Source organism: Mustela lutreola, chromosome 5 (assembly GCF_030435805.1).
Source record: "Mustela lutreola isolate mMusLut2 chromosome 5, mMusLut2.pri, whole genome shotgun sequence".
In the NCBI taxonomy this organism is placed as follows: domain Eukaryota; kingdom Metazoa; phylum Chordata; class Mammalia; order Carnivora; family Mustelidae; genus Mustela; species Mustela lutreola.
In genome coordinates, this window is record NC_081294.1 from 164,804,360 (window position 1) to 164,948,538 (window position 144,179).

General features: G+C 36.2%; 4 pseudogenes; 3 read left to right on the top strand and 1 right to left on the bottom strand.

Moving 5' to 3' along the window:
• Positions 1 to 41,263: 41,263 nt before the first annotated feature.
• On the top strand, positions 41,264 to 41,331 carry LOC131832781 (U4 spliceosomal RNA; annotated as a pseudogene).
• Positions 41,332 to 48,504: 7,173 nt separating this feature from the next.
• Positions 48,505 to 48,676, bottom strand: LOC131832792 (U4 spliceosomal RNA; annotated as a pseudogene).
• A 14,034-nt stretch (positions 48,677 to 62,710) lies between these two features.
• On the top strand, positions 62,711 to 115,644 carry LOC131831266 (olfactory receptor 2L5-like; annotated as a pseudogene).
• A 17,381-nt stretch (positions 115,645 to 133,025) lies between these two features.
• On the top strand, positions 133,026 to 134,064 carry LOC131831267 (olfactory receptor 2V1-like; annotated as a pseudogene).
• Positions 134,065 to 144,179: the final 10,115 nt, after the last annotated feature.

Here is a 144,179-nt window from a genome sequence, read left to right on the forward strand (position 1 = left end):
TCCCACCAACAGTGTAGGAGGGTTCCCTTTTCTCCACATCCTCGCCAGCATCTGTCATTTCCTGAATTGTTGATTAGCCATTCTGAGTGGTGTGAGGTGATATCTCATAGTGGTTTTGGTTTGTATTTCCCTGATGCTGAGTGATATGGAGCACTTATTCATGTGTCTGTGGGCCATCTGGATGTCTTCTTTGCAGAAATGTCTGTTCATGTCCTCTGCCCATTATTTCTTGATTGGATTAATTGTTCTTTGGGTGTTGAGCTGGCTAAGTTATTTATAGATTTTGGACACTAGTCCTTTATCTGATATGTTGTTTGCAAATATCTTCTCCCATTCTGTCAGTTGTCTTTTGATTTTGTTAACTGTTTCCTTTGCTGCACAAAAGCTTTTGATCTTGATTAAATCCCAATAGTTCATTTTTTTCCTTGCTTCCCTTGCCTTTGGTGATGTTCCTAGGAAGATGTTGCTGTGCCTGAGGTCGAAGAGGCTGGTGCCTGTGTTCTCCTCAAGGATTTTGATGGATTCCTTTCTCTGTCAAAGATTATTTGACCTTAGAGTTGATGGTCCTTATCTAGGCTCTCTACTCTCTTTCACAGGTCTATGTGTCTGTTTTTATGCCAGTACCATGCTGTCTTGGTGATCACAGCTTTGTAATAAAGCTTGAAATCAGGTAACGTGATGCCCCCAGCCTTATTTTTGTTTTTCAACATTTCCTTAGGGATTCGGGGTCTCTTCTGATTACATACAAATTGTAGGATTATTTGCTCCACCTCTTTGAAGAATACTGATGGAATTTTGATCAGAATGGCTTTAAAAGTATAGATTGCTCTAGGCAGTATAGACATTTTAACAATGCTTATTCTTCCGATCCAAGAGCATGGAATGGTCTTCCATCTATTTGTGTCTTCTTCAATTTCTTCCATGAGTGTTCTGTAGTTCCTCGAGTACAGATACTTTACCTCTTTGGTTAGGTTTATTCCCAGGTATCATATGGTTCTTGGTGCTCTAGTAAATGGAATCAATTCTCTAATGTCCCTTTCTGTACTTTCATTGCTGGTGTATAAGAAAGCCACTGATTTCTGCACATTGACTTTGTATCCTGCCATGTTTCTGAATTGCTGTATGAGTTCTACTAGTTTGGGGGTGGAGTCGTTTGGGTTTTCCATATAAATAATCATGTCATCTGCGAAGAGAGAGAGTTTGACTTCTTCATTGCCAATTTGGACACATTTTATTTATCTTTGTTGTCTGATTGCTGTTGCTAGGTCTTCTAATACTATGTTGAACAAGAGTTGTGAAAGTGGGCATCCTTGTCTTCTTCCTGATCTCAACAGAAGGCTGCAAGCTTTTTCCCATTGAGGATGACATTTGCTGTGTGTCTTTCATAGATAGATGTGATGAGGTTCAGGGATGTTCCCTCTATCCCTATATTTTGAAGCGTTTTAATCAGGTATGGATGATGGATTTTGTCAAATGCTTTTGATGCATCAGTTGAGAGGACCATGTGGTTCTTCTCTCTTCTCATATTAATTTGTTGTATCACATTGATTGATTTGTGAATATTGAACCATCCTTGTAGCTCAGGGATGAATCCCACCTGGTCATGGTGGATAATCTTTTTAATGTGCTGTTGGATTCTGTTGGCTAGGATCTTGTTGAAAATCTGAGCATCCATATTCATCAGTGATATTGGTCTAAAATTTTCCTTTTAGGTAGGATTTTAGCCTGGTTTGGGGATCAGGGTAATGCTGGCTTCATAGAAAGAGTCTGGAAGTTTTCCTTCTGCTTCAATTTTTTGAAACATCTTCAGGAGATTAGGTGTTATTTCTTCTTTGAAGGTTTGGTAGAACCAGGGTATCTGTCAGGTCCTGGGCTCTTGTTTATTTCAGAAGTTTTTGATCACTGCTTCAATCTTGTTATTAGATATCATTTAATAATAAAACATTCAGTATTTAAAGAAAAACAAGATGAAGATCAAAGTTCAGGTACTCATTTGTATTTTGGAAGTATTAGATAATGATGTATTTTATGGTGACTAAAATAACATAATAAAAAAAAGAAGTAATACTAGCAAAAGTAATACTAGCAAAAATAATAAAGGAATATATAAAATCATTAATGGGCCTTTAAAAATTAAACATCTAAGAGAAACTGTGTAACTCAGACAGTTAAAGTATTGGACTCTTGGTTCGGCTTAGTCCACATCTGAGAGTCATGCATTCCAGCCCCACACTGGACTCCATGCTCAGTGTGGGCTTTACGTGTCTTTTTCACAGTGCTCCTCCTCCCAAACATGCTTTTCCCACATGAAAATAAATTTTAAAATGTTTAAAATATATAAAAATGTAAATAATTAAACAATGATTTTACACTGGGACTATTTAAAAATATATATTTGCTATATAACCCAAAATGTATACCGTTGCAAAAGGAAAATCATTGTTTCAATTCTTAACTAATCATATATAGGGAGACCAGAAAAAGGAATGGATAGTTATGATCTTAAAATCAATTACAAATATGATCTTCACAGATGAAATATACTTTACAAGAAAGTTCCCCTCTAAAATATATACAAATATGACTTGCCTTTTTTGCAATGGGATCTTCTGTGTAAAAACAAAATATGTAATAAATTATTCAACACAGTATAAAAGGATGAATGCCTTGAAAAGCAGGCTTTAACTCAAAAATTTCAAACTCTGGTTTTTTATGCTATTACCAACTAGGTGAAAATTAGAGATAGAAAGGGGAGACAGAGACATCAGCCTCATGTAGGGACACAGAGACATCAGCCTCATGTATCTTTTATCAAATGGATGGTTTTGAAGAGATTCCAGAGTATAAAGGATGGTTCACTAACTTTTTCTTAAGTTCTTACCTCAGTGTATGTATTTTAAACATGCACAATGATAGTTTGACTGGAATTTTCCAAGTGTGCACATTTCCTGCAATTTTCTCCACTTGACCCTTGTATGTTTGAGCCCACCTTGAATCTTTGACTTTTTACTCTAAATGGAATAATTAGCTTCTCTGAGGTAGAGGTCAACCAAATGCGGTGACCTGAGTGGCTCAGTTGGTTAAGCATCTGCCTTCAGTTCAGATCATGGTTCTGGAGTCCTGGGATCAATCCATGAGGTTGGCTGCTTGGTCAGTGGGAGTCTGCTCCTCCCTTCTTCTCTGCCACTTTCAAAACACTTGCTTGAAAAACTCTCTATCAAAATAACAATATAAATCATTTTTTTAATGTCAGATACTGATATTAGATATTTATTAGTATATTAACATTATATCTAATTAGTATATTAACATTATAATCTAATACTAATGAACTTGGGATTTAGATTGAAACTGAGAGGAAGATCAAAGCTCACTTCCACATTGTACTTTAGACTAAAGAGTAGAAAATAATCAAAGAGGGAGATCTGTATACTTCTAGGGCAGGAAATTACAATTCAAGGGCTTCCAGGGAGAATTAGTCACAAACTGAGAATTGCACCATTAGTTTTGGCCCAGGAATTTATCTCAGAGTTATGGGTTCCAGCCAGACATTGGAGTACATGCTCAGTGAGGGTCCTCCTTTTTCCTCTCCCTCTGTTCCCCTCTCCAAGCATGATTTGTCTCTAGATCACCCTAATACCAACTAAGAAATGAACTCTTTTTCAAAATATAAAGAAATTCTTAACATTGGAAATAACGGAACAGGCATGCTCCACTGTGACTCTTTTAAAATGTATATTGGTTATAAAACCCATACTTTATAATTTTACAAAATGGTAACCTCGTTTCAACTCATAACTAATCATATATTGGGATACAAGATAAAGGAAATGATAGATTATGATGTGGAGATCAATTGTGAATAACATTTTCATAGGTCCAATATACTTTTCCAGGAAAATGATTACTCTAAAAGTGACACAAATACCACTTACCTTGATCAGCTGTTCGGTCTCCTGTGTAAAAACACAAAAATATAAAAAAACAAGTCAACCCTGGATGTGTGAGTGAAAATTGTGAGTAGCAGAATTTCCTTAAATCATTCAAGCTCTGGATTTGTATACTATTACCAAAAGGATGAAAATTCATAAAGAGAAGGGAGACAGAGAGACAGGCCTGGTGTAACTCATCCCAAATGGATGATTTGATGGCATTATAGACTATCATGAACTATACCAACAACTCCATAATCCAGTCTCCTTTCTTCAAGAAGTAAGCTGCTCCATGCAGAGTTCTGCATGGAGTTCTTCAGAGTTCCTCCTAGGACTCTCCTAAAGTTCACCCAGATTACTCTGACAGTCTGAGCTGCAAGAAACTGACAGAATGCCAGGAGGAGGCATGCAGATTCAGGAATACCATGAAGCAGCCACTCAGAATTCCGGGCACTTCACACAAGATTTCTGATCTTAAATTTAGTACTTATTAATGTGCTTCTGAATAATTAATTCTCATCATAAGGAGCATTATTCTTCATAGTGTATCTCCTGAACCAGCAGCAACAGCATTTCTTACAGGGGACCTTGGGAGGAAGGCTGGTACTTGAGACCAACAAAACTGTTGAATCAGAATTCTGGGCTGTGGAACAACCGTATATGCTCTCCTTGGGATTCTTATGCAAGACTGGGTTTGAGGGGATTTGTTCTATATTAACCACAAAAAAAATGGTATGAATTGAATGGACCCATGTTTTATCCCTAGAACTCTCAAAAAGACAAGACATAGCCATGACCTGAGGACTGGGCTAGGACAGTGATCATATAGAAAACATATTGTTCACTAGCCTTTACTAAAATTATCAACTAAGTGTTTCTCTTTGAAACATGGACAATGTTAGTTCTACTGGAATTTTCCAAGCATGCACATTTTTTTTGCAACCTTTCTACTTGACCCATGTATGTTCAAGCCCACCTTGAATCTGTGGCCTTTTCCTCTAAATGGAAGAATGAGTTTCTCTGAGGTAGAGGTGAAACAAATCAGTAACCTGTGTGTCTCAGGTGGTTAAGCATCTGTCTTCAGCTCGGATCATGGTCCTGGAGTCCTGAGACCAAGCCATGATGCAGGCTGCCTGGTCACTGGGGAGTCTGCTCCTCCCTTTCTCTCTGCCCTTCACAGTAATCACTCAAGAAACTCTCAGAATCACAACATAAATCATTTTTAAAATGTCTAATATTGATATTTATTTATTTATTGTCATCTTAACAAGAAAACCCAAATTCTCCTTCATTATGATCCAATACTAAAGAATTTTGGATTTAGACCAAAACTGAAGTGGAAAATTAAAGTTCACTTACTCATTGTACTTTAGAGGAAAGAGCAGAAAAAAAAAAATCAAAGATGGAGACCTATATACTTCTAGAGTCTTAAAACATTACAGGTCAAGGGTTTCCTGCAGTACTCAGTCACTAACTTGTTCCCCTCAATTTTGGTCCAGGAATTCATCTCTGAGCTTTGGGTTCCAGCCCCAAACTGTGCTCCATGTTCAGTGAGAGTCCTTCTTGTCCCTCTCCCTCTGGTCCTCCCCTCACACATTCTTCATCTCTTGCCTGCTCTGAACACATTTTAAAAATATACTCTTTTGTCAAAATATGAAGGAACTCATAAATTTGGGAATAATTGAACAGAGATGCTCCACCATGACTCTTTTAAAATGCATATTGGTTATACAACTCATACTTTATAATGTATCATAATGTCATCATTGTTTCAACTCATAACTAACCATATATAGGGAGATCAGATAAAGGATTTGATAGTTTATGATGTAGAAATCAATTGCTAATATTATTTTCATAGATCAAATATAGTTTTTTTGTTTGTTTGTTTGTTTTTTAATGAGAATCCTTCTAAAAGACATGCAGATACCATGTACCTTGACTGGCTGTTTTGTCTTCTATGTAAAAACCAAAAATATAAGGATTTCAACTCTGTGTGTTAATGAATGTTATGAGAAGCAGAATTCCCTCAGATCTTTCAATCTCTCCTTTGGCATACTATTACCAAGTAGATTAAAATTCATATAGGGAAGGGAAACAAGGACCCAGGCCTGATGTACCTCATCTCAAATGGATGATTCCAATGATGTTCTGGAGCATCATGAACTATGCCTATAACTCCACCATCCACAGTCTCCTTTCTTCAAAAACTAAGCCACTCTACACAGAACCATCTAAAGGTTTCCCAGAGCTCCTGGTAGCATCTTTCCCAAAGTTCACCCAGATTACCCCAACAGTCTGAGCTGCAAGAGACTAGGACTGCACTGTTTAGAATTTTTGGAAGTGGAAGAAATCCAGAATCAGGAATATTCTGAAAAGACCTCTCAGGTTTTCTTTTGCTTTCTGAAGAAGTTTATGTTCTAATGTTTAATACTTCTTAATTTGTTTCTAAAGCATTAATTCTAGGTTGATTGAGCATGCTTCTTCATAGTATGTCTCTGGACATAGCCACAACAGCATTTCTCACAAGATATTCTAATACTTTAACCCAATTCAGAACTATTGAATCAGAAATTCTGGGATGTGGAGCAAAAATGTGAGCCCTCCATGGGATTCTCATGCATGAGTGTGTTTGAGACCATCTGTTCCATCTGAAGCATACAAAATGTGTAACGAACAGAACTGAACATTGTTTCTACCCTACTTTTCTGAAAATGGCAATGCACAGTCATGCCCCCATCATGTCACCTAGAATACTGCCCATATGTACAGAGTTTTCATTTAACTTCTCATGTAAGTGTCTCCATTTTAAACATGGACAAGGTTAGTTCTTCAGTAATTTTCTTAACATGCACATTTTCAACAATCTTCACTATTTGATTCTTATATGTTCAGGCCCACCTTGAATCTGCTACCTTATCTTCTAAATGGAAGCCTGAATTTCTCTGAATTATAAGTAAACCAACTGGTGCACCAGCGTTCCTTAGTTTATTCAGCTTCTTCAGCTCAAGTACTGATCCTGGAGTGCACAGTTCAAGCTCTAATTCATGATCCCTTCTCAGCATGGACAGTCTTCAGGCTCTCCCATCATTCCTCCCTCCATTGTCTCTTTCTCACACTTTTTATAAAATAAAGAAATATTTAAAAATCTACTCAAATATTAATATTGATATGTCTTTGACATATTATCTTCTAAATACATATTATCTTTTATTATATTTTAATAATAAACTATATAGGGATTAGAAATAAAAATGTGTGTGAAGTGTGTGAAGGTAAATATTCATGAATTATTGTGTATTCTAAAATAGTAACAAATAAAATCATAACAAAATTTCTAATTATTTGACCTTTGAAATTAAATTATCTAATATCAACAGAAATATTTTTAAAACCTGCAATGTTGTGATTATTTTCAAATGCAATGTGGTTTTCCTATCTATTACTATAATTTTACAGAAATACATCATAAGTTCAAGTGATAACTAATCACATATTGAGAGATCATCAAAAATTGATATTTTATAATCTAGAAATCAATTTTGATATAATTTTAGTTAACCAAATGTAATTTTCTATGATAACATTACATCTAAAATATTTAAAATAACCCTATATATTAAAGTAATTGAGTCCTATGTAACAAAAAAATATATAATATAGAGTTTACAATGTATACATAGAAGAATTTCTAAAGAAGCAGACTTTAATCACATCTTTCACATTCTGACACACTAAAATCTTGGCCAAGTAGGTGGAAATAACTGATAAATAAGAGTGTTAAGGAAGCAAGTATTGTGTACATAATCCCAAAGGGATGATTTTTAAGCAATTCGAGTGTGTCATGAAATATGCCCATAATTCCAATATCTACCATCTCCTTTCTTCAGGAACTAGTCAGTTAAAGCAAGTACATCTGGTAGTTGTTTGGAGCTCATCTGAGGTTGTCCCTCAATGATCCCCAGATTACACACGGTTCTGTCTGACCTGCAAGAGCCTGGGAGAACCTCATGGTGCCTTTGGAAGACAGAGGTATACAGAACCAGTAGTAACTCAAAACACCAAGACAGGTTTCATTGCTCACCCAAGGAATACATTTTGGACATTGAAAGACATAATTTTTCCCCCGGACACTCAAAAAGCATTAAAATATGATGATAATACTAGGGGGGACAAGATGACAGGGAAGTAGAAGGAGGGGCCTTTTCAACCTGTACCCCAAAGTTAGCTGATTACCTACCAAAGAACTCTGATCACCCATGGAATCAGCCTGAGATCAGAATTATACACATCTGCATCTCTACAGGGTCAGAAGATGCCAGTGGGTAAGTAAAGCAGAGTGGGAATGGTGGACTGATATTGGAAGATAAACAAAAGGGGGAGGGAGCCACCAGAGGCAACTGGTTGGAAAGTAATACCCCAAAGGAGTGAGAGTGTTCTGCATCTGGGGACCAGCATTAACTTGGAGACTGGTTGAAAGCACTCCAAAAGAGCAAAGGATCTCAGGACAGCGGGGGGGGGGGGGGGGGGGAGGGTCGGATTGTGGGAATCAGGACAGCTAGGGACAGGGGATTAAGTCCCCAGTCCCAGGAAAGCCTCCCCTGGCGCTGAGGCAGAGAGAGTGCAGCGGAGAAACCAGCTCTTGGTCCCGAAGCCTCCAGGGCTGCCAGAGAATGCTTGGGGTCAAGTCCCTGTGAGTGGATGGGAGCCACCCTGGGTGTCAGAACATGTGAGCCCTGCTATAGAGTCTAAGATACTCCCCTGAGAGAGGTATAAAGGCCCAGCTGGTGCTCTTTGATATGCACCATTGGTTCAGAGCCTGCACCAAACTTTCCCACCAGAGAGGTGTGCAAAGACCCAGCCTTGTGCTCTCCAACCTGCGCCCCATTCTCAGAGCCTGAGAGCTGCGCGTGAACCTCAGCCGCCCCTGAAATTGGTGCACGCAAGCCTGCGCTCATTGACCCAGAAAGACCAGGCACTCCCAGCCCGGGCCAGCAGGAAATTCTCAGTGTGAGATTGCTGCTTGGAACCTCTCTGGCAGTCTGGAGTTGCCCATACAGCCCCCACTGCGTTGGCTTTGGGTACAAGCAAAAGATCCTGCATCCCCAGGGACCGCGATTTGGAACCTGCTCTGCCAGCAGCCAAGGGGGAACTTATTTAGGCTCTGCAGCCAGACTGAGGTTTCTTTCTGAGAGGGAGATCAGGGTGCGGTTTATTTTCCTCTAAAACTACAAATACCATCAAAAGTGGTCAAAGTGAGAAAAAAAAAGTGAACAAATATAAAAAACGCCAGAGGACAAAAGCCTGAAAACAAAAACAAAAACAAAAACACAGTTTCCTGAGAGCCCACCCCCTTGAGGGGGGCAGGAGGACTTAACTCAGGGAATATCATTGACTGAAAACCTACTTGGCAGGCCCCTCCACCAGAAAACAAACCAAGAAAGGAAAAAAAAAAAAAAAAAAAAAAGAAAAAAAAAGGACTACAAGAGAACAACCACTACTTCATAGGAAAAATTTTATTTTTCATTCATTCCCACTATTATGGTTCATTTTTTTATATAGAGAGAATTTTTTAACCTATTTCCATTCACAGTGAGCTGTCCAGTACATCAAATTCCGTAATAACGTTCTAACCTGAACTTTTTGTTTTTCTTTTGAATTTCTATTTTTTGAATTCCTTCTTTTTTTAAAAAAAAATTATTTTAATTTAGTCTAGGTTATTCCCTTTTATTTTTATCTTCTAATATTCATATAGAGTTAAACTTCAAAGTAATCCCCTATCCCCAATCAATACTACCCCTATAGGTAAACTAAATTTTAATCCTCCTTTATCTTAGGAATGTTGAGTCCTTTAACAAAGATATCAAGGAAGACATCCAGGAAGAATCAAAACAACCTTTCACACACACTGAGAATTTATAAGCACTCTCCCATCTTTTTCTTCCACCAGTGTTTCAGTGTTTCTGAGTTTGTCATGATAGTATATAAATCTTACACTTGGGGTTCTTTTTTACGAAGTTCTTCCTTTATTTGCATATATATATTTTTTTCTCTTGTCATATACTTTTACCAGTCTTTTTGTTTGACTGTTTTTGTTTGCTTACTTCATAAATCTTACAATGGGACCCATTTGGGCTCAACCTTCTCTTTCATCTTCCCTTTCTTTACTGTCTCTCTCTCTATCTCTTTTTTCTTTTTCTTTTGTCTCTCATTTGGGTGGGGAATCCTGATTGCTCAGAAGTGTTCCAGGGTGCACCTTGACTGCACCACAGTTGATATATCTAGCTACATCTGTTCAGTCATCTCCCAACAAAATGACTAGGAGGAGGAATGCACAACAGAAGAAAAATACAGAGGATGGAACTTCTGCAACAGAGCTAATGACTATCAACATAGACAATATGTTGGAAAGAGAATTCAGGCTAACAATTATCCAGACAATAACTAGGTTAGAGAAAGCAATGGAAGACCAAACAGAATTGATTAGGGAGGAGCTGAAAGCCATGAGGGATGATGTTCACAATGTTAGGACAGAGCTTAAAGCTACCAGGGATGAGGTTCACAATGCTCTCAATTATTCCAATCTAATCTAAACTCTCTTAAAGCTAGGTTAACTGAAAAAGAAGATAGAATTAGTGATCTGGAGGACAAAGAGATAGAGAGAAAGTATCAGGAGGAAGCTTCAAACAAACAGCTTAGAAACCATGAAAACAGAATCAGGGAGATAAATGATATCATAAAACATTCCAACGTCAGAATTATTGGAATCCCTGAAGGGGAGGAGAAAGAAAGAAATCTATAAGATAGAGTGCAACAAGTCCTTCATGAAAATTTCCCCAATCTTGAGAATCGAACCAGCATTCATGTACTAGAGGCTGAATGGCCTCCACCCAAGATTATACATTCCAAAAAAACATCAGTACACCTGATAGTCAAATTGAGGAATTATAATTGTAGGTATAATCTCTTGAAAGCCGCTAGGGCAAAGAGACTCCTTACTTACAGAGGAAAGCCCATCAGAATAACATCAGACCTGTCCAAAGAGACCTGGAAAGCCAGCAAAGGATGGCAAGATATATTCAGGGCACTAAATAAGAAGAACATGCAGCCAAGAATACTTTATCCAGCAAGAGGCCAGTGACATTCAAAATGGATGGAGGGAAAACAGATTCCAAGACTGGCAAGACTTAAAATACTATGCAACCACCAAGCTGACACTGCAGGAAATATTAAGGGGGGAGGGTTCTATAAAAGAGGAAAAATCCTAAGAATAGCATTGAACAGAAATATAGAGACAATCTACAGAAAGAAAGACTTCAAAGGTAACTCGATGTCAATAAAAACGTATCTATCAATAATCACTCTCAGTGTAAATGGCCTAAAAGCACCCATAAAATGGAAGAGGGTTGTATATTGGATAAAACGACAGGACCCATCCATATGATGACTACAAGAGACCCATTTTGAACCTAAAGATACACCCAGACTGAAAGTGAATGGATGGAGAAGAATTTTTCATGCCAGTGGACCTCAAAATAAGGCTGGGGTAGCAATTCTCATATCATATAAATTAGATTTTAAACTAAAGTTTGTAGACAGAGATACAGAAGTACACTACATGATCCCTAAAGGGATTACCCACCAAGATGATGTAACAATTGTAGATATCTAGATGTAAATTGTAAATATCAAGATGATCTAACAATTGTAAATATCTATGCTGCTCCCAATATGGGAGCAGCCAATTACATAAGAAAACTGTTAATCAAGATAAAGAGTCATATTGATATGAATACACTAATCGTAGGAGATCTTCACATGCCTCTTTCAGAAATAGACAGATCAACGAAGCAGACAATCAATAAAGAAACAAAAGCATTGAATGACATATTGGAACAGATGGACCTCATAGATGTATACAAACATTCCACCATAAAACAACAGAGTACTCATTCTACTCAAGTGCACACGGAACTTTCTCAAGAATAGACCACATACTGGGTCACAAATCAGTGAGATAGACTGAGCCCTGAGATTATTCCCTGCATATTCTCAGATCACAATGCTTTGAAACTGGAGCTTAATCACAAGGAAAAGTTCCGAAGGAACTCAAACACCTGGAAGCTAAAGGCCACCTTGCTTAAGAATGCTTGCATCAGCGACGCCTGGGTGGCTCAGTTGGTTAAGCGGCTGCCTTCGGCTCAGGTCATGATCCCAGCTTCCTGGGATCGAGTCCCACATCAGGCTCCTTGCTCAGCGGGGAGCCTGCTTCTCCCTCTGCCTCTGCCTACCACTCTGTCTGCCTGTGCTCCTGCTCTCTTTCTCTAACAAATAAACAAATAAAATCTTTTAAAAAAATAATGCTTGGATCAACCAGGAGATCAAAGAAGAATTGATACAATTCATGGAAACCAATGAGAATGAAGACACTTTGGTCCAAAACCTATGGGATACAGCAAAGGCAGACCTAAAAGGGAAATACATAGCCATCCAAGCCTCCCTCAAAAAAATGGAAAAATCCAGAACACAGCAGCTTCCTCTACACATTAAAGAACTGGAGAAACAACAACAAATCAAACCGACTCCACACATAAGAAAGGAAATTATCAAGATTAGAGCTGTGATCAATGAGGTATAAACCAGAGATACAGTAGAATGTATCAAAGAAACTAGAATTTGTTTTTTTTTTTTTTTAAAGAATCAATAAGATCGATAAACCATTGGCCACACTAATCCAAAAGAAAAGAGAGAAAGCCCAAATTCATAAAATTATGAATGAAAACGATGAGAAAACAACTAACACCAGGGACGTAGAAACAATCATCAGAGGTTATTATCAACAGTTATATGCTAATAAGCTATGTAACCTTGATAAAATGGATGCATTCATGAAAAACTATAAACTCTCAAAATTGAACCAGGAAGAAATCGACAAGTTGAATAGACCAATATCTAGTAACGAGTTTGAAGCAGTGATCAAAAACCTCCCAAAAAACAGGAGCCCAGGACCTGACGGATTCCCTGGGGAATCCTATCAAACTTTCAAAGAAAGAAATAACACCTACTCTCCTGAAGCTGTTTCAAAATATTGAAGCACAAGGAAAAGTTCCTAACTCTTTCTATGAAGCCAGCATTACCCTGATCCCCAAACCAGGCAAAGACCCTACCAAAAAGGAGAATTTCAGATCAATATCACTGATGAATATGGGTGCTAAGATTCACAACAAGATCCTATCAAACAGGATCCAACAGCACATTAAAAAGATTATCCAACATGACCATGTGGAATTCATCCCTGGGCTACAAGGATGGTTCAACATTTGCAAATCAATCATGTGATAGAACAAATTAATAAGAGAAGAGAGAATAACCACATGGTCCTTTCAATCGATGCAGAAAAAGCTTTTGACAAAATCCAGCATCTGTTCCTGATTAAAACGCTTCAAAGGATAGGGATAGAGGGAACATTCCTGAACCTCATCAAATCTATCTATGAAAGACCCACAGCAAATATCATCCTCAATGGGAAAAAGCTTGCAGCCTTCCCATTGAGATCATGAACAAGACAAGGATGCCCACTTTCACCACTCTTGTTCAACATAGTACTAGAAGTCCTAGCAACAGCAATCAGACAACAAAGAGAAATAAAAGGTATCCAAATTGGCAATGAAGAAGTCAAACTCTCTCTCTTCGCAGATGATATGACTCTTTATATGGAAAACCCAAAAGATTTTACCCCCAAACTACTAGAACCCATACAGCAATTCTGCAACGTGACAGGATACAAAGTCAATGTGCAGAAATCAGTGGCTTTCTTATACATTAACAATGAAAATACAGAAAGGGAAATTAGAGAATCGATTCCATTTACTATAGCACCAAGAACCATAAGATACCTGGGAATAAACCTAACCTAGAGGTAAAGGATCTGTACTTGAGGAACTACAGAACACTGATGAAGGAAATTGAAGAAGATACAAAAAGATGGAAGACCATACCATGCTCTTGGATGAGAAGAATAAACATTGTTAAAATGTCTATACTGCCTAGAGCAATCTATACTTTTAATGCCATTCTGATTCTAATTCTACCAGTATTCTTCAAAGAGCAGGAGGAAATAATCCTGAAATTTGTATGGAATCAAAAGAGTCCCCGAATCACTAAGAAAATGTTGAAAAACAAAAGTAAAACTGCTGGCATCACGTTACCTGATTCCAAGCTTTATTTCAAAGCTGTAGTCACTAAGACAGCATTGTAGTGGCATAAAAAAAGACACATAGACCAGTGGAACAGAGTGGAGATCCCAGATATGGACCCTCAACTCTATGGTCAAATAATCTTCAACAAAATGAGAAAAAAATATACAGTGTAAAAAGACAGTCTCTTTAATAATTCGTGCTTGGAAAATTGGACAGCTATATGTAGAAGAATGAAACTCCACCTTTTCTTACACTGTACACAAAGATAAACTCAAAGTGGATAAAAGACCTCCATGTGAGGCAGAAACCCAGCAGAATCCTTGAGGAGAACATAGGCAGTAATCTCTTCGATATCAAACACAGCAACTTCTTTCAAGATATGTCTCCAAAGGCAAAGGAAACAAAAGCGAAAATAAACTTTTGGAACTTCATTAAAATCAAAAGCTTGTGCATAGCAAAGGAAACAGTAGGAAAAAAGAATAAAAACAAAGAGGCAACCCACGGAATGGGAGAAGATATTTGCAAATGACAGTACAGACAAAAGTTTGATATCCAGGATCTATAATGAACTCCTCAAACTCAACACACACAAAACAGGCAATCTTATCAAAAAATGGGCAGAAGATATGAACAGATACTTCTCCAATGAAGACATACAAATGGCCATCAGACACATGAAAAATTGTTCATCATCACTAGCCATCAGGGAGATTCAAATTAGAACCACATTGAAATATCACCTTACCCCAGTTAGAATGGCCAAAATTAACAAGACAGGAAACAAGTGTTGGAGCGGATGTGGAGAAAGGGGAACCCTCTTACAGTATTGGTGGGAATGCAAGTTGGTGCAGTCTCTTGGGAGAACAGTGTGAAGATTCCTCAAGAAATTAAAAATAGAACTTCCCTATGACCCTGCCTTTTCGCTACTGGGTATTTACCCCCAAAGATAGAGATATCGTGAAAAGAAGGGCGATCTGTATCCCAACGTTTATAGCAGCAATGGCCATGGTCGCCAAACTATGGAAAGTACCAAGATGCCCTTCAACGGACGAATGCATAAGGAAAATGTGGTCCATATACACTATGGAGTATTATGCCTCCATCAGAAAGGATGAATACCCAACTTTTGTAGCAACATGGACAGGACTGGAAGAGATTATGCTGAACGAAATAAGTCAAACAGAGAGAGTCAATTATCATATGGTTTCACTTATTTGTGGAGCATAACAAATAGCATGGAGGACATGGGGAGTTAGAGAGGAGAAGGGAGTTGGGGGAAAATGGAAGGGGAGGTGAGTCATAGAGATTATGGATTCTGAAAAACAATCTGAGGTATTTGAAGTGGCGAGGGTGTGTTTGGGGTACCAGGTGGTGGGCATTATAGAGGGCATGGTTTGCATGGAGCACTGGGTGTTTTGAAAAAATAATGAATACTTTTATGTTGAAAATAAATTAGTTAATTAAAAATTATGATGACTATACTAATACAATACATGCTATGGAAACTTTCATTTATCAAAGATATTTAAAATTGAGGGGTCAGTGTTGTTGAGAATGAGTCTTCCAGACAATGGGAAGTCCTCCAAAAGTGCAGAAGAGAAAAAGGTTCTCCAAGTGTATTTTATAAAATCTTCCTTTTCTCACTTCTAAAGGAGGTGGGTTAACAGTAAATCATACATGCACACTAAAAACAAAAGGTGAGAATATCTAACATTAGTAGAGATTTGATGCTGGGCAATCTGTGCTCTTTATTGAAATGTATTAGCATAGGCCTTTTCAGAATTTCTGGGGAATTTACTGCAGACCTTCATTTAGTACTTTGCCCAGTTATTAGTCAGTTTCTTCTCTCTTTACAATCCAAGTAATATTGCAAACTTCAAGATATTATGGCCATAATATCCATAAAGAGCTCATGGATAACTGAACAACAGAACTAAGACTAAGGAAAAGTAAATACACAGTTCTGAAAGCCAAATTGGTATTCATTTCCTTAAATCTCTACTGTCTTTTTATTTTTTTCTTAAATCTTTCTTTAAAAAATGCCTAACCTTTATATTGTAATCAATCCATTAAACACAGGGAAGTAATAGATGAGCTACTATACTGTTCCTGTGGTTTATCTTTATTCATTTTGAAGTTTTTATTTATTTATTTATTTGTTTGTTTGTTTGTTTGTTTATTTATTTGTCAGAGAGAGATCACAAGTCAGCAGAGAGGCAGGCAGAGACAGAGGAAGGGAAGCAGGCTCCCTGCTGAGCAGAGAGCCTGATATGTTGCTCAATCCCAGGACCTTGGGATCATGTCCTGAGCCTCCAAAGGCCGAAGCTTTAACCCACTGAGCCACACAGACGCTGCCTTGAGGTTTATCTTAAAAAAATACACAAATAAATTACAGAGCGAAATTAAAAATCATCACAGTACATTGCTATATGAAGGAACTTATAATATATGTGAGTTGGAAATTATATTTTTGTTTGTGAGCTAAATGTTTTGCAGCTGTGTTATTCTTTTTTTTCTATTATATTTGATTTCATTGTGTATTTTGTAATATTTCTATTTGTATTCTATTTGTATATTTATTTGTATATATAGAAGTTTCAACCAAATACATATTTTTAGCAGACTTTTGAGTACCCATACCATGATTCACAGAGTTCTGAACCAGGACCTTACAACACTGCCCCGGGAGATATCCATGATACACTGATAGGTAGATAGATTGGTAGATGATAGATAGATGATAGATAGATGATAGTAGGATATCTTCTTTATATGTCTTTCACCTGTATGTGTATATATACATCATATATATATATATATAGATATAGGTATATATCTATTTATCTCTCATCTATCTACCTATTTATCTATCTATATCATCTATCTATGTATCATCTATCTTAGTTTTCCACTATCTATTTTTGGAAATTTATATTACTACTGTATCTTGGCTATGTAATTAATGCTCTGATAAACATAGAGAATATGCCTTTGTGCAGTTTTTTTTTTCTAATAAACACCTAGTACTTGAATTACTGCATAATAAGTTAATGATTTTTTATTCTTTTGAAAAATCTGAAAACTTTTCCAATAATGGCTGCACCAATTTATATTCTCACCAAGAGTTCATAGTGTTCCCTTGCCAAACATTTGTCAAGATTTTCTGTCTTTTTGATAAAAACCCGTTGTGTTAGGTTTTTTTTTTTTTTTTTTTTTTTTTTTTAATCTGTGTGTTCAGATGCTGTAATGTTCACTCTTTCTTTTGGGGATGATTAGGCTAGGTCCTTGATATCATCCCTCCCCTATTCCAAACCTACTTATATCTTTTCTTCTGGTATGAATATTAAGTAACTCTCTTAAAAACTCCTCCCTTCCCATGATTCTCTTGAAATCTCATAGATCCTAGCCCAACGTCTCATGCAAGTCCATTTCTAAGCAGTTCCAGACCAACATTTTTCACTGTACCTTACTTTTGGCTCAGAGGAATATGTCCAAGGACACGTGGTTCAGAACCATAGAAGATGAAGTCCATTTAAGAGATTAATTATGACATAATGGATTCTGTGAAAATTAGGTGTTGTGCAATCTTTAAAACTAGACCAGGACAGAAAATAGAGTTCATGTTATATTTTCCCTCATAGTCCAGGAAAGTAGGGAACAAAACAAAGAAAAATTCATAAATAAAAATCTTTTTTTTTTTCACCTAACAGGTATTGGTGGACTAGCCACATTTAGTTCTGCACTGAACAGGGTACTGACTCTCAGTAAAGAAGGACACATAGCCCTGACCAGTCCCTGTACAGAGTACCATACAAAGCAATAATGAGGGGATGTATGACTGTGAATCCCATAATGTATTCAGTGAAGGTTCACCAGGTTCACACAGAGAAACCAGAATTAATTAGGAAATAATCAGATAAATTAAATGTTTCAGGAGTATGGAAAAATAAGTACAAATGCATACAGATTGAATTACTATAAAAATATTCTATGTAACAAAGTCAAGAGGTAAAAAACAAAATCAATACAAACATATGGATATCAATACTTATGCATCTTATATTTTAAAAATTAAACATATCATAGAAGAAAAATGTAAAGCAATAAAAGTGCCAAATATTGGTACACATGGGTGATGTAGCCATTGAAGTGATCAACTCTAGTTTTGACTTAAGTCATGATCTCAAGAACATGAAATCAAGTCCCATGTCAAGATCTGTGACCAGACAGAGTCTCCTCATGATTTTCTCTCCCTCTATCCTTTCCCTCACTCTCACTTACAATGTCTCTCTAAAATAAATAAATACATCTTTAAAAAATAACCAAATCATGATGTTGATAGGTTGAGTTTGCCTCTTATAATACATAATGCAAGTTAGGATTTATTATCATTTCATAATTAAAAAAAATAAGAATTAGAAAAACACCAAGGTGAACATCAAAGTTCAGTTATTGAATTGAAAAAAAAATTATCCAGGGATATCTGAATATTTATTGGGACTTTAAAAATTTATAAAACCTAATAGTGCTTGGGTGCCATAGCCAGTTAGTTGATTCTGGCTTTTGACTCATTTGATGATCTCAGATTAATGTGTCCCAGCCCATCTTTGGGCTCCATGCACAGTCTGGAGACAACACGTCCCTCTCCCTCTGCTCCTACACCCATTCATGTTCTCTATCTCTCTCTCTCTCTCCCAAATAAATATATGAATTCCTTCAAAACATAAAAGCATTCATTAACATGGGAAATATTTTTTTAATTTTTTAAAATTATTTATTTATTTATTTATTTATTTGACAGACAGAGATCACAAGTAGGTGGAGAGGCTGGCAGAGAGAGATGAAGAAACAGGCTTCCCACTGAGTAGAGAGCACAATGCAGAGCTTTATCCCAGGACCCTGGGATAATAACCTGAGCCGAAGGCAGAGGCTTTAAACCACTGAGTCACCCAGGAGCCCCTAACATGGGAAATGATTTAACAAAGATGCTATGGTGTAACTATTTTAGAGTGAAAATTGGTTATACAAGATACAATTTATAATGTTACATTGTTTTAACTGATGTAATCATGTAAAGAGAGACTATTTAAACGAATTGATAGTTTATGATGTAGAAACCACTTGGTAATATGATTTTCATAAATAAATTATATTTTTCTATAACTTCCCCTCCATAATATAACCAAAAAAAAGCTACTCATGTTTCTCTGTAGTTATGGGTTCTGTATAAAAACAAAACACATGCAACATCTTCAACTATGTTGGACTCAACACAAATTTAGGACCAACTTAAAAAGCATCCCAAAATGACAATAGGAAAAAATCTTAAAACTGAATAGCAGTGTTTATAATTTATAAATTTCTGGAACACATCTTATTTGACATTATTCATTCAGCCCTGCAGCAGGCAATATTCTAAGCCAACCCTAATGAACACTCACCCTTGTCTAACTCCTTTGAGTGTAGGTGGATCTCACTGAATATGATGAAATATCACTGCTATGGTTAGGATACATCAAATGGCAAAAGCCAGATTATACTAGTGGAGACTGATCTAGTCAGGTGAGCTCTCTAAAAGCAGAAAGTTCTCTCTGGCTGGCTACAGAAGAAATCAGAGATGTGTTCCAGCCAGCCTAGAAGGAAGAAAACATCAGTGTGGTAAATTTCCTACTGGGGCCACATGGCAACAAACTGGGTGGCTGATAGAAGCTGAGAGTAGTAGTCATTGGGCAGTAGGTGGCAGTAAAATGGGAACATCAGTCCTACACCTTCAAGAAACAAATGCTGTAAAGTCATTGAGCCTAGAAGACAATCCTAAGCCTGGTATTGAACCAGAGCCTGGAATAACACCTTGATTTCAGCTCACTGATACAATGATCAGAGCATCCAGCCACGCCATGCCTAGATTTCTGATCTGAAGGAACTGTAATAATAAATTTGTGTTGTTTCAAGCTGCTAAATTTGTGGTACTGTTACACAGCAGTAGTGGTCTCATAGAAGTCCCTACGACATTGAAACAGTGGCAGGTGGTGGGAATACAAGAATGAATGAGTCCAGTGGAAGGGATAGGGCGTCTGGGTGATGGACTTTGGGGAGGGTATGTGCTATGGGGAGTGCTGTGGATTGTGTAAGACTGATGAATCACAGACCTATATCCCTGAAACAAATACATTCTGTGTAAATAAAAAATAATAATGATTTTAAAAGCAAGAAAACCAAACATATAATAAAAAATTCAACAAAGTATGTGTGGAAAAATTTCTGGAGAAGTAGACTCTACTCAAATATTTCAAATTATGACTTGGTCAAATGTTAGCCAACTAGGTGAAAAAAGAGATAAAAAAATAGAAGGGGCACCTGGGTGGCTCAGTGGGTTAAGCCTCTGCCTTCAGCCAAGGTCATGATCCCAGGGTCCTGGGAACGAGCCCTGCATCAGGCTCTCTGTTCAGCAGGGAGCCTGCTTCCCCTCCTCTCTCTCTGCCTGCCTCTCTGCATGCTTGTGATCTCTGTCAAATAAATAAATAAAATCTTTTTAAAAAAATAGAAAATGAAGCAGGCCTTGAATGCATCTGAAAGAGTTTATTTCTATGAGTTTCCAAAATATCATGAAAGATTTTAAAAAATGAGGGGAGTCAGAGTAAGTGAGAAAGAATCCTTCAGACAGGGGGAGTAGTTTCAAAAATGCAGATGAGGAAAAAGTTTCTCCAAATACATTTTTTTAATTAATTTTTTTATTTTTTATAAACATATATTTTTATCCGCAGGAGTACAGGTCTGTGAATCACCAGGTTTACACACTTCACAGCACTCACCAAAGCACATACCATCCCCAATGTACATAATCCCACCCCCTTCTCCCAAACCCCCTCCCCCCAGCAACCCTCAGTTTGTTTTGTGAGATTAAGAGTCACTTATGGTTTGTCTCCCTCCCAATCCCATCTTGTTTCATTTATTCTTCTCCTACCCACTTAAGCCCCCATGTTGCATCACCACTTCCTCATATCAGGGAGATCATATGATAGTTGTCTTTCTCTGCTTGACTTATTTCGCTAAGCATGATACGCTCTAGTTCCATCCATGTTGTCGCAAATGGCAAGATTTCATTTATTTTGATGGCTGCATAGTATTCCATTGTGTATATATACCACATCTTCTTGATCCATTCATCTATTGATGGACATCTAGGTTCTTTCCATAGTTTGGCTATTGTGGATGTTGCTGCTATAAACATTCGAGTACACGTGCCCCTTTGGATCACTACGTTTGTATCTTTAGGGTAAATACCCAATAGTGCAATTGCTGGGTCATAGGGCAGTTCTATTTTCAACATTTTGAGGAACCTCCATGCTGTTTTCCAGAGAGGTTGCACCAGCTTGCATTCCCACCAACAGTGTAGGAGGGTTCCCCTTTCTCCGCATCCTCGCCAGCATCTGTCATTTCCTGACTTGTTGATTTTAGCCATTCTGACTGGTGTGAGATGATATCGCATCGTGGTTTTGATTTGTATTTTCCTGATGCCGAGTGATATGGAGCACTTTTTCATGTGTCTGTTGGCCATCTGGATGTCTTCTTTGCAGAAATGTCTGTTCATGTCCTCTGCCCATTTCTTGATTGGATTATTTGTTCTTTGGGTGTTGAGTTTGCTAAGTTCTTTATAGATTCTGGACACTAGTCCTTTATCTGATATGTCGTTTGCAAATATCTTCTCCCATTCTGTCAGTTGTCTTTTGATTTTGTTAACTGTTTCCTTTGCTGTGCAAAAGCTTTGAAAGGGGTCCTCTAAGCAAAGAGAGAGCGTACAAGTGGTAGATCAGAAAGGAACAGAGACCATATACAGTAACAGTCACCTTATAGGCAATACAATGGCACTAAATTCATATATCTCAATAGTTACCCTGAATGTTAATGGGCTAAATGCCCCTGTCAAAAGACACAGGGTATCAGAATGGATAAAAAAGCAAAACCCATCTATATGTTGCCTCCAAGAAACTCATTTTAAGCCTGAAGACACCTCCAGATTTAAAGTGAGCGGGTGGAAAAGAATTTACCATGTTAATGGACATCAGAAGAAAGCAGGAGTGGCAATCCTTATATCAGATCAATTAGATTTTAAGCAAAAGACTATAATAAGATATGAGGAAGGACACTATATCATACTCAAAGGGTCTGTCCAACAAGAAGATCTAACAATTTTAAATATCTATGCCCCCAACTTTGGAGCAGCCAACTATATAAACCAATTAATAACAAAATCAAAGAAACACATCAACAATAATACAATAATAGTAGGGGACTTTAACACTCCCCTCACTGAAATGGACAGATCATCCAAGCAAAAGATCAGCAAGGAAATAAAGGCCTTAAACGGCACACTGGACCAGATGGACATCACAGATATATTCAGAATATTTCATCCCAAAGCAACAGAATACACATTCTTCTCTAGTGCACATGGAACATTCTCCAGAATAGATCATATCCTCGGTCCTAAATCAGGACTCAACTGGTATCAAAAGATTGGGACCATTCCCTGCATATTTTCAGACCAGAATGCTCTAAAGCTAGAACTCAACCACAAAAGGAAGTTTGGAAAGAACCCAAATGCATGGAGATTAAACAGCATCCTTCTAAAGAATGAATGGTTCAACCGGGAAATTAAAGAAGATTTGAAAAAAATCATGGAATCAAATGATAATGAAAATACAACAGTTCAAAATCTGTGGGACACAACAAAGGCAGTCCTGAGAGGAAAATATATAGTGGTACAGGCCTTTCTCAAGAAACAAGAAAGGTCTCAGGTACACAACCTAACCCTACACCTACAGGAGCTGGAGAAAGAACAAGAAAGAAACCTTAAGCCCAGCAGGAGAAGAGAAATCGTAAAGATCAGAGCAGAAATCAATGAAATAGAAACCAAAAAAAAAAAAAAAAAAAAAAAAAATAGAACAAATCAACGAAAGTAGGAGCTGGTTCTTTGAAAGAATTAATAAAATTGATAAACCCCTGGCCCGACTTATCAAAAAGAAAAGAGAAAGGACCCAAATAAATAAAATCATGAATGAAAGAGGAGAGATCTCAACTAACACCAAAGAAATACAAACTATTATAAGAACATACTATGAGCAACTCTATGCCAACAAATTTGACAATCTGGAAGAAATGGATGCATTTGTAGAGACATATAAACTACCACAACTGAACCAGGAAGAAATAGAAAGCCTGAACAGACCCATAACCAGTAAGGAGATTGAAACAGTCATTAAAAATCTCCAAACAAACAAACGCCCAGGGCCAGAGGGCTTCCCCGGGGAATTCTACCAAACATTTAAAGAAGAACTAATTTCTATTCTCCTGAAACTGTTCCAAAAAATAGAAATGGAAGGAAAACTTCCAAACTCATTTTATGAGGCCAGCATCACCTTGATCCCAAAACCAGACAAGGATCCCACCAAAAAAGAGAGCTATAGACCAATATCCTTGATGAAAACAGATGCGAAAATACTCAACAAAATACTAGCCAATAGGATTCAACAGTACATTAAAAGGATTATTCACCACGACCAAGTGGGATTTATTCCAGGGCTGCAAGGTTGGTTCAACATCCGCAAATCAGTCAATGTGATACAACACATCAATAAAAGAAAGAACAAGAACCATATGATACTCTCAATAGATGCTGAAAAAGCATTTGACAAAGTACAGCATCCCTTCCTGATCAAAACTCTTCAAAGTGTAGAGATATAGGGCACATACCTCAATATCATCAAAGCCATATATAAAAAACCCACCGCAAATATCATTCTCAATGGAGAAAAACTGAAAACTTTTCCGCTAAGGTCAGGAACACGGCAGGGATCTCCATTATCACCACTGCTATTCGACATAGTACTGGAGGTCCTGGCCTCAGCAATCAGACAACAAAAGGAAATTAAAGGCATCTAAATCGGCAAAGAAGAAGTCAAATTATAACTCTTCGCAGATGATATGATACTATATGTGGAAAACCCAAAAGACTCCACTCCAAAACTGCTAGAACTTATACAGGAATTCAGTAAAGTGTCAGGATATAAAATCAATGCACAGAAATCAGTCGCATTTCTCTACACCAACAGCAAGACAGAAGAAAGAGAAATTAAGGAGTCAATACCATTTACAATTGCATCCAAAACCATAAGATACCTAGGAATAAACCTAACCAAAGAGACACAGAATCTATACTCAGAAAACTATAAAGTACTCATGAAAGAAATTGAGGAAGACACAAAGAAATGGAATAATGTTCCATGCTCCTGGATTGGAAGAATAAATATTGTGAAAATGTCTATGCTACCTAAAGCAATCTACACATTTAACGCAATTCCTATCAAAGTACCATCCATCTTTTTCAAAGAAATGGAACAAATAATGCTAAAATTTATATGGAACCAGAAAAGATCTCGAATAGCCAAAGGGATATTGAAAAAGAAAGCCAACGTTGGTGGCATCACAATTCCGGACTTCAAGCTCTATTACAAAGCTGTCATCATCAAGACAGCATGGTACTGGCACAAAAACAGACACATAGATCAATGGAACAGAATAGAGAGCCCAGAAATAGACCCTCAACTCTATGGCCAATGAATCTTCGACAAAGCAGGAAAGAATGTCCAATGGAAAAAAGACAGCCTCTTCAATAAATGGTGCTGGGAAAATTGGACAGCCACATACAGAAAAATGAAATTGGACCATTTCCTTACACCACACACAAAAATAGACTCAAAATGGATGAAGGACCTCAATGTGCGAAAGGAATCCATCAAAATCCTTGAGGAGAACACAGGCAGCAACCTCTTCGACCTCTGCCGCAGCAACATCTTCCTAGGAACAACGCGAAAGGCAAGGGAAGCAAGGGCAAAAATGAACTATTGGGATTTTATCAAGATCAAAACTTTTGCACAGCAAAGGAAACAGTCTCCAAGTATATTTTATCCAAGTTTTCTTTTCTCAATTTCCAAAGAAATGGGTTAAGAAAGGATGCCTACCTTCAAACTAACATCAAAAGGTGAGACTAGCTGACATTGGGTGAGATTTGATGTTGTCCCAGGCTGCGCTCTGCATTGAAATGGAGCACCTCGAGCCTTCTCAGGATTTCTGGGAAATTACCTTCATTTCAAATTCATTTCAAAATTGCCTTCATTCAAATTCAGACCTTCATTTACTACTTTTCACACATTCTAAACAGCTTGCCTCTCTGTAAAATCCAAGCTATAATCATGAACTTCAAGGAATTATAGATGTAATGATCCACAGAGCTCAGGGACACTTAGACAACTTAATTCAGAAAAAGGGGAAGGAAATGCAGAATTCCAAAACCCAAATTGCTATTTACTTCCTTATGTTTTTCAAGACTGTGTTTTCAATCTTTCCTTCAAAAAAACAAAAAAAATGCATGACCTTTAAATTGTGATCAATTCATTAATCAGGAGATAGAAATGGATGGCTTATCATGTTCTTCTTGAAGTTTACCTTTAAAAAGAAATACACAAAAAAGTTAAGAAATGGAACAAAAACTTCTGACCATTCATTGTCCTTTGAAGGCAGTGAATCTCTTTATAGATAGTACTGGAAATTAAATATTTTGTATGTGAGAGCCAATTGTGCAGCTATAGAAGAGGGAAGCAGAATTATCAACTGCATAGGGATTTGTAACCAACTTTTGATACATACTGTGATTCACAGAGCTCTGAGACTTGACCTTCAAACACTGCCCAGGGAGATATTTGAGAGCTATATAAATAAGTTTAGTATAACCTGTAAGTATACCTATGTCTAAAACTTTTACCTATATCTCTCTTTATATATCCATACACATATCTTCTTTATCATATATATATATGATAAAGAAGATATATATATATATATATATATATATATATATGATATTTATGTTATTTATTGGTCTTCCTTGGTTATTAAAATGTTCTGATAAACATAGGGAAAGCATACGGAAAGCATACAGCTTTTTGCAGTCCAGTTTTTATTTTTTATTTTTTCCTGAGCATCATCATGTACTTGAATTACTGCATAACATGGTAATTGCATTTTTATTCTTTTGAGGATCAGGAAACTTTTCTCATTTCTTTTTCAATATTGGCTGCCCCGATGTATATTCCAACCAGGAGTTCACCGTGTTACTTTTTCTACACCTTTGCCAAAGTTTCATCTTTTTCTGATAAATACCATTGTGTCAGGTATTTTTCCATCTTTGTGTTCAGGTGATAGAATGCATGCTCTTTCCTTTGGGGACAATTCTAGTCAAATCCTCACCATCCTTTCTCCCAATTTCAAAGCCATTTATATAATTTCATGGGATATAAATATTTAATAAGATTCTTAGGAAGATCTCTGCATGATTCCTCTGAGGTCTCAGAGACTAGCCCAAAGTCTCATGCAAGTCTATTTCTAAGTGGCTCCTGACCAAGATATTCATGTGCCTTAATTTTGGGTCAGAGGAGTATATCCAAGACATGAGGTTTAGAACAACATAAGAAGAAATCAGTTAAAAATTTAATGACAAGTGATTTTGTGAAAATTAGGTGTTCTGTAATCTTTAAAAGCTAGACCAGGGAAGAAAACAGAGATCACGTTCTCTTTCCCTCATAATCCAGAACAGGAATGGGCATAACAAACAATAAAAAAAATTCATAAATAAAAATCAGTTTTTATTACCAAAAGGTACTGGTGGACTGGCCACATTTAGTTCTGGAATGATCAGACCACTGACTATCAGGAAATTAGGAAAAATAGCCCCAACCAGTCCCATATGCACAAGACCATGCAAAGCAATAAAGAGAGGATGTGAGGTGGTGAGGTCAAAAGAGTACTTGGATCACCCTCTGAACTAGTGAGGGTTCACCAGGTTCCCACAGGAAAAAAATAAGTAACTAGGGAATGATCACAGAAATTAAATAATTCATAAAATAGGGACAAACAAGGCGAAAGCATGCAGATCAAAATACTATGAAAATAATTTCATAAGTAACAAGGGCAGGAATTAAAAAACAAAATCAAATTAAAAACAGAAGATCAAAAAACAACTGGATACAGTACACGAACCTTATGCATCTTCTATATATTAACAAACATATTATAGAGAAAAATATGAAGCCTTAAGTTTGCCAAATATTGGGAGATACAGGTGGTGCAGTTTTTAAGTGAGAAACTCTTGCTTTTCACTCAGGTCATGATCTCAAGATCAGGAGCTCAAGACCCATGTCAAGCTACGTGGCTATCATAGAATCTCCTCATGAATTTTACTCCATTAAACCTTCCTTCCCCCTCTCTCACACTGACAATCCACATAAAAGGAATGAATATTTAAATAAATAGACAAATATGGATGTTAAGGGATTGGATTGGCCTCTTATCATATAAAATTCTAATTAGATTTATTTATTATTTAATAATGAATAATTTAGGAATTGGAAGAAAACTAAGGTGAAAGTCAGTGCTCCTTATGGATTTGTATTTTAGAAGTAACAGAAAATATTCATGGGATATCTGAATATGTATTGGAGTTTTAAGATTAAAACACCAAGGGCTGTCTGTCACTTTGAGACTGTGGAATATTACTTTTGGCTCATTGGCTGATCTCAGAAATGGGTTTTCAAGCCACTCATGAGCCTCCATGCTCAGTGAGGAGTCGAATTATCCTTCTCCTTGTGCTCCTACAACCATTCATATTCTCTCTCTCTCTCTCTCAAATCTCACTCTCAAATAAGGAAATTAAATCTTTTGAAACATAAGAGCTGTTAATAATATGGAAAATAATTAACAGAAATGCAACAGTATGACTATTGTAAAATGAAATTTGGTTATACAACCTATAAATGATAATGCTTCAGAAGGACAATATCAATAAAGATTTTAAATAATGGGGGGTCAGAGGAGGTGAGAAAGAATCTTCCAGACAGCTGGAGAGTTTCAAAAATGCAGAAGAGGAAAATGGTTCCCCAAAGACTTTTTATCCAAACTTCCTTTTCTCAAATTCCAAAGAAGTAGGCTAGCAAGGAAAGCCTACCTGCAAACTAATGACAAAAGTTGAGACTAGCTGACATTGGTAGAGGTTTGATGGTTTACCAGGCTCTGCTCCATGTTCAAATGGAGCACCATGAGCCTTCAAAGGATTTCTGAGGTATTTACTACAGACCTTCATTTACTGAACTGCCAAGATTTTGAGTGGCTCTCCTCTATAGAATCGAAGTGATGAATGAGAAATTTGAGGAAATATACATATAATCACTCAACAGAGCTCATGGAACCTTAGACAACATAATTCATAAACCAGGGAAGGAAATGCACATTTCCAAAACCCAAATTGCTATTTACATCCTTATATTTATAGAAACTGGTTTCTCTTAAATTTTTCCTTAAAAAAAAAAAAAAAAAAAAAAAAAAAAGCCTGACCTTTAATTGGTGACAAATCCATGCATAATGGCTGGATTATCATGTTCTTCCAAAAGTTTACCTTTAAAAGTAAATACACAAATAAGTTATAGAATGTCTTCTCACAGTTCATTGCTCTGTGGAGGCAGTGAAACTATTTATATATAAGACTAGAAATTGTAAAGTTTGGGGGCTCCTGGGTGGCTCAGTGGGTTAAGCCACTGCCTTCGGCTCAGGTCATGATCTCAGGGTCCTGGGATCGAGTCCCACATTGGGCTCTCTGCTCAGCAGGGAGCCTACTTCCCACTCTCTCTCTCTCTCTGCCAGTCTCTCTACCTACCTGTGATCTCTCTCTGTCAAATAAATAAATAAAATATTTTAAAAAAAGGAAATTGTAAAGTTTGTCTGTAAGGACCAAGTGTTATGCATCTACATAAGAGATAATCAGAGGTTTCCACAACATAAGGATTTCTACATGACTTTCCATAAACCACACCATGATTCACAGAGGTCTATATGTCACCTTCCAAAAATGCCCAAGGTGATATTCAGTATCTATCTATCTATCTATCATCTATTTAAGTTTATCTATGTCTAAAATATACCTATGTCTACACTATCTGTACTTCTCGCTCTATATATCATATACCTATGTCCCTATCATATGTGTATATGTGGACATATACATTACTCCCTTTTCTTGCTTGGCTATATAAAGTTTCTCCAATACACATATAGTAAAGCATATGCCTTTTGGCAGTATTGTTTATATTTTGTCCGGACGAATAACTGAACTTGAATTACTGCACAATGTGGAAATTCCTTCTTATTTTTTGAGGAATATGAAACATATTCCAATATTTGCTGTATCTTTTTATACCCGCACCAGGACTTTCCAGTGTTCCCTTTCTACAACTTTACCAAAGTTTATTCTCTTTCTGAGAAAAACTATTATGCCAGATATTTTTCCTTCTGTGTCTTCACATAATGGAATGCTTACTCTTACCTTTGGGGATGATTCTGGTAGATTCCTCAATATCCTACCTCTATTCCAAACCCATTCATATCCTTTCATAAGATATGAATATATAGTAAGTCTCCTACAAACGCATCCCTTTGCACGGTCCCTCTGAAATCTCATACAGTCTAGCACGAAGTCTCCTTCAAGTCTATTTCTAAGCAGCTCCTGACCAAGATTCTTCAAGAAGCTTTAGTTCTGGCTGAGAAGAGTATGTCCAAAGACATGAGGTTCAAAGCCAAAGCAGATGAAATCTGTCAATGGGTTTCATTTTGATACAAGTGAATATATCACTTTCACAGAAAGTGTGAAAATTCAGCGTTGGTTAGGCCTTAATAGTTGGCCAGTGAAGAAGAGTGAGCTCATGTACTCTTTCCTTCTTAATCCAGAAAAGTAAGGAGCCAAACAAACAATGGACAAACAAATAAATAAATAAACAAAAAGCTGTTATTCTTTGCAAAATGTCCTGGTGGATTGTCTAAACTTAGTCTTGCACTGATCAGGACACTGAGTCTCAGTGGAAAAGGACACATACCCCTCACCAGGCCCATGTGCTCAGCTCCATGCAATGCAGTAAAGAAGGGCTGTGAGGCTTTGGGGTCCCAAAGAGTACTTGGATCCCCTCTGAACTAGTGAGGCTTCACTAGGTTCCCACAGGGAATGCTAAGAAATTGGAAAATGATCACAGCAATGAAATAATTCAGGAAATAGGGACAAACAAGGCCAAAGGCATACAGATTAAGTTTCTATTAAAATATTCTCAAGGGGGGACAAGATGGTGGGGAAGTAGGAGGAGGCACCTTTTCAGCCTGTACCCCAAAGTAAGCTTATTACCTACCAAAGAACTCCGTTCACCCATGGAATCAGCCTGAGATCAGAATTATACACATCTGGATTTCTACGGGGCAGAAGACGCCAGTGGGCAGGTAAAGTGGAGTGGGAATGGTGGACTGATATCGGAAGATAAACAAAAGGGGGAGGGAGCCACCAGAGGCGACCTGTTGGAAAGTAATACCCCAATACGAGCGAGAGTGCCCTGAGTCTGGGGACCAGCAATAACTTGGAGATTGGTTGAAAGCACTCCAAAAGAGGAAAGGATCATGGGGGGAAATTGTGGGAATCGGGACAGCTAGGGACAGGGGCTTAAGTCCCTGGTCCCAGGACAGCCTCCTCTGGCACTGAGGCAGAGATAGTACAGCAGAGAAACCAGGCCTTGGACCCTAAGCAGCCAGCGCCCCCCGAGAATGCATGGGATCTGGCTCCTGTGAGGGGATGGGAGCCACGCCAGTTGGCAGAATGTGCGAGCCCTGCTACAAGCCTGAGATACGCACGCACGTCCCTCATGCTCCCCTGATAGATTCACAAAGGCCCAGCTGGCACTCTTTGACCCGCGCCATTGTTTCAGAGCCTAAGCTGTGCGCCCTAAACTCTCCAAGACAGAGGTGCGCAAAAGCCCAGCCTGATGCTTTAGGACCTGCGCCCTGTTCTCAGTGCCTAAGACGTGCGCAACCCATAGCCGCCCCTGAAAGAGGTGCGCGGAAGTCAAGTACTCTTAGACCCAGCAAGACGAGGCACTACCAGCCCGGGCCAGCGTGAAAATCTCAGTGTGTGATTGCTTTTTGAAACCTGTCTGGTGGTCGGGAGCTCCCAGACAGCCACCACTGCCTTGGCTTTGGGTACAAGCAAAAGATCCTGTGTCCCCGGGGTCTGCAAATTGGAACCTGCTCTGCCAGCAGCCAAGGGGGAACTTATTTAGGCTCTGAAGCCAGGCTGAGGCTTCTCTCTGAGAGGGAGATAAGGGTGCGGTTTGTTGTCCTCTAAAACTACAAAAACCATCAAAAACAGTCAAGGTGAGAGAAAAAAAAGTGAACAAACATAAAAACTGCCAGAGAACAAAAGCCTGAAAAAAAAAAAAAAAAAAAAACAGTTTCCCCAGAGACAACCCCCTGAGAGGGGTGGGAGGACTTTACTCAGGAAACATCATTGACTGACAAACCATGTGGCAGGCCCCTCCCCCAGAAAACAAACCAAGAAAGAAAAAAAAAGAGAGAGAGGAAAAAAAAAGGACAACAAGAGAACAACCACTACTTCATAGGAAAACATTTATTTTTCACTCATTCCCACTACTCTGGTTCATTATTTTTTTACACATAGGTAATTTTTTAACCTATTTACCATCACAGCGAGCTGTACAGTACAGTAATTCCATAATACCCTTCTAACCTGAACTTTTTGATACATACACCTATGTTTTTCTTTTGCATTTTTATTTTTTAAATTCCTTTTTTTAAAATTTTAGTTTAGTCTAGTATATTCCTTTTTATTTTATCCTCTAATATTCATATAGATTTAAACTTCAAAGTAATCCCTTTCCCCAATCAATACAACCCCTGTAGGTAAACCAATTTTTAATCCCCATTATCTTAGGAAAGTTGAGCTCCTTAACAAAGATATCAAGATACATCCAGGAAGAATCAAAACAACCTTCCTCGCACACACTGAGAATTTATAACGACTCTCCCATCTTCTTCTTCCAACAGTGTTTCTGTGTTTTTGTGTTTGTCCTGATAGCATATAAATCTTACACTTAGGGTTATTTTTTACGAGGATGTTCCTTTATTTGCATATTTATATATATATATATATATATATATATATATATATATATATATATATATATTTTCTCTTGTCATATACTTGTATCAGTCTTTTTGTTAGTATGTTTTGTTTGTCTACTTCATAAATCTTACCTTGGGGACCATCTGGGCTGAACCTTCTCTTTCATCTTCCCTTTCTTTACTGTCTCTCTCTCTCTCTCTTTTTCTTTTTTTTTTCTTTTTCTTTTCTTTTGTCCCTCGTTTGGGTGGGGAATCCTGACTACTCAGAAGTGTTGCAGGGTGCACCTTGACTGCACCACACTTGATACATCCAGCTACATCTTTTCACTCATCTCCCACCAAAATAACTAGGAGGAGGAATTCCCAATAGAAGAAAATACAGAGGATGGATCTTCTGCAACAGAGCTAATGGATATCAACATAAACAATATGTCAGAAAGAGAATTAAGGCTAACAATTTTCCAGGCAGTAGCTAGGTTGGAGAATGCCATGGATGACCAAACAGAATTGATTAAGGCTGAACTGAAAGCGACCAGACAGGATGTTCATAATATTATAGCGGAGCTTAAAGCTACAAGGGAGGAGGTTAACAATGCTCTCAATGAGTTCCAGTCTAATCTAAACTCTCTAAAAGCTAGGGTAACTGAGACAGAAGATAGAATTAGTGATCTGGGGGATAAACAGATAAAGAGAAAGGATCAGGAGGAAGCCTGGAACAAACAGCTTAGAAACCAGGAAAACAGAATCAGGGAAATAAATGATGCCATGAAGCGTTCCAACATCAGAATTATTGGAATCCCTGAAGGGGAGGAGAAAGAAAGAAGTCTAGAAGATATAGTAGAAATAGTCCTTCTAGAAAATTTTCCCAATTTCGCATATGGAACCCGCGTTCATGTACTAGAGGCTGAACGGGTCCCACTCAAGATTATACATTCCCAAAAAACATCATGACACCTGATAGCCAAATTGAGGAATTATAATTGTAGGTATAATCTCTTGAAATCCGCCAGGGCAACGAGGCTCCTTATTTACAGAGGGAAGCCCATCAGAATAACATCAGACCTGTCCAGAGAGACCTAGAAAGCCAGAAAAAGCTGGCAAGATATATTCAGGGCACTAAATGAGAAGAACATGCAGCCAAGAATACTTTATCCAGCAAGACTGACATTCAAAATGGTTGGAGAGATAAAGGGTTTCCAAGACCGGCAAGGCTTAAAAAGTCTAGGCAAGCACAAAGCCGACACTGCAGGAAATATTAAGGGGGGGTTCTATAAAAGAGGAAAAATCCTAAGAATAGCATTGAATCTACAGAAAGAAAGGCTTCAAATAAAACGTCAATAAAAACGTATCTATCAATAATCATTCTCAATGTCAATGGCTTAAATGCATCCATAAAATGGCACAGGGCTGCATATTGGATAAAACGACAGGACCCATCCATATGTCGTCTACAAGAGACCCATTTTGAACCTAAAGATACACCCAGACTGAAAGTGAAGGAATGAAGAAGAGTTTTTCATGCCAATAGGACTCAAAAGAAGACTGGGGTAGTGATTCTCATATCAGATAAATTAGATTTTAAACTAAAGACTGTAGTCAGAGACACAGAAGGACACTACACAATCCTTAAAGGGACAATCCATCAGGATGATCTAACAATTGTAAATATCTATGCCCCCAATATGGAAGAAACCAATTACATAAGAAAACTGTTAATCAAGATAAAAAGATATATTGATATGAATACACTAATTGTAGGAGATCTTAACATGCCTCTCTCAGAAATAGACAGATAATTGAAGCAGAAAATCAATAAAGAAACAAGAGCATTGAATGACACATTGGAATAGATGGACCTCATAGATATGTACAGAACATTCCACCCTAAAACATCAGAATACACATTCTTCTCAAGTGCACACAGAACGTTCTCAAGAATAGACCACATACTGGGTCACAAATCAGGACTCAACCAATACCAAAAGACTGAGATTATTCCCCGCATATTCTTAGTTCACAATGCTTTCAAACTAGAACTTAATCACAAGGAAACATTCAGAAGGAATTCAAACACCTGGAAGCTAAAGGCTACCTTGCTTAAGAATACTTGGATCAACCAGGAGATCAAAGAACAACTGAAACCATTCATAGAAACCAATGAGAAAAAAGACAATTCGGTACAAAATCTATGGGATACAGCAAATGTAGTCCAAAGGGGGAAATACATAGCCATCCAAGCCTCCCTCAATAAAATGGAAAAATCCAGAACACAGCAGCTGTCTCTACACCTGAAAGAACTGGAGAATCAACAACAAATCAAACCAACTCCACACATAAGAAGGGAAATCATCAAGATTAGAGCAGAGATCAATGAGGTAAAAACCAATGATATAGTAGAAAGTATCAATGAAACTAGAAGCTGGTTTTTTGAAAGAATCAATAAGATCAATAAGCCACTGGCCACAATAATCCAAAAGAAAAGAGAGAAAGCCAAAATTCATAAAATTATGAATGAAAAGTGAGAGATCACACCTAACACCAAGGAAGTAGAAACAATCATCAGAAGTTATTATCAACGGTTATATACCTATAAGCTTAGCAACCTTGATGAAATGTATGCATTCCTGGAAAACTCTAAACTCCCAAAATTGAACCAGGAAGAAATCGACAACCTGAATAGACTGATATCTAGTAATGAGATGGAAACAGTTATCAAAAACCTCCCAAGAGAAGAGCCCAGGACATGACGGATACCCTGTGGAATTCTACCAAACTTTCAAAGAAGAAATAACACCTATTCTCCTGAAGCTGTTCCAAAAAATTGAAGCAGAAGGAAAACTTCCAGATTCCTTTTATGAAGCCAGCATTACCCTGATCCCCAAACCAGGCAAATACCCTACTAAAAAGGAGAATTTCAGACAATTATCACTGATGAATAGGGATGCTAAGATTCTCCACAAGATCCTAGCCAAGAGGATCCAACAGCACGTTTAAAAGGTTATCCACCATGACCAGGTGGGATTCATCCCTGGGCTACAAGGATGGTTCAACATTCGAAAATCGGTCAATGTGATAGAACAAATTAATATCAGAAGAGAGAAGAACCACATGGTGCTCTAAATGGATGCGGAAAAAGCATTTGACAAAATCCAGCATCCGTTCCTGATTAAAATGCTTCAAAGGATAGGGATAGAGGGAACATTCCTGAACCTCATCAAATCTATCTATGAAAGACCCACAGCAAATATCATCCTCAATGGGAAAAAGCTTGTAGCCTTCCCACTGAGATCAGGAACAACACAAGGATGCCCACTTTCACCACTCTTGTTCAACATAGTACTAGAAGTCCTAGCAACAGCAATCAGACAACAAAGATAAATAAAAGGTATCCAAATTGGCAATGAAGAAGTCAAACTTTCTCTCTTCGCAGATGATATGATTCTTTATATGGAAAACCCAAAAGAATTTACCCCCAAACTACTAGAACTCATACAGCAATTCAGCAACGTGACAGGATACAAAGTCAATGTGCAGAAATCAGTGGCTTTCTTATACACTAACAATGAAAATACAGAAATGGAAATTAGAGAATTGATTCCATTTACTAGAGCATCAAGAACCATAAGATACCTGGGAATAAACCTAACCTAGAGGTAAAGGATCTGTATTCGAGGAACTACAGAACTCTCATGAAAGTAATTAAAGAAGACAAAAAAAGATGGAGGACCATTTCATGCTCTTGTATCGGAAGAATAAACATTGTTTAAATGTCTATACTGCCTAGAGAAATCTATACTTTTAATGCCATTCCAATCAAAATTCTACCAGTATTCTTCAATGAGCTGGAGCAAATAATCCAGAAATTTGCATGTAATCAGAAGAGACCCCGAATCTCTAAGGAAATATTGAAAAACAAAAATAAAACTGGGGGCATCACGTTACCTGATTTCAAGCTTTATTACAAAGCTGTGGTCACTAAGACAGCATGGTACTGGCATAAATTCAGACACATAGACCAGTGGAACAGAGAAGAGAGCCCAGATATGAACCCTTAACTCTATGGTCAATTAATCTTCGACAAAACATGAAAAAATATACAGTGGAAAAAAGACAGTCTCTTCAATAAATGCTGCTGGGAAAACTGGGCAGCCATAAGTAGAAGAATGAAACTCAACCATTCTCTTACACCAGACACAAAGATAAACTCAAAATGGATAAAAGACCTCGATGTGAGACAGGAATCCATCAGAATCCTAGAGGAGAACATAGGCAGTAATCTCTTCGATATCAGCCACAGCAACTTCGTTCAAGATATGTCTCCAGTTTGTTTTGTGAGAGGTTGCTGGGGGGAGGGGGTTTGGGAGAAGGGGGTGGTATTATGGACATTGGGGAGGGTATGTGTTTTGGTGAGTGCTGTGAAGTGTGTAAACCTGGTGATTCACAGACCTGTACCCCTGGGGATAAAAATATATGTTTATAAAAAATAAAAATTATATTAAAATCTTAAAAAAAAAAAAGATATGTCTCCAAAGTCAAAGGAAACAAAAGTGAAAATAAACTTTATTGACTTCCATCAAAATAAAATCTTCTGCGCAGCAATGTTAACAGTCATAAAAAACAAAAAGAAACATATGGAATGGGATAAGATATTTGCAAATGACAGTACATACAAAAGTTTGATATCCTTGATCTTTAATGAACTCCTCAAACTCAACACACACAAAAAAGAGAATCATATCAAAAAAATGGGCAGAAGATATGAACAGACACTTCTCCAATGAAGACATGCAAATGGCTATCAGATGCATGAAAAAATGTCCTTCATCACTAGCCCTCAGGGAGATTCAAATTAAAACCACATTAGAATGGCCAAAATTAACAAGACAGGAAACAACATATGTTGGAGGGGATGTGGAGAAAGCGGAACCCTCTAACTCTGTTGGTGGTAATGCAGGCTGGTGCAGCCTCTTTGGAGAACAGTGTGGAGATTCCTCAAGAAATTAAAAATAGAACATTCCTATGACCCTGCAATTGCACTCCTGGGGATTTACCCCAAAGATACAGATGCAGTGAAAAGAAGGGGCTTCTTTACCCCAACGTTTATAGCAGCAATGGCCACGGTCACTAAACTACGGAAAGAATCAAGATGCCCTTCAACGGATGAATGGATAAGGAAAATGTGGTCCATATACACTATAGAGTATTATGCCTGCATCAGAAAGGACGAATACCAATTTTTGTAGCAACATGGATGGGACTGGAAGAGATTATGCAGAGAGAGTCAATTACCTATGGCTTCACTTATTTGTGGAGCATAACAAATAGCATGGAGGACATGGGGAGTTAGAGAGGAGAAGGGAGTTGTGGGAAATTGGAAGGGGAGGTGAATCATGAGAGACTGGACTCTGAAAAACAATCTAAGGGGTTTGAAGTGGTGGGGGGTGGGAGGTTGGGGTACCAGGTGGTGAGTATTATAGAGGGCATGGACTGCATGGAGCCCTGGATATGGTTAAGAAGTAATGAATACCGTTATGGTGAAAATAAATACATTTAATTTAAAAAAGAAATAACAAAAAAATAAATAAAAATAAAAAGTACATACAAGATGAACAATTTAGGTATTGGAGAGTCTTTGGTGATCAGATATTCTCCCAACCTTAATGTTTGAGAAAACCTTTAATACACAATCACATGAGCTGAGTGGGTGTTCTTTGTCATTATTATTGCAGTATTCAGCAGCTGTCCAGTAATATTCTGGAAGAAATGACATCTCACTGTGTCACTCATATTGCTTTTAATCTCCTCCTCACAGCCCTAGACAAATTAAAAGTGGCTATAGTTAAGGAATTCTCTGGAACCTTCCACAGAAAAATAGGCAATAGAATACAAATCTCAATTTAATCAACCATGAATTATTAGTAACTACTTAAATAATCTGACAGGCACAAATATGTCAGTTGTCATTAGTCAGTATGTGTACTCATGAGAATTCATGATAATACCCCTGTTCTATAGTTGAAAACAAAAATTGTATGCAATATAGGCTTAAGAGTTTAGTAAGTTAGCTTTAAAAATTAAAATTTAATTAATATACAGTGTTGTATTAGTTTCAGATGTACTTATCAGTTTTCAAATAATTGAAAAATTGTGGAGAGGAGTCAAGATGGCAGAGAAGTAGCAGACTGAGATGACATCAGGTAGCAAGAGATTAGCTAGATAGCTTACCAAACCATTCGAAACACCTATAAATCCAACAGAAGGTCGAAGAGAAGAACAGCAGTTCTAGAAACAGAAAATTGACCACTTTCTGAAGGTAGGACTGGTGGAGAAGTGAATCCAGAGTGATGGGAAGATAGACTGCAGGGGGAGGGACTGAATCCTGCAAGTAGTGGAGCAACGGATCACAAAATCAGAACTTTTAAAAGTCTGCTCCACTGAGGGACATCATTCCAGAGGCTAGACCAGGGTGAAGCCCACATGAGGACAGTGTGGTCTCAGGTCATGGAAGGATTGAGGGTGTGAGCTCTGTCACAGAGCTCACAGGTATTAGATCAGGGAAACTGGCTACAGAGACAGAGCTGAGGAGTGAGCTCTCAACTCTGGGTTACCTTAAATTGTGATCTGTGGCTCAGGCCACTGCTATGTGTTTATGTACCACACAAGACCCGGGGAGACTCCCCTGGAAGAGCACAGGGATCTGTGGGGTTCGGAGACTCCAGGCGGGGTTGTGTACCAGAGACAGAGATCCTTGGCCACAGGCTGGGTGAGCTCAGAGCACAGAGGTCAGGGAGATAAGAGTGATTCAGCGCTTTTCTCTGAGGGTGCACTGAGGAGTGGGACACCAAGTTCTTGGCTACTCTGGGCTGGAGAGTGGGAGGTTGCCATATTCATTACCATTATCCGGAACTCTATAGAAAGTGTTCAGGGAAAAAAAAAGCTCTTGAAAGCGAACTGGAGCAGATTACTTAGCCTGGCCGCTGGTAAGGGCACCTTGGGCAAAGACACTTGAAAATCACTACAACAGGTCCCTCCCCAAGATCACCAAGAATTCCAAACACGACCAAGTTCACTTACCAAGGATAATGGTGGAGTTCCAGAGGAGGAAAAAGCAAAGCATGGAATTCATTACTTTTACCCCATGATTCTTTAGTCTTGAAAAGTTAATTTTTTTTAAATTTTAATTTTATCTTTTCCTAATTTTTTTAAAATTTACCATTTCCTCTCTTAATGTTTTTTTAACTAGTTTATCTTAACAATACCTTTAAAAAAATCTTTTTTGAAACTTCATTTTATCCTTCATTGTATCTAACATTATTTTCTGTATACACATAGGGTTTTTGCTTCTAAAATATTTGAGATATAACTTCTTATAATAGATCAAAATATACCCTAAATCTAGCACAGGGCTGCTAGTCTCCAGCCTGAGCAAAATCTCTCCACTTTCTTTTTCTATATTCTTCCAACTTATATTATCAACTCCTTTTTTAGAAATACATTTTTCTGTATACATATATACAGAAAAAAAATATATATATATATATCCGTCATCATGTTTACCCTTATGTATGTTTTTTCATTCCTTAAAATTTTGGGAGGTAATTTCTTCTTACAGACCAAAATACTCCCAAGAGTAAGTGGGTGACATTATTCTAGTCATCAGTCTAATATATATATATATATATATATATATATATATATATATATATTTTATTCTTTTATAATTTTTTTTCAGAACTTCTTTTTACCTTCTTTCTTTTCCCCACAATTTGGAGTCTATTCTGATTTGGTTAAAGCATATTTTACTGGGGTCTTTGCCACCCTTTTAGTATTTTATTTGCTGCTTCATATATTCTTATCTCTATAAAAGGACAATGCAGAAAAACTCACCACAAAACAAAACAAAACAAAAACAAAAAACAAAACAAACAAACAAATAAACAAACAAATCAAGTGGCAGTACCAAAGGCCAGGGACCTAATCAATACAGACATTGGTAATATGTCATATCTAAGGTGAAGAATAATTATTCTCAAGGTGCAAGCATGGCTTGAAAAAGGCATGGAAGACATTAGAGAAACACTGTCTGGAGAAGTAAAATAACTAAAATCTAACCAAGTTGGAATAAAAAAAGCTATTAATGAAGTGCAATAAAAAAATGTAGGTACTTACTGCTAGGATAAAGGACGCAGAAGAGAGAATTAGTGATATATAAGACCAAATGACAGAGTATTAAGAAGCTGAGCGAAAGAGAGACGAGCAACTGCTGGACCATGAGTGATGAATTCGAGAGGAAGTAATATCATAAGACGAAACAACATTAGAATAACTGGGATTCCAGAAGAAGAAGAAAGAGAGAGGGGAGCAGAAGGTATATTGGAGAGAATTATTGTAGAGAATTTCCCTAATATGGCGAAGGGAACAAGCATCAAAATCCAGGAGGCAGAGAGAACCCCCTTCAAAAGCAATAGGAATAGGTCCACAACCCATCATCTAATAGTAAAAGAGAAAATCCTGAAAGCAGCCTGAGACAAGAAGTCTGTAACATACAATGGTAAAAATGTTATATTGGCAGCAGACTTATCCAAAGAGACCTGGCAGGCCAGATAGAACTGGCATGATATATTCACAGCAGTAAACGAGAGAAAAAGACAGCCAAGAATACTATATCCAGTTAGGTTATCATTGAAAATAGAAGGAGAGATTAAAAACATTTCAGGAAAACAAAAAGTAAAAGAATGTGAAAACACCAACCCAGCTTTACAGGAAATATTGGAAGGGGTCTTCTAAGCAAAGAGAGAGCCCAAAAATAGTAGATCAGAAAGTAACAGAGACATTATACAGTAACAGTCACCTTACAAGCAATACAATGGTACTAAATTCATATCTCTCAATAGTTACTCTGAATGTAAATGGGCTAATTGCCCCAATCAATAGACACAAGATGTCAGAATGAGTAAAACAAACAAACAAACAAACAAAAACAAAAACAAAAAAACAACCTATCAATATGCTGTCTAAAAGAACCTCATTTTAAACCCAAAGCCACTTCCAGATTTAAAGTGAGGAGGTGGAAGCTTTGCGCAGTGGCAGTATCGTAGCCAATGAGGTTTATCCGAGGCGCGATTATTGCTAATTAAAGTGAGGAGGTGGAAAATAATTTAACATGTTAATGGACGTCAAAAGAAAGCTGGAGTGGCAATCCTTATATCATATCAATTAGATTTTAAGTCAAAAATTATAATAAGAAATGAGGAAGGACACTATATCATACTCAAAGGGTCTTTCCAACAAGGATATCTTACAATTTTAAATATCTATGCCCCTAACATGGGAGCAGCCAACTACATAAACCAATAAAAAAAAAAAAAAATTCAAAGAAATACATTAACAATAATACAATAATACTAGGGGACTTTAACACTCCCCTGACTAGAATGGACAGATCATCAAAGGAAAAGATCAACAAGGAAATAAAGGCCTTAAATGACACACTGGACCAGATGGACATCACAGATATATTCAGAACATTCTATCAAAAAGCAACAGAATACACATCTTCTCTAGTGGACATGGAACATTCTCCAGAAGAGCTCACACCCTGAGTCAGAAATCAGGCCTCACCCAGTATCACAATATTGGGATCACTTCATGCATATTTTCAGACCAAAATGCTCTGAAGCTACAACTCAATCACAAAAGGAAACTTGGAAATAATCCAAATACCTGAAGACTAGAGAGCATCCTTATAAACAATGAATGGGTCAACCAGGAAATTAAAGAAGAATTGAAAAAATTCATGGAAGCAAACAAGAATGAAAATGCAATGGTTCAAAATCTGTGGGACACAGCAAATGCAGTCCTGGGAGGAAAATGTATATAGGTACAAGCCTTTCTCAAAAAACAATAAAGTTCTCAAATACTCAAACTAACCCTACACCTAAAGAAGCTGGAGAAAGAACAACAAAGAAAGCCTAAACCCAGCAGGAGAAGAGAATTAATAAAGATCAGAGCAGAAATCAATGAAGTAGAAACAAACAATCAAAAAAAGAAAACAAAAAAACCCAAACAAACAAAAGAAAAAATATACCAATAGAACATAACAATGAAAATAGGAGCTTGTTTTTTGAAAGAATTAATAAGATTGATAAACCCCTGGCCAGACTTATCAAAAAGAAAAGAGAAATGACCCAAATTATTAAAATCACAAATGAAATAGGAGAGATCTCAACCAACACCAAAGAAATAAAAGAATTATAAGAACATATTATGAGCAACTCTACGCCAGCAAACGTGACAATCTGGAAGAAATAGAGACATTCCTAGAGACATATAAACTACCACAACTATACCTGGAAGAAATAGAAAACCTGAACAGACCCATAACCAGTAAGCAGATTGCAGCAGTCATCAAAATTCTCCCAACAGACAAGAGTCCATGGCCAGAAGACTTCCTAGGGGAATTCTACCAAATATTTAAAGAAGAATTAATTCCAATTTCCTAAAACTGTTCCAAAAAATAGAAATGAAAGGAAAACTTCCAAACTCATTTTATGAGGCCAGCATCACTTTGATCCCAAAACCAGACAAGGATCCCATCAAAAAAGAGAACTGCAGGCCAATATCTTTGATGAACACAGATGCGAAAATTCTCGTGAAAATATGAGCCAATAGGATCCAACAGTACATTAAAAGGATTATTCACCACAACCAAGTGGGATTTATTCAAGGGTTGCAAGTTTGGTTCAACATCCACAAATCAATCGATGTGATACAATACAATAATAAAAGAAAGAACAAGAACCATATGATACTCTTATTAGATTCTGAAAAAGCATTTGACAAAGTACAGCATCCCTTCCTGATCAAAACTGTTCAAAGTGTAGGGATAGAAAGTACATACCTCAATATCATCAAAGCCATCTATGAAAAACCCACTGCAAATATCATTGTCAATGGAGAAAAATTGAGTGTTTTTCTGCTAAGGTCAGGAACATGGCAGGGATAACCATTATCACCACTGCTTTTCAACAGTGAGTCCTAGCCTCAGCAATCAGACAAAAAGAAATTAAAGGCATCCAAATCAGCAAAGAAGAAGTCAAACTCTCACTTTTTGGAGATGATATGATACTATGTGTGATACTATATGTGGAAAACTCAAAGGGCTCCACTCCAAATCTGCTAGATCTCATACAGAAATTCAGTAAATTGTTAGGATATAAAATCAATGCACAGAAATCAGTTGCATTTCTTTACATCAACAACAAGATAGAAGAAGAGAAATTAAGTTCATTTACATTTGAACATAAAACCATAAGATACCTAGGAATAAACCTAACCAAAGAGGCAAAGAATTTGTACTCAGAAAATGATGAAGTACTCATGAAAGAAATTGAGGAAGACACAAAGAAATGGAAAAATTTTCAGAGCTCATAGATTAGAAAAACAAATATTGTGAAATGGTTATGCTATCTAAAGCAATCTACACATTTATTGCAATCCCTATTAAAATCCCATCCACTTTTTTTCAAGGAAATGAAACAAATAATTCTAAAATTTATATGGAACCATAAAAGTCCTTGAATAGACAAATGAATATTGAAAAACAAAGCTAAAATTTGTGGCATCACAATTCCAGACTTTGAGCTCTAATACAAAGCTGTCATCATCAAGACAGTATGGTATTGACACAAAAGCAGACACATAGATCAATGGAACAGAATAGAGAGGCCAGAAACAGACCCTCAACTCTATGGTCAACTAATCTTTGACAAAGAAGGAAAGAATGTCCAATGGAATAAAGACAGTGTCTTCAACAAAGGCTGTTGGGAAAATTGGACAATCACATGCAGAAAAATGAAATTGGACCGTTTCCTTACACTACACTTGAAAATAGACTCAAAATGGATGAAGGACCTCAATGTCAGAAAGTAATCCATCAAAATCCTTCAGGAGAACAAAGGCAGCAACCTTTTCAGCCTCAGCCACAGCAACTTCTTCCTAGGAACATTGTCAAAGGCAAGGGTGGCAAGGACAAAATGAACTATTGAGATTTCATTAAGATCAGAAGCTTTTGCACAGCACAGGAAATAGTTAACAAAACGAAAAGGCAACTGACAGAATGGGAGAAGATATTTGCAAAGAACATATTGAATAAAGGGCTAGTATCCATATTCTAAAAAGAGCTTAGCAAACTCAATACCCAAAGAACAAATAATCCAACCAAGAATTGGGCAGGAAACATGAACAGACATTTCTGCAAAGAAGACATCCAGGTGGCCAACAGACCCATGAAATAGTGCTCCACAGCACTTGGCATCAAGGGAATAAATATCAAAACCACAATGATATACCACCTCACACCAGGAAGAATGGCTAAAATCAACAAGTCAGGAAATGACAGATCCTGGTGAGGATGTAGAGAAATGGGAACACTCCTACACCGTTTTGGGAATGCAAGCTGGTGCAACCACTCTGGAAAACACCATGGAGTTTCTGCGAAAAGTTGAATATAGAGCTACCTAATGACCTAGCAATTGCACTACTGGGTATTTACCCTAAAGATACAAATATAGTGATCTGAAGGGGCACATACACCCAAATGTTTATAGCAGCAATGTCCACAATAGCCAAACTATAGAAAGAACCTAGATGTTCATCAACAGATGAGTGGATAAAGAAGATGTGGTATACAAACACACATATACAATGGAATACTATGCAGCCATAAAAGAAATTAAATTTTGCCATTTGCAATGACATGGTTGGAACTAGAGGGTATTACACTTAGTGAAAAAAGTTAATCAGAGAAAGACAATTATCATATGATAATTATCTTAAATATTAAAATTAAATTAACTAAATATTAAAATTATTTAAATATTAAAATATAATATCATATGATATCATCTCTTTTTTGAGGAAGTTGAGAGGCAATGTGGGGGGTTTGGGAGGTAGGAAAAGAATAAATGAAAGAAGATGGGATAAGGAGGGAGACAACCATAAGATACTCTTAATCCAACAAAACAAAGTGAGGGTTGTCAGGGGCAAGGGGTTGGGGAGAGGGTGCTGTGGTTATGGACATTGGGGAAGGTATGTGCTATGGTGAGTGCTATGAACTGTGCAAACCTGGTGATTCATAAACCTATAACCCTGGGGCTAATAATACATTTTATGTTATTTTAAGAAATTAGAAAAAAATATTTTTTTAAATGACTGAAAAATTTAAAAAAATAACAATGAGTAAGAAATAGTTATCAAAGGAAATACTTGCAGGAAGATTTACATGAGGGAGAGAGCTGGATCAGTATCAGCTGTTAATGCAAGCAGCTGCAAATATATATGGTCTACTATCATATGTTAATTGTGAGGGATTTGCATTGAAAAATGTCTTCAAAGGTTTATGCTATTTTCCTAATCCCTAAAACACTTAATATTTTAAATGTAAACCTATATGCCCAGGGTTAATTGAAAACTTATAAATGAAAACTCATGACATAATTCCTGATAAATATATAGTTTAAAGATTAAGAAATTAAAATAAAATCATTTTTCTCAAGTAATCAAACTATCCTATTTGAAAGATGGCCTGATTGATATGTTGCAAAAAAACTATTCAAAGGGAGTTTAAGATGACTCTTAATCTCACAAAACAAACTGAGGGTTGCCGGGGGGAGGGGGTTTGGGAGAAGGGGGTGGGATTATGGACATTGGGGAGGGTATGTGATTTAGTGAGTGCTGTGAAGTGTGTAAACCTGGTGATTCACAGACCTGTACCCCTGGGGATAAAAATATATGTTTATAAAAAATAAAAAATTAAAAAAAAAAAAAAGATTTTAATCAATAAGTTAATTTAAAATATTTTGAAATGGCACCTGTGTGACTCAGTGGGTTATGTCTCTTCCTTCAGCCTAGATCAGGGTCTCAGTTTCCTGGGATTGAGGCCTGTATCTGGCTCTCTGTTGGGCAGGCAGCCTGCTTCCCCCCTCTCTCTGCCTGTCTCTCTGCCTACTCGTGTCTCTCTCTATCTGTCAAATAAATAAATAAAGACTTAGAAAAAAATTTGAAAGACAAAAATAATAGTTATCAAAGGAAGATATATTCACAGGGAATCACTATTATTATTCAATGTGATTAGTTTAGAAACAGAACTGGAGGGCAAAATATTCTGTACTGATGCAGGCAACTACAAACATATTATCCATTGGGATCATCTTTGCAATCAGAAGTTTTTGTGTTCTAAAAGATCTTCAGCAGAGATCTTCATTATTTTACTAATCCTAAAATATTAAACAATTTCAAAATAAACATATATGATCAAAGAAAATTGTAAAACCAGTTCTTAAGACCAATGAAATAATTGGTTGCTAAATCAAGAATTTATAAAATTAGTATATGGAAATTTTCCTTAACTAATCAAACTATCCCATCAATTGAATATAAGAGTTCTGATGATTAGGTCTCTGCCTTATTCTATTCTTACATGATGGTACTCCCTCCCTGCCACCAACTCAGGAGATTATTTTTAAAGCTGCCTTGAAATATACCATGGAGATATTAAACAATGTCCAGCTGGGTTATTATTTATTGACAGAGTTATGCCAAATTATTGTAATAGTCAAAATCTTATTTAATTTTTCCTGAAAAAAAAAAAAAAACCTGTGGTGTCACATATATATATATGATTCCCTTTTCCCCACAAAAGGTTCTAAATCCTTTGAAATTTGCTGAGCTATACTAGTGTTTGTTTTCCTTTCTTTTCTTTTAATTATGAGCTCATTTTGCCACTCTTCAGTCATGTTATTAAGTTGGCTCAAGATGGGGCTCTTAGGTAACTTCAGGATGAGGGCTAATCTACAGATTAATGAACCATGTAATCAGAGGGTTACAGGATTAGAACTATGTACCCCACCGATACACTCAGGGAACAAAAGAGGGTTGAAGGTTTTCAGTCATCACTGTCCAATAAATAAAACAATAACACCTATCCACTAAAGCTTCCCTAAACTCTGAAACAAGTAGGCTGAGTGTTTCTAAGTTGGTGTTGATATGTTATGAGGGTGGTGCAAGCAAATAATGCCCTCAGATTGAAAGTACTTCCAGCTTAGAAATATCATGTGTAGGGGCGCCTGGGTGGCTCAGTGTGTTAACCATCTGCTTTTGCCTCAGGTCATGATCTCAGGGTCCTGGGATTGAGCCCCGCATGGGACTCTCTGCTCAGCAGGGAGCCTGCTTACCCCATCTCTTTCTGCCTGCCTCTCTGGCTACTTGTGATCTCTCTGTCAAATAAATAAATAAAATATTTTTAAAAATATCATGTGTATTATAATATAAATCACTGACCCTCCTTCACAAAAGCTAGGACCATTACCCATTGAGGCTCACAAATGGTATCATTATTAGTTACCAAATATATTGACTCCCTCAAAATAGAAAGAATGCCCCAATCTTTGGGCAGTCATTCCATTCACCAGCAAATGTTGTAGCCTAGGATGCAAGAGGGAAGTGAAGGGAAATTGGTATCCCTTCTCAGGCAAGAGCAAAGGTGTCACAGTGGTAAAGAAGGGTGTCTCCCAGCTCTCTAAACCACAAGACACTTCAGCGATATTCTTAAGGCGATGCCATTTGGCAGCTGAGGAGTGTTTTGGTAAAGAACTCCTAGGTTTTGTGTGCTGTCCTTATTTTGCGGGGATTTACTATAGGATCAATTCACTCTGTCCCAAAGGAATCCATTCTGGGCTGTCTCCTAACACACTGGAGTCAATTTGGACAGCAGGATTTAAAGAAGCACCTTATCTTCTCTAATAATGCCTAGCTTTGGTGTGTTCTAGAGGATGATTAAATGAGGCCCATTAGAGGGTTTTTAAATTTCAATACTGTTTATAAGGTAGAATATTTTTGTAGGTGTCAGGGAAAATGGATCAAAATCCCATATGGTGAGGAACAATTGGTTCAGTACCAAAATGCTGATCTGCCCATCCTACTTGACATGGCCTAAGGAAGTGATCTCCTTACAATCTACCACTCAAGCCACCATCAGTTCAACAACACTTCTACTTCTGTTTATCCACCAAGTCACCTGTGATTTGGTCATGTTTTCTATGTGTTCCCACCTTATATTTCCTGTAAAATGGTTGTTGACAAGGACGCCTGGGTGGCTCAGTTGGTTAAGCAGCTGCCTTCGGCTCAGGTCATGATCCCAGTGTCCTGGGATCGAGTCCCACATTGGGATCCTTGCTCGGCAGGGAGCCTGCTTCTCCCTCTGCCTCTGCCTGCCATTCTGTCTGCCTGTACTCGCTCTCCCCCCCCCTCTGATAAATAAATAAAATCTTTAAAAAAATGGTTGCTGACAAGATACTGTACCTGCCTCCCACTATCTTCCTGAATCACTTATCTTCTCTTTGTTGGCTTCTTCTTTTATATGTCAGTTAGCAATAATCGCGCCTCGGATAAACCTCATTGCCTACGATACTGCCACTGCACAAAGCTCTTTTATGTGTCAGGGACTGAATATGTTTTCAGAGAACTGAATGAATGTTACCTGGCTCTTGTTGTATTGGGATTTTCTTTCTTGTTCATCTCCAGATTTAATATCTATGATAAATAGACTCAAATAACTGGTTAATCTACCTCAAGATAGGGACTTTAAGAAATATCCCCAAGCAACTGCTAAAACTCCTTTTGTTCCAGGGAGCTTTCCTGTCTTCTCAAGCCCAATATGGGCTGCCAATATGCAGTGTTTTTATTGTTGTTGTTGTTGTTATAAAGTGTGTGTCTGTTCCCTTCTTTGATCTGACCAGTTTTAAGACTCAGAGTACACTTTCTTAACCCTCAGGGACTTTCATCCTCCTACAGGCTTACTGGTGGCACCTCACAAACTTTGCCTCCAACTTCCCCTCCTGTCTCTGCACCACTATGCATGAAGCTTGCATAACTACCCCCTATAACATATTCCATGCCTCCAGTGTCATTGGTTGTTCCTAATATGCTTGTTATCAAGGAATAAAGGACACCCGAAGTTATTGGTCCACCATCTTTATGATGGTCACCTGGAGGACATACTTAATCAAGTCGTTGGGTCCCAAGGGTTCCTTTAGACATAAACTGCCACTTTTTTTTTTTTTTCCCCATAGATACCCCAGGTAAAAACTGATATTTGGGAAAAAATTGCTTAACATTTAGGTGGGCCCAGATGCAACATATTTGTACTTCAATTAAAGATTGTTAGCTTAATTAAGGTAGACATGTCTTTAGAATTATAAACATTGAATACAAAACTTCCATTCTTCCAAATTTTGCTAAAGATCAAGCAAGCTCATGGGACTCTACTGCAATTCGTCATTAAGATGATGAATTAAAATAATGGTTAACTTTGTCTGTCTCAAAATTTTCATGGATAATAGTTAAAAAAACAAGTAGATTAAGTAAATGAAAAAAAAATTAATAGATTTCCAAATATTTTGTATCCTGAATCTTTGAAATTTTGCTAAGTTAAATAATCAATTAGATTGAATTCATTAGATAATAAAGTCTTTTCCAAGTAAGAATACATTGTTGAAGGGTGATATTTAAAAAAGGTAATTTTTTCCTAAAATGAGACTGTTTCTTTTGTGAGAAAATACTTCAGATAAATTTTGAATAAAAAGGAAAGCTATATGGAATATATTAATTATGCAACACCATACAGACACACGCAAATTGTTCAATCTTAACTGAAAATATTTCAATATAATGTCCTACAATATCAGTCTGAAAAACAAAAAGAAAAAAAAAAGAAGGTTGTATAAATTTTGTAAAGTAAGCCTTTAGAAAATATTGTTATCTGTGCTTAAGAGTTTGCAACATGGGGGCTTAAGTGGGTAGGAGAAGAATAAATGAAACAAGATGGGATTGGGAGGGAGACAAACCATAAGTGACTCTTAATCTCACAAAACAAACTGAGTGTTGCTGGGGGGAGGGGGCTTGGGAGAAGGGGGTGGGATTATGGACATTGAGGAGGGTATGTTCTTTGGTGAGTGCTGTGAAGTGTGTAAACCTGGTGATTCACAGACCTGTACCCCTGGGGATAAAAATACATGTTTATAAAAAATAAAAAATTTAAAAAAGAGTTTTGTTTAAATGAATGGATTTTAATGTACATTGGTATAAGACTAAAATTCTGCTTTTCACCATAAAAAAGTTTCTTTCAATCACTAGTCTGCTCTAGATAAGAAAATGTAAAGAAATTTTCATTTTTCTTTTTCTACCCAGTAAAACATGTCTTTTTTGTTTGTTTGTTGTTCGTTCCTTTTTTTCCTTTCTTTATCTATACAGAAAAAAAAGGCTTATTATGTCTCCTCTTTATCAGGTCTTTTATTACTAAAGAGAAATAAAACTCCTCAGAGCACCAAGCTGGGTCAGTTGTAAAGCATGCAATTCTTGATCTAAGGGTTGTGAATTCAAGTCCCATATTGGGTATAAAGCCTACATAAATAAATAAATAAATAAATAAATAAATAAATACATACAAACTGCTCTCAATGTTGAAGGAGCTAAGTGCTGCTAACAAATACATGATTTCCCATAGAATCTCTTATTATCACCTTGGTTAATTATAAATATTAGATTTATAATAATGTAATAGTATTTAAGCATGTGCTTTAAATGTTCTGAGGTTTTTAACAAACTTTAAAATAATTACATGGTAGGTGAAGTCTTTTTTTAATATTTTTATTTATTTATTTGATAGAGAGACAGAGATAATGAGAGAGAGCACATGAGTGAGGAGGAGAGGAAGAATGTGGGGCTCGGTGCTCGCTTCAGCAACACATATATTAAAAAAAGAATGTGGGGCAGATTTCAGGACCCCAGGATCATGACCTGAGCTGAAGGCAGACACCTAACACACTGAGCAACCCAGATTCCCCCAGGTGAAGTGGTTTTTACTAATTATGTTTGTTTATTTGGTATCTGATTTTTTTTGGACAGCATTATCAGAACAATAGTGATAAACCTTGGTTGCATTGTATGGGAAAATGCTGTAACTCTTTTAGAAAAAATATGAATTTTCTGTAGTTATATGTCCTGATGAAAGGCAATTACTTGAATTATTAAAATATTGTGTGTCACAGAAATACTCACATTTCCTTTTCAATTATATCATAAGAAACTGATATATCAGATATTTAACCATAGTCATATGAAATATTTTTGTCATTTATCTTTTTTTTATTCATTTGCAAAATGTGTTTTGACTTCAAGGAGATTCATAGAAAGGATGTTTGACAAAATAAGGTACATATTTATAAAACATACCTGGGTAGGAATCTACAAAACTAATGGGAAAGCTGAATTTAAACATAATAAATATAAGCTTTCTACAGGCAAGGGAAACAAAAGCAAAAATGAGCTTTTGGGATTTCATCAAGATAAAAGGCTTTTTCAAAGAAAAAAAAAAGTTAACAAATCCTAAAAGGTAATTCATGGAATGGAAGAATATATTTGCAAATGATATTTCATATAAAAGGCTGGTATCCTAGATCTATAAAGAAGTAATCAAACTCAACACACCCTCCAAAATACAAAACATACAAAACAGTCAAGAAATGGGCAGAACACATGAACAGACCCTTATAGAAGGAAGACATATAGAGGGCCAAGTAACACAGTAAAAAATACTCAACATCATTAGATATCAGGGAAATACAAATCAAACTCACAATGAGATACCATTTTGCACTAGTTAGAACAGCCAAGATTAATGATACAGGGAATGACAAGGGTAGGCAAGGATTTGGAGAAAGTGTAACTTTCTTAAACTGTTGGTGGGAATGCAATCTGATATGTCAACTCTGGAAAACATTATGGAGTTTCCTCAAGACATTAAAAATAGAGCTATCTTATGTCCCTGCAATTTCTCTAACTGGTATTTACCCCAAAGATCCAAATGTAATGGGAATAAAGGGTCACACACACCCAATATTCATAGTAGCCATGTCCTCAATAACCAAAGTGTGGAAAGATACAAAAACGCCCTTCAACAGATGAATGATAAAAGAGCTGGTGTTCATATTTACAGTGGAATATTTTTTAGCCTTAAGAAAGGACAAACATACACCATTTGCATCAACATGGATGAAAATGTAAGCTACAATGCTATGTGAAATCAGTAAAGCTGAGAAAGACAATTGTTGAATGGTTTCATTAATATTTTGAATAAAGGAAATAGCAATGAGGATCACAGGGGAAGGAAGGGAAAGCTGAATGGGAAGAAATCAGAGAGGGAGGCAAAACATGAGAGGTTCTGGACTCCAGGAAACAAACTGAGGGTTTGATGGATATTAAGGAAGGCACATGTTGTGATGAGTCCTGGGTTTTATATGCAACTAATGAATCATTGATCACTATATCAAAGAGTAAGGATGTACTATAAGCTGATTAGCTGCAAATAATAAAATAATATAGAAAATATATAAGTAATACTTCTATAAAAAGAAAATAAAAATAAATAAGAAAACATCATGCTGAATGGGTTAAGGAAAATGATAAAATATTCCTTTGTGAATATAATGAAGCATTTATCTTTTCTCCCTACCTAAACTCTCCAGAATTCAGAAATTCTCAGTGAATATTCTTTCTTCCGTGAGAGCTATATTTATTTCCATAAGTTCCATGAGAATGTGTTCTCTGGGCAACATGACACCCTTGGAAACACTGGTTATATTACAAGACTTTGACTGAAATGTTAAAAAAGAGACCCGCATAGATTTGGATAGGACTGCATGGCTTTTTGAAGCCAATATAGCCCCTTGAGAATTTGTCCAGATAGTTTGTTATGGAGTTCCCAGCAGTCTGACAAGGTGATTAAAAATGTCAATTCCTGGCAGGTGGGGTTATATTGTCAACTTCTGGAATAGGAATACACCTTTTAAAGGTATTGCTGGCAAGTCTGATTACAAATATTTGGCTTGTCTCTGGTTTCAAGAACCTATTTCATAAAGTTCAATCTAGAGATTCCTTATGAAAAGTTCCAGCAAAGCAGATTTTAAATGATCCATATAATCAACCAGTATTCTTATTGAACTTATGTAAATAAATAGGCTAATTATATTAGAACTGGTCTTGTTTCACAAACAAATTAGTTCTTATTTGGCTATCTCTAGAAATAAGGGTAAATTTAGCGACAAAAATGTGTTTCAATAATGCATCTGTATGGGTGTTAGATTCTAGTTTAGATTGTCTTTAAATGTTTGTTATTTCCCTAAGATAGACAAGTTAAGGTTAACTTCAAAAGGATTTCCAAAAGAGTTCACATATAGATAATCTTCTCCCTTGTTACTCTGTGGGAGAATAAAAGAGACTCCATGGTCGTGTGATTATTTAAAAATCTGGACAATGGGATGGTCTCCAAAAGATTTGTGTAATCCAGCTGTCATCTTAATCAATCTTATGTGGCTTAGAAACAAAACTTTTCCTTAAAAGTCAAGGTATACTCCATTGTATGAGGTTAACTACAGAGTTATGGAAAAAATGGACAGATCCCTTTCCTTATAATAGGCCGGGATAATGAACTTGGGGATGTCCTTATCTCCCAGGACAAGTCATTTCCTACTTGTGAGTGATTCCTCATAATTAGGGCATACCTATAATCATAGACATCGGGTTTCATAATGGTTTTATCTCTTATTGGTCTTAGGAGACATCTTTATTTATATAAATTACAAATCAAGGATTTAGCCAAACACACAGTTGTCACCTTGAAAGAAAGCCCAATATACAGTCACCCCAACACTAGGACATATAAAGATATTTCTATTACTAAAAAGAATGTTTATTGACTGTCATGTGTTAAATGTCACATGGGAGTCTCCAGACCATAAGAGGTCTTTCTCTTATTCTCAAATTATCAGAATTTTAAGTGAATATGCCAACCATTAGGCTCTGATGACAAATTTCCCCACTACATAATCCTTCCCATCAATATACACAGGAAGGATTATATTGAATATGAGATAGATATGTGTTGCTTAATCCCATTATAGGAAAATTAAGCCAAAGGTCCTTTTATGTAGGGAAGAGAACAATCATATACTTGGTTCATGACCTGATAGTATTCACCAAATTTGATGACTCACCCCCAAACCTGTGGCCATACCATTTGTTTACAGGCGAATGTTTGCCTTCAACTAACTGCACAAGACCATCACACATCTGATGACTAGCATCCAAAGGAACACAACGATTGTGTGGGCCAAAGCTCTATTCGTAGGAACTTCTCTACAATCCCTGTTGAGTTGAACAAGTCATAGAAGATGAGACTTTGCCCTTAAACAACCTTCAAGTGTTAAGGAACAAAAATTTTCAGGAGGGAAAATATGATAGAAGTAGAAAGAAGTTTAATTTAATACCAGAAGTCTCTCCTATATCTTGCATAGTTTTATTTATTTATTTGATAAAGAGAATGAGAGAAAGATAGCATGAGAGGTGAGAGGGTCAGAGGAATAAGCAGACACCTTGATGACCATGGAGCCCCACATGGAGCTTGATCTCACAAACCATGACTGTTGCTGAAACCAAGAGCTGAAAGTTTAACCAACTGAGTCACCCAGGCACCCCAAGATTTTTTTCCTGACTACCATGGTCAATGATCCTGAAATATTCCTAACATGAGAGAATTTTACCAAATTCACTAATAAAAACTGCATCACATTTCACCTTTATTTTCAAATAAGTAGAGCTTTATAGTTGGAAGGACTAATAAGTTCTAGAGCTCTGAAACAACATTGGACTTATACTTAACAATATTGTATCATGCACTTAAAATTATTGAAGGTGGGTTATACCTCTTATTCTTACCTCACACATATTAAATATAAAATAAAAGTAGTAAATAATCTTTTAATGTACTGTTGGAACCCATTAGCTACTATATTGCTGAAAGGATCTATATTCTGCAAACTACAGAACACTTCTGAAAACAATTAAGGATGACACACAAAAAAGGAAAAAATACTCATGTGGGGCAGGTGGGTGGCTCAGTGGGTTAAAGCCTCTGCCTTCGACTCAGGGCATTATCCCAGGGTTCTTGGATCAAGCCCTGCATTGGGCTCTCTGCTCAGCGTGGAGTCTTCTTCCTCCTCTCTCTCTCTCTGCCTGCCTCTCTGCCTATTTGTGATCTTTGTATGTCAAATAAATAAATAAAATAAAATGAATATATTCCATGTCCATGGATTAGATGGACAAATCTTGTGAAAATGTCTATGCTACCCAAAACAATCTAAACATCCGATGCAAATCTGTATCAAAATACCATCATCATTTTTCATAGAACTGAAAGAAAAGCAATCCTAATGTTTGTAAAACAATTCTAAAATCAGAAAAGACCCTGAATAGCCAAAGTAATGTTGAAAAAGGACAAGTAAAACAGATACAAACACACACACACACACACACACACACACACACACACACACACCAAAAAAAACAAAAACAAACAAGCAAACAAAAAAAACAACCTAGAGGTAACACAATTCCAGACTTCAAATTGTATTACTAATTTGTAATTATCAAGAGAGTATAGAGTATAGTACTGGCACAAGAGCAAACACATAATAAATCAATGGAACAGGATAGGGAACCCAGAAAGGGATGCTCAATTCTTTGGTCAACTATCTTTGACAAAGCAGGAAAGAATATAAACAAAAAGAAAAGAAAAAGAAAAAGACAGTTTCTTCAAAATATGGTGTTGGAAAAATTGAACAGCAAGGTGCAGAAGAATGAAATTGGAGCACTTTTTTACATCATGGACACAATGAAACTCAAAATGGATAAAACAGCTAAATGTGAGGAATGAATCCATAAAATACTATGGAACAGAGGTAGCAATATTTTTGACATCAGCGGCAGCAACCTCTTCCAAGAAATGTCTCCAAAGGCAAGGGAAACAAAATGAAAAATGAAATACTGGGCCTTCATCAAGATAAAAAGCTTTTGCATAGCAAAGGAAACAGTCAACCAACAAAGGTAACCTATGGAAAGGGAAAGGATATTCTCAATGAAATATCAGATAAAGGGCTAGCATCAAAAATTTATAAATAACTTATCAAACTCAAGATGAAAAAACAAAAACACAAAAAAATAAGAAAACCAAAAAAAAAGAGAGAAAACAAACAATAAATAAACAAACAACAAATAAAACAAAACCCAGTCAAGAAATGTGCAGAAAACATGAACAGACATTTCTCCAAAACATACAAATGGACAATAGATATGTAAAAATGCTTACATCAGGGAAATACAAATCACAGCTCAAATTAGATACTGCCTCACACCAGTCAGAATGGCTAAAGTTAACTCAAGAAACAACAGGTGTTGATGAGAATGTTGAGAAAGGGGAACCCTAGTACCACAACAGGGGAATGCCAACTGGTGCAGCCACTATGAAAAATAGTATGCAGGTTCTCAAAAAGGTAAAAATAGTCACCCTACAATCCAGCAATTACACTACTGGGTATTTATACAAATGATACAAACACAGTGATTTGAGGGAACATATGCACCCTAATGTTTATAGCAGCAATGTCCACAATAGCCCAAGTATGTAAAGAGGCCAGATGTCCATAGACAGATGAAGGATAAAGATGATGTGGTATATATTCAATAGAATATTATTCAGTCATCAAAAAGAATGGAATCTTACCATTTGCCACAAAGTAGATGGAACCCGAGATTAGTATAAAAGCAAAACAAGTGAGACCGAAAAAGACAAATACCAAATAATTTCTATCATTTGTGAAATTTAAGAAACAAAACAGATGAATATTGGGAAAGGGCAAGGAAAACTAAAATAAGATAAAAACAGAGAGGGAGGCAAACCACAAGAGACCCAAGTATGAGGAACAAACTTAAGGTTGCTGGAGAAGAGTTGGGTGGGAGTATGGAGTAACTGAGTGATGTGCATTAAAGAGGTCACTTGATATAATGAGCACTGTTTGTTATATGCAACTGGTGAATCAATAAATTCTGCCTCTGAAATTAATAATACAATATATGTTAGCTAAATTGAATTAAACACTTTAAAAATGATAAAAAAATAAAACAGCATAATAGGAGGAAACTTATGGAAGGTATAGATATATTGATTGCCTGGATTGTGATGATTATTAAACAGTTTTTTTTATTTTGTGTTGTAAATTTTATACTTCATATGCCTGCTAACTCAGTATGTCCACAAAAAACGTTTAGGTGCCCTTTGCCCAAGTGACCACATGCACCACTGTGATAAGGCTGGACTTTGTCACAAATATCACTTCTTTCTCTCTGAACAGTATTCATTATTTTTGCACCACAGCCAGTGCCCCATGCAATATATGCCCTCTATAATACCCACCACCTGGTACCCCAACCTCCCACACCCTGCCCCTTCAAAACACTCAGATTGTTTTTCAGAGTCCATAGTCTCTCATGGTTTAACTCCCATTCCAATTTCCCCCAACTCCCTTCTCCTCTCTAACTCCCCATGTCCTCCATGCTATTTGTTATACTCCACAAATAAATGAAACCATATGATAATTACCTTTCTCTGATTGACTTGTTTCACCCAGCATAATTTCTTCCAGTCCCGGCCATGTTGCTAGAAGAGTTGGGTATTCGTCCCTTCTGATGGAGGCATAATACTCTGTATTGTATATGGACCACATCTTCCTTATCCATTCGTCTGTTGAAAGGCATCTTGGTTCTTTCCACAGTTTGGTGACCGTGGCCATTGCTGCTATAAACATTGGGGTACAGATGGTCCTTCTTTTCACTACATCTGTATCTTTGGGGTAAATACCCAGGAGTGCAATGGCAGGGTCCTAGAAAAGTTCTATTTTCAATTTCTTGAGGAATCTCCACACTGTTCTCCAAAGAGGCTGCAGCAACTTGCATTCCCACGAACAGTGGAAGAGGGTTCCCATTTCTCCACATCTCCTCCAACACATGTTGTTTCCCCTCTTGCTAATTTTGGCCATTCTAACTGGTGTAATGTGGTTTTAATTTGAATCTTCCTGAGGGCTAGTGATGATGAACATTTTTCATGTGTCTGATAGCCATTTGTATGTCTTTATTGAAGAAGTATCTGTTCATATCTTCTGCCCATCTTTTGATGTGATTGTCTGTTTCGTGTGTGTTGAGTTTGAGGAGCTCTTTATAGATCCTGGATATCAACCTTTTGTATGTACTGTCATTCTCCCATTCCATGGGTTGCCTCTTTTTTTTCTGTTTCCTTTGCTGTGCAGAAGCTTTTGATTTTGATGAAGTCCCAAAAGTTTATTTTTGCTTTTGTTTCCTTTGCCTTTGGAGACATATTTTGAAAGAAGTTGCTGTCGCTGATATCGAAGAGATTACTGTCTATGTTCTCCTCTAGGATTCTGACAGATTCCTGTCTCACATTGAGGTCTTTTATCCATTTTGAGTTATCTTTGTGTACGGTATAAGAGAATGATCGAGTTTCATTCTTCTACATGTAGCTGTCCACTTTTCTCAGCGCCATTTATTGAAGAGACTGTCTTTTTTCCACTGTACATTTTTTTCCAGGTTTGTCAAAGATTATTTGCCCATAGATTTGAGAGTCCATATCTGGGATCTCTACTCTGTAACCACTGGTTTATGTATCTGTTTTTATGCCAGTACCATGCTGTCTTGGTGAGCATAGCTTTGTAGTCAAGTTTGAAATCAGGTAGCATTATGGTCCCTGTTTTATTTTTGTTTTAAAACATTTCCTTTGCGAGTCAGGGTCTATTATGATTCCATACAAATTTTTGGATTATTTACTCCAGCTCTTTGAAAAATACCAGTGGAATTTTGATCGGAATGGCATTAGAAGTATAGATTCCTCTAGTCAGTAGAGACATTTTAACTCTGTTTATTCTTCTGATCCAAGAGCATGGAATGGTCTTCCTTTTTTTTTTTTTTTTTTTTTTTTTTGTCTTCTTCAATTTCTTTCATGAGTATTCTGTAGTTCCTCAAAAACAGATCCTTTACCTCATTGGTTAGGTTTATTCCCAGGTATCTTATGGTACTTGATGCTATAGTAAATATAATCAATTCTCTAATTTCCCTTTCTGTATTTTCATTGTTAGTGTATAAGAAAGCCACTTATTTCTGTACATTGACTTTATATCCTGCCACGTTGCTGAATTGCTGTACGAGTTCTAGTAGTTTCGGGGTGGAGTCTTATGGGTTTTCCATATAAAGAATCATGTCATCTGCGAAGAGAGAGAGTTTGACTTCTTCATTGCCAATTTGGATACCCTTTATTTCGCTTTCTTGTCTGATTGCTGTTGCTAGGACGTCTAATACTATGTTGAACAAGAGTGGTGAGAGTGGGCATTCTTGTCATGTTCCTGATCTCAACTGGAAGGCTGCAAGCTTTTTCCCATTGAGGATGATATTTACTGTGGGTCTTTCTTAGATAGATTTGATGAAGTTCAGGAATGTTCCCCCTATACCTATCCTTTGAAGATTTTTAATTAGGAACGGATGCTGGATTTTGTCAAATGCTTTTCCTGCATCCATTGAGAGGACCATGTGGTTCTTCTTTTTCTTCTCATATTAATTTGTTGTATCACATTGATTGATTTGTGGATTGAACCATTTTTGTAGCCCAACGGTGAATCCTACCTGGTCATGGTGGATAATCTTTTTAATGTGCTATTAGATCCTGTTTGCTAGGATCTTGTGGAGAATCTTAGCATCCATATTCATCAGTGATATTGATTTGAAATTCTCCTTTTTGGTAAGGTGTTTGCCTGGTTTGGGGATCAGGGTAATGCTGGCATCATAGAAAGAGTCTCAATGTTTCCCTTCTGGTTCAATTGTTATGAAATAGCTTCAGGATAATAGGTGATATTTCTTCTTAGAAAGTTTGGTAGAATTCCCCAGGTTATCCGTCAGGTCCTGGCATCTTGTTTTTTGGAAGGTTTTAGATCAATGCTTCAATCTCATTACTAGATATTGGTCTATTAAGGTTGTCGATTTCTTCCTGGTTCAATTTTGGGAGATTACACTTTTCCAGGAATGCATGCATTTCATCTAGGTTGCTTAGCTTATTGGCATATAACTGTTGATAATAACTTCTGATGATTGTTTCTACCTCCTTGGTGTTCATTGTGATCTCTCCCTTTTCATTTAAAATTTTATGTATATGAGCTTTCTCTCTTTTCTCTTGGATTAGTGTGGCCAATGGTTTATGGATCTTATTGATTCTTTCAAAAAACCAGCTTCTAGTTTCATTGATACGTTCTACTCTATCTCTGGTTTCTACCTTATTGATCTCAGCTCTAATCTTAATGATTTCCTATCTTATGTGTGGAGTTGGTCTGATTTGTTTTTGATTCTCCAGTTCTTTAAGGTGTAGAGACAGCTGCTGTGTTCTGGATTTTTCAGTTTTTTTTTTTTTGAGGGAGGCTTTGATGGCTATGTATATGCCCCTTAGGACCACTTTTGCTGTATCTCATAGGTTTTGGACCGAAGTGTCTTCATTCTCATTGGTTTCCATGAATTGTTTCCGTTATTCTTTGATCTCCTGGTTGATCCAAGCATTCTTAAGCAAGGTGGTCTTTAGCTTCCAGGTGTTTGAGTTTCTTCTGAACTTTTCCTAATTGAGCTCCAGTTTCAAGGCATTGTGATCTGAGAATATGCAGGAAATAATCTGTCTTTTGGTATTGGTTGAGTCCTGATTTGTGACCCAGTATGTGGTCTATTCTGGAGAAGGTTATATGTGCAGTTGAGAAGAATAAGTATTCAGTACTTTTAGGGTGGAATGTTCTGTATATATCTATGAGGTCCATCTTGTCCAATGTGTCATTTAATGCTCTTGTTTCTTCATTAATTTTCTGCTTCAATGATCTATTTCTGAGAGAGGCATGTTAAGATCTTCTACTATTAATGTATTCATATCAATATGATTCTTTATCTTGATTAACAGTTTTCTTAAGTAATTGGCTGCTCCCATATTGGGGGCATAGATATTTACAATTGTTAGATCATCTTTGTGGATAGTACCTTTAAGAATGATGTAGTGTCCTTCTGTATCCATAACTATGATCTTTAGTTTAAAATCTAATTTATCTGATTTGAGAATCGCTACCCCACCCCTCTTCGAGGCCCATTGGCATGAAAGATGCTTCTCCATCACTTGCCTTTCAGTCTGGATGTATCTTTAGGTTCAAAATGGGTCTCTTGTAGACAACATATGGTTGGGTCCTGTAGTTTTATCCAATCTGCAACTCTGTGTACTTTTGTGGGTGTTTTTAGGCCATTCACATTGAGAGTGATTATTGATAGATATGTTTTTATTGACATCGAGTTACCTTTGAAGTCTTTCTTTCTGCAGATTGTATATTTCTTTTCAGTGCTATTCTTAGGGTTTTTCCTCTTTTATAGAACCCCCCCTTAATATTTCCTGCAGTGTCGGTTTGGTGTTTGCATAGTCTTTTAAGCCTTACTGGTCTTGGAAACTCTGTATCTCTCCATCCATTTGTAACGTCAGTCTTGCTGGATAAAGTATTCATGGCTGCATGTTCTTCTTATTTAGTGCCCTGAATACATCTTGCCAGCCCTTTCTGGCTTGCCAGGTCTCTTTAGACATGTCTGACGTTATTCTGATGGGCTTTCCTCTGTAAGTAAGGAGTCTCTTTTGTCCTAGAGGCTTTCAAGAAATTATACCTACAATTATTATTCCTCAATTTGACTATAAGGTGTCATGATGTTTTTTTGGAATTTATTATCTTGGGTAGAGACCGTTCAGCCTCTAGTATGTAAACGCTGGTTCCATTCACAAGATTGGGAAAATTTTCATGGAGGACTTGTTCCAGTATATCTTCTAGACTTCTTCTTTCTCCTCCCCTTCTGGGATTCCAATAATTCTGACCTTGGAATGTTTCATGGCATCATTTATTTCCCTGATTCTGTTTTTGTGGCTTCTAAGCTGTTTGTTACAGGCTTCCTCCTGATCCTTTCTATCTGTTTGTCCTCCAGATCACTAATTCTATCTTCTGTCTCAGTTATCCTATCTTTGAGAGAATTTAGATTAGATTGGAACTCATTGAGAGCATTGTGAAGCTCATCCCTGGTAGCTTTTGGCTCTGCTCTAACATTGTGAACATCTTGTCTGGTTGCTTTCAGCTTGGTCCTAATCAATTCCATTTTGTCATCCATGGCTTTCTCCAACCTAGCTATTGCCTGGATAGTTGTTAGCCTGAATTCTCTTTCTGACATATTGTCTATGTTGATAGCCATTAGCTCTGTTGCAGAAGGTCTATCCTCTGTATTTTTCTTCTTTTGGGCATTCCTCCTCCTCGTCATTTTGGTGAGAGATGAGTGAATAGATGTAGCTGGAAGTATCAACCATGGTGCCGTCAAGGTTTACCCTGGAACACTTATGCACAATCAGGATTCCCCACCCAAATGAGAGAAAAAAGAAAAGAAAAAGAAAAAAAGAGAGAGAGAGAGAGAATGAGATACAGGAAAGAAAGGGATGATAAAAGAGAAGGTTAAGCCCGAATGGACCTCAAGGTAAGATTTATGCAAACAAAAACAGACAAACAAAAAGACTGATAAAAGTATATAACAAGAGAAAAATATATACATATGCAAATAAAGGAAGAACCTCGTCAAAAATAATCCCAAGTGTAAGATTTATATACTATCAGGATAAACACAATAACACAGAAACACCGGTGGAAGAAAAAGATGGGAGAGTGGTTATAAATTCTCAGTGTGGGCGAGGAAGTTTGTTTTGATTCTTCCCGGATGTATCTTAATATCATTGTTAAAGGATTCAACTTGCCTAGGATAAAGGGGGATTAAAAATTGGTTTACCTATAGGGTTAGTATTGATTGGGGAAAGGGGATTACTTTGAAGTTTACCTCTATATGAATATTAGAAAATAAAAATAAAAAGGAATAAACTAGACTAAACAAAACTAAAATTAAAAAAATTAAAAAAATAGATAGGCAAAAGAAAAACACAGGTGTACATATTACAAAGTTCAGGTTGTAAGGTTATTTTGGGATTTGATGTCCTGGACAGCTCATTGTGATGGTAAATAGGTTAAAATTTATCTATATAAAAAAATGAGCCATAATAGTGGGAAAAATTATAAATAAATGTTGTCCTATGAAATAGTGATGGTGGTTCTCTTATAGTCTTTTATTTTATTTTATTTTATTTATTTTATTTTTTCTTTCTGATTGTTTTTCTGGGGTGGGGTCTGCCAGGTTGGTTTTCAGTCAATGATGTTCCCTGTGTTTAGTCCTCCCGCCTTCCTCAAGGGGATGGGATCTGAGGAAACAGGATTTTTCAGTCTTTTGTTCTCTGGAGGTTTTTATGTATGTTCACTTTTTTTTTTTTCTTCCTCTCACCTTGACCACTTTTGATGGTTTTGTAGGTTTAAAGGAAAGCAAACTGCACCCTGACCTTCCTCTCAGAGAGAAGCCTCAGTCTGGCTGCAGAGCCCATATAAATTCCCTCTTGGCCTCTGGCAGAGCAAGTTCCAAGTCGCGGTCCCTGGGGATGCAGGATCCTCTGCTTGTACCCAAAACCATGGCAGCGACGGCTGTCTGGACAGCTCTGGACAGCCAGAGAGTTCCCAAGCCTCAATTTCTTGCTGAGATTTTTCTGCTGGTCCGGGCTGGGAGTGCCTGGACTTTCTGGGTCTAAGTGCACCCAACTTGCGTGCACCTCTCTCAGGAAAGGCTTATAGTCACACGTACATTTCAGGCTCTGAGAGCGGGGCGCAGGTCCTAAAGCACCAGGCTTTGCCTTTGAGCATCTCTCTCAAGGGAGAGTTTGGGGCACCCATCTCAGGCTCTGAAACAATGGCACAGGTCTATGAGCGCCAAGGGGGCCTTTGTGCACCTCTTTCAGGGGAGGGTGATGGGCGTTCGTGTCTTAGGATCTGTAGCAGGGCTCTGCGTTCTGCCCTCTGGTGTGGCTCCCAGACCCTCACAGGAGCCAGATCCCAGGCAATCTCTGGCATGTGGGCAGCTCAGGGACCAAGACCTAGGTTTCTCCACTGCACTCCCTCTGGCTCAGCACCAGGGGAGGCTGCCCTGGGTCTGGGGACTTAAGCTCCTGTTCTTACCCCTATTCCCACACCCCCCCCAAGATCCTTTGCTCTTTTGGAGTGCTTTCAACCTGTCTCCAAGTTAATGTTGGTCCCCAGATGCAGGGCACTCTCATATTGGGGTATTACTTTACAGTTGGTCGCCTCTGGTGTCTCCCTCCCCCTTTTGTTTAGCATCTGATATCAGTCCAATGTTCCCACTCCACTTTACCTGCCCGCTGGTGTCTTCTGCCACTGTAGAGATCCAGACGTGTATAATTCTAATCTCAGGCTGATTTCATGGGTGATAGGAGTTCTTTGGTAGGTAATTAGGTCACTTTAGGGTACAGGTTGAAAAGGTGCCTCTTCCTACTTCCCCGCCATCTTGTCTTGTCTCACTTGTGTCTTTTTTTTTTTTTTTTATGCCTGTTCTGTAGTTCCTTGAGTATATATCAGTTACCTCTTTGGTATATACAGAAATTCTGATTTCTAATCTGGCACCTAAGGAGCTTCAGAGCCCACACTCCCATGCTCACATCAAGAAAAAAGAAAAAAAAAAAAAAAAGAAGAAGAAGAAACTGAAAATGAATAACTCTTATTAGGTTCATCAGAAAGTTGATATCACAGGGAAAAATGTTGTCCCCAAATTAGAGAGACCAAAAGGCAGACACAGAGAACAAGAGTTTGCCCCTGTGAATTATTTACCATCGTGAACAACCTGAAAAGAAAGCTGGGGTAGCAATTCTCAAGTTAGACAAATTAGATTTTAAACCAAAGATTATAGTAAGAGATGTAGAGGAACTTACATACTTAAAGTGCCTGTCTAATAAGAAGATCTAAAAATTGTAAGTGTCTGTATCCCAAGCTAAGATCAACTAATTATATAAACCATTTAATAACCAAGGTACTGATGCATTAATTGTAGGGAACCTCAATCCCACTCAAAGCATTGTACATATCATCTAACAGAAGATCAACAAAGAAATAAAAGCTTTGAAGGACATATTGGACCAGATAGACTTTGTAGATATGTAGAGAATATTCCATCCTGTAACAAAATACTCATTCTTCTCCAGTGCTCTTGAATGGTTCTCAAGAATAGACCACATACTAAGTCACAAATCAGGTCTTAATTGTTACCAAATATTGAGATTATTCTTTGCATATTTTTGGACCACAGCCTTTTGAAATGAACTCAATCACAAGAAAATTTTTGGAAGGACCTCAAACACTTGGAGGCTAAAGAGCATCTCATTAATTAATGAATGGGCCAACCAGAAAATTAAAGAAGAACTTACACATTTCATGGAAACTAAAGAAAATAAAGACACATCAGTTCAATATCCATGGGATAATGCAAAGGTGGTCTTAAAATGAAAGTATACAGACATTCAAACCTCTCTAAAAATAAATAGAAAAAAATCCCAAATGCACAAGCTAACTTTACACCTGTAGGATCTGTAGAAAGATCAGCAAAAAAGCCTAAACCAAGGAGGAAAATAGAAATAATAACTAGAACAGATATTAATGAAATAGATACAACAAAAAAAGTGGAACAAATCTTTAGGTCTAGAGGCTGCTATTTTGAAAGAATTAATAGGAATAGGATAGGCAAATTCTGATCATAATTATCCAGAAGAAAAGAGAAAGTACTCAAATTAATAAAATAATGAATGAAAGCAGAGAGATCCCAACTAATGCCAAGGAAATAGAGACAATTATTAGAAAGTATCATCAGCAGCTATGTTCCAACAAATTAGCCAAACGGGAAGAAATGGATGCTGTTCTGGAAACTTATAAGCTACCAAAATGAATCATGAAGAATTGAATAATCTGAAAAGACCAATAACTAAGTAGAAAATTAAGTCAATAATCAGCATCCCTCCAAAAGAAACAAGAGTCCAGAGACAAATGTCTTCCCAGCAGAATTCTACCAAACATTTAAAAAAGAAATGATCCCTATCTACTGAAGCTGTTTTTGAAAAATAGAAATGGAAAGGGAACTTCCAAACTAGTTCTATGAGATCAACATTATCCTGATCACAAAACCAGAAAAAGAACCCTACAAGAGGAGACTCACAGGCCAGTATCATTGATGATATGAATGCCAAAATATTCAACAAGGTCCTGGTCAATAAGATCCAACAATACATTAGAAGTATTATTCACTAAAAAAAGGTGGATTTTTGCCTGGGATTCAAGGGTAGTTAAACACTCACAAAGAAATCAGTGTGATAGAGCACATTAATAAAAGCAGGGAAAATAACTATATGAACATCTCAAATGATGAAGAAAAATAATTTGACAAAATACTACATTATTTCTTGACCAAAACTCTTCAACGTGTAAGGACAGAAGGAACATATCTCAATATTATAAAAGCCATCTATGAAAAGCCCATAGTGAATATAATTCCCAATGGGAAAAACTGAGAGCTTTTTTCTTAAAGACAGGAACACCACAAAGATGCCCACTCTCACCACTTTTGTTCAACATAGTAATAGAAGTCCTAGTCTAAGCAATCAGAAAGCAAAAATGAATAAAAGGCATTCAGATTGGCAAAAAATATGGCATCATACATATACGACAGTATACTTTATGTAGAAAACTCAAAATACTCCACCCCCAAATTACTAGAACACATACTGCAACTCACCAACATGGCACAATACCAAATCAATCCTCATAAATGAGTGGCATTTCTATACACTGAGACTGAAGAGAGAGAAATTAAGGAATCAATTTCATTTACAATAGCATCAAAAACAATAAGATACCCAGGAAATAAACCCAACCAAAGAGGTAAAAAAAATCCATATTCTAGAAACTACAAAACACTTATGCAAGAAATTGAGGAATACACAAAGATATGGGGAAAAAATTCAATGCTCATGGATTGGAAGAATAAACATGGTGAAAACGTCTATGCTGCCCAGAGCAATCTATTCTTTCAATGCAATCCATATAAAAATACCGTTAACATTTTTTACAGAGCTTGAACAAACGATACTAAAATTTTATGGAAACAGAAAAGACCTCAAATAATAAGGGGGAATATTGAAAAAGAATACCATAGTTGGTGGCATCACAATCCCTGGCTTCAAGATATAATACAAAGCTGTGATCATAAAAACAGCATGGTATTGGCATAAAAACAGATACATAGATCAAAGGAATGGAACAGAGGGCCCAGAAATGGATTCTCAACTCTATGATCAAGTAATCTGACAAATAAGGAAAGAGTATCCAGTGGTAAAAAGACATTGTTTTCCATAAATTCTGCTGGAAAAAGTGACAGTCTCATGCAAAAGAAGCAAACTCCCTTACACCATATGCAAAGGTAAATTCAAAATAGAGAAAGACCTAAATGTGAGATAGGAATCAATTGAAATCATAGAGGAGGACAGATGCAGTAACCACTTCAACCTCAGCCACAGAAACTTCTTGGAAGACATGTCTTTAAAGAAAAGGGAAACAAAAAGAAAAATGAATTTCTGGGATTTCACCAAGATAAAAAGCTTTTGCAGAGCAAAGGAAACAGTCAACAAACTAAAAGGCAACATATCGAATGGGAGAAGATATTTGCAAATTCCTTATTACATAAAGGGCTTGTATCAAAGTTCTATAAAGAGCTTATCAAACTCAACACTCCAGAAACAAGGAACCCAGTCAAGAAATGGATATAATACATGAAAAGGTATTTATTGAAAGACATAGTAATGGCCAACAGACATATGAAAATATGTGCCACATCACTTGGTGTGTGATGTGGTTCATTTGCACAATGGGATATTATTCACCCATCAGAAAGGATTAATATCCACCATTTACATTGACATGGATGGAACTGGATGGTATTACACTAAGTTAAATAAGTCAATCAGAAAAAGGCAATTTTCATGTCGTTTTCCTCATATGTAGTATATAATAAACAGTGCAGAGAACTGTAAGGGAAAGGAGGGAAAACTGAATGGGAAGAAATCAGAGAGATATGCCATGAAAGACTCCTACATATTGGAAAAAAATTAAGGGGATAAGGATGGATGAATGGGGTAACTGGGTGATGCACATTAAGGAGGACAAGTGATGTGATGATAATTGTGTTTTCTAGGAAACTGATGAATCTTAAACTCATGATGCACTTTGTGTTGGCTAATTTAATTTAAATTTAAAAAATCATCACTCCTTATTCCTGTTAGTATTCCAACATATGTAATAAATTTTGGTTACTAATGAATTGTGTAGCCATACTAGCTATTTGAAATTAAATCATTCTTGGTGGGTAATGATCACCAAGGATAAGCCATACGACTAGGTTGAGTTTTGTGTAGGAATTTAGCCATTTCCTACTTGGAACTTTGGGCAAACTAATTAGGGCTTTGAAGCACATGAGTCCCCAGAAGGTGTATTTGGATGTGAAGGATGGGAGATTAGGATAATATCTAAGTATTTTGAGAAAATACCCATGTAGATCATAGAAAGAAGTTTTCCTCAATATGTTTTTCATTGTTGAACATGAATATTACCAACAAAGTATTTTAACTAAAGACTGGATTATCTGGAACTGACACTGTGACAGAATACAGAGTACAGTATAGAGACTCAGGTGTTCAGGGTCTCTATCTCTGCTCCATCAGCATGATGCTCATTGATCTCTAAAAGTCATAGATCTCACATTCCTCACTTGTACAGTGAAGGATTTGGTCCAGATAAATATTTCAGTGAAACATTAATTCAGTGCCTTCTATGATATATAACTTTTTCTTGGTGTGAAAATTTATAGTATTTCTCCCATTGAGGGGCTTTTCTTAACCCTCAACAATTCTGTGACAAGCATATGGACTTTAGTTTACTTCCCCCGCCCCCATTCTGGATAGAAAAGACAGGATATTCAAATTCTTGTTCAGGATAGTACTTATCAGTTTCTATGTGGTGGATGTTAGCTGCAGAAATGTCATGGAAATTTCCAGTCAAATTATATAATTGGAGCATCAGATAATGTGAGAAACAGATTCCTCTTGTGGTAAGAAAGTTCTGTCTGCCCTCACACTCCCCTCAAAACATGCATGTTCTCTGGTGACATTTTCTGGTGGATATATACAAGGAAAGTGGAGAAGTCTGATTTTCCATAAATTTTTTGATCATGAACTTTGGGTTTATTCTTGGGCTCTCATTTTCTTATGGATATTGACCTTAAGGGGTGTGTGTGTGTGTGTGTGTGTGTGTGTGTGTGTGTGTGTGTGTGTTTACCAATAGGTTCATGTAGTTTTCCTGTGTAAATAAGTCTATTCCAAATTGATAACACCTTAATTTTAAACATATTTTAAAGCTTTCCTTTTATACTCCTCCCATTTATTATTTTAAATGACACATTTTCTCCATTATTATTGTTATGCTTCCCTTTACTAATTATTGTAACTTTATCAAATTTTACTACTTCTTAAACCTTTACACTTGGTTTATAAGTGACTGATCTACTACTTTTGTTAAAGAGTGCTAATTTGCTAATTTGGTGAGGTTTTTACTTATCTATGTTTCCTTACTATTATATAGTGTCTTTTCTTTTGGCATAAATACATCCCTTTAATATTTTGCAGGCAAGTTTAGTGGTGATGTTATTTTTAGCTTTTGCTTTTCTAGAAAGCTCTTAATGTCTCTATTTCCAAGTGTTAATTTTGCAGGGCAAATCATTCTTCCTTAGCAGATTTTTTTTTTTCCAGAACTCTGAATCTCATGCTACTTTCTTTTATTCTGTAAACTTTATGTTGAAAAATCTGCTGGTAATGTAGTGTGGTTTGCCTTGTTTGTGGCAAGTTGTATTCTCTTGCTGATTTTAGAAATTTCTCCCTATCATTAACATTTACCATTTTAAATATAATGTGACTTGATATACATCTCTTTGATTTCATCTTATTTGGAATTCTCTGGGATCCCTGGAGCTGGATGTCTGATCCCTTCCCTAGATAGGAAAAACTTCAGCCACAATTTCTTTAATATTTTTTTTCTGGCCATTTCTCTCATCTTCTGGATCCCTATAATGTGAATGTTATTCCACTTGATACCCTAAGGTTCCCTTAAGTTATTTTCACTCTTTTTAAGTTTCTTTTTAAATTTTGCTCTTTTGTCTGGATAGGTATTATTATTGTATTCCAGATCACTGCTGCATCATTCTACTTCTACCAGTCTTCTTTTAAAACATGTTAGTGTGTTTTAGTTTATATAACTTGTTTAGTATTTTTCGAATTTTCCCCCTTTTTTGTTGAATTTTTCACTGTGTTTATTCTTCTACCAAATTTAATGAGTATCTTTATGACCATTACTTTGAATTTCTTATCAAGTACAATACTTCTTTCTCTTTCATTTAGTATTTGTTTCTCTTGCTTTTCTATTTGGAACATATACCTATCTCCTCATTCTGCCTGTTTGTTTCTATTAAGAGGTATGTAAGGTATCTTTCTCATTCTTGAAGTAGTGTCCATATGTAAGAGATGTCCTGTAGGGCCTAGAAGTGCAATATTTCTTGGCCACCAAAACCAGATATTAATATTTTTCCTTTGTGGGAGGTTTGCACTCCATTCTTAAAGGCAGGGTAGCCACTGTGGCATTTTGGTGTGCACATTTGGCACTCCACTGGAATGCAGGAAAAGACTTTGAATGCTCTGGCACATTGGTGACAGGTATAGTCCCTGCCTGATTATAGGACTAGTGCTCTGCCTTGGTCGATGGGGATTGTTCCTTGCTTGGCAGGGCTAAGTGTATCTTGCTGCTATGCTATATTGGTGGGTGGGCTCCCATCATAGCATAACCACTGATGTTAGTAGGTTAGAGGCAGAGTTCCAAAATATCACTTATTAGTAATAGTATTGGTAAAGAAACCTGAAATAACAAAATTGTTACTTCTACTCTCTTAGTTCCCAGGGAGAGTCCCTCTTGTTTCCTTTGTGGCAGGAAGTTTAAGGTTAGCAAATGTGTCTCCTTATGTATGATCTATGCACTTTTCAAATTGGTGTTTTTGTGCTGGTTTTAACTTGAGTGAGTCCTCATGAATGCCCATTAAGGGCTCCTATAGTTTTATAACTATAACTATGTGAGAGAAGGCAAGAATAGGGTGAGGGATAGAGGAATAGGGAGAAGCAGGCTCTCTGCAGAGCAGGGAACTTGAGATGGGGCCCCATCCTAGGACCCCATGATCATTACATGAGCCAAAGGCAGATGCTTAACCGATTGAGCCACCCAGGTTCCCCCTGAAAATGACTTTTCTATTTTTCCATGGCCTCCCAAATGTTCTTCATCCTTCAGAGGCAATTTTTACTGGATGAATTCCAATGCTCTGTTTTCTAGTCTTTTGATATTTGTATTTTATTTTTTTCCCCTGCTGTTGAATCCCTCCAGTGAATTTTTCAACATTCTTCAGTTCTGTGAATTCAGTTTAGTATTTGCTATATTTTCCAACTCTTTGTTGAAATTCTTACTTTCTTCATGCACTGTGAAGGCATGAAGGCATCCTGGTGACCATTATATTGAACTCTTTTTATCTCTTTATTAAGTGAACCAATTTCATTAAGGGTTATTTCTGGGATATAACATGTTTATCCTGTTCTTTTATTTGGGAATTCCTGTTTCTTTATTTCTGTGACCCACTGTGTTTGTTTCTCTGTATTACAGAGAAAAGTTACCTTTCCCAGTCTTGAGAGAGTGGTACCATATCGGTAATGAGATTTTTAATTCATCTTGGCCCTAATCTTTGTCTGTCTTCAAAATATTATTATTGCCCAAGATATCTAACTTCTTTTATTGACTCCTAGTAGTTGAGGATGGTCTAAGATGTGTAAGCATCCTGAAGAGGAGGGTCTCAGTCATCACCTAGATGCAGTTTAATAGAGGGTGAGTACTTATGGTAGCAGTATTTAAAGTGTGAAAACAGGCTGTTTTCAGAGAAATACTGGGAGATTAAGGTTTTAGTCTGTTCTCTCTTCATTGATCCCTGAGAGTATAGGTACTTAAGATTTTTTTTTTTCTTCTCTTGCTATAATCCCTTGGGAATGTAAATCTGTGGGATACCAGAGCTAGAAACCAAAAGCATGTCCCTTGAGTCATAACTACAATAGGTGAGGTGCCTGAGAATACACAAAATCTTCACAGGGAGATGCTAGCAATTTGAAGCATGGGAAATAACACACTTTTGAACAAACCAGCATCTCCAGTTCCTGGACTAAGCTCCAGGGATATGTATTATATTAGACTTCTAATAGTCAGAACTTCAGGCTCTAGCTTTTAATATATTCTAATCAGTCTCACTCAGGAATACTGTCCAGTATCCCTGATGGTCATTTTCCAACCTGGAATAAGGCAGAAGGAGAACACAAAGATGACATCTGCCAGCCTCTCCTGTCTTTAGAGAGAATTCTTGCTGACATTTAGATTTGTGTTACATTTGGTGTCTGGCTCAGGGCAATCTGTAAAGTTTTCCCCAAGAATTCTCCCCTTTCCACCTAGTTGCGGGTAAACCCACTATTTTTAAATCTTAAAATTGTGTTCTCTCAGTCACTAGTAAGCTAATGTTCTTTCTCTTTCATCAGGTCATACTCATTATTTTCCAAGTTATTTTTTCAAGCAAGGTCCCTGCTTCCAATAATGTGTGTTTCATAACATGTAAAATTTAGGTGTTTTTATTTGACTATGCCTTGAGGTTTCTTACCCATTATGTAAATACCATAAATACGGAGCATTTACTCTTATCATAAATGTTAAAAAATTCTTTATTATCAATTTAATTTTCTCACAATGTCCAATTTCAGAAAATAATATAATTCTATTTTTAAAGATTTTATTTATTTATTTATTTTGCAAATAGCAAGAGATCACAAGTAGTCAGAGAGGCAGCCAGAGGGAGAGAGGGGGAAGCAGGCTCCCTGCTGAGCAGACAGCCTGATGTGGGGCTCAAACCCAGGACCCGTGGATCATGACGTGAGGTGAAGGCAGAGGCTGTAACCCACTGAGCAAACCAGGTGCCCCAGAAAATAACATAATTCTACTACTGAAGGAGTTTCCTTCAGTACAGTTCTTGTATTCTTATTGTGTTAAAATACCATCTATTGTAGAAGGATCAAAAGTTAATGACACTGGGGCACCTGGGTGGCTCAGTCATTAAGTGTCTGCCTTTGGCTCAGGTCATGATCCTGGGGTCCTGGGATTGAGTCCTGCATCGAGATTCCTGCTTGGCAGGAAGCCTGCTTCTCCCTCCCCCACTTATACTGCTTGTATTCCCTCTATCACTGTGTCTATCTCTATCAAATAAATATATTAAATCTTTAAATAAATTTAATGACACTTTCTGAAAATTGTTTTTTCCCCATAAATTGAAATAACAGGAACTAAAGGCCTTAACTCCATTCATGTCCAATCTCCAGTCCCTGCACAATTTCAACTTGAAATTTAATTTATTAAATATTTATACAACTATGATTTGAAAATTATTTTTGAATAAATCAATCACTACTATTACTGAAAAGGAAAACCAGAAGGTGGGGGTAATATTTGGTGTCTGGTTAATTCTTATTGGATAAAGATGGACTTTTACCTTAACACATCTGCCTCTGCCATTTCTGAGGCCCCTGCTAGTGGAAATGAATGAAATTTCATGGAAATGAAAGTAAATTGCCCTAATAAAGATACTCAGTGGAATTTACCCCATGCAGTCATTATTGTAGATAAGGCTGTAAGCATTCTTTATAATTATTAATAGACAAAGTGGGGTCAATATCCACTTATAATTGTGGATAGAAAAGCTTATCACCATGTTATTATGGGAAAGTACATTGAGCTTATCACTAAGAATCACTATGTGTAAGTCTATTAAAAATTTAACCCAGATAGAATAATCATCATTAGAAAAATGTGAATGGAAATAGTGCAGGGGGAATAAATAAGAATGATTCTTTATTTTGCAGGGAAATAATTTATCTAGCCTATAGTACTCTTCTCTAAATTAACATGGAATATATAGTAAGAACATAAATCAAAATCTGTCAGATATTTGGAATCCATATGACAAATGAGAATGTAGTTTTCAATTTCATCATGTATTAACTACAATTGATAATGCAACTCTAATGCATTTTTTTTTAAAGAATAAGCAACTTTCTAAGAAGTGCTGAATAAACATGTAAAGCAATATGAAATGGGTAAATATCGCTTTCCCTCTAAAATCAGGTGCAGCACAATATTACTACTTTTCAGACTTTAGATGGATTTAATATTGTTCTCAGACAAATTCCCAAAGTCAGGACGTAGTTTCATGCCATACAATTATTGAAAACAAGAAAGAATTAAGTGGCAAATTTAGCAGATAATCTTTTCTCCAATTTTAAGTATATCTTTTGTTTCATTTTGTTTAATTGCTGTGTAGTTAACATTCAATGTCATATTAGTTTCAGGTGTAATATATAATGATTCAACAATTCAATATATTAGCCAGTGCTCATCAAGTTAAGGGTACTCTTAATTCCCTTCACCTATTTTGTCCTTCTCCAGCAACCTCCCTTCTGGTAATCACAAGTTTCTTCTCTAGAACTGAGGGTTTTTTAATGTTATGCCCATTTATTTCCCTGTATTTGTTTTTTTGTTTCTGAAATTCAATATAAGAGTTAAGGCATATGGGAATTGTCTTTCTTTGACTGATTTATTTGAACTTACATTATACTTTCTACATCCATCCATGTTTTTACTCTCTTTTATGAGTGAATAACCTTTCACTGAATATACATAGTATTACTTTTTTAAAAAATATATATATAAGCCATTTTCATTATTGTGTGTATGCTGTTGACTGATTTTTTATCTTTTTTTATTTAATTTCTTCTCAGTGTTTCAGAATTCATTATTTAAGCAACACACCCAATGCTCCATGCAATAAATGCCCTCCATAATATCCACCACCAGGCTCACCCAACTCCCTAACCACCTCTTCTCCATAACCATCAGTTTGTTTCACAGAGTCCAAAGTCTCTCATGGTTCATGTTCCCCTCTGATTTCCCCAACTCACTTCTCCTATCTACCTCCCATGTCCTCCCTGTTATTCTTTATGCTCCACAAATAATTAAAACCATATGATAATTGACTCTCTATGCTTGAATTATTTCACTCCTCATAATCTCTTCCAGCCACTCCATGTTGATAAAAACGTTGGGTATTCTTCCTTTCTGATGGAGGCATAATACTCCATAGTATATATGGTCCATATCTTCTTTATCCATTCATTTTTTTAAATGGCATCTTGGTTCTTTCCAGAGTTTAGATGCTGTGGCCACTATTTCTTTGAACATTGGGGTACAGATGACCCTTCTTTTCACTACATCTGTATCCTTGTGATAAATAACGAATCCAGAATATAACAGCTCCCTTTACACCTTAAAGAACTGGAGAATCAACAACAAATTAAAACAACTCCACACACAGAAGGGAAATAATCAAGAGTAGAGCAGAGATCAATGACATAGAAACTAGAGGTAAAGTAGAACACATCAATGAAACTAGAAGCTAGTTTTTGGAAAGAATCAAAAAGATTGATAAGCCATTGGCCATTAATAAAATCATGAATTAAAAGGGAGAGATCACGACTGACACCAAGGAAATAGAAACAATCATCAGAAATTATTATCAACAGTTATATGCCAATAAGTCAAGCAACCTAGATGAAATGGATGCATTCCTGTAAACCTATAAATTTCCAAAACTGAATCAGGAAGAAATTGACAACCTGAATAGACCAATATCTAGTAACAAGATTGATGCAGTAAACAAAACCCTCCCCCAAAACAAGAGGTCAGGAACTGATGGATCCCTTGGGGAATTCTACCAAATATTCAATGTAGAAATAATACCTATTCTCCTGAAGCTGTTCAAAAAATTGAAGCAGAAGGAAAACTTCCAGACACTTTCCACAAAGCCAGGATTACCCTGATCCCCAAACCTGGCAAAGACTCTACCAAAAATGAAAATGTCAGTGCAATATCACTGATGAATATGGATGCTATGATTCTCAACAAGATCCTAGAAAACAGGATACAACAGTACATTAAAAAGATTATCCACCATGACCAGGTGGGATTCATCCCTGGGGTACAAGGATGGTTCAACATTTGAAAATCGATCAATGTGATAGAAGAAATCCAAAAGAGAAGACAGAAGAACCACAAGGCCCTCTCAATTGGTGCAGAAAAAGGATTTGATAAGATTCAGCATCCATTCCTGATTAAAAAGCTTCAAAGCATAGGAGTAGAAAGAAAATTCCTCAACTTCATAAAATCTTTGAAAAATCCAGAGCAAATATAATCCTCAATTGGAAAAAGCTGACAACCTTCCCACTGATATCAGGAACATGACAAATATGCCCAATCTCACAACTCTTGTTTAACATAGTATTAGAAGTCTTAGCAACAGCAATCAGACAACAAAGAGGAAAAAAAATGCACTCAAATTGGCAATGAAGAGGTCAAACTTCTCTCTTCACAGATTACATGATATTTTATATAGAAAATCCAAAAGACTTGAAGAAGACAAGAAAGATGGAAGACCATCCCATGCTCTTGGATCAGAAGAAGAAACATTGTTAAAATTTCTTTACTGCCTAGAGCAATCTATACTTTCAATGCCATTCTGATCAAAATACCACCAGCATTTTTCAAAGAGCTAGAACAAATAATCCTAAAATTTTTATGGAACCAGAGAGACCCCAAATTGCTAAGGAAATGTTGAAAAAGAAAAACAAATCTGGAGGCATCACGTTGCCTGATTTTAAGTTTTCCTAGAAAGCTGTGATCACCAAGACAGCATGGTAATAGTACACAAAACAGATACATAGTCCAGGGAATCAGAGTAGAGAACATAGATAAAGACCTTCAATTTTGGGGGAGGAGTCAAGATGGCAGAGAAGTAGCAGGCTAAGACTACTTTAGCTAGCAGGAGATCAGCTAGATAGCTTATTTAAAGATTGCAAACACCTGCAAATCCATCGAAAGATCGAAGAGAAGAAGAACAGCAATTCTAGAAACAGAAAAACAACCACTTTCTGAAAGGTAGGACTGGCGGAGAAGTGAATCCAAAGCGACGGGAAGATAGACCCCGGGGAGAGGGGCCGGCTCCCGGCAAGCGGCAGAGCAATGGAGCACAAAATCAGGACTTTTAAAAGTCTGTTCCATTGAGGGACATCGCTCCAGAGGCTAAACTGGGGCGAAGCCCACGCAGGATCAGCGTGGCCTCAGGTCCCACAGAAGGATCGGGGGTGTCTGAGTGTTGCAGAGCTTGCAGGTATTGGAACGGGAAAGCTGGATCCAGAGACAGAACCGACAGTAAGTTCACAGCGCAGGGTTACCTTGAACCTGTCCCAGGCTTGGTGAGCTCGGAGCGCGGCTGGAGGTCAGGCAGAGAGGAGTTACTGGGCGCTGTACTCTGAGGGCGCACTGAGGAGTGGGGCCCCAGGCTCTCGCCTTCTCCGGGCCGGAGACCAGGAGGCTGCCATTTGTATTCCTGTCCTCTGTAACTCTACAGAAAGTGCTCAGGGAACAAAAGCTCCCGAAAGCAAAGCCGAGCAGATTACTCAGCCCGGCCCCTGGTAAGGGTGGTGCAATTCCGCCTGGGGCAAAGACACTTGAGAATCACTACACCAGGCCCCTCCCCAGAAGATCAACAAGAAATCCAGCCAAGATCAAGTTCACCCTACCAGGGAGTGCGGTTTCAATACCAAGGAGAGCAGCAGAAATCCAGAGGAGGAGAGAGCAAAGCACGGAACTCATGGCTTTCTCCCTGTGATATTTTAGTCTTGCAGTTAATTTAATTTTTTTCTTTTTCATTGTTTGTCTCTTCTTCTGGTAAAATTTTTTAAACTTTTACCCTTTTCTTTTTTAACGTTTTTTAACTAGTTTAATATATATATATTTTTTTCTTTTTATACTTTTCTTTATTCATTATCTTTTTTAAATTCTTTTCTTTTCTTTTCTTTTTTCTTTCTTTCTTTTTGAACCTCTTCTTATCCCCTATAACCCCCCTCATGATTTGGATTCTCTTGTAATTTGGTTAAAGCATATTTTCCTGGGGTTGCTGCCATCCTTTTAGTATTTTACTTGCTCCTTCATATACTCTTATCTGGACAAAATGACAAGGCAGAAAAATTCACCACACACACAAAAAAAGAACAAGAGGCAGTACCTAGGGCTATGGACGTAATCAATAGAGACATTGGTAATATGTCAGATCTAGAGTTCAGAATGACAATTCTCAAGGTTCTAGCCGGGCTCGAAAAAGGCATGGAAGATATTAGAGAAACCCTCTCAGGAGATATAAAAGCCCTTTCTGGAGAAATAAAAGAATAAAAATCTAACCAAGTTGAAATCAAAAAAGCTATTAATGAGATGCAATCAAAAATGGAGGCACTCACTGCTAGGATAAATGAGGCAGAAGAAAGAATTAGCGATATAGAAGACCAAATGACAGAAAATAAAGAAGCTGAGCAAAAGAGGGACAAACAGCTACTAGACCATGTGGGGAGAATTCGAGAGATAAGTGACACCATAAGATGAAACAACATTAGAATAATCTGGATTCAAGAAGAAGAAGAAAGAGAGGGGAGCAGAAGGTATACTGGAGAGAATTATTGAGGAGAATTTCCCCAATATGGCAAAGGGAATGAGCATAAAAATTCAGGAGGTTCAGAGAATACCCCTCAAAATCAATAATAATAGGCCTACACCCTGTCACCTAATAGTAAAATTTACAAGTCTTAGTGAAAAAGAGAAAATCCTGAAGGCAACCTGGAAAAAGAAGTCTGTAACATACAATGGTAAAAATATTAGATTGGCAGCTGACTTATCCACAGAGACCTGGCAGGCCAGAAAGAGCTGGCATGATATATTCAGAGCACTAAACGAGAAAAGCATGCAGCCAAGAATACTATATCCAGCAAGGCTATCATTGAAAATAGAAGGAAAGATTAAAAGCTTCCAGGACAAACAAAAACTGATAGAATTTGCAAACACCAAACCAGCTCTACAGGAAATCTTGAAAGGGGTCCTCTAAGCAAAGAGAGACCCTACAAGTGGTAGATCAGAAAGGAACAGAGACAATATACAGTAACAGTCATCTTATATGAATTACAATGGCACTATATTCATATCTCTCAATAGTTACCCTGAATGTCAATGAGGTAAATGCCCCAATCAAAAGACACAGCGTATCAGATTGGATAAAAAACAAAACCCATCTCTATGTTGCCTACAATAAACTCATTTTAAGCCTGAAAACACCTCCAGATTTAAAGTGAGGGGGTGGAAAAGAATTTACCATGCTAATGGATATCAAAAGAAAGCTGGAGTGACAATCCTTATATCAGATCAATTAGATTTTAAGCCAAAGACTATAATAAGAGATGAGGAAGGACACTATATCATACTCAAAGTGTCTGTCCAACAAGAAGATCTAACAATTTTAAATATCTATGCCCCCAACATGGGAGAAGCCAACTATATACACCAATTAATAACAAAATAAAAGAAACACATAAACACTAATAAAATAATAGTAGGGGACTTTAACACTCCCCTCACTGAAATGGACAGATCATCCAAGCAAAAGATCAACAAGGAAATAAAAGCCTTAAATGACACACTGGACCAGAGGGACATCACAGATATATTCAGAATATTTCATCCCAAAGAAACAGAATACACATTCTTCTCTAGTGCACATGGAACATTCTCCAGAGTAGATCACATCCTTAGTCTTAAATCAGGACTCAAATGGTATCAAAAGATTGGGATCATTCCCTACATATTTTCAGAACACAATGCTCTGAAGATAGAACTCAACCACAAGGGGAAGTTTGGATAGAACCCAAATACATGGAGTCTAAACAGCATCCTTCTAAAGAATGAATGGGTCAAACAGGGAAATAAAAGAAGAATTGAAAAGAATTCATGGAAACAAATGATAATGTAAATACAACGGTTCAAAATCTGTGAGACACAAGAAAGGCAGTTCTGAGAGGAAAATATATAGTGTTACAAGCCTTTCTCAAGAAACAAGAAAGGTCTCAGGTACACAACCTAACCCTACACCTAAAGGAGCTGGAGAAATAACAAGAAAGAAACCTTAAGCCCAGCAGGAGAAGAGAAATCATAAAGGTCAGAGCAGAAATCAATGAAACAGAAACAAACAAACAAAAAAAAATACAATAGAACAAATCATCAAAACTAGGAGCTGGTTCTTTGAAGGAATTAATAAAATTTGTAAACCCCTGGCCAGACTTATCAAGAAGAAAAAAGAAAGGACCCAAATAAATAAAATCATGAATGAAAAAGGAGAGATCACAACTAACACCAAAGAAATACAAAATATTATAAGAACATACTATGAGCAACTCTACGCCAAAAATTTGACAATCTGGAAGAAATTGATGCATTGCTAGAATCATATAAACTAGCACAACTGAACCAGGAAGAAATAGAAAGCCTGATCAGACCCATAACCGGTAAGGAGATTGAAACAGTCATTAAAAATCTCCAAACAAACAAAAGCCCTGGGCCAGACGGCTTCCCGGGGGATTTCTACCAAACATTTAAGGAAGAACTAATTTCTATTCTCCTGAAACTGTTCCAAAAAATAGAAATGGAAGGAAAACTTCCAAACTCATTTTATGAGGCCAGCATCATCTTGATTGCAAAACCAGACAAGGATCCCATCAAAAAAGAGAGCTATGGACCAACATCCTTGATGAACACAAATGCGAAAATTTTCACAAAAATACTAGCCAATAGGATTCAACAGTACAGTAAAATGATTATTCACCACGACCAAGTACAATTTATTCCAGGGCTTCAAGGTTGGTTCAATATCCGCAAATCAGTCAATGTGATACAACACATCAATAAAAGAAAGAACAAGAACCATATGATACTCTCAAGAGATGCTAAAAAAGCATTTTACAAAAACAGCATCCCTTCCAGATCAAAACTCTTCAAAGTGTAGGGATAGAGGGCACATACCTCAATATCATCAAAGCCATCTATGAAAAACCCACCGCAAATATCATTCTCAATGGAGAAAAATTGAAAGCTTTTCCACTAAGGTCAGGAACATGGCAGGGATGTCCATTATCACCACTGCTATTCAACACAGTACTAGTAGTCCTAGCCTCAACAATGAGACAACAAAAGGAAATTAACGACATACAAATCGTCAAAGAAGAAGTCAAAGTATCACTCTTCACAGATGATATGATACTATATGTGGAAAACCCAAAAGGCTTCACTCCAAAACTGCTAGAACTTATACAGGAATTCAGTAACGTGTCAGGATATAACATCAATGCACAGAAATCAGTTGCATTTCTCTACACCAACAACAAGACAGAAGAAAGAGAAATTAAGTAGTCAATCCCATTTACAGTTGCACCCCAAACCATAAGATACCTAGGAATATACCTAACCAAAGAGCCTAAGTATCTACACTCAGAAAATTATAAAGTACACATGAAATAAATTGAGGAAGACACAAAGAAATGGAATAATGTTCCATGCTCCTGGATTGGAAGAATATATATTGTGAAAATGTCTATGCTACCTAAAGCAATCTACACATTTAATGCAATTCCTATCAAAGTACCATTCATCTTTTTCAAAGAAATGGAACAAATAATCCTCAAATTTATGTGGAACCAGGAAAGACCTCGAATAGCCAAAGGAATATTGAAAAAGAAAGCCAAAGTTGGTGGCATCACAATTCCGGACTTCAAGCTGTCATCATCAAGACAGCATGGTACTGGCACAAAAACAGACACATAGATCAATGGAACAGAATAGAGAGCCCAGAAATAGACCCTCAACTCTACAGTCAACTAATCTTCAACAAAGCAGGAAAGAATGTCAAATGGAAAAAAGACAGCCTCTTCAATAAATGGTGCTGGGAAAATTGGACAGCCACATGCAGAAAAATGAAATTGGACCATTTCCTTACATCAAACACAAAAATAGACTCAAAATGGATGAAGGACCTCAATGTACGAAAGGAATCCATCAAAATCCTTGAGGAGAACACAGGCAGCAACCTCTTCGACCTCAGCCACAGTAACATCTTCCTAGGAACATCGCCTAAGGCAAGGGAAGCAAGGGCAAAAATGAACTATTGGGATTTCATCAAGATCAAAAGCTTTTGCACAGCAAAGGAAACAGTTAACAAAATCAAAAGACAACTGACAGAATGGGAGAAGATATTTGCAAACGACATATCAGATAAAGGACTAGTGTCCAGAATCTATAAAGAACTTAGCAAACTCAACACCCAAAGAACAAATAATCCAATCAAGAAATGGGCAGAGGACATGAACAGACATTTCTGTGAAAAGACATCCAGATGGCCAACAGACATATGAAAAAGTGCTCCGTATCACTCGGCATCAGGGAAATACAAATCAAAACCACAATGAGATATCACCTCACACCAGTCAGAATGGCTAAAATCAACAAGTCAGGAAATGACAGATGCTGGCGAGGATGCGGAGAAAGGGGAGCCCTTTTACACTGTTGGTGTGAATGCAAGCTGGTGCAACCAATCTGGAAAACAGCATGGAGATTCCTCTAAATGTTGAAAATAGAACTGCCCTATGACCCAGCAATTGCACTATTGGGTATTTACCCTAAAGATACAAACGTAGTGTTCCGAAGGGGCACATGCACCCGAATGTTTATAGCAGCAATGTCCACAATAGCCAAACTATGGAAATAACCTAGATGTCCATCAACAGATTAATGGATCAAGAAGATGTGGTATATATACACAATGGAATATTATGCAGCCATCAAAAGAAATGAAATCTTGCCATTTGTGACAACATGGATGGAACTAGAGCGTATCATGCTTAGCAAAATAAGTCAAGTGGAGAAAGACAACTATCATATGATCTCCCTGATATGAGGATGTGGTGATGCAACATGGGGGCTTAAGTGGGTAGGAGAAGAATCAATGAAACAAGATGGTATTGGGAGGGAGATAAACCATAAGTGACTCTTAATCTCACAAAACAAACTAAAGGTTGCTGGGGGGAGGGGGGTTGGGAGAAGGGAGGTTGGGTTATGGACATTGGGGAGTGTATGTGCTTTTGTGAGTGCTGTGAAGTGTATAAACCTGGCTTTTAACAGACCTGTAACCCTGGGGATAAAAATATATGTTTATAAAAACTAAAAAATAAAAAATAGAAGAAAAAAAGGAAATAGAAAGACCCTGCTGGGTAAAAAAGAGTCACTCCGGAGAAAATCTGAGTTAGAGACATAAATTTCAAAGTAAATGATTACATTGACTTTTAAAATCATAATCCTGGATGAGTCATTGAAGGAATAAATATACATAAGTGAAAAGGAATAATGTGTGATTCCTAAGATATTCAAATACTTATATTTTAAGAAGAAAAAGTGATGCAAGTAAATGAGACACATGCAATAAATTATTAATAATGGAATTCCAAGAGCAAGATATACTGAAAATAAATGCTTCCAGAGTGAGAGATGCCATATTAAAGACTACTGAGAAATCAATTAAGAAGATTGAAATGGACTAATGGATTTGTGAAGCTGATGATAAAGCATCTAGAAGAGTTAATATTCTGGTTATCATGATAAATCTGAAAAATAAATACAGTTTAAAATTCTGAAAGTAGATTATCTAAACATTTTTTATGCAGGTAATATTAAAAATACAGCTCAGAAAAAGATATTATAAATATTTAATTACTAAAAATTAGGGGAGTAGTATCAACTCCAATTAAAATTTAAATATTATTAGTGTGAAAATCATTTAAAATTAAGAGATTGTATAAACCAATAAAATAAATGTACAAAAAAATCTTCAATTTTTGGTCATAAAATCTTTGACAAAGCTGAAAAAATATACAGTGGGAGAAAGACTGTCTCTTCCATAAATGGTGCTGGTTAAATTGGACAGCTATATGCACAAGAAGGAAACTTGACCATTCTCTTACACCATACACAAAAAGAAACGTGAAATGTATAAAAGACCTCAACGTGAGACAGAAATCCATGAGAGTTATAGAGGACAACACAGGCAATAACCTCTTCGATATCAGCCACAGCAACTTCTTTCAAGATATAACTTCAAAGGCAAAGTTAAAAAAGCAAAAATTAATTTTTCAGGACTTCATCAAGATCTAAAGCTTCTTCACAGCAAAGGAAACAGTCAAAAAAACAAAGAGACAACCCTCGGAATGGGAGAAGATATTCACAAATGACAATAGAGACAACGGACTGATATCCAGGATCTATAAAGATCTCCTCAAACTCGACACACACAAAATAGATAATCATGTCTAAAAAAAAAAAAAGGCAGAAGACATGAACAGACACTTCTCCAATGAAGACATGAAGACATACAAATGTCTAACAGACACATGAAAAATGTTCATCATCATTAGCCATCAGGAAGATTCAAATAAAAACCACAGAGATACCACCTTACACCAGTTAGAATGGCCACAATTAACAAGACAGTAAACAATGTGTATTGGAAAGGATGTGGAGAAAGGGGAACCCTATTACTCTATTAGTGCAAATGCAAGTTGGTGCAGCCACTTTGGAAAACAATGTGGAGATTCCTTAAGAAATTAAAAATAGAGCTTCCCTATGACCCTGCAATTACACAATACATACTATTTCTTCATTACCCATTCATTTATCAGTGTACTTTAGGTGGCTACCATATTTTATTTCTTATAATTAGTTCTGAAATAAACATAAGGGTCCATATTTCCTTCTGAATTAGTAATTTTGCATCATTTGAGGAAATAAACAGTAGTGCCATTATTGTATTGCTCATAATTTTTGAAGAATGTCCATACTATCTTCCACAGCGGCTATTCAGTTTGCATTCCCATCAGCACTATCATGAAGGCTCCATTTTCTCCACATTCTCATCAACACGTATTTTATTTTCTGATTCTCATTTTAACTATTTTGGGAGATATTAGGAGTTACTTCATTGTGGTTCTGATTTACACTCCTGTGATGATGAGTGATGTTGAACATCTTTTCACGTGTCTATTGGTCACCTGGATATATTCTTTGAAGAAATGTCTCCATGTTTTTTACCCATTTTGAAAATCAGGTTATTTGTTTTTATGTCGTTGAGTTGTATATGTTTTTTACATATTTGAGATAATTATCCTTTCTTAGATATGATCTATGCAAATATATCCTCCTATTCAGTAGGTTTCATTTTTGTTTTGTTGCTTGTTTTCTCTGCTGGGCAGAAACATTTTATTTTTATGTAGCCCCAATAGTTTATTTTTGCTTTTGCTTCTCTTGCCTCAGGAGGCATATCTAGAAGGGTGTTGTTATAGCCAATGACAAAGAAATTACCTTTTGTGCTCTCTTTCAGGTTTTTTTTAATGGTTTCAGTTATTATATTTGGGTACTCAGTACACTTTAAATTAATTTTAGTATAATTTAAGAAAGTATCTGGTTTCATTCATTGATGTGTAGATGTCTAGTTTTCACAAGAACATTTATTGAAGGAATTTTCTTTTCCCTAATGTATATTTTTGCCTACTTCATTGAATATTAAGTGACCATATAGTCATGGTTTTATATCTGGGCTTTCTGTAACATTCTATTGATCTATATGTCTATTTCTTTTGTACCAGTATAATACTGTGATGATTACTTCAAATTTGTAATATTACTTGAAATATCCTATTTTGACACGTTCAGCCTATCTTTTTCAAGATCACTTTGGCTTTTCAGGATATTTCATGGTTCCATACAAATATTAGGATAGCTTGTTCTTTTTTTTTTTAAGGATTTTATTTATTTATTCGACAGACAGAAATCACAAGTAGGCAGCAAGGCAGGCAGAGAGAGAGGAGGCAGCAGGCTCCCTGCAGAACAGTGATCCCGATGTGGGACTCGATTGCCAGGGCCATGGGATCATGACCTGAACTGAAGCAGAGGCTTTAACCCACTGAGCCACCCAGGCACCCCAGTTTGTTCTTTAAATATATATATATATATATATATTTTTTTTTTTAATTTATTTGATACCCAGAGAGAGAAATCACAATTAGGCAGAGAGTCAAGCAGAGAGGAGAAAGCAGGTTCCCTGATGAGCAGAGAGCCCAATGCAGGACTCAAGCCCAGTATCCTGAGACCATGACCTTAGCCAAAGGCAGAGGCTTAACTCACTGAGTCACCCAGGCTCCCTAGGATGGTTTGATATACTGTTGGTATATTGATGGTTATTTCATTAAATCTGTAGATTGCTTCAGGTAGTGTGGACATTTGAATAACATTTGTTATTTAAATCTGTGATCATGAAATGACTCCATTTATTGTGCATTCTTCAATTTCTTTTCCCAATGTTCTACAGTTTTCATAGTACAGTTCCTTCACCTCCTTGGTTAAGTTCATTCTTAAGTATCATATTATTTTTCGGGGGGGAACTCTGAATGGGATTGCTTGTTTAATTTCTATTTCTGCTACTTCATTGTTAGCATATAGAAATGCTACATATTTCTTTATGGTATATTTATGTGCTGTGACTTTCCTGAACACAATCTTCAGTTCTTTTATTTTTTTAAAGTTTTATTTATTTTTTTGACACACATATATAGAGAGAGTGAGATATAGTAAGAGTGAGTGCACAAGCAGGGGGAGCTGCAGGCAGAGGGAGAAGCAGGCTCTCCACTGCACAAGGATCCCAAAGCAGGGCTTGACCCCAGGACCCCGGGATCATTAATTGAGACAAAGGCAGAAGGCAGATGCTTAACTGACTGAGCCACCCAGGTGCCCCTCAATTATCAGTTCTAATTTTTTGGGGGGGTTGGGGGTAGAGGCTTTAGGGTTTTCTACATAAAATTTCACGTTATCTGTCAATACTGAATGTTTTACTTCTTTACAAATTTGGATTTTTTTTTCTCTTTTTTCTTGCCTGGTTGCTGCGGCTAGGACTTCAAGTACTATGCTGAATAAAAGTGGTGAGAGGGAGCCAAACCATAAGTGACTCTTAATCCCACAAAACAAACTGAGGGCTGCTGGGGGGAGGGGGTTTGGGAGAAGGGGGTGGGATTATGGACATTGGGGAGGGTATGTGCTTTGGTGAGTGCTGTGAAGTGTGTAAACCTGGTGATTCACAGACCTGTACCCCTGGGGATAAAAATATATGTTTATAAAAAATTAAAAATTAAAAAAAAAAGTGGTGAGAGTGGACATCCTTGTCTTGTTTCTGAACTGAGGGAAAAAAAAATCTCTTTTTCTCCACTGAGTACAATGTTAGTGGTAGGTTTTCATATACGGTCTTTATTATGTTGAGATCTGGATGTTACCTCTAAACCTAGTTTGTTGAGAGTTTTTATCATGAGTAGATGCTGTACATTAGTGAGTGCTTTATCTGCATCTAATGAGATAATTGTATTGTGTTTGTCCTTTCTCTTATTGATGTTATGTATTATGTTGACTGATTTACAATTATTAAATCATAATGCATCCCAGGAATAAATTCCACATGATCATACTGAACACTTGTGATATTTTGTTGATGATTTTTACATCTATACTCATCAGGGATACTAGCTTATGGGTTTCTTTTGTAGGGTTTTATTTGGTTTTGATATGCAGATAGTGCTGGCATCATAGAACAGATATGGATATTTTTCCTTTCTCTTCTGTGTTTTGGATTGTTTTGAGGAGAATAAATATTATATCTTCTTTAAATGTTTGGTAGATTTAATATGTGAACTTGACTACCTCTGGCCTTTTATTTCTTGGAAATTCTTTTCTTTGATTATTTATTAAGTTTCATTGCTGGTAATCAGCTAGCCAACTTTGCTATCTTTCCTGATTGAGTTGTGAGAGTTTATAGACTTCTAGGAATTGATCCATTTCTTCTAGGTTGACATACAATTTTCCATAATATTATCTTACAATGCTTGGCATTCCTGTCGTGTATTTTGTTATTCTCCTCTTTCAATTCTGGGTTTGTTTGAATCTCCTGTGTCTCTCTTTCTCTTTATCTCTTCTTTGTTTGATGAGTTTAGTTAGAGGTTTAAAAGTTTTATTGATCTTTTCAAAGAATAAGCTCCTGGCTTCAATTACATTCTATTGATGTTTATTTGTGTCTCTATGTCACTTATATTTTTTCTCTAGTCCTTATTATTCCCTCCTTTCTACTGGTATTGGGATTTGTTTTTCCTTCTTTTTCTATCCCCTTTATACCTAGAGTTAGGTTTTTATTTGGGATTTTTCTTCTTCTTAGTGGCTGCCTGGATTGCTATACGCTTTCCTCTTAGAAGTGCTTTCAGTGCATCTCAAAGATTGTGGGAAATTCTGTTTTCATTTTCATTCATCTGTACAAACATGAAGATTTCCTCTGTGATTTCTTGGTTAATTCAGTCACTGCGGAGTAACACGTTATTTAATTTGCATGTATTTGTGTTCTTTCCAGATTTATTCCTTTGTTTGATTCTAGATTCATATTGTCATCAGAAAAGTTTCATGGTAAGATTTCAATTATTTCTAGTTTATTGAGATTTGCTTTATTGTCTACTATGTGATATTTTCTGGAAAATGTTCTCTGTGCAGTTGAAAAGAATGTGTATTTTGTTCTTTTAGGATAATGTGTTCTGAATATATTTGATAATTCCATCTGGTCAAATTTGTCATTGGAAGTCACTAATTCTTTGGTGTTCTGTGTGCATAATCTCTCTATTCATGTAAGTGGGATAATAAAGTCCTGTACTATGTTTGTATTGCTATCACTTAGATAGTTTGTGTTTGTTATTGACACTATTGTATATTTGGAAGCTCCCATGTTGGGTGCACATATATTTACAATTGTTAAAACTTCTTCTTGGATTGTCCTTTTTTATTATATTGTGTCCTTCTTTGTATTATGTTATGGTCTTTGTTTTATTTATTTATTTATTTATTTATGTTTAATTTTTAATTTTTAAAAAATTTTTCAGTATAACAGTATTAATTATTTTTGCACCACACCCAGTGCTCCCTGCAATCCGTGCCTTCTCCAATAACCACCACCTGGTTCCCCCAACTTCCCACCTCACGCCCCTTCACAACCCTCAGGTTGATTTTCAGATCCATAGTCTCTCATGGTTCACCTCCCCTTCCAATTTCCCTCAACTCCCTTCTCCTCTCCATCTCCCCTTGTCCTCCATGCTATTTGTTGTGCTCCACAAATAAGTGAAACTATATGATAATTGACTCTCTCTGCTTGACTTATTTCACTCAGCATAATCTCTTCCAGTCCCAACCATGTTGATACAAAAGTTGGGTATTCATTCTTTCTGATGGAGGCATAATACTACATAGTGTATATGCACCACATCTTCCTTATCCACTTGTCTGTTGAAGGGCATCTTGGCTCCTTCCACAGTTTGGCGACCATGGCCATTGCTGCTATAAACATTGGGGTACAAATGGCCCTTCTTTTCACTACATCTGTATCTTTGGGGTAAATACCCAAGAGGCAATTGCAGGGTCATAGGTAAGTTTATTTTTAATTTCTTGAGGAAACTACACACTGTTTTCCAAAGTGGCTTCACCAACTAGCATTCCCACCAACTAGTGGAAGAGGGTTCATCTTTCTCCACATCCCCTCCAAAACTTGTTGTTTCCTATATTGCTAATTTTGGCCATTTGAACATGTGTAAGGGGGTATCTATATGTAGTTTTAATTTGAATCTCCCTGATGGCTAGTGATGATGAACATTTTTCCATGTGTCTGATAGCCATTTGTAAGTCTTCATTGGAGAAGACTCTCTTCATATCTTCTGCCCATTTTTTTTTTATATGACTGTCTGTTTTGTGTGTGAGTTTGAGGAGTTCTTTATAGATCCTAAATACCAACCTTTTGTCTGTACGGTCATCTGCATTTTCTGCCATATGGGGAGTTGCCTCTTTTTTTTCTTTTTTTTTTTTAATTTGGCTGTTTCCTTTGCTGTGCAGAAGCTTTTTATTTTGATGAAGTCCCAGAAGGTTATTTTCGCTTTAGGTTCCTTTGCCTTTGGATACATATCTTGAAAGAAGTTGCTGTGGCGGATATACAAGAGATTTCTGCCTATGTTCTCCTCTAGGATTCTGATGGATTCCTGTCTCACATTGAGGTCTTTTATCCATTTTGAGTTATATTTGTCTATGGTGTAAGAGAATGGTCCAGTTTCATTCTTCTACATATAGCTGTCCAGTTTTCCCAGCACCATTTATTGAAGAGACTCTTTTTTCCGCTGTATCTTTGTTCCTGTTTTGTCGAAGTTTAATTGACCATAGAGCTGAGGGTCCATATCTGGGCTCTCTATGCTGTTCCACTGGTCTATGTGTCTGTTTTTATGCCAGTACCATGCTGTCTTGGTGACCACAGCTTTTTAATAAAGCTTGAAATCAGGTAACGTGATGCACCCAGTTTTATTTTTGTTTTTCAACATTTCCTTAGTGATTTGGGGTCTCTTCTGATGCCATACAAATTTCTGGATTATTTGCTCCAGCTCTTTGAAGAATAATGGTGGAATTTTGATCGGAATGGCATTAAAAGTATAGATTGCTCTAGGCAGTATAGATATTTTAACAATGTTTATTCTTCCGATCCAAGAGCATGGAATGGTCTTCCATCTTTTTGTGTGTTCTTCAATTTCCTTCATGAGTGTTCTGCATTTCCTCGAGTAGAGATCCTTTACCTCATTGGTTTAGGTTTATTCCCAGGTATATTATGGTTCTTGGTGCTATAGTAAGTGGAATTGATTCTCTAATTTCCCTTTCTGTATTTTCATTATTAGTGTATAAGAAATCCACTGATTTCTGCACATTAACTTTGTATCCTCCCACGTTGCTTAATTGCTGTATGAGTTCTAGTAGTTTGGAGGTGGAGTCTTTTGGGTTTTCCATATAAAGAATCACGTCATCTGTGAAGAGAGAGTTTGACTTATTCATTGCCAATTTAGATACATTTTATTTCTCTTTGTTGTCTGATTGCTGTTGCCAGGACTTCTAATACGATGTTGAACAAGAGTGGTGAATGTGGGCATCCTTGTCTTGTTCCTGATCTCATTGGGAATGCTACAAGCTTTTTCCCATTGAGGATGATATTTGCTGTGGGTCTTTCATAGATAGATTTGATAAGGTTCAGGAATGTTCCCTCTATCCCTTTCCTTTGAAGTGTTTTAATCAGGAACGGATGCTGGATTTTGTCAAATGCTTTTTCTGCATCCACTGAGAGGACCATGTGGTTCTTCTGTCTTCTCATATGAATTTGTTGTATCACAATGATTGATTTGTGAATGTTGAACCATCCTTGTAGCCCAGGGATGAATCCCTCCTGATCATGGTGGATAATCTTGTTAATGTGCTATTGGATCCTGTTGGCTAGGATCTTGTTGAGAATCTTAGAATCCATATTCATCAGTGATATTGGTCTGAAATTCTCCTTTTTGGTAGGGTCTTTGCCTGGTTTGGGGATCAGGGTAATGCTGACTTCATAGAAAGAGTCTGGAAGTTTTCCTTCTGCTTCAATTTTTTTGAAACATCTTCAGGAAAATAGGTGTTATTTCTTCTTTGAAAGTTTGGTAGAATTCCCCAGGGAATCTGTCAGGTGCGGGGCTCTTGTTTTTTGGGAAGGTTTTGATCACTGCTTCAATCTCGTTACTAGATATTGGTCTATTCAGGTTGTCGATTTCTTCCTGATTCAATTTTGGGAGTTTATAGTTTTCCAAAATGCATCCATTTCATCTCGCTTGCTAAGCTTATTCACATATAACTGTTGATAATAACTTCTGATGATTGTTTCTACTTTCTAGGTGTTTGTTGTGATCTCTCACTTTTCATTCATAATTTTATAAATTTGGACTTTCTCTCTTTTTTTAAATTTTTTATTTTTTATAAACATATATTTTTATCCCCAGGGGTACAGGTCTGTGAATCACCAGGTATACACACTTCATAGCACTCACCCAAGCACATACCCTCCCCAATGTCCATAATCCCACCCCCTTCTCCCAAACCCCCTCCCCCCAGCAACCCTCAGTTTGTTTTGTGGGATTAAGAGTCACTTATGGTTTGTCACCCTCCCAATCCCATCTTATTTCATTGATTCTTCTCCTACCCACTTAAGCCCCCATGTTGCATCACCACTTCCTCATATCAGGGAGATCATATGATAGTTGTCTTTCTCTGCTTGACTTATTGATTAGTGTGGCCAGTGGCTTATTGATCTTATTGATTCTTTCAAAAAACCAGCTTCTACTTTATTGATACGTTCTACTGTATCTTTGGTTTCTACCTCATCCATCTCAGCTCTAATCGTGATGATTTCCCTTCTTATGTGTGGAGTTGGTTTGATTTGTTGTTGGTTCTCCAGTTATTTAAAGTGTAGAGACAGCTGTTGTGTTCTGGATTTTTCCATTTTTTTGAGGGAGGCTTGGATGGCTATGTATTTCCCCCTTAGGACAGCCTTTGTTGTATCCCATAGGTTTTGGACCGAAGTGTCTTCATTCTCATTGGTTTCCATGAATTGTTTCAGTTCTTCTTTGATCTCCTGGTTGATCCAAGCATTCTTAATCAAGGTGGCCTTTAGCTTCCAGGTGTTTGAGTTCCTTCTGAACTTTTCCTTGTGATTAAGTGCCAGTTACAAAGCATTGTGATCTGAGAATGTGCAGGAAATAATCTCAGTCTTTTGGTATTGGTTGAGTCCTGATTTGTGATCCAGTATTTGGTCTATTCTGGAGAAGGTTCCGTGTGCTTTTGAGAAGAATGAGTATTCTGTAATTTTAGGGTGGAATGTTCTGTATATATCTATGAGGTCCATCTGTTCCAATGTGTCATTCAATGCTCTTGTTTCTTTATTGATTTTCTGCTTCAATGATCTATTTCTGAGAGAGGCGTGTTAAGATCTCCTATGGTTAGTGTATTCATATCAATATGATGATTTATATTGAATAACAATTTTCTTATGTAATTGGCTGCTCCAATATTTGGGGCATAGATATTTACAGTTGTTAGATCATCTTGGTGGATAGTCCCTTTAAGAATGATGGAGTGTCCCTCTGTATCTCTGACTACAGTCTTTAGTTTAAAATCTAATTTATCTGATATGAGAATCACTACCCCAGCTTCTTTTGAGGCCCATTGTCATGAAAACTGCTTCTCCATCCCTTCACTTTCAGTCTGGATGTATCTTTAGGTTCAAAATGGGTATCTTGTAGATAACATATGGATGGGTCCTGTAATTTTTTCCAATCTGCAACCCTGTGCCATTTTATGGGTGCATTTAGGCCATTCACATTGAGAGTGATTATTGATAGATACGTTTTTGGTGACATCGAGTTACCTTTGAAGTCTGCCTTTCTGTAGATTGTCTCTATATTTCTGTTCAATGCTATTCTTAGGATTTTTCCTCTTTTATATAACCCCCCTTAATATTTCCTGCAGTGTTGGCTTGGTGGTTGCATAGTCTTTTTAAGCCTTGCCGGTCTTGGAAACTCTTTATCTCTCCATCCATTTTGAATGTCAGTCTTGCTTCATAAAGTATTCTTGGCTGCATGTTCTTCTCATTTAGTGCCCTGAATATATCTTGCCAGCCTTTTCTGGCTTGCGACATCTCTGTGGACAGGTCTGACATTATTCTGATGGGTTTAGTTAAGGAGCCTCTTTGCTCTAGCGACTTTCAAGAGATTATACCTACAGTTATAATTCCTCAATTTGACTATCAGGATTCTTGATTATTTTTTTAATATAATTTTTTATTTTTTATAAACATATATTTTTATCCCCAGGGGTACAGGTCTGTGAATCACCAGGTTTACACACTTCACAGCACTCACCAAAACACATACCCTCCCCAATGTCCATAATACCACCCCCTTCTCCCAAACCCCCTCCCCCCAACAACCCTCAGTTTGTTTTGTGAGATTAAGAGTCACTTATGGTTTGTCTCCCTCCCAAACCCATCTTCTTTCATTTATTCTTCTCGTACCCACTTAATCCCCCATGTTGCATCACCACTTCCTCATATCAGGGAGATCATATGATAGTTGTCTTTCTCTGCTTGACTTATTTCGCTAAGCATGATACGCTCTAGTTCCATCCATGTTGTCGCAAGTGGCAAGATTTCATTTCTTTTGATGGCTGCATAGTATTCCATTGTGTATATATACCACATATTCTTGATCCATTCATCTGTTGATGGACATCTAGGTTCTTTCCATAGTTTGGCTATTGTGGACATTGCGGCTATAAACATTCGAGTACACGTGCCCCTTTGGATCACTACGTTTGTATCTTTAGGGTAAATGCCCAATAGTGCAATTGCTGGGTCATAGGGCAGTTCTATTTTCAACATTTAGAGGAATCTCCATGCTGTTTTCCAGAGAGGTTGCACAAGCTTGCATTCCCACCAACAGTGTAGGAGGGTTCCCCTTTCTCCACATCCTCGCCAGCATCTGTCATTTCCTGACTTGTTGATTTTAGCCATTCTGACTGGTGTGAGGTGATATCGCATTGTGGTTTTGATTTGTATTTCCCTGATGCCGAGTGATATGGAGCACTTTATCATGTGTCTGTTGGCCATCTGGACGTCTTCTTTGCAGAAATGTCTGCTCATGTCTTCGGCCCATTTCTTGATTGGATTATTTGTTCTTTGGGTGTTGAGTTTGCTAAGTTCTTTATAGATTCTGGACACTAGTCCTTTATCTGATATGTCGTTTGCAAATATCTTCTCCCATTCTGTCAGTTGTCTTTTGATTTTGTTAACTGTTTCCTTTGCTGTGCAAAAGGTTTTGATCTTGATGAAATCCCAATAGTTCATTTTTGCCCTTGCTTCCCTTGCCTTAGGCGATGTTCCTAGGAAGATGTTACTGTGGCTGAGATCGAAGAGGTTGCTGCCTGTGTTCTCCTCAAGGATTTTGATGGATTCCTTTCGTACATTGAGGTCCTTCATCCATTTTGAGTCTATTTTTGTGTGTGGTGTAAGGAAATGGTCCAATTTCATTTTTCTGCATGTGGCTGTCCAATTTTCCCAGCACCATTTATTGAAGAGGCTGTCTTTTTTCCATTGGACATTCTTTCCTGCTTTGTCAAAGATTAGTTGACCATAGAGTTGAGAGTCTATTTCTGGGCTCTCTATTCTGTTCCATTGATCTATGTGTCTGTTTTTGTGCCAGTACCATGCTGTCTTGATGATGACAGCTTTGTAATAGAGCTTGAAGTCCGGGATTGTGATGCCACCAACGTTGGCTTTCTTTTTCAATATCCCTTTAGCTATTCGAGGTCTTTTCTGGTTCCATATAAATTTTAGAATTATTTGTTCCATTTCTTTGAAAAAGATGGATGGTACTTTGATAGGAATTGCATTAAATGTGTAGATTGCTTTAGGTAGCATAGCCATTTTCACAATATTTATTCTTCCAATCTAGGAGCATGGAACATTTTTCCATTTCTTTGTGTCTTCCTCAATTTCTTTCTTGAGTACTTTATAGTTTTCTCAGTATACATTCTGTGTCTCTTTGGTTAGGTTTATTCCTAGGTATCTTATGGTTTTGGGTGCAATTGTAAATGGGATTGACTCCTTAATTTCACTTTCTTCTGTCTTGCTGTTGGTTTAGAGAAATGCAACTGATTTCTGTGCATTGATTTTATATCCTGACACTTTACTGAATTCCTATATAAGTTCTAGCAGTTTTGGAGTGGAGTCTTTTGGGTTTTCCACATATAGTATCATATCATCTGCAAAGAGTGATAATTTGACTTCTTCTTTGCCAATTTGGATGCTTTTAATTTCCTTTTGTTGTCTGATTGCTGAGGCTAGGACCTCTAGTATTATGTTGAATAGCAGTGGTGATAATGGACATCCCTGCCGTGTTCCTGACCTTAGTGGAAAAGCTTTCAGTTTTTCTCCATTGAGAAAGATATTTGCGGTGGGTTTTTCATAGATGGCTTTGATGATATTGAGGTATGTGCCCTCTATCCCTACACTTTGAAGAGTTTTGATCAGGAAGGGATGCTGTACTTTGTCAAATGCTTTTTCAGCATCTATTGAGAATATCATATGGTTCTTGTTCTTACTTTTATTGATGTGTTGTATCACATTGACTGATTTGCGGATGTTGAACTAACCTTGCAGCCCTGGTTAAATCCCACTTGGTCGTGGTGAATAATCTTTTTAATGTACTGTTGAATCCTATTGGCAAGTATTTTGTTGAGTATTTTCACATCTGTGTTCATCAAGGATATTGGTCTATAGCTCTCTTTTTTGGTGGGATTCTTGTCTGGTTTGGGGATCAAGGTGATGCTGGCCTCATAAAATGAGTTTGGAAGTTTCCCTTCCATTTCTATTTTTTGGAACAGTTTTAGGAGAATAGGAATTAGTTCTTTTTTAAATGTTTGGTAGAATTCCCCCGGGAAGCCGTCTGGCCCTAGGCTTTTGTTTGTTTGGAGATTTTTAATGACTGTTTCAATCTCCTTACTGGTTATGGGTCTGTTCAGGCTTTCTATTTCTTCCTGGTTCAGTTGTGGTAGTTTATATGTTTCTAGGAATGCATCCATTTCTTCCAGATTGTCAAATTTATTGCCATAGAGTTGCTCATAGTATGTTCTTATAATAGTTTGTATTTCTTTGGTGTTAGTTGTGATCTCTCCTCTTTCATTCATGATTTTATTTATTTGGGTCCTTTCTCTTTTCTTTTTGATAAGTCTGGCCCGGGGTTTATCAATTTTATTAATTCTTTCAAAGAACCAGCTCCTACTTTCGTTGATTTGTTCTATTGTATTTTTGGTTTCTATTTCATTGATTTCTGCTCTGATCTTTATGATTTCTCTTCTCCTGCTAGGCTTAGGGTTTCTTTCTTGTTCTTTCTCCAGCTCCTTTAGGTGTAGGGTTAGTTTGTGTACCTGAGACCTTTCTTGTTTCTTGAGAAAGGCTTGTGCCGCTATATATTTTCCTCTCAGGACTGCCTTTGTTGTGTCCCACAGATTTTGAACCGTTGTATTTTCATTATCATTTGTTTCCATGATTTTTTTCAATTCTTCTTTAATTTCCCGGTTGACCCATTCATTCTTTAGAAGGATACTGTTTAGTCTCCATGTATTTTGGTTCTTTTCAAACTTCCTTTTGTGGTTGAGTTCTAGCTTTAGAGCATTGTGGTCTGAATATATGCAGGGAATGATCCCAATCTTTTGATACCGGTTGAGTCCTGATTTAGGACCCAGGATGTGATCTATTCTGGAGAATGTTCCATGTGCACTAGAGAAGAATGTGTATTCTGTTGCTTTGGGATGAACTGTTCTGAATATATCTGTAATGTCCATCTGGTCCATTGTGTCGTTTAAGGCCTTTATTTCCTTGCTGATCTTTTGCTTGGATGATCTGTCCATTTCAGTGAGGGGAGTGTTAAAGTCCGCTACTATTATTGTATTATTGTTTATGTGTTTCTTTGATTTTGTTATTAATTGGTTTATATAGTTGGCTGCTCCCACGTTGGGGGCATAGATATTTAAAATTGTTAAATCTTCTTGTTGGACAGTTCCTTTGAGTATGATATAGTGTCCTTCCTCATCTCTTATTATAGTCTTTGGCTTAAAATCTAATTGATCTGATATAAGGATTGCCCCTCCTGCTTTCTTCTGATGTCCATTAGCATGGTAAATTCTTTTCCACCCCCTCACTTTAAATCTGGAGGTGTCTTCGGGTTTAAAATGAGTTTCTTGGAGGCAACATATAGATGGGTTTTGTTTTTTTATCCATTCTGATACCCTGTGTCTTTTGACAGGGGCATTTAGCCCATTAACATTCAGGGTAACTATTGAGAGATATGAATTTAGGGCCATTGTTTTGCCTGTAAGATGACTGTTACTGTATATGGTCTTTGTTCCTTTCTGATCTACCACTTGTAGGCTCTCTCTTTGCTTAGAGGACCCCTTTCAAGATTTCCTGTAGAGCTGCTTTGGTGTTTGCAAATTCTTTCAGTTGTTGTTTGTCCTGAAAGCTTTTAATCTCTCCTTCTATTTTCAATGATAGACTAGCTGGATATAGTATTCTGGGCTGCATGTTTTTCTCATTTAGCACTGAAAATATCATGCCAGCTCTTTCTGGCCTGCCAGGTCTCTGTGGATAAGTCAGCTGCCAATCTAATATTTTTACCATTGTATGTTACAGACTTCTTTTCCCGGGCTGCTTTCAGGATTTTCTCTTTGTCACTGAGACTTGTAAATTTTACTATTAGGTAACGAGGTGTGGGCCTATTCTTATTGATTTTGAGGGGTGTTCTCTGAACCTCCTGAATTTTGATGCTCGTTCCCTTTGCTATATTGGGGAAATTCTCCCCAATAATTCTCTCTAGTATACCTTCTGCTCCCCTCTCTCTCTCTTCTTCTTCTGGAATCCCAATTATTCTAATGTTGTTTCGTCTTATGGTGTCACTTATCTCTCGAATTCTCCCCTCGTGGTCCAGTATCTGTCCCTCTTTTGCTCAGCTTCTTTATTCTCTGTCATTTGGTCTTCTATATCACTAATTCTTTCTTCTGCCTCATTTATCCTAGCAGTGAGAGTCTCCATTTTTGATTGCACCTCATTAATAGCTTTTTTGATTTCAACTTGGTTAGATTTTAGTTCTTTTATTTCTCCAGAAAGGGCTTTTATATCTCTCGAGAGGTTTTCTCTAATATCTTCCATGCCTTTTTCGAGCCCGGCTAGAACCTTGAGAATTGTCATTCTGAACTCTAGATCTGACATATTACCAATGTCTTTATTGATTAGGTCCCTAGCCTTCGGTACTGTCTCTTGTTCTTTTTTTTTGTGTTGAATTTTTCCGTCTTGTCATTTTGTCCAGAGAAGAGTATATGAGGGGGCCAGTAAAATACTAAAAGGGTGGCAACAACCCCAGGAAAATATGCTTTAACCAAATTAGAAGAGATCCCAAATCATGAGGGGGGAGAAAGGGGATAAAAAGAGGTTCAAAAAGGAAGAAAGAAAAAAAAGAAAAAAAAAGAAAAAAGAAAAAAGACAAGAATTAAAAAAAAAAGGAAAACACCTAACAAATATATAAAAAAAATATATATGTATTAGATAAACTAGTAAAAATTCGTTAAAAAGGAAAAAGGTAACAGTTAAAAAAAAAATTTTACCCGAAGGTGAGAAAAAAAAACAAAAAATGAAAAAGAAAAAAATTAAATTAACCGCAAGACTAAAAAGAATCACAGCGCAAAAGCCATGAGTTCCGTGCTTTGCTTTCTCCTCCTCTAGAATTCTGCTGCTCTCCTTGGTATTGAAACCGCACTCTTTGGTAGGTGAACTTGGTCTCGGTTGGATTTCTTGTTGATCTTCTGGGGGAGGGTCTGTTGTAGTGATTCTCAAGTGTCTTTGCCCCAGGCGGAATTGCACCGCCCTTACCCGGGGCCGGGGTGAGTAATCCGCTTGGGTTTGCTTTCAGGAGCTTTTGTTCCCTAAGCACTTTCTGTAGAGTTCCAGAGGACGGGAATACAAATGGCGCCCTCTGGTCTCCCGCCCGGAGGAGCCGAGAGCCCAGGGCCACACTCCTCAGTGCGAGCTCAGAGAACCGCGCCCAGTTACTCCCGTCTGCCTGACCTCCGGCCGCGCTCCAAGCTCACCGAGCCTGCGACCGGTTCAAGGTCACCCTGAGCTGTGAGCTTACTGTCGGCTCTGTCTCTGTAGCCGGCTTTCCCGTTCAAATACCCGCTAGCTCTGCGACACTCAGATACCCCCGATCCTTCTGTGACCCTACGGGACTTGAGGCCACGCTGACCCCGTGTGGGCTTTGCCCCGGGTAGCCTCTGGAGCGATGTCCCTCAGCGGAATAGACTTTTAAAAGTCCTGATTTTGTGTGCGGTTGCTCCGCCGCTTGCCGGGAGCCGGCCCCTCCCCAAGGGGTCTATCTTCCCGTCTTTGGATTCACTTCTCCGCCGGTCCTACCTTTCAGAAAGTGGTTGTTTTCTGTTTCCAGAATTGCTGTTCTTCTTCTCTTCGATCTGCCGATGGATTTTCAGGTGTTTGCAATCTTTAGATAAGCCATAGTATTTTTTTTTAAAGATTTTATTCATTTATTTGACAGACAGGGATCACAAGTAGGCAGAGACACAGGCAGAGAGGAGTTGATTTTTTTTTTTTAATGTATAATCTTGGGTGAAGACCGTTTAGCCTCTAGTACATGAATGCTGGTTCCATTCGCGAGATTGGGAAAATTTTCATGAAGGACTTGTTCCACTATATCTTCTAGACTTCTTTCTTTCTCCTCCCCTTCAGAGATTCCAATAATTCTGACGTTGGAACATCCATGGCATCATTTATTTCCCTCATTCTGTTTTCATATTTTCTAAGTTGTTTGTTCCAGGTTTCCTCCTGATCTTTTCTATCTATTTGTCCTCCAGATCGCTAATTTTATCTTCTGTCTCAGTTACCCTAGCTTTGAGAGAGTTTAGATTAGATTGGAACTCATTGAGAGCATTGTGAACCTCCTCCCTGGTAGCTTTAAGCTCTGCCTTAATATTGTGAACATTCTGTCTGTTCGCTTTCAGCTTGGCCCTAATAAATTCTGTTTGGTCATCCATGGCTTTCTCCAACCTATCTATTGCATGGTTAATTGTTCACCTGAATTCTCTTTCCGACATATTGTCTATGTTGATATCTATTAGCTTTGTTGCAGAAGGTCCATCCTCTGTATTTTTCTTCTGTTGGGCATTCCTCCTCCTAGTCCTTTTGGTGGGAGATGACTGAAAAGATGTAGCTGGATGTATTAACCATGATGCAGTCAAGGTGAACCCTGGAACACTTCTGAGCAATCAGGATTCCCCACCCATACAAGAGACAAAAGAAAAGAAAAAGAAAAGAAAGAAAAAAGAGATAGAGAGAGAGACTGGAAAGAAAGGGAAGATGAAAGAGAAGGTTCAGCCCAAATGGGCCCCAAGGTAAGATTTATGAAGTGGACAAACAAAAAGAGACAAACGAAAAGACTGATAAATATATATGACAAGAGAAAAATATATATGCAAATAAAGGAAAAAACTCATCAAAAAATACCCCAAGTGGAAGATTTATATACTATCAGGACAAACACAAAAACGCAGAAACACTTGTGGAAGAAAACGATGGGAGAGTGGTTATAAATTCTCAGTGTGTGCGAGGAAGGTTGTTTTGATTCTTCCTGGATGTATCTTGATATCTTTGTTAAAGGACTCAACTTTCCTAAGATAAAGGGGGATTAAAAATTAGTTTACCTATAGGGGTATTATTGATTAGGGAAAGGGGATTACTTTGAAGTTTAACTCTATATGAATATTAGAAGATAAAAATAAAAAGGAATAAACTAGACTAAACTAAACTAAAATTAAAATAAAAGAGAAGGAATTCAAAAAATAAAAAATAAAAATGCCAAAGAAAAAATAGGTGTATGTATCAAAAAGTTCAGGTTAGAAGGTTATTACGGAATTTGATGTACAGGCCAGCTCGCTGTGATGATTATTAGGTTAAAATATATATATATATAGGTAATTTTTCATTCATTCCAACTATTCTGGTTCATTTATATATATATATATAAATCTTACCTTTATAAGGCACATAACTAGAGGTGCCTCAACAGGGTGCGACCCAGAATAAAGATGGCGCCGGCTTGCTGTCTCTTCCGGCCAACAAGGTGCCAATTTCACAGTTTCGGTTCCTGAAACCTATGGAACTTCCTCCTCTCGCCCGATCTTATTGGCTATTCCCCCTCTGTCCTCACTTCCCTTCTGCTGCTCTATATAAGGTGTACCCCTGCACAATAAAGTGAGATCCTGCTTCGACAGATCCCCCGAGCCTGGTGCCGTCCGTTGGTGCGTCTGGGTTCGCGACACTCGCCATCCCGCTCAGCCCCGGGAAGGGGCCTCCGGCTGGTCCGGTCGCCTCCACCCCTCCGAGGGAACCCATATATATATATATATATATATATATATATATATATATATATATATATATATATATATATATATATATATATATATATATATATATATATATATATATATATATATATATATATATATATATATATATATATATATATATATATATATATATATATATATATATATATATATATATATATATACCAGAATAGTTGGAATGAATGAAAAATAAAAGTTTCCCTATGAAGTAGTGTTTGTTCTCTTGTAGTCCTTTCCCCCCCCCCTCTTTTTTATTTGTTTCTCTCTCTTTGTTTTTTCTTTCTTGTTTTGTTTTCTGGGGGAGGGGCTTGCCACGTGGGTTTTCAGTCAATGATATCCCTGACTTAATTAAGTCCTCCAGCCACCCTCAAGGGGGTGGGCTCTGAGGAAACTGTTTTTTTTGTTTGTTTGTTTGTTCAGGCTTTAATTCTCTGGAGGTTTTTATGTTTGTTCACTTTTTTGTTTTTTTTCTCACTTTGACCACTTTTGATGGATTTTGTAGTTTTAGAGGAAAACAAACCACACCCTGATCTCCTTCTCAGAGAGAAGCCTCAGTCTGGGTGAAGAGCCTAAATAATTTCCCCCTTAGCTGCTAGCAGAGCAGGTTCCAACTCGCATCCTGGGGATGCAGGATCTTTTGCTTGTACCCAAAGCCAAGGCAGTGGCAGCAGTCTTGGGGGATCCAGACCTCCAGAGAGGTTCCAAGCAGCGATCGCTCACTGGGATTTTCCCTTTGGCCTGGGCTGGGAGTGCCTGGTATTTTTGGGTCTAAGAGCGCCCAGCTTGCATGTGCCAATTTCAGGGGAGGCTGAGGTTCTCGCGCGGGTCTCAGGCTCTGAGAACAGGGCGCAAGTCGGAGAGCACCGGGCTGAATCTTCACCCATGTCTCTGGGAAGAGAGTTTGGTACAGACTCTGAAACAATGGTGTGTATCAAAGGGCACCGGCTGGGCCTTTAATCCTCTCTCAGGGCCCTATCTCAGGCTCTACAGGAGGGCTTCCATGTTCTGCCGCTGGTGTGGCTCCCATCCCCTCACAGGAAACTGACCCTAATTGTTCTTGGGCATGCTGGTGGCTTAGGGACCAATAGCTGGTTTTCTCCGCCCCACTCTCTCTGCCTCAGCGCCAGGGGAGGCTGTCCTGGTACCAGGGACTTAAGCCCCTGTCCCTAGCTGTCCCGATTCCCACAATTTTCCCCACGATCCTTTGCTCTTTTGGAGTGCTTTCAACCAGTATCCAAGTTTATGCTGGTCCCCAGACGCAGGGCACTCTCGCTTATATTGGGGTATTACTTTCCAACTGGTCGCCTCTGGTGGCTCCCTCCCCCTTTTGTTTATCTTCCTATATCAGTTGCAGTTCCCACTCCGCTTTACCTGCCCACTGGCGTCTTCTCCCCCTGTAGAGATCCAGACGTGTGTAATTCTGATCTCAGGCTGATTTCATGGGTGATTGGAGTTCTTTGGTAGGTAACCAGCTCACTTTGGGGTACAAGTTGAAAAGGCATCTCCTCCTACTTCCCTTCCATCTTGTCCCCCCCGATTGTGGAATTTTAAGAATTTTTACAGTTTAAAACCACACAAATATGCACCCACACAAATATTACACTTTGTGTTCCAGATCTCTTTATACTCTAAGAAGTGTTTTTTTTTTTAATGAAAGTATACATTGAATATTAAGTACTATAATTAAAATTCCTAATACATTAAGGTAATGCAAACTATGTACTCTTTGTCTCTTTGGTAGAATCTTTTATGTAAACACTTGAAAGGACTTGAAATTTCATGTAGAAATCCAAGAAGGGAATCTGCAGATATTTACAGTGATTAGGACCCACAGGGTACTCCTTGGATTATATAAAAGTCCTTTTACAATCATGTAAACTTTACATAAGTGCTGGCTATGCAAACTAATAATTTTGTTTTGAAAGACATTCTTATTGTAGACATACACATTTAGGTATGATCAGGCAATTTTTAAGAGCTAAGGTTGGCTTTATGTGGCTAATGCATTCAAAGTCCTCCTGGGAAAATTAATTTGGTAACCTAGATTACTTGTTTTCTTCCAGTTGAATAAGCAAAGTCACTGGTGGAATATCCAGCATTTTAGATTATTACAGGGTTCTTGAGAAAAGAGAAAGTAATTCAATTTTTCTTGTGAAACCTCTTAGGGTGACTTGTGTTTATAGGCTCTTGAAGTCTAATGTATGATTTATTAAACCTCTTCCAGGAAAACCAAATTCAAGAGGCTCTTAGGTAAATCCACTTCCTTTTCACACCTTTGTAAATGATCAGTCTTTTTGTTTGATCAAGAATGATTTTTTGTTCAAGGATAGTTTTGATCAGTAGTCATGAGAGTGTAGGACATAAAAAATATGTGTGTCAGTGGAAAATTCCATATTATTTATGTTAAGAGGACATTTCCCAACTCTATCACTAGGTCACTGGCCCAGGCTTGAATAGCTCATTTCATAACTCTGTGATTTTCTTTCTTTATCTTTTAATAATGAGAAGTAGTTTTAAAAGTCATATTTTCTATACATTTACAAATAAGTAAATTTATTAATAAATTTATGAATCAGGCTTTCTCAGTATTTAATTTTCAACTCTAAATATAATCATAGGAATAAAGGTCTGCAAAACACTGATGCATATAGACTTAAAGAGATGGAAATACAAGGGTGCCTGGCTGGCTCAGTGCGTTAAGCCTATGCCTTCAGCTCAGGTCATGATCTCAGTGTCCTGGTATCAGACCCCACATGGGGCTTTCTGCTCAGCAGGGAGACTGCTTCCCTTCCTCTCTCTCTGCCTGCCTCTCTGCCTACTTGTGATCTTTCTCAATCTCTCTGTTAAATAAATAAATAAAATCTTATAAATTTTTTTAAAAAAGAGATGAAAATGTATCATTCATTTTGAACTTTGACAGCATTTTGGAGATTTTACTCATTATGTAGAATATGGACATCCATGATATAAATAACACAGGAGATAATAATATGGGTGTGACTTTGCAAGCAAATCTCCTAGGTATGGACACTTTGCATTTGAAACAGAACACAAATTCAATTTTATTTAAAGGTTTTGAGAGATCATTTTTATTAGACAATCTGTGCAAGTGACATGTGCAAGTGACATGGGGTCAGGTTAAAATATAACAGAGCCAGGATGTCTGACAAAATAGAAGAATATGTCCAATTAAATAAAGTGTAAAGCCCAAAACAATACTATTTGTATTTTAAATATGTTTTTGCATATATTTTACCTTCTACTACCTATATAAAATATCAATCTTAATAACATTAATTTATTATTTATCTTCCTTTTTCAATTTTGTTTTTGTGTGTGGGGGTGGGGGTGGAAAATATTGATCCACATTTATTTCATATTCCATACTTCAAAATATTTAATGTTTGAGGGATAAGATAGGGGATGCATTTAGATAGATAGATGATAGATAGCTAGATAATAGATAGATTGAAGGATGATAGATTAAAGTATGATTATCCAAGTATATAATTTTATGTTAATGTCACTCAGAATCCGTGCACCACAATTTTATCATTGAATAAATGTCAGCTCAAGAGATAGAGGCCAGGATCAAATGAAATTTAATTCTGGAGTATATTCTGACATATACCAGTTATCAACTTATCTTTCTACATTTATTTTCATACTTTATCCTCTCTTTCATGTTGGACTTGATCAAGATTAAAATATTGTTTAATCTGACTTTTTTATGTTTGCTATAAAGCCATCATCATAATGTTTTTGCTACTTCTTTCATCCTATATATTCTGAAATGTAAAGCCAAGATATCAAGTTTTTAAGGAAAATTTTAAAATCAAAGAGATTGAAAATGACTTGCAAATAGGCTCAGTATTGGTTATTTGTTGTTCTCCCACTTGATAAAACCAACATAAAGAGAAAAAAATAAGTTACTTGGATTTATTTTTAACCTAAGGAAAAAAAAATCTTCTTTACTTTGGGCCTTGATATATTCAAGGCTGATATTCAACAGTTGAATATATTTCCTTGTCATATTTAGGGTTTTTTTAATAACATATCATGATAGCATATCAGAACAGAACAACATGAGTAATGCATGGTATCAAATAACAGATTTGATGTGCCATTCACTATTTATATTCTGTGCTGATTTTTTTTCTCTTTGAGAGGTGAATAATACTAACTACATCAGTGTGAACCTCATCATTTATATTTATTTTTATATAAAATACATGTGTAGTAAGAGTGACCATAATTTTATTTGTAATTTCAAATATTATATCTTTTATTTGTCAATAATTAAATTATCAATATAAATTTTATCCTATTGAAAATGGTTTAATATGTGATATATTAAATCTGAATGTCATCTATAAAAAAATGCCTTTCCACCCTTTCCTTTGCAGTTTGTCAAAGGCAACACATTATTTAAACATTAAATGCCCTGCACACATTCAGTTTCCTGTTGTAGGTTTTGTACAATAATCTTCGACTTCCAAACATGGTGTCATATCCAGGAAAGCACAGGTAAATCCAATTTGAAACTTTTGAATTTTTGGAAAAAGTTTTTGGAAAAGTTTTGTGAAAATTTTCCATTATATTCTTTGTTATAGAAATTTATATATTTATCTCTGTATTTAGCAATTTGATCAATTTAAATTAATTTTTGTGTATAGTGTAAGTTCATGGTTTGATTTCATTATTTTCATGTGGATATCCAGATTTCTCTGTAAAATTTTTTGAAAAGACAACCCCACTGAATGATTTGGTAAGTCTTGAGAAAATCAGTTGACCATATATGTGAAGTGTTTATTCTGATATACCTATTTTATTAGTTTGTATCCATGTTTATGGCAATACTACACTGATTTTATTATCATAGTTAATTTAGTAAGATTTTTATCTGGAACAGTGAGTTATGTAATTATTTCATGACTGTTTTGGCTATTCAGGGTAAGTTGAGGCTTTATATTAATTCTAGGATCTATTTTTTATTTCTGCAAAATCCTCATTTGAGATTATTATAGGCATTTCATTGAATATAGAGTTTGTTTTTGGTAGCATTAATATCTTGACAATAGCAAGATGTTCAGCAGTGAATGAACACAGACTGTTATCTTCTTCATTTATTTGTCTTTTCTTCAACTTCTTTCAGCAATGTTTTGTAATTTTCAGTGCACAAATTTCTCCCGCTTCTAAAGTTTATTTCTAAGTGTGTTAATAAAAGATTTATGGCACCTCTACTCTGTTTTGAAGAGGAAAAATATTATATTGATTTTATAAAAATCTAATAGAAACAGAAAGTAGAAAAAAGAAATCTGCACATAGATGAAGGTAATAGTAAGCAGTAAAGGAGAATAAAACACAGTTACATCAGATCTGGTGCTTATAACATCCAACTTCATCAGCTGCGGAAGGTTGGTGGAGACAGCCAGGCTGGAGTCTGGATTGAGAGTCCTAGGCAGGAGTTTCCTCCCCTCAGGTAAGATTTCCAGTTGACCATCACCATAACATCTGTATTTATAAGAAAAATGAGGGAGTCTGAAGGTAAAAATTTGTTGCCTATGTGTAGTTTGGAGAGACCTGCATTCCTTTGTTATCATGTCTTTACATCTTCAAGGAGCCTGGGCTCTGTATGTTTTCCTCCCCTCATGGATTCCATTCCTGGGGGCCAGAACAACCTGGAGCCAGAGGGCATGATAGGCAATATTTATAACTCTTGTCATCCAAACCAGAAGGACGACTTCTGACCCAGAGGCCTGCTAATATGAACTACTCTGTCTCCCAAAGTCACTTATGCAATGTGAGTCTCACACACAAGATTCTTTAGCCTGCTTGTGTACGTGTAGATCTGGGTGGTTGCTTATTCAGGACAAATCACAGAAATTTCCATCTATACAATATACTAAGTATTTTATTGTTTTGGATTGTATTGTAAATGCGACTTACATTTTTTAATTTAAATTCTATTAGTCTGCTTATAGGACATCGTTAGTTTCTGATGTAGACTATAATGATTTCATGTTACATATAACACCCAGGGCTCATAACATCACATGCTCTCTTTAATACCTATCACGAAGTTATCCCATTCCCCCCACTCACCTCCCCTCCAACAACATACAATGAAAAGTATTATTATTATACATTATTTTATGTATAGAAGAGATTTTGTGTAAACAAATTTTTTGTTAAGATTATTTTATTTATTTATTTGATATAGAGAGAGATCACAAGCAGAAAGAGAGGCAGGCAGAGAGAGAAGGAAAACAGGACCCCTGCTCAGAAGAGAGCCTCATGAGGGGCTCAATCCCAGGACCCTGAGATTGTGATCCAAGCTGAAGGAAGACTCTTAACCCACTTAGCCACCCGGACATCCCAACAAATGGTTTTGTATCTTGAAACTCTACTAAATTTGTTTACTTTTTCTAATATATTTTTGTAGACACTTTAGAATTTTCTACACATAAGATCATGTTTGTGAGACAAGATAATTTTACTTCCTTATTTCCAATTTGTTTTTTGTTTTTTTTTTGTTGTTGTTGTTTGTTTTTTGTTTGTTTGTTTGCCTAATTGTTCTGGTTATACTTTCAGTATGTTTTATATCAGTTTAATTTTATTCAAGTAATGTATGAACACGATGTCAACAACCCATTAAGTAAAACAAGGGTCCCATTACCCACCCCTTCTGATTTTCAAGGAAAACATTTCATATTATTTTACCACTTTTTTTTCTATTTACACATATTTTCCACTTATATGTTTATCTTTAGTAAATTCTAAATAACATCTTTTGACCCATCGCTCTAGCCAAGGAGGATGGAGAAATTCCTTCAGCACATATAATTATCTCTGACACATTTTTTTTATTTTCTCATCATTTCAAAATATTTACATCCCATATTTTTATTTAAGTTCAATTATCCAAGGTATAGTACATCATTGGTTTTTGATACAATGTTAAATAGTTCATCACTTCAGTATAACAGAGTGCTCATCACATCACAAACCCTCCTTAATGCCATCACCTTAATGGCCACCCTTCTACCCACCTCCCTTTTTGCAACCCTCAGTTTGTCTCCCAGAGTGAAAAATCTGATATGATTTGTTTTACTTTCTGATTTTATTCCCATACAGTTTTCACCACCAAGCCCCTATTGTCCTCTGGCCCATTCTTTTTGTTCCACGTATGAGTGGAACCATATGATAATTGTGTTTCTCTGATTGACTTATTTCACTCTGTATAATGCCCTCTAGTTCTATCCATATCAATGTAGATTCATCATTTCCGATGGCTGAATGATATTCCATTGAATATATGGACAGCATCTTTTGTTATCCCTTCACTTGTTGAAAGGTATCTCGGCTCCTTCCACAGTTTGGCTATTGTGGACATTGCTTTTACGAACATTGGGGTGCACATGCCCCTTTTTTTCACTACATCTATATCTTTGGAGTAAATACACAGTAGGACAATTGCAGGGTCATAAATTCGCTCTGTTTTTACCATCCTAAGGAAACTCCATACTGTTTTCCAGAGAAACTGTACCACCTTGCATTCCTATAACAGTTTAAGAGGCTTCCACCTTCTCAACATCCTTGCCAACACTTGCTGTTTCCTGTCTTGTTAATTTTAGCCACTCTAACTGGCATACGATTGTATCTTATTGTGGTTTTGATTTGTATTTCCTTGGTGGCTAGTGATGTTTAACCTTTTTTTCATGTGTCTGTTAGGCACTCATATATTTTCTTCTGAGAATTGTCTATTCATGTCTTCTGCCCATTTATTTACCTCCCATTAATGGCAAGGTTAATGGTATTTTACACCAACTGTATATTGCTAAGACACCAAAAATATAAGTCATTGTAAAACCTGATAATTTAGGGACACTTTAGTGGCTCAGCAAGTTAAGTATTGACTTGTTTTCAGCTCAGTTCCTCATTTCCCAGTTTTAGATCAAGCTTCATGTGGGTCTCTGTGATCAGCATAGAGTTGCTTGACATTCTCTCTCCCTCCCCCTAAATGCTTGTGTGCTCTCTTTAGTAAATAAATAAATATTTTAGAAAAAAAACCTGATATTTTAGTTACCATTTGTATTTATAGAATACTATTCCCTTGTTATTTATCTCTCATCATTGTTACTATTATGTCTGTCAAGATATATTTAGGACCATGTGTTTATAGGCAATGTTGAACATTTTTAGAAAATAGTTTCAAGAAGACATTCATATTGTCAAGAAATTTATGCCTGTGGGACTCAGTTGAGTGAATGCCTTTGGCTCAGGTCATGATCCTGAGCCCCAGTATTGAGTCCCTCATTGTGCTCCCTGCTCAGTGTGAAGTCTGTTCCTCCCTCTGACCCTCCCCCTCTCATGCTTTCGCTCTCTCATGCTCTCTTTCTTGATAACTCAAATAAGTAAATACATTCTTTAAAAAAAAAAAGAACACATCATTCAATAAAATATTTTTCATGTTTTTTTCTTTATTCTGTGTATGATATTTAAATATGGTGGACCATATGTATACTTTTGAAAAACATTTTCTTGTGATAATAATAATTACATAATTATTTTGGTTTATGTATTTTTTTTAAGATTTTTCTTTATTTATTCAACAGACAGCACAAATAGGCAAAGAGGCAGGTAGAGAGATAAGGGGAAGCAGACTCCCTGCTGAGCAGAGAGCCTGATGTGGGGCTTTATCCCAGGACCCTGAGATCATGACCTGAGCCTAAGGCAGAGGCATAGCCCACTGAGCCACCCAGGAACCCTGGTTTATGTATTTTTAAAATGACAATGAGCATATATAAATATTAATTCTTGAGTTCTATCTTCTCAAAATGACAATCTTTCACGTTTTGTTGCTTCTTTGGAAACTGTGTTACTTTTATTTCTTCAATATGCTTTTAAATTTCGACTTAATTTTTTACCATATATACACACACACACACACACAATTACATACACACACACACACACACACACACACACACACACATATATATATATATATATATATATATATATATATATATTTGGCAAGAACACTTCATTTTATGACTTATACCTTTATTTATCTAATGGTATTTATATTGTGAATTGATAACATTTCATACTTTTGTGCCCATATTTCTTTCTTTCTTTTTTTTTAATTTTTTAAATTAAACTTATTTATTTTCAGCATAACTGTATTCATTATTTTTGCACCACACTCAGTGTTCCATGCAATCCGTGCCCTCTATAATACCCACCACCTGGTACTGCAACCTCCCACCCCCCGCCACTTCAAACCCCTCAGATTGTTTTTCAGAGTCCATAGTATCTCATGATTCACCTCCCCTTCCAATTTCCCCCAACTCCCTCACCTCTCTAACTCCCCATGTCTTCCGTGCTATTTGTTATGCTCCACAAATAAGTGAAACCATATGATAACTGACTCTCTCTGCTTGACTTATTTCACTGAGCATAATCTCTTCGAGTCCTGTCCATGTTGCTACAAAAGTTGGGTATTCATCCTTTCTGATGGAGGCATAATACTCCATAGTGTATATGGACCACATTTTCCTTATCTTTCTTTCTTTTAAATTTTATTTTTTTTCAGTTTTCCAAGATTCATTTTTGTACACCACACCCAGTGCTCCATGCAATACCTCCCCTCCTTAATACCCACCACTAGGCTCACCTAAACCCCATCGCCCTCTATTCCAAAACCCTCAGTTTGTTTCTCAGAGTCAACAGTCTCTCATGGTTTGTCTCTCCCTCTGATTCCTCCAATTCACTTTTTCTTTCCTTCTCCTAATGTCTTCCATGTTATTCCTTATATTCCACAAGTAAGTGAAACCATATGATAATTGAATTTCCCTGCTAGACTTACTTTACTCAGCCCAATCTCCTCCAGTCCTGTCCATGATGATACAAAAGCTGAGTATTCATCCTTCTGATGGAGGCATAATATTCCATTGCATGTATGCACCATATCTTCTTTGTCCATTCATCTGTTGATGGGCATCTTGGCTCTTTCCAATCTGGTAATTGTTGCCATTGATGCTATGAACATCGGTGTACAGATGGCCCTTCTTATCATTATGTTTGTATATTTGGGGTATTTACCCCAAACTAGTGTAATTACAGGGTCATAGGTTAGGTCTGTTTTTAATTTTAAGGAATCTCCACACTGTTTTCCAAGGTGACTGCACCAACTTGCATTCTCACCAACAGTGTAAGAATTTCCCCCTTTCTCCACTTCCTCTCCAACAAATGTTATTTACTGTCTTGTTAATTTTGACCATTCTAAGTTGTGGAAGGTGGTATCTCAATGTGGTTTTGATTTGAATCACTCTGATGTCCAATGATAATGAACATTTTTTCATGCGTCTGTTAGCCATTTGTATGTCTTCATTTCAGAAATGTCTGTTCATGCCTTCGGCCCATTTTTTTTTTTCATGTGATTATTTGCTTTTTGAGTGTTGAGTTTGAATAATTCTTCATATATCTTGGATATCAGCCCTTAGTAGTGTCATTTACACATTTTTTCTTGCATTCTTTGGGTTGCCTCTTTGTTTCATTGACTATTTCCTTTGCTGTGCCGAAGCTTTTCTGAGCATATGAAACCTACTAGAGAATTCTTTCTGCAGTTTCCCATTTTTACTCTTACGTTTTTTGTATGATTGAGAGTGTGAATATGTCTCCCTCTGTGTGCACATATGTATGCATATTCTTGTTTTGTGTTGGAGACCCCCTAAAAGCATGGTATCATTTGGTCTAGGATAGTATTTAAGAATAAGATACTACAGACTGTGTGGAACTTGCTCATTTATGATGTCAATGGAGAATTTCTCCTCCCACCTCCAAGAGAGCCTCAGGCTGTTATTTCCTTTTTTTTTTTTTTTTGCCACTTAAGTGACTGATCATTCCTTTATCTAAAATCAATTTTTCAAATGGTCCTGAAATATTTTCTCTCTCATTGGGACGTTTGACACTTGTTCTATTTTGACTTATATATACTCCTTACCATTATGATTTTTTTTAAGATGGAGAAGTGACAAATATATGTGATTAAATTCACACACTGATCTAAATTATAATTTTAAATAAAATATTTCACTTATATGTGGAACTTAAAAACCAAAAGAAATTATGATAGGACCAAAAAAAGACACAGAGGGAGGCAATCCAAGAAGAAGACCTTACTTATAAGGAAAAACAAGATAGTTACCAGACTGGAGGTGGATGGGGCAATGGATGAAATAGGGGATGGGGATTAAATGTACACATGTTATGAGTAGCACAGGGTGTTCTGTGGATAAGTTGAACCACTAAACTATACACCTGAGACTAATATTACACTTTATTTTAAATAAATAGAATTTAAACAAAAACATTTAAAAAGAAAATAAATGAAAAAATGAGTAAGACAAAGTACCATAAAGTACTGTGTATCATTTAATTATTAGAAAAAGAGAGAGACATAAAACAAATGCTATTCTGAAGAACTCTGGCAGATTTGTGAAACCTACCATGAGTATGGTGTTTATATAATTAGTTGAAGATTATCCTTGAGCTGTATCATTCAGAAACTGGTTGGGAAGTCAGAAGATAATTATTTTTTATAAATAGTCCTTGACAATAAGGATTTATTCATGAGTATTATATGCAACTAATGAATCATTGAACACTACATCAAAAACTAATGAGGTATTATAGAGTGGCTCCATGAACATTAAAAAAAAAGATTCATTCATGATTTCAGAACATATGAAATAAATAATTTTACCTGATTTCAAGGATGTTTGACTAGATGCTACTGTGAAAAGAGGATTCAAGAAGGAAATATTGCTTCTTAACAGAAGCTTCTTAACAGTTGCTGGAGCTTTAGATTTAAGTCATAGATATAAAAGGAAATGATTCTTTATGGGCCATGAATATTCTTAACTTATTCTTAAATTATTATATCCTAAATTATTCTTAAAATAAATATATAAAGTATGCATTAAAATTTATTTTCTATTCAAATATTTTGAGTAAACCTCTGATTTGGCAATACTGCAATCATGTACAGTAGTAATACTTATCCTAATGAATTCTTAATATATATTCATATACTTACATACATGTGTATATGTGTGTGTGTATATGTATACATACACACACACACACACACACAAACACACATATAGTGAGAGAGAGAGAGGGAAAGAGAGAGAGAGTTTTTAAAATAACTCCAAAGAATTCTTAGAAAAGATATAGGCTATTAATTTTTGCATCCTTATTTTAATTTCTGGTTCAAAAATAAATTATTTTTGTTTTTGTTTTGTTTTTCTAAAAATAGGAAAGTTCATTTATTCATATGAGTTGTAAGATTTTCAACAATACAGTTTGACTAAAATTATAAATTCTAAATATCCTCTTGTTCCATTTTTAATTTGCTTTCTTGTCTCTTAGGAAAATTCTATCAATGCTCTATGCAAAATTGTACTAACAAGAGCTAATTTCATTCTATCGGTGCTGTTCCCACCAGCAAGAATTGGTGTATTCCTCTTTATTGTCATCATTCTTATTTTTCTAATTTCTATGTTTGGCAACATGTCCATGATTCTCCTCATCTTCCTAGACACCCATCTCCACACACCCATGTATTTCCTACTCAGTCAGCATTCTCTCATTGACCTAAACTATATATCCACCATTGTCCCCAAGATGGCATCTGATTATCTCTCTGGAAACAAGTCTATTTAATTCGTTGGATGTGGAGTTCAGAGTTTCCTCTTCATGGCTTTAGCTGGTGGAGAAAGATTACTATTGGCCTTTATGGCTATGATGATTATGTGGCTATTTGCTCTCCTCTCCACTATTCCATTTGAATGAGCACAAAAGTATGTGTGCTGATGATAATAGGATCTTGGATATTGGGCTCAGTCAACTCCTGTGCCCACACTATATACACACTATATATATATCCCTTATTGTAGATCCAGAGCCATCAACCATTTCTTTTGTAATGTTCCGACCAAGTTGACTCTGGCCTGTGTGGACAACCAGATCTATGAGTACACAGTGTTTGTGAACACCACATTTCTCCTTGTGTTTCCTTTCATTGGCATTGCATGTTCTTATAACTGGGTTCTCCATGCCATCTGCCGCATGCAGTCAACAGAATGGAGGAAGAAGGCCTATTCTACCTGCAGCACCCACCTCACTGTGGTGACTTTCTATTATGCACCCTTTGCTTACACATATCTATGCCCAAGATCCTTTCAGTCTCCAACAGACGACAAGGTCCTGGTTATCTTCTACATGATTCTGACCCCAATGCTTAACCCCATAATCTACAGCCTGAGAAACAAGGAAGTTATGGGGTCCCTGAGAAGAGTGATTCAGAAAGTCTGCTTTGTAAAAATGTAGACACATTTTTCACATATGTACCCAATATTGATTATAAGTCCATTCATCAGTATACAGTAACTAAAATATTATTTTATGCTTAGAGTGGAAGGACTAAAATGAGAAAAATAAAAGAAAATCATGTATGGACATGTATGAACATGTATTTGTCCATACTCATGTACAGACAAAATTGTTCTGCAAGTATCCATAATTATGAGCCTTTTTTGTCCTTGTTTTTGTTTTTTTTTTTTATAAGTTTCAAATGCACTTATTTTTTGCTAATATGTTCTCTATGAAAATGATTCTGAGTCATGCATAAATTAAAATGGAAACTGTCTAAATGAAGTTTTCATTATAATACAAGTTCAAATATTTTAAATTTATTTTCAAATACAGGTAAACATAAAAATAAATGCTTCCTTAATATGTAGATATAAATGAAAGTCAGCAAAATTCTTGATTTTCTCATAGTAGATTCATAACTTATCTGTGCCAATTACTACCTTTTTTTTTCAATTTAGGGTAACTTAGCTTTAGAAAGATTAACTGAGACTTCACCAGGGATTATAAAGTTCTTACATCATTTTGAACAAAATATAATAATTTTGTCATCCTTTTAAGGAGATGAATCCTAGGAAAGTGATTCCATATTAGGTATTCCTAAAGAAAGGTGAAATGACTTGGATCTGCCAGCATAGATTAAGAAACTGTGCAGTCAATCATAAGCTGAATGGGTCAAAAATTTAGTGTAGTTATTAGGAATTAAGAATCTCAGGGATGGGGCACCTGGTGGCTCAGTGGTTTAAAACCTCTGCCTTCGTCTCGGGTCATGATCCCAAGGTTCTGTGATCAAGCCCCACATTGGGCTCTTTTCTCATCAGGGAGCCTTCTTCCTCTCTCTTTGCCTGCCTTTCTGCCTACTTGTGACCTCTGTCTGTCAAATAAATAAGATTTAAAAAAAAGAATCTTAGGGAAAATCCCCACACTGTATATATATATATATATATATATATATATATATATATATATATATATAAAGTAGTCACTGACATCCTGTGTTAGATCATGTCTGTCACATAATATTTTATTTTTCATTCAGTACATTTCATAGTTTTATTGAAACAGTTTGGGGAAACTCAGCATCTGTACACTAGTTTTATTCATTGATAAATTGCATATCAAAACTAATACCACTGTTAAATCAAACAATAACCTCTCAGATTAATTGAGCTTCCTGAGTTGATTGCTATTATTGTTCATCACTGGTAAGTGAAGAAACAGTCCTAACATTCTCAGGTTTGGTAGAAAGGAGACATGCCACACCCTGCATAATTTACAGGGCAGTGCACACGCACACACACATATGATACTACATGTCCAAAAAAGCAAGAAGTTAAACTATATATATATATATATATATATATATATAATCACAATTAATTTCTATTCAATGCAATACAAATGACAAAGAGTATTTTTGTCTCATAATTTCATATATACTTAACAATACTGCACTGTTCTGTGATGTCTTCATTCTGTGGCTCACTTTTCTCCAAATTTATTTCTACAGAAATATATTATCTTAAAAACTTCATTTTTCTGCCTATAGACTTGAAAATGTTGTTAGTCATTGCTTATAAATAATAAACTGCAATTAATTTTTACTGAATTTTAATTTTGAGAAGAGCCTTTAGGTTTATGTTGCTAAAGTTATTTGAGTATTTATGCATGGTGAAAACATTGGGCTGAATGTCAGATACATGATATCCAAATATAAATTTCAGTACCGGTAGATTTTATTTTTCTCCAGGAAACCTTTTCTAAAAACATTCTCTACTAAGTCAATTTCAACCCATCAATTCATACATAAATCTCAACTTGCTACTACATAAAAACTAAGGATGTATTGTATAGTGACAAACATAACATAATAAAAAATAAGAAAATATGTAAATTTAATTTTAATGAATCTTTTCTAATTTTTGATAATCTGTGTTCTTTCTATAGAATCTGGAAGCCAGGGGCACCTTGGTGGCTCAGTGGGTTAAGCCTCTGCCTTCAGCTCAGGTCATGATCTCAGGGTTCTGGGATCAAGCCCTGCATCAGGCTCTCTGCACAGCATGGAGCCTACTTCCACTTCTCCCTCTGCCTGCCTCTCTGCCTAGTTGTGATATCTCTCATTCTGTCAAATGAATAACTAAAGAGTCTTAAGAAAAAGATTCTGGAAGTCACTTTGTATTTCCAAAACTCATTCATTCATTTTACCACACTGTATTCAATGAAAAGGAAAACTGTAATGTTCTTGTCTATCTGTTTCTAAAGACTTATATAAAACACATTAAATTAAATTATAATATACATAAAAATTAATTATGTATAATATAATTATATAATCATATCATACATAATTATATATAATATAATATATTAATCATATAATCATAACCATATTATATAATTATAATATAATAAATTAATTATATAATCAGATAATTATATGTGATCTATATAATTATCTGATAATATAATTAATTTATTATATTATAATTATAATTATTTATTATATATAATAATTATATGATATATATAATTATTATATGATTATTATATATTATTTTCATTATTATTATATATAATATATATATTATATATAAATTACTATAATTTCATAATGAATATATGTTAATTGCATAGAAATATTAAATAATTATATAGTTAATTCTATATTAATTATTTTATATTGATTGATTATTTAATATGTTTAATACATTCAATTAAATATAATAAATTATTAAACATTATATTAAATATTTCATTATTATAATAATATAAGAAATATAATAATATATTTTATTATATTTAATATTATTTATATTTTTAAATTAAACACATATAAGTTATTACATATAATACTATTAAAAATAACAATATAATAATATTTATTATTAAATATATTAAATACTAAAATGAATTAAATATTAAATATATTAAATATATTAATCAAATAATATAGATCAATTATAAAATTATATTGTTTTAGATGTAATAATAATTATATATAATCATAATTATAATATAATATATTAGTTATGTAATTATAAAAATTACATATAAATACATATGTCGCTTTATGATTATATAATTAATATATAATTATTAATTTTATTATATATTTTCTATAATTATATATAATATATAATATATGATATATATGATATGATATATATGCTATTAAATGTAATATAATATATGAGTATTAATAATGTATCATATATAATATGTTCTAAATCGTATATAATTATATATAATTTAATTATAACATAATTAAATATAATTATGTTATTTATATATAATTCATATTTATACATTATGTACAATAAGATATATTAATATGCATTGACATATTATCAATATATTGTTATATTATATTTTAATAATTAGTAACTGATAATATATCACTATATATTTTATATATGATATGTGTAATATTATATATAATATATATTCTGTGCATATTATATATAAACATGTATATGTGTATATACACATATGATATCTGTGTATATCACATATTATATATATTATATGATATATTATATTATATATAATTATATTTGATTTTATTATATATTTAATTTATATATAATCTAATTATGCTATAATTATACAATGATGAAATTATATTAATCAAATATTATTTAATTAATATAATTTAATCATGGTATGATTATCAATTCATTATAATAAATAAAAACGCAAATATTTATTTTTATTTATTATTTATATAATAAATTTATATAATAAATGAAATGATACATTTATGTTGTAGATATATATTTTATATGTATATCTATTTATATTATATTTTATATTTTTAAAATATATATAAATATATATATTTGTTATTTATATATATATTTGTTATCTATATCATAAATAAAATAAATTATAATTTATAATGATAAATTGATTTATATTAATAAAAATGAATATGATTTATGATGATAAATTAATTAGTATTTATAAATATAATAATTTCATTTAATTTAATTCTTTTAATCATACTCTAATTATAATATGATTGAATTATTTGTGATTCATACATATATAACATAAATATGAATATATAATATATGAAATATTTCATATTATATATAAATATAAATACATATATTATCATATATATTATATGCATATATGTATATAATATATTCTTGATGTATTATACATGTATAATATACATATATAAGATATATATCATATATATCATTCATCATTTATGTATGATATATATGATCAGATTATATATGATATATATTGATATTATATATATTATATATAATAATTATGTAATGATATATAATTTTAATCATACATGATTAAATTATATATCATTAAATCACATATTATGTTTTATAATATCATATATACATATGTATATATGTAATCATACAATATAATTACAAATCATTATATATATTAATACATAATTACATATTATATATATCTTATATAATCTTATATATATCTTATATAATATGTAATTATGTATTTATATATATTAATATATATAATGATTTGTAATTATATTCTATATAATCTAATCATAATATATGATTTAATTATATGATTTAATTCGCATATAATTAATAAATCTATAATAATTAATATGTAGAGTATATATGATCAAAATTATATATAATTATATAATTATTATATATATCTATATTATGTATATATTACATATATATCTACATTTTCTATATTATATATTTTATTATATATCTACATTTTCTATATTATATATAATATATTATATTATGATATATATTAGAGAATATATATTTTAGAATTATATAGAATTATATATAAATTATATATAAAATAATTATTTATAATTCTATATATAATTAAATTTTATCAGTAACATATTAATTTTAAATATATTAAAATTTTCTATATCCTATATTGTTTTATAAATCTGTAGGCATTGATTTTGAAATGCTACAGCACTTTTTACAACTCTAGAATTTGGATTATTTTATCAAATCTAATAACTTCCCAAAATACGTTATTAAAATGATAATGTGTATGCCTTTCTTTTGTGATAATTTACTGATAAAAACTACTGCTGAAGGGATGCCTGTGTGGCTCCTTTGGTTAGGGGTCTGCCTCAGCTCTGGTCATGAACCCAGTCCTAGGATCAAGTCCCATATCAGGCTCTTTGCTCAACATGGAGACTGCTTCTCCGTCTGCCAGCTGCTCCCACTGCTTGTGCTCTCTCACTCTCACCAATAAATAAGTAAAATCTTAAAAAAAGAAAAGAAAAGAAAAGAAAAAAAAAAAAAGAACTTACTTCTTAAGCTACATAGCATTTCCTGAACTGGATCTCCAGCTAGACAGTTAATATTTTTCTTTTTAATGATGCAGGAATGGGCTTTGAAATTTCAGCTCACACTCCCCCTAGAGTCATTGCTTACCAGGCAGGCTTCTTTTCTCTCCTGGCTGTGGCTCCTTCCACCATTGTTGCTATCTCTGCAGTTGTTGCTGTCATCATAACTCAGGAAACTCCCAGTCCCAGTACCAACAGAGCTACTCCCCTGGGGTCCCGTGGCACCCTGAGCAAGATCTTTGTGTTCTTTTTTTTTTTTTTTTAAGATTTTATTTATTTATTTGTCAGAGAGAGAGAGAGAGCAAGAGTGAGCACAGGCAGAGTGGCAGGCAGAGTCAGAGGGAGAAGCAGGCTCCCTGCAGAGCAAGGAGCCCAATGTGGGACTCGATCCCAGGACGCTGGGATCATGACCTGAGCCAAAGGCAGCTGCTTAACCCACTGAGCCACCCAGGCGTCCCGATCTTTGTGTTCTTATGAGGAGGCCAGGGAGACTGCTTTCTGAGCATACTACCTCAGTCCATGTGTGCATGTGTCATTGCTGGGCCAAAATCATATGCCAATGCTGCCCTCAGCTCCTCTGTTCACATATGTACACAGACAGAAAATCATTAAAAACTTTAAAATGGCAAAAACACGGCATTAAGCCAAGAATAGAACCTTTGTGAGTCTGGGACCCTTTGCAAGGACACAGGCTACACACTCATGAGGCAAGCCTTGAGGAAGTTAGAATGAGTGACTAGGAAGAGATTGTTATCATGCAAACCAGGAAAATGGAGGGAATGTCTTCTTTTTGTCAGTGCAATCACTGAAAATAATCTGAGGGTTTCTGAAATTTGGCAGAAAGGCTCCAAACTGATCCCTTATCTCTTACAGGCAGTGAATAATGGAGAGAATCAGGAGACCATGATCTGTCATAGTCCTTGATATATTATGGCCTAAAGGAAGCCACATCATGTTCCTGATCTTAGTTTGATTCAAAGTAAATGGAGACATGGTACTTGATATTTTCAGTAAATGCTTCATATGGAGCACAATAATGGTTCTACATTTCTAGTTCCTTGGCTGAGTAACCCCTGTAGTAGACAATAGATTAACAAGAGAAGACCAAACAAAAGGTTAATAGCACATTCTATCTCTTTTATATGGAGAGACTGAGAACAACTCAGTAATACCCTAAAATTGTCTAAGCCATTACTTCAAAACCCACATTCAAGAAGTGGTGCAGGGTGTGCATGTGAGCCCACAACTGCTCAAGTCCCAAATACACATAGAGAAGTGGTGCTGACAAGTCCCTGGTACTCCCTGTGTACTTTCCTGGGAAGAATTGCAGTGGGCATATACACCGCAGGAGTCTGTGGAGTTTGGCAAACACAAAAGTGGTTGTCCTGGAGGGTTTATTGAAGAGGGGGTCCATTCTGGGCCAGAGATTCGGACATGACCATTTTTATTCTCATCCTCTGACGTTCAGAAAGTCTCCAGTGAACAAAAGCCATAGAGGGACTTATATTGAGCTCATCCCCTTGACAAGTTGTGGGACAACTGCACCCCAACAAAGATATTTGAGAAGAAACACAGGAGGCCCCTCACCCAAAAAACAGATTGGATGAAGAGGTGGACAAAAACTGTATGGATTCCACAAGACTGTAAAACTCCAACACCAGCGGAAAAATAATATATTGATATTGAGATGTTTCCTCAAGATTCATTTATCTTTCAAGCTAAAATTTTCAATTTCTTTCTTTTATTTTAACTTTCTTCCCATTTCAAATAGATTCCTATTTTATCACTTATGTCTTTCAGTTACTTTTTTACATCTACATTTCATAGATATAAGCTTGATTTCTGACCTTTTTCACACCATTAAATTATATATAAGGGTTTTTTGTTTGTTTGTTTTGTTTTGTTTTGTTTTTGCTTTTCAGTTTGGGGATATAGTATCTTCTATCACACAGACAAAAAATCATTCAGGAACAAGTGGATAACCTTGCTTTGTCCACCTTGTGAGATTATAGTAACCCCTCCCCCCATTTTATGTTTTCTTTTTTGGTTTTGTTTCCTTTTTCTATTGTAACTTCAGATTTGTCTAGGATGTATTTTGCTTAGGTCATGGTTGATACTTTGGACTCTGCTAATCAATCACCCATCCTTCACTTGGAAAATGACTAGAAGTAATTCACAACAAAAGAAAGAACAAGAAGCAACTTTCTCTGCCACTGAGCTAATCACGATCAATATTAGTAAGTTGTCAGAGATGAAATTCAAGATAGCAACTATAAAGTTAATATCTAAGCTTTAAAAAGTGTAAATGACACTATAGAATCTCTAAGGGAAGAAATGAAATCTAATCAGGCTGAACTGAAAAATGTTATGAATAAGATGCAGTATAAACTGCTCTAACAGCTAGGGGCAATGAAGCTAAAAGAGAACAAGTGATCTAGAGGACAGGATAATGGAAAGTAACCAAGTTGAGGAAAAGGGAAAAAGACAACTAATATCCCATGAAGAAAGGCTTTGAAAATTTAATGATACCTGGAAACTAACCAATGTCAGAATTACTGGGGTGCCTGAGGGAGTGGAGAGAGAGTTCTTGAAGGTATATTTAAGGACATCATAGCTGAGAACTTCCCTAATCTGAGAAAGGGAAAAAAAAAATACATTCATGTCCAAGGCAAAGAGAACACCTCCCAAAATCAATAAAAATAGATTAACAACAAGACATATAAGGATGAAGTTTGCAAATCTTAAAGAAAAATAATATATCCTCAGAAAAGTTAGGTTCCTTACATAAAAAGGGAGGGATATAATAATAGCATCAACATGCGTACAGAAACCTGACAAGTCATAAATGGCTGGAAGATATATTCAGGATACTAAATAAGAGGAACATGCAGCCAAGAACACTCTATCCAGCAAGGCCATAATTCAGAATGGAAGGAGAGAGAAATAACTTCTACAACAGGCAGCCATGCAAGAAATATTAAGGGCTATATTGTAAGGGAAGAGAGACCCCAATAATAACATAGGCCAGAAAGAAAAACTGACAGTCTACAGAAACACGACTTTACAGGCAGTACAATGGCACTAAATTCATATCTTTCCATAGTTACTCTGAATGTAAATGAGCTAAATATTCCAATAAAAAGACACAGGTTATCAGATTTCATTAAAAAAGCAAGACCTATCCAAATGCTGTCTACAAGTGACTCACTTTAGTCCAAAAGATACCTCCACACAGAAAGCGAGATGGATAACCATTTACCACACTAATGACCCCAAACAGATATTAATCCTCATATCAGGCAAATTCGATTTTAAACCAAAGCCTGTAGTAGGGATGCATAGAGGCACTATATCATAGAACAGGCAGATTTAACAATTATAAATATTTAAGTCTCCAACCTGGGATCAGACAATTATATAAACTACTTAATATACGAAGTAATGAAACATATTAATAACAATACATTAATAGTAGGGAACTTAAACCCTCCACTCACAGCAATGGACAGTTCATCTAAGCAGAAGAGCAACAAAGAAACAAAGAATTTGAGTGACTCATTGGACCAGATTGTCTTCATGGATATATTCAGAAGATTACATTGTAAAGCAAAGGAATACTCATTATTTTCAAAAGCACATGGAACATTCACCAGAATAAATTACATACTGGGTCATGTATCAAGTCTCAACTAATACCAAAAGATTAGAATTATTCCCTGCATATTTACCAGCCACAATGCTTTGAAACTGGAACTTAATGAGAAGAGGAAATTTGGAAGGAACTCAAACACTTAGAGGTTAAAGAGCATCCTGTTAAAGAATGAATGGGTCAACCAGTAAATTAAAGAACAAGTTAAATATTCATGGAAACTAATAAGAATGAAAATACGTTGGTTCAAAATCTCTGGGATACATCAAAGGAGTTATTAAGAGAGAAATGTTCTCAAAAACTTTTCAACAAACAAGAGTCTAGGGCCAGGTGGCTTTTCAGGAGAATTAGATCAAACATTTAAAAAATAAATAATATCTATTTCACTGAAGCTGGTTCCACAAAAATAGCAATAGAAGGAAACCTTCCCTATTTGTCCTATGAGGCCATAATCACCTTGAAACCAAAACCAGACATTGACCCCAATTAAAGAGGAGAATTATAAACTAATATCCTTGATCAAAATGGATGTCATAATTTTCACTACTATATGAGCCAATAGTATCCCAAAGTATATTAAAAGGATTATTCACCAAAACAAATCGGGATTCATTCCTGGGACACAAGGGTGGTTGAACATTCACAAATCAATCAATGAAATAGAACACATTAATAAAATTTTTAAAATGACCCTCTCAAATGATGTAGAAAAAACATTTGACTATATACAGCATTATTTTTTGATTAAAACTCATGAGAGTGTATGGATAGAGGAATCTATCCTCAGTATCATAACAGTAATTTATGAAATGCCTGCAGTGAATATCATTCTCAGTGAGAAAAAGTGAAAGTATTTCCATAAAGTCAGGAGCATGAGAGGGATGCACACTCTCACCAATATTGTTCAAAATCATACTAGAAGTCCTGGCCTCGGCAATGAGAGAACAAAGTGAAATAAAATACATTCAAATTGGAAATGAAGATATCAAACTATCTCCCTTTGCAGAGGACATGATACATATGTGGAAAACTCAAGACTCTGTCCCAAAATTGCTAGAACTCATACAGCGATTTGGTAGCATGCCAGGTTACAAAAATCAATGCACAGAAATCAGTTGCAATGTGACTAAACAATGTGACTAAACAATGTGATGAAAGAAAGAGAAATTAAGGAATTTCTCCTATTTACAATTGCACCAAAAATCATAAGATACCTAGGAATAAACCTAACAAAAGAGGTCAAGGACCTCTACTGTAGATACTACAGAACACTTATGAAAGAAACTGATGAAGACACAAAAAAATGAAAAAAAAACGTTCCATGTCCATGGACTGGAAGAATAAAAAAATGAAAATGTCTATGCTGCACAGAGATCTACATATTCAGTGTAATCCCTATCAAAATAGCATTGACATTTTTCAGAGAGCTAAAACAAGCAATCCTAAAATTTGTATGGAACAAGATAAGACCCCTATTTGCCAGAATAGGGGTTGAAAAAGAAAACCAAACCTGGGAGCATCACGATGCTTGACTTCAAGCTATATTACGAAGCTTTGATCATCAAGATAGCATGAAACAAAAACAGACAAATAACTCAATGGAACAGGATAGAGAACCCAGTTACCAACCCTTAACTCTGTGGTCAGTTAATCTTTGAAAAAAGCAAGAAAGAATAGTCAATGGGTAAAAGAGAGAGAGTCTCTTCAATAAATTGTACTGGGAAATTGGACAGCCACATGCAGAAGAATGAAACTGGACCATTCTCTTACATCATACATAAAGATAAACTAAAAATGAATGAAGGAGCTAAATGTGAAACAGGAATCCAATAAATTCCTAAAGGAGAACACAGGCAGTAAGACATATGTCTAAAGGCAAGGGAAACAAAAGCAAAACAAACTACTGGGACTTATCAAGAAATGAAATGCTCCATCCGCCATTGTTGGTCAATAATCCAGGAATAGCAAAGTTCATCTCCTTGGATGCCACTAACACATTTTCTGTACACATATATTTTCCTCTCATTTAGCTATAATCAGCGAAATTAGGTTTTGATTTTCCAGTAAAAGGGGAGAGACTGAGTGCAAAAGAATTTGAGATGCTGTCCCTTTAAGGAATTACAGAAAAAATACTTAACAGAGTTGATGGCTAATTAAAAAGAGAGAGAGAGAGATGGGAATGATCAGCAGAAGATTAAATTTTTAAATGAAAGAAAGGAAGATAGAGTTTTGGAAAAATAAACGTGGCTTTATTTGGTTTATAGAGTTGAAGTCAAATAAGTGTGTGGATAAAGAAGAATCAATTGATGAGAGAAGATAGGACAAAGAGGTGCTGAATTTGCTCTGTGTGTGAATGGGTACCAAGAATGTTTCCACACTCTTCTCCTCACAGATCAACAGTGACTTCTTCAGAGATCTGGGTCTTCAGCTCTTGACATTTTTTCTGTGGATCTCAGTACCTCCTCATAGAGGACAGCCTGTTAGATCATAGGTCATGCATTTATGATATCCTTTGCTGGAATGGGTTTAATAAGGGATTGGATATCAGAGAAAGAAGACTCCAAGACCTTTTGGAATAAAAAGTAATTTAACAACAAGACAATGTTGGAAATGGGACAGATCTCAGAATGAATGTCTACTGTCACAACATCATCCAAGAAAGATTCACCATCACAAGAACTCACCAGAGACCTAAAGGTTATCACATTATTCTAGGAGTAATGAACCTATTTACTACTTAGTTATGGGCTGAGAGCTGTGGGAAGTGAAGGTCTGAGTCTACACATGTGGCAATACAAGGGGAAAGACCTGTAAAAGGAAAGTTGCAGAGCAGGCTACTAACTCAGGTTTAAATAAAGTAGCAGAATCAAACATAAAATGCAACAACCATGAACAAATCTTCTAGTCTGACTTCTGACTGTGCTGGTAATTTCATATTGGAGCCTAAGGGAAATTATTAATTTACCTGACAAATATATATAGGATAGTTATCAAAAAATATATCAAGACATGGGGAAAAAGGGAAATAATGACACATATAATTATAAATCTCTATTCAAGACTTAAGGGCTGTCTGAGGATATCATTATAATATGTAGATATTTTGAAGTTTTATGTACATAAAATTTATAATTGTATAAAATTGAAGTAGATTAATATTTAAGTTATTATCTACATGATAAATATCCACATATAAACTAAAAGTATTAATTTGAAAGGTAAATTTGGTTATATGGATGGTTTTCTAAACATTCCTTCAGAGTCCTTATTCATGAGAATGATTTTTATACTGAATTAGAACATGTTTAGTTGTTCCCTAAGGGTTCTATAAGTAAAATAATTATCGTGTACAAGTTTAAAACAACTCAAGAAATAATTTATCGAAAATTTCTGCATGTAGTCAAGAAAATAAAAATAAGTGGACCTTGGAATTGTTCATTGTTAAGTACCTGAATGATCTGTGACTAACTGTTTACATTTTCTAAGATGTAATTTCTTCATACTTGAAATAAGAGGGAGATACAAATTACTGGGGATAAGATTAAAGTATATTTTTCTAAAGTATCTTCTAACTCTAAAATTCAAAGTTTTGACAACAATATTATGAAGTTGGAAGATCTTTGTGATAGGCTAACATCTGGCCCAATGATCCCTGCTTGCCATTATTCATGACCTTGTGTGTTCTCCCCTTGAGCAAGAGCTGAATCTTATCTCTTATGATATTAGAATACAGAAAGACTGACTTCCATTTTGTTTTGACTCTCCACCTCTTTCCCTCCTTCCTCATCCTCCCCTGTGTCTTGAATGAAGCTAGCTATTTGTTATGAGATATCCCATGAAAAAATCACAGAAGTGAATGAAGCTCTTGATCAGCAGCCAGCAAGAAATTGAAGACTTCAGTCCAGCAACCCAAGAGGACTGGACACTTCAGTCCAGCAACCCAGGAGGACTGAACTGAGCTCTGATGACAACACTTGTCTGGACTTGAAAATAGGTCCTTTCCCAGAGGAGAACTAATGAAACTTTAGCACCTGCTAGCACTTTGATCACAACCTTGTTGGAACTCTTAAGGCAGAGGACCCAGTCAAGCTTAACTCAGATTGCTTATGGGGAGAGCTGTGAGGTAATCAATGTTTCCTGTTCTATATTTAGAGAATTGCTACACAGCAGTAGATAACTAATGTGGTCTCCAAAGACAGATCACTTCTATATTGAAAGGACCAAGAATATCAGATTCATGGAAGGGGAATGAGGAACTCCCATCATGGGCAGAAAAGTATGTTCAATTCAAGAAGTATTTCTAGGGGCGCCTGGGTGGCTCGGTGGGTTGGGCCGCTGCCTTCGGCTCAGGTCATGATCTCAGGGTCCTGGGATCGAGTCCCGCATCAGGCTCTCTGCTCAGCAGGGAGCCTGTTTCCTCCTCTCTCTCTCTCTCTGCCTGCCTCTCTGCCTACTTGTGATCTCTCTCTGTCAAATAAAAAAAAAAAAAAGAAGTATTTCTAATACCACCATATGTTCAAGTAAAGTGGTAAAGGAATAAAAAAAAAAGTATCCCCACTGGGAACCAACTTATAGGCTTTATGCAAACTAATTCAAATGTGACAGGATAATTTATCAAATCTATTCCCTCTTATCCCCTTTCCACTGAGCTAAACATACTTCCAAGCCTCTCCTGCAGTGATCTATCGCTATGTGACTGGATTTGAATTTATTAGGGGAAGGTCAATGAAACACTTTCAGGGTTGGCCCACTAACGTTTCCACATGCTTCCTGGATCCTGCTTGATGCAGATGAAAAGAATGAACTTAGAAGGACTAATTATGTACTATACAGTGGCTAAATGAACATAAAAAAATAAAAGAATAAAGAGAGAATAAGAGAACTTTCTTTGTTCTTAGGCAGAGAAAACCAAATATAATAATAATAATAGTAACAACAATAATAATAAAAATCAGTGTTGAAGATCATGAGAAACAAGATGTCAGGAGATTAGGAAACTGATATGTCACTCAAAAGAAAGCCATCTGCCTATCAGCAGTCTATATTTTACTTCAGCAAACAAGAAGTACAGTTCTTTGATTGTAGCCATTGAGCCACTGAGATCTTGAAGATTATCTACTAAAGCAATTAGCATTATCCTAATAAGGCATAAAACAACACAACCCTTTATTTATTTATTTATTTATTTATTTATTGGAAACAGTGAACATTTTTAATAGAATTTTGCATTAAATAAAAATTTCCATTGAAATTGATCATTTCAATGAATATGATCATTTTCTCAAATTTAATATTCTAAATACTTGGTCTGATTTTTTTTCTTTTAATATTATTAATTTGTATTACAATGTGAACATTTTATCACTCTTTTACTGTTGGTGGGGATGGAAGTTTGTGCAGCCACTTTGAAAAACAGTGTAAAGATTCCTTAAGAAATTAAAAATAAAGCTTCCCTATGACCCTGCAATTGCACTGCTGGGTATTTACCCTAAAGATACAGCTATAGTGAAAAGAAGGGCAATCTGTACCTCAATGTTCATAGCAGCAATGGCCACAGTCGCTAAACTGGAAAGAGCCAAGACACCCTTCCACAGATGAATGGATAAAGAAGATATGACCCATATACTCAATGGAATATTATGTCTCCCTCAGGAATGATGGATATCCAACATTTTTATCAACATGGATGGGACTGGAGGAGATTGTGCTGAATGAAGTAAGTCAAACAGAGAAAGTTAATTATCGTATGGTTTCACTTAGTTGTGGAGCATAAGGAATAACCTGGAGGACATTGGGAGAAGGAGAGGAGAAGGGTGTTGGGAGATATCTGAGGAGGGCTTGAAGCATGAGAGACTATGGACTCTGAGAGACAAATTAAGGGTTTTGGAAGGGAGGGGAGTAGGGGATTGGGTGAGCCTGGTTGTGGGGAGTAAGGATGGCATGGACTGCATGGAGCACTGGGTGTGATGCATTAAAAATGAATCTTGGAACAAGGAAAAAATAAAATAAAGTTAAACAAAAAGTAAATCTTCCAATAAAAGGACTTAGAAAATTCATAAAATGTTCACACAAGGCTTTATTTAGTAAGAACTCTAATTTTAATACATTTAATAAGGATCTGAAGGTGAACTATAATTGGAAGAAATGTGCTGGGATGTGACTTTTAGTTATTTATTTTCAACGTTCAATAATAATATGAACTTGGAAAAGGGACATTACTATTCTGGGTGAGGCAATCTCTGAGATGCTTTTCCTTTCTACATGCCTTTAGAGTTAATGCCTCACTTTTAGTTTTTGCTTTTGTTTCTTGAAGTCTATGTGAGGTTAGACTTTCTTCATGTATGTCTTCTAGATTTGAAAATTTAAGAATACCTTCCATCTCCATTGTACAGTGTATCATCTATATTTTCCACTAATTTTGTGGGAAATATCATTTTCTCTTTTTTTACCATAACATTTTAAATTATGTTCAACTAGTTAACATTAGTCTTTGATGTAGTGTTCAGTGATTCATCAGTTGTGTATAACACACAATGCTCATCACAACAGCTGCCCTTCTTAATAACCATCATCTGGGTGCCCCTTTCCCACACCCCCTCCCCTTTGAAACCCTCAATTTGTTTCCCAGAATCCAAAGTCTCTCCTGATTTGTCTTCCTTTCTGATTTCTTCCCTTCAGTGTTCCCTCCACTCCCCTATGGTCCTCCATGTTATTGCTTATGTTCCACCTATGAGTGAAAGCCTATAATTATCTTTGCCTGCTTGACTATTTCACTTAGCATAATACCCTCCAGTTCCATTCATGTTGATGCAAATGGTATATATTCATCCTTTCTGATGGCTAAGTAATATTCCATCGTGTATATATACCACGTCTTTATCTGTCCATCTTTTGAAGGGCACTTTTGCTCCTTCCACAGTTTGGCTACTGAGGACATTGCTGTTATGAACATTGAGATGCATGTGCCCCTTCTTATTACTACATCTGTAACTTTGGGGTACTTAGTAGTGTAATTCCTGAGTGGTAAGATAGTTCTATTTTTAACCTCTTCAAGAACCTCATATTGTTTTCCAGAGTTGCTGTTCCAGCTTGAATTCCCACCAACAGTGTAGGATGGTTCCCCTTTCTCCACATCCTTACCAGGATTTGTTGTTTACTACCTTGTTAATCTTTGCCATTCTAACTGGTATAAGGCAGTATCTCATTGTGGTTTTCATTTTAATTTCCATGATGGCTAATGATGATAAAATTTTTTTATGTGTCTGTTAACCATTTGTATGTCTTCTTTGGAGAAGTATCTGTTCCTGTCTTCTGCCCATTTCTTAACTGTATTATTTGTATTTTGGGTCTTGAGTTTGAGAAGTTCTTCATAGATCTTGGATACCCTTTATTTGAAATGTCATTTGCAATTGTCTTCTTCAATTCCACAAGTTGTTTCTTAGTTTTGTTGACTCTTTCCTTTGTTGTGAAGAAGCTTTTTATCTTGGTGAAGTCCCTAAAGTTCATTTTCACTTTTGTTTCCCTGCCTTTAGAGATTTATCTTGCAAGCATTTGCTGTGGTCAGTGTCAAAGAGGTTACTGTCCATGTTCTGCTCTAGGATTTTGATGGATTCCTGTCTCACATTGAGTTCTTTCATCCATTTTGAGTTTATCTTTGTGTATGGTGTAAGATAATGGTTGAGTTTCATTCTTCCACATGTGGTTGTCCAGTTTTCCCAGAACCATTTATTGAAAAAACTGTCTTTTTCCCCCCGTTGCATATTCTTTTCTTATTTGCCATAGATTAGTGTAATAATCCATTACAACACCTTTATTACTTTTTCATATGTACTTGTCCCTGGTCATGTTCTCCAATAATGTTTAAAGTCTTTAGCATCAGAGATCATATTTTATTCGTCTTTGTCTTGCTAAGACTTAGCACCATGTATGGAACATAGTGGAGTGGAAAAAATGTTTGGCTGAGTGAGGATGAAACATATATTATGTAGTTAATCAAGGTTCATGTAGGGCAGTGAGAGAGCATAAGGGGGAAGAGGGGAATAGGGTCTTTTAGCAATGACATAGAACAGAGTGGAGAAGTTGCATTAGGTCTGAGCTACAACAAATAGATGTAACCTAGACATTAACTGTCCCACATGGTAGCAGTTTGTTTAAAGGGTATAGGCAGGGACATGAGATACTAGCAATTATATTGGCTAAAATGTTGTCATTTGTAGAAATATCACAGCCCGCTATTGCTGATAATTGTAGTAAATGAAATAAATGAAAGAGCTTGGGGGAACAGACTCCAACAATTTTTTTGTGATTTGTATAAATATGATTTGTTCCCAGAGTTGATTACTCCTAACAAGAGAGAACATGGAAAAAAGAAATGAATCTTCAAATATGGATTTTATCCCCTTGGGCCTCTTCCCTGGTATAAAACACATAAACGTGTTTGTCTCTGCAATTCTTCTGATCTATACTGTGGCTCTAACCACAAATGTTATCTTTATATTGCTGATTTGGGTGCATTCTCACCTTCACACAACCATGCACTTTCTGCTCAGCCAGTTGGCCCTCATAGACCTGACATTAATCTCTAGCACTGTACCAAAGATGACAATAGGTTTCTTCTCAGGGAAGAGAAATATATCACAGGTGGCCTGTGGAACCCAGATCTTTTTCTTCCTGACTCTAGGAATTGCTAAGTGTATCCTCATCACCCTCATGGCTTTTGACCGTTATGTGACCATTTACAACCCTTTGAGATACACCCTGATCATGAGTCAGAAAGTATGTCTGCAGATGGCTTCCATTTCCTGGGCTGGAGGTGCCCATATATCACTCATGCACACAGTGTATGCTATGAATTTCCCCATCTGTGGTTCTAGAGATTTCCCATTTCCTCTGTGAGGTTACAGCCATCCTAAAATTGGCCTGTGAGGACATCTATGTTTAAGAGAAGGCTGTAGTGATGACAAGCATTGTGTTGCTCCTCATTCCCTTGTACTTTATCCCATCCTCCTATGCTCTCATCTTCCTTACTGTCCTCCACATGAACTCCCTGGAGGGCAGAAATTAAGCTCTGGCCACCTGTCCCTCCCACATGACTGTGGTAAGCCTATACTTTGGTCCAGCCATGCTGGTCAACATGAGGCCTACTTCTTATAACAGTGCCAAGCTGGACCAGGTTCTCTTTATCCTTAGTGCCATCCTTACCCCCGTGATGAACTCCCTCATATATAGTCTGAGGAACAAAGAGGTGGTGGGAGCTCTTAAAAACGTGTTGGGACTCTGCCTAACCTCAAATTATACCACAAATCTAAGAGGAATGTCAATTACTACCTACCTCTATTTCAGTCAAAATCAGCCCTACTCAGATGTTCAGGTCTCAGTATGGTCTTTCCATGCTTAAAATTGCAATGGGACTGTCTTTATGGATTCAGAGCATTTATTAAAAAATCTGGTGAAAAATGCTTACCTTCTTCATGCTTCCTTGAGAGTGTTAGACTTACACTTTCATATTGTGAAACTTCAGGATTTAGGCATACCAGGATTGGTGATGGTTGATCATGAAGGTGGTTGATGATAGAGGTAGTAAATTTGATGGTGTAGTTGGAGTGCTGGTACTTACGTTGGTTGAGATAGCGATCATAATGATGATGAAGTTTCACCAAGAAGAAAAAGAAGAAGAAGAAGAAGAAGAAGAAGAAGAAGAAGAAGAAGAAGAAGAAGAAGAACTGAATTTATTATAATTTCTTTTCAACTATAGAGGGAAGTATATAAATTTCAGACCTTGAAAGAGGCCAATCACAATAGAAAGCCTATGGATGTTCAATCTCCCAAAGATCTGTGAAAGAAGATAAGAATTAAATTGAGTTCTTGGTTTCTAATATTTTAAAGGAAGAGGCTAGATTATAGACCTAAAAAAAAAAAAAGCCAATTAAATTATCCTAATTTACATATTTTTCTTCTTCTTAAATTTTCAAATATTTTATGAAATTACCCCAATCATCAAAAATAATATATATAAAGAAAATAATTTTTGTTGTTGTTACTGTCAACTTTTTATTATATTAGATGATGGAAATAGTAATTTTCAGGCTTATAATACTGCAACGAATTTGATTTTATTTTTAACATTCTAGTGACTTTCTGCCATGCAATGTCAAAGAAATAAATATTCACATTTTAGCAGAAGGGGAAATAGAGTGAATGTAGCTGAATCTATAAATTTGGAAGCATCTTTGTCCTAATGCCTTACAGTACAAACACAAATGGACTGCTATTGAACCTAAAGGATTTAATAATTTACTACTATACTCATCATATTTTAATTGTCTTAATTCAGTAACTGAAGTAACAATGTAAAATTACTTAGATACAGTTATTTAACATCCCCAAATCAAAGTAAATATAAGAAATATACCTGAGAAAAAATTAAAATTAGAAGACATATCCATAAGTCGTTCCTAAATCTCTAGGGGAAAAAATGAAGATTATTTATTTTTAAGTCTGAAAAATGCTGAGGATTATATGAAAGAAATGTTTTGATATCCAAAAAGGATAAGTAGGAAAGTTTTAGGATATTCAAATAAGTGATTGCTATAAATTACTTGTGCAAGGAAAAAATATATGTGCCAATTGAATCATAGACCCTGGTGGGTTGAGAGAGAAGTATAAACAAGAAATATTGATTTTTAAGATTTTTTAAGGAATCTTTACACCCAATATGGGGTGAGAGCTTACAAACTTGAGATCAGGAGTCACATTCTCTACTACTGAGCCAGACAGTTCCCCCTACATTAGAAATGTTTTTGTAGTTATTAAGCTGATATGTGCAAGGATGTGTTCTTTAGCCCATAAGCATTTACTGAAGTATTAGCTGTCAGGTTTGAAAAATTGTTTTTGTTTTTTGAGCATTTCTAACAATAAAGCAGAATTCCTTACACTTCAGTTTTCTTTCCAATATAAGCATTCTGTTACATTGAATAAAACAATAGGTGTGGTAGCTTATAAATGTCCTACCCAGAAGGTTAAACATCTACTCAAAGAGCCAATGTTTTATAGGAAAACATCTATTATATATAATTAACTACCTAAAGTACTTTGTCCCATCCCCCCCAAAATTGTGGTAGAGCTACTTTCCACAACTGGGATGGAGCAGTAGGAGTCCACTTGAATGGGACTTGAACTAAAAAAGGAAGTGAGATCCATAGTTGTTATTTGTTAAGGGTTTGGTGGCTTCACACGAAGTTGTATAAGCACTTTCTTCTTCTATACAGGAATAAAATGGGTCTTTAATTCATTTACTTTTTTTAAGGTACTAAATGAGAAAGGCTTCAAAGAGAAAAAGCTTCAGGCAATGTTCACATTCATTTGCTTTCTGTTACAGTTGTCACACTACTTCTCAACAGAGTTTTGATAAATGCCATAAATAATCAACTGAACTTAGCAGTTAGGAAAAAGAAAAGGCAACCCAGGGCCAATAAAGAGTCCATTGCTTTGTCAAAATATCTCCTCATGGAGAACAGAACCACGTGACAGAAAACACTTCTTTCCTATATAATTGGAAGCCTTTCTCTAGAAATGCCTAAAAGAAAAGATAGTTGTCTAACACAACCACATTCCCTAAAATTCTGTAAAGAACTGAAGTGAGACACTTAAAAAGACAAAATAAAAGACTAAGTAAATACTTGTGACAGAGTGGGGTAAAGCATAATGGAAAAACAAAGTTCTCTATTCTTAGACTGGAATTTGGTGGAGAAAATAATCACAGTCTTTAATATAAACATAAGCCTCACTAAAACAAAAATTACTTTTTATAGATGACTGAAATTGCCACTGGTCCCTTATTGGCCCCTTCATTTGAACTGAGCAATTATATAACCTGAATCCTCACTATCAAGCAGCATCTCATCACTAAATACCTTAAATCACTCCTAAACTCTAAATAGTTATTCTAACTTCACAATTTCATTTCCTTCATTTGAACATTTATTTTCTTCTCCTTAATGAGTTACATCTCACTTCTTTGGCCATTTTATTATACTTTAGCCACCTCCCAAGCCCACAGATAGTCTTGCCATATTTTTTAAGGTCTGATTACAACAAATTGATTGTGTTGTTGGGGTTCCCATTAGTATTACTATAGGATGTGAAGGTTCTATAAATATTTTCATCTTGATTATTACTTTTTGGCCTGTGAGGAGCTTGTGCCCCTCTTCTCTCATGTGGGATCACCAACTCATTGGCAAAAATCTAAAGTCAGACTACAATAATCCCACCTCAGTCTTTAAAAAAAAATGCTGTGCAACCACTTAGTCTAGAGCTGAGAAAATTCTGGTCTCCATATAATTTTAACACTATTGCAATGAAGATTCTTTAGTGTTTACATCTAAAAGAATTTGAAGAGTTAGAATCAGGGCTATATGGCTTACTCAATTTCAAAGAAAGAAAACCTACTTGAAGCCCAAAGTCAAAGAAAGCAGGAATATGCATTATTCATTCTTTGAATAATCCCTTATCCTCACCTATGTCCTCTTTTCTTCTGTCCCTTTTCTTCTGTCCCTCCCTCGTATTTCTTCCTCCTTCTCTTTTGATTTATCTCTCAATGTGTCTGCCTTTGCTTGTGATTACTCATCCATCTCAAGTCTCCCACGCCTTTCAGTATACGTTTCTTAATGACCTTTCTGAATTCATTGCTATTTATAGCCTTTTTCATTATCTTTTTCATTTTCTTCCAATTTTTTTTTTGCCATTTTCCCTGTCCCCTCCCAAATATCACCTTTCTGCTTTAATATGTTGCAAACAGAATATTTCTATTTTTACTTTTTTATTATTTATAAATATTTTATTTATTAATTTGAGAGAGAGAGGGGAAAAAAAGAGTAAGAACACAAAGGGAGAATCATACTCTCCACTGAGCAGAAACCCCCAGTTCAGGGTTCCATTCCAGGGCCCTGAGATCATGACCTGAGCTGAACAGAGATGCTTGACTGACTGAGCAACCAAGGGACCCTGCAAACAGAATATTTTTAAAACTTTGTTCATTGAATAAAATTTTATATTCTTATATATTTTATGAATCAATATAATTGAGTATTTTATGTTTCTCACTCTAAGGAAAATATCTTAGTGTTCATATATGGGAGCTCTTGTTTTTAAATTTTATTATCAGTCATTTAGTGATCAGAAAATTATTTTTTATGACTAATATTAATACATTCCCATATTAAAAGGTAAGGATATAGACAAGCAATTCAAGCCTTTTACTCTTCCACTAGAATCTCAGAAATGAAATGACATACTTTACCTCCAGAAAGCTTTTATGTCATAACATACATTCATACTCACTATGCAATATAAATGCAAAGAGCTAACTTTCTAAAGCTGCATATATATGGCACTAATAGATGAATGATTCCAATAATGAGATTATTTGGCATAATGCAAACAATATATCCAATCAATTGAATAACTCTTTCTAACTTCATTATAACCCCCAGAATTGTACAACTAGAGCCACCCAGATATGTTTCCTCTTATTTAATGTAACACTAGATTACTTTCTTCAGAAGATCTGACACTGAATCTTCTCAGAAATTTTATTGAGAAGGAGAATGCACATAAGGGTAGAGGGACAGAGAGAGAGAGGGAGAGAGAGAGAGAGACTTAAGCAGCCTCCACCCCCAGTGTAGAGCTCAGTGTGGGGCGCAATCTAACAACCCTGAGATCATGAGATGAAATCAAGAGTTGGAAACTTAACCAACTGAGCCATGAAGGTGCCCCTGAAATTTCTCTGAATTAATCCATATGACACAAGCAATAGGATGCAAATAAAAAACATTTGTGTTACAGTGACTGAGTCACCAATTTTCTGCCATAACTGATGCTTCTGCAGACTGAGTCACTCACCAAGTATGAACCCAAATGTAGATTTGTATATCCAGTCTTCTGCAGCGTCTTTCAATTGAGTCCATCCCCAAGTTGGAATTTAAGAATACTAGACATTCTTGTGTCATTACTGGATCATTCTCACCAAGATCAAAACTATGTTACCATGATCTTAGGGTGATCCGGATCACCTAGATCAACCCTAGACTTCTATGTTCACCAAACCAAGGAGCTACTTAATAACAATAAACAAAATGGCATTTTCCACACATTCAAAATGTTTCACATATTTGAATATTGCTAATAGTCAGAAGTGAAAAGCTTATATTAATAAAATTAAAAAAATTGTTTTGCAAAAATTTACAAAAACACAGAGTGATTTTCCTGCTCATGAACACTTTTTCTTTTCTTTTCTTTTCTTTATTTTTCATTCCATAAGCTTTCAGGTAAAATTAGTTAAGGGTAAGACATAAAACTAGGAAATAAACTAGTCAATGCAGACTTTGTTTTCTGGAAATATTCTCTAAGGACTTCTCTGTTTCCCCCCTTCCACTTGTCTTCTATCCAAGGTGTTTCTGTCACTGGAAAAACAGTCTTAATTCACCTTCATGAAAATTGCACCTCCTTCCCTGCCATAGTTTCATCCACCACCAACTCTAAGGTAACCTCCAACTTCTCAAAGGAGAGGACACTATCATAAATAGGCTGTAGAACTCATACTTTCTTTTATTTGATTTCTTACTAAATGTTCTCTCTTAACTCTGTTGTCTGAATGATTTCTGGCTAACTGTCAGGTCTTGGTGAGATTCTCACTGAGCAATAGGTTATAGTCGTCTTGTTTTCTCTGAACTTCATGTAATATGCTATATATTCCACTTCCAGTATTCTGGAGCTGGTTCATACTGAATCAAGAGACCCAAGTATTAAATTGCAAGAATTTTGAAAGTTGGTTGTAAGCCATTAGTAGTTTAAAATTGTCCATGGTAGAAGTACTTAAACCAACAGGACTGAAAAACACTTCCAGTCAGATCTTTTGTTTGTTTCATTTTAGTTTTTTTTTTCTTTTTGTGAGTTACTCAATTAGCATATCACTGTCTATATCCACAGCTTAAAAGAGATGCACTATTTCTTCTATGAAATAAGTGCCCTTCTGAAATTCACTTCTGAAGATAACTCTAATGGAAAATTTTGAAGTTTAAAATTTCATGTTTCTTTTATACTTTTTCTTCCTCCCAACCCCACAAGTACACCCTTCCACACACGCAGGCACAGGAACATAACACTGCTTAAATGTTTCTGACCAATAGAGTTCTGAGACTCTCCTTTTGTCTAGCCATTGTGAGATCTCTAACAGAGACAACCCATCTACAGAAGCTAAAAACAGCATACTTTTGTCTTTAATAATATAATTACCCTGATGCCAATACCACATCTATTATCTAAAATCAAAACAAGACAATTCAAAACAGAAAGGTGCCAATAGTTCCAAAAAGAGTATTAAGCAATACATTTTTAAGATTTTACTTATTTATTTGAGATAGAAAGAGAGAGAAGTTAATCATGAGCTGGGGGAAGAGGCAGAGGGTAAGAGAGAAGCAGATCACCCACTGAGCAAGAATTCTGATGTCAGGCTCAATCCCCACACCCTGAGTTCATGACCTGAGCTGAAGGCAGACACTGAAGTGACTGAACCACCCAGGTGCCCCTTAATAATATAGTTAGAAAATAGAAAAAACATACAGTAAATACAGTAAAAACTGTACCCATGTGCCCAAGAGGCTCAAATAACCCCAAACATCAGAGGCAAAGATGAAGAAAATTGTAAGGGGACATCATAATAAAATCTCTTAAGTCAGCATTAAGAATACAATATTAAAGCACTTAGGGAGAATAAAAACATATGTATAGAACAAAAAGAGTAAGAATTATAGGAGACATCTAAAGTAGCTCAAACCAGCAGGGAATGTACAGATAACTACAGATTACATAAAGAAAAACTTAGTAACCAGGAATTATATATGCAGAAAGAACAACTCAAAAATGAAGGTATGCTAACAAGAATGCCAGAGTGAGGATTTATGAAAATAAATGTTACTTACATAAAAGCAATACAAACATGGACAAATTTTCCTGAATCAACTTTTTCAGAATTCTGGAAATTAAAGAAGGGCTTTCAGCAATCTGGAGACCATCTACTCAATAAAACATACTGAATCTCAGTTAAATTAGTGAACACTGTGAATCTTTTTTTTTAAAGATTTTATTAATTTATTTGTTAGGGATAGAGGGAGAGAGAGCGAGCGAGCACAGGCACAGAGAGGCAGGCAGAGGCAGAGGGAGAAGCAGGCTCCCTGCTGAGCAAGGTGCCCGATGTGGGACTCAATCCCAGGACGCTGGGATCATGACCTGAGCAGAAGGCAGCCGCTTAACCAACTGAGCCACCCAGGCATCCCACACTGTGGACTTTTAATTTGTCTGTCCATATCCCCTCTTCTTCTTGAAGACCAATACCTGAATTATGGTGCAAAGCAGGAACTAAGCACCCACTGGAGGGAAAGGTCAAAGTTGGATTTCCTTCAAAGCTTCATACCCAGACCCAGATAATTCACATTATTGAATTGGTTTGTTGATTTCCTGGAATAACTCACTAGCACAATTGTTTTGCTTTGTCTTTGTTTATGTTTTGGTTTTTGTATCTGACATACCACTCATCCAGTACAAATAAGCCTCAGGGCATTTGAGGAAAAAAATCAAAACCAATTGTTGAACATCATTTTTTTAAATTTATTTTTTATTTATTTTCAGCATAACAGTATTCATTATTTTTTTCACCACACCCAGTGCTCCATGCAATCCGTGCACTCTATAATACCCACCACCTGGTACCCCATCCACCCACCCCCCCCCGCCACTTCAAACCCCTCAGATTATATTTCAAAATCCATAGTCTCTCATGGTTCACCTCCCCCTTCCAATTTTCCCCAACTCCCTTCTCCTCTCTAACTCCCCATGTCCTTCATGCTATTTGTTATACTCCACAAATCAGTGCATGGTTTTCTAAAACAATTTATAATTCTTGGGGAGAGGGGGATTGGCTATCCAAAATGGCTAAAAAGAAAACGTGGAGAATAAGATATCCATAGCATATTTTGAAAAGCTCTAACATATTCCTCGGAATCATGAAGAAAATGTTTATTCACAAGGCTATGTTCATTCCCAGAGCTGTGTTCTTCCTGAGGAATGACATGAGAGGGCCCTAAGCTAATACTGAGGCTCAACAGAAGCAGGAAGTGAAGGCTGATGTGGATTTGTACACTTCCTGACCGCATATTAAAAGCATATTCCAATATGCAAAGCTTGGGAGACTAACTAGCTGCAGATACTTAAAGGAAACCCTATAAACCATAAGCTGACAAATAATCTCATTGAGTGGAGACATCATTGGCCACATATGACGAGGAAAACAGACTTTACAAAGTTAATTCAAGAAAGCCACAAAAAAATGACAATAACAATAGCAACTATAAACATTAGGGACAGGAAAACATGATGTCCAATTATGCCATACTGTATTATTTAAAATTCTTTTTTTCAACTGAAAACAATTATGAGTTATGAATTATGAAAAGAAAGAAGGAGGTATGAAGCAGTTACAGGGGGAAAATATTCTACAGAACTATCTCTGAGGAAGTCCCCCTTTTAGAATTACTAGATAAATAATTTAAATAGTCTTTCCTAAATATGTTCAGAGACCTAAAGGGAACTATGTATCAAAAACTACAGAACAGTATGGGGATGGTATCTGACCAAAGAGAAAATATCAGCAAAAAGGTAAGTATTAATAAATAAATAAAAATGGATTCAAATAAAATTTTAAAGATTAAAGTACAATAATTAAAACATTACTGGAGGGGGACAATTATAGTTGATTAAGAAGAGTGGGTGAACTTGAAGATTTGGTCCATTGAATGAACAAAAAGAAAAAAAGAAAAGAAAAATGAACAGCATCCTGCTTGCATGATGATCCTACTTGCAGGATACTATCAAGTGTACTGATAAAATAAATGTCTTAGGAAAGGGGAAATAAAGAGACAGAAATAATATTTGGAAAAACAGCCAAGCTCTTCTCAAAGTTGACAAAAGCCATTAACCAACACAATCCTGGTCAGTCAGCTGCAACTTGGATATCCTCAATAAGACATACATGTAGACATACTAAAACTAAATTATCAAAAGCCAAAGAGAGAATTTGAAAATCAGAGAGATAAAAGAAACTTGTCACATACTTGGGTATGTCCCTGCATCATCCCTCCCCACCAGCGCAAATTATCAGAGGATATCTCAGCATAAATCTCACAGGTTTAGAGAGAATGGGGTAATATATTCAAATTATTACAAGCTAAAATTACCAACCAAGAATATATTACCTACAAGAATAGTCCTTGAAGAATGAGGAGCTGATAGGTTTTCCAAACAAAATCTGAAGGAATTTGTCACCATTAAACTTGTTTTAGGAGTGCTAAAGGTAGTTCTTAAAAGTTGAAACAAATAGAATCTAATTATATGAAATTATAAGAAAATATAAATGTCATTGCTAAAGAAACAAAGAATATTCAAATACTATAATAGCAGAACATGAATAACTTTTAACACTAGTATATAAATTAGAAGACAAGAAAGATTATAATAAGATAAATTTGTTAATGGAAACATAGTATAAAAGAAGTAAAATTTGACATCTTTTTTTAAATTTTTTAAAATTTATTTATTTTCAGCATAACAGTATCATTATTTTTTCACCACACCCAGTGCTCCATGCAATCCGTGCCCTCTATAATACCCACCACCTGGTACCCCGACCTCCCACCCTCCCGCCACTTCAAACCCCTCAGATTGTTTTTCAGAGTCCATAGTCTCTCATGATTCACCTCCCCTTCCAATTTTTTTAATTTTTTCAATTTATTTATTTTCAGAAAAACAGCATTCATTATTTTTTCACCACACCCAGTGCTCCATGCAATCCGTGCCCCCTAGAATACCCACCATCTGGTACCCCAACTTCCCACCCACCCCCCACTTCAAACCCCTCAGATTGTTTTTCAGAGTCCATAGTCACTCGTGATTCACCTCTCCCTCCAATTTACCCCAACTCCCTTCTCCTCTCTAACACCTCTTGTCCAGCATGATATGTGTTATGCTCCACAAATAAGTGAAACCATATGATAATTGATTCTCTCTGCTTGACTTATTTCACTCAGGATAATCTCTTCCAGTCCCGTCCATGTTGCTACAAAAGTTGGGTATTCATCCTTTCTGATGGAGGTATAATACTCCATAGTGTATATGGACCACATCTTCCTTATCCATTCGTCCATTGAAGGGCATCTTGGTTCTTTCCATATTTTGGCGACCGTGGCCATTGCTGCTATAAACATTGGGGCACAGATAGCCCTTCTTTTCACGACATCTGTATCCTTGGGGTAAATACCCAGGAGTGCAATTGCAGGGTCATAGGGAAGTTCTATTTTTAGTTTATTGAGAAATCTTCACACTGTTCTCCAAAAAGCCTGCACTAACTTGCATTCCCACCAACAGTGGAAGATGGTTCCCCTTTCTCCACATCCTCTCCAACAC